This window comes from Sceloporus occidentalis, unplaced genomic scaffold, assembly GCF_023333645.1.
Source record: "Sceloporus occidentalis isolate IW3139 unplaced genomic scaffold, rSceOcc1.0.p SCAF_209, whole genome shotgun sequence".
In the NCBI taxonomy this organism is placed as follows: Eukaryota; Metazoa; Chordata; class Lepidosauria; order Squamata; family Phrynosomatidae; genus Sceloporus; species Sceloporus occidentalis.
This window is the reverse complement of record NW_028317189.1, coordinates 957,733-1,101,911: the sequence shown is the minus strand read 5'-3', so window position 1 is coordinate 1,101,911 and position 144,179 is coordinate 957,733. Positions and strand designations below refer to the sequence as shown.

Sequence of the window (144,179 nt, the reverse complement as noted above, 5' to 3'; positions counted from 1 at the left end):
TGGGAAAAGCATTTGCTGGGGACTTGTTAGCCACATCATTCAATTTTTCGTAGAGAGCCTCAATTGCCAACCATATGGTCCAAAATTGACACATTTTTGGTGTGCAGAAAACACACAAGTATTATGATACCCTGTTGCTGTTAATGGTAACTTTGTCACTGTTATTCAGAGAAAACACATGGCTTAAAAAGTTGGAGTGGTAAATTGGTGACAACTATCTTTTCTTTAACAATATAGATCCAAGGCAATGGAGTGGAATGTAAATGGTTATTTTGCTGTAGTACTATTGTAACGAATATTTTGTGGTGTCTTTCTCTTCAATGTTGGTGAATTTTCATTTACTAGTCTGCCCCTTTTTTTTCCCTGTTGTTAAAACGTCAAACGTTATTTAGTCCTTGGTTTTGTCTTATGTTTTGTATAGCCCTAGGCAGTATCGAGTGCTTTGCTGGACTTACATATACTACTTCTGTTCTGGAAAGACGGTCCACTTATCTTCCATGCTTTCCCACATTACATTTAAGCTTCTGACCAGCTAGTTTTAGACTATGACCACTTATTATAACATTTCTGTTGTTTTGAAATACAATTCCCTCTCGTACTTTGTTGAATCCAGTTATATATTTAAATGTTTCTATCGCATCTCCTCTCTCCCTTGTCTCATCCAGTCTATATAAGTTACAAGTTTTAAGACTGTCCTGATAATTTGTCCTGCAAACCATTTACCATTTTAGTAGCCCTCCTCTGAACTCTATCTTTAACATGTCAATATCCTTCTGGAGATGGGGTCCCCACAGCTGTACACAATAGACTTGTGCAAATGGACAAAAAACTGTATGGACAATATTGATGCCCACGGGGGAGCCAGCATGGGCTATAGTGGGCCCTGACTGTTGTGCCGAGGAGGGGTAGGCTTTTTTGGCGCGAAATTTGGGGGTGGAGTTAGGGGAAGATTATATAAGTGGCTGCTTTCCCGGGCTCAGGAACCATTTTTGTGGTCAGCTTACCTGGTTGCGTGTCCCACCCTCCCTCCCTTTTTCTTTTGTTTGTTGGTTTGTGTCGTTTTGTCACAGTCTGTGGGGCGGCAGCTGGCCAGGTATCCAGGGGGTTAATGTAGTGGTAAGTAAATGGTTGGTAACATCTTGTAGGAGGTTCTTGGCTGTCAGTGCTGGGAACCTCAGGTCAGGGTGGGGGCATCCGGTTAAGTCTCTTCCTTAAGTGGTATTTGGTTATGGTACCTGGATTACTTGGCAAGCTTGGTGAGTTCATTGTGTTTATTGTATATATTTACATGTTTGTGTTTGGAGTCATTGTCCTTGTTAACGCACCTATGTTTATTGTTACAGGTTTTGGCGTTTTGGAGACAATGACTCTAATAAATAAAATTGGCTGTGGCCTTTTCTTATCCATATTCTATGGTGTGCGGTGTCATTATTGGGGTTTAACGGGGAGTTAAGCCTAGCCTGGAAAATCGAAGCTACAACAGTCATTGGCTTTGTTTTTTTGGTCAATTTGTTTAGAGACAATGAATTTTTTTTCTTGGCCTTTTGGTTTGGACAAAATTCAAAGTTTTTTTTTCAGGATTTAGTTCCTAATTTAAATAGGTGGCTGTATTTATAAAAATCATATTCTGCCCTCTCAGCAGTTTCCAGCATCGCTGGCTTCCTGCTGACAGATACGGTGTAATGGAGCGAGCGCTGGTACACCATTACGATTTAAATGTCTGATCAAGCTAAAGGACTCAGGCATTGACACCCAGAGAGGCTGTCCAGACCCTGCTGGATTTTCTGATTATTCCTCCTGGGGAAAAAGAGGGGGAATCAAAGTTTCCCTCGCTTCCAAAAAAAATTAAAAACATTGTTAAAAACAATGTTAAAAACAAAAAAGGAAAATTAAATAATTTAAATAAATAATGATTTTAGGGAGCCCAGTGATGTCACCATTAAATCTTTGGCATCTGTTACATATAAGAAAGATCTGCTAACTGGTGTTTATTCATATCCAAAAAAAAAAAAGAGAGAGAAAAGAATACATATCTAATAAAAACTCTAAAAACATGCCCCAATACCCTTTATCCCTGCCAGCTAGAATGTTAAAAAAAAAAAAAATACACTTTGGCAATAAAGCTCAAAACTTTAGGGTAGGAAAAACCATAAGCACTGAAGACGCTAAAACAGAATATGTTAGCTTGCATAAATATGTTGTCATTTTCTAGTATTCATAGTCTTCCAGTTACGATGTCTCAAGCTTCCACACTGTGTTTCATAGCCTGAGCCGACCTTGAGTTATACTGTGGTGGTCTCGGACTTACATCATTTGTCTTATTTATATTATGGCTTATTACCCCTCAAGGGAGCAGCCTGACATTCCTTTCCATTTAAATAACACACAGCATGTGTTATTAACACTTTGCTCCTGTACTTTAAATAAACTGATATAAACAATTTGCAGTCTGCAAAATATTTTGTATTGACCGTAATAAAATAAGCACAAAAGGCACTTTCAGGATATAAAGTGGATCTGACGCTTTCCTGGATCTTACATTTTAGTGTTCAATATGCTAGGTAAACCTATATAATAGTCCAAGTAGTGATTCATTGTTAAGCTACAATTATTTACTTTTGTGTATGTGTTGGAGTAGTAAGACTTTTTGTATTCCCCGACAATTTCACTTTTCAATTTTTTGCACATCTGCAATTATATCTACCTTAAGGTTTTATAAATAAAATAGTGTATAGGTAGCAAAATATTTGATATATTTATATTTGATACACACTCTTATTCAAGGAGTAGGGTGGCAACCACCAGCCATGTGGAGGTGAGGCCAAGTTCATCAAAAACAGCTGTGACATTGACATGGATTTTAAGGGCAGAACTATAGTGGAGGTAATTTTAAATAAATACCTAAACTTAAAGACATCTTATTCTATGTACTAATTGCTACTTTTTTTTATTTTTTAATGTTGCTTATCAACTTTTTCATGATGTTAAGGTATTGGTGTGAGGTATGAGGTTAAAGTACGCTAGTCATTTGGAGAACCGCCAATTAATAACTCACTTCATACTGTAACGCTACTGTCACTGATGAGAAGACCACTTTATATGTATACTTAGCGTTAAAGAGGATTTAATAATGTTTGCATTGGCCGTGTTATTTTCCTTTATGTATTTATCTTGGCAACAGTTCTTAAAATTCTATAAATTCTATAAGTGCGGTGAAAGCATTCAGTTCCAGAGTTTGTGGAACTCTAGGCAAACGCAGGTATTCATTGCATACTCACCTGTATAGGATTAGGGGGATTAAACTGGGGTTATACTATATAGGGCGAGCTAAAGTACATCCATAGTTCTACACCCTAAATGTCCCAGTAATGTCTACAGATCCAGCAGGAAAGGTGTTTCTAAGTTAATTTTTAACTAAAATACATTATTTGTCTGTATACATTTGTCAATTCAAGTTCAAAGAAGTTAGTGATACCTTTTGGTGGACCAGTGTTCATAAAGTAAGATGTCATATAAGCTGTCAAGACCTCATAGGTTTCTACTTAATATGTAATAGGAAACCAAGAAGTGAGGAGGGTTAAATGCTTGAGACATGCATAATGTGGTCCAAGTCAATCCAGGTCACGTGGACCTGTTTTTTTATGAAATTGGAGGCAAGAGAGCTTGAAATAGATTGTCCAGAACCATCCCTGCTCGGAAGGATAGAAAATGTAATTATTCAAAATACCTATGTATTTTTTTGATAAATGGGTGAAATTTGATTCAGTAAAAAATTCTAAATTTAATCCTGTAAAAAGCCATCAACAGATAAAACAGTTGGTTAAAAGTTTTTTCGTAAAGCCAAATCACACATCTAAAACAAAAGTGCCTCGGCATTTTTAAATGTTGGGCTCTTTGATATAAGGAGATTGTTCTTACAACAGGAAAAAAATGAATGACCATGGAAAAATTATTTCAAAACCCATACTGATCATTCTCCACCATTTTGCCTTTAAATTCATATGCTTCAAAATACTTTGTGTCCAAAAACCACTTATAAATCCCTTACCACAATTATTATCACAAAATTAATTTGGTTTAAATAAAATAATTTTATATATATATATATATATATATATATATATATATATATATATATATATATATAATATTGGTTAATATTTGTCATGTCATTTGGTGAAATGTACACAATCTCTGGAAGATACATATTTAAATTAGAATAGACATTTCCATTAACCAAATATAAAATACTCTTTGGATCTGTGTGTTTCACTACAGTGTGGTAGAAACTAAGAATTAATTAGAGCATTTTGACTCCTCAAAGACAAACGGCTGGTCACTTTGTATGACTGCAACTATTAAACACTTGCTATCAAGGTGTAAGCACAGACACAAGCTTCTCTTCTAGACCGGCAAACAGGTGCATACTGATGGAGATACCAAGACACACAAGAGTCCACCGAGGGTATCAGGCAGCTGTATATCAGCCACTTGTGTGAGATCTCCTCTGTTATCTTAGTAGAATTTTCAAGATAAACATCCTTATCAGACTGCTTGTAGTAAACTGTACAATTCAGTCTTAACCAGCCAGGCACTTACCAATGAAAGTCTATGGAAGAACGGAATTGATTAGCATCTCCATAAAGCATCAGCTCAGTGAGGTGTCTGAGCAGGAAACGTCACCCAAAATATCACATGACTGACAACAATAGCAGCCTCCAGGTGTGCAGCTAAAGAAAGTTTATTGGAGCAAAATGAGATAAAACCATTTTTTTTGTTGTTCAATGGTAACCTACATTACTGTATACAATGCTGGGTTTTATGCTCAAGGAGAAACATATTTCCCCATGGGACTTCCCCTATATGGGAGGTATATGGAATATAGGGGTTTAGAGCAATATCACAATATATGATTACATCAGAATATTTTAAAATTAGGTAAATTGTTAAAAATAGTTGTATAAAATGATATTACAACTAACACTGATTTCCTGATGTGAAGTTACATAGAATTCACTGTGGAAAATCAGGAGACACGGAAATTTCATCTCTCATTTTACAGATATTAATATTTGCTAATTTGACTACTTTTAACCAGCTTTAAGGGCCATCTGTTAATGTAAGATATATAAAGGCCTTACCTTCCCAACCCGTGTCCTGATTCATGAGGTCACTGGTATTTAAGCATGCTCAATGTCTAAATCGTGTTTTGTAGGGCTGGGGGCTCTTGGGTGGGTATTGCATGCAGCCCATGCGCAAAGCCAAGAGTTAATTTCCCCAAAACCCAATTGTCATCTTGAACATATTAACATGCTCGTGCTGACACATTAAAGCGAGGTCGTGCTTTTAACACTAATTAATTTATTGTCTTCACAACTGAACTTAATTAGCACACCCCCATCCAAAGTACTTAGAAATAATATTTACTTTCATGGGAAATTACACTCCAATTACTTGTAAACAAAGATAAAAGGAGGTCATTCCATGAGATGTGGTACCCTGGAAGCTGTTCAGTTTCTGCACGTTAAATATCATAAATTCACTTTAATATTTATTTTCTCACAACAAGTTGCAGATAATGCATTGTTATTTCAGAGCACAAAATCAACTGGTTTCTACCAATTAAAGCAGAATATACATTTTTTACAAAATTAAACAGGTCAACCTACACATGCCTACATTGGAAGTCTACAAACCTCTGGATGTTAATGGGATAGATGGGCTTTTATTTCTATGTGCAAGGGTGAAAAGTGCGATATAACTTTACCCATTACCGGTTACTGTATGCTTCACTCGTTTTCAAGTTCTCATTTATAAAACATTAGATTGTAAGAATTCCATGATTCTGCACCATAAATCAGTTCTTACTAAGTCTTGAGTATTTTTTGATGGGTTATCTGTTCACAAAGAGCTATGTTTGCTTTGTTTGGGCAATGAAAAGTTGCCTGAAGGAGGGCCACCTTTACCAATGTGTTGGGCTTGGTGTCTTAGACTCAAACTTGTACATTACATAGTTACATAAGCTGAAAAAAGACATGCGTCCATCAAGTTCAGCCTTTCCAACATCTGTTAATTGCTGTTGCTGTTGATCCAAAAGAAGGCAAACAAATCCAGTTTGTTGCTCTTTCCAATTTTGCAATAAACTAGGGGGGGAAACTATTTGCCCACAATTTAAAAATGATATCCCTGATATATGGAGGAGGGATAGAAAATTGCCCCAGCACCATGAGCTTTCCAACATTTGTGCATTGAATCCCAGCAACCAGCCCATGCAAGCTCAATCCGTCAGATAAACCCACTAAGCAAAAAGAGTTTTGTTCTTGTTAGATGACACCTTGGAACTTCCCTCTGTAGGCATGAGGTATTATCACAGTTGCTACCCTAACACATTATAGTCCCAGGATAACCCTGTATGCTTGCTCTGTCAATCAACTTCCTAACCAAGATGGTGACCCTGTCCCTCCAAGCCTCTGGGTGCTTTACCTGTTCTTTAGTCCCAGCCAAATCAGTCCCAGACTGCCCTTTTGGGCATGATCAGACTGAAGTGTATATGGAGATTTTTCCTCTGTAATGGCACAAGAGCGCTAAAATTTGAGATGCTTCCAAGTGGGGACCCACCTTAGGACAGGTTTTCAAGCTGCTGTGTGTTCTTGGTGAGCATCTCATACTGTTTTTGTTCTGGCCACTGGTTTGGACTGAAAGAAGTTGGTATTGACTATATCCAGTCTCATTTCTAGCAACTGTGGTCGGCGACCGTAGTTTTGCGTCCGTCACAACCTGTCTTCTTGTAATGAGGGGAAAACCTTTGCCTATTTACTTAGTGGCTTCCTCTTATTGTCACAAGTTCAGTGCATGTACTTAGTGCGCAGTGCATAATGTCAGCATTCAGTGTTTAAGTAGAGGACATTAACATACATGCAACCCAGATTTATTTATTCCCCTTACATCCCATTTCTGCAAGGTGGGCAGTTTTAGCCACTTTTATTTTATTTTACATCGTTAATCTAATAGAAAGCGTGCACAATTGTTGAGGTAAAGAATGAAGGCTTTGTTACTTTTATGTAAAAATATTAAAAAACACTTAAAAATTTACATAACTGTTCTTTTACTAATCCTTGGTGGTGTCCTTTGGTGCTCAGTCTTTTAATCTACAATATAAAGCACCCACCTAAAAATATGTTCCCTCTCCTCCGTACTACCCATCTCCTTTCATAGCCATACTAAATCTTAAGATTCTCAGGACTTTAGTGCAATAAATCTGCTGTCATTTTCTGTATGTTTATTTTGGATCACAAAATAAATTGAAGCCCCATATTTTTTTTAAGCAAATTACAGTATTTATAGAAATGGAAGGCTGGTATCAATAAGTATAATGGTGAGAAAAATTTTTTTTCGATACATAAATCTATTTTTAAGTGGTTCCCAGTTGTGAATTAAAAGGAGCCATCAATATATATTTTGTTATGCCAAGAGCGTGGTATTTTTTTTTCCCCTGCCATTTTCCACAGTGGGATGTGGAATTGTTTTAATGGAGATGGACTTAATGTTAGCAATGGAATCGCAATCCTTGCATAGTCTGTGATATAACATAAGTGAGATGAAATCAGGTATATATATTGGGCAAGAATTACTTACTGGGGTAAAATGTTTTTTTTTCTATTTTTTTTCATTGTAATCTATGTGAAAATTGTAATTGAACTGGGAAATTGCTACTTGTCTTTGAATTAATAATGTACAGGACAATAATATCCCAATAGTTTCATAATCGTCTGACAAAACTCTTAGAATATTGTCAGATTTAGCTCGATTTCTTATTTTTGTTTGCTGTTTCAATTGTCGTTTGGTAAACCCTTCTATTAGCTGGAAAATTATATGTTCCTAAACTAATGATGGGTTGAGCTTTTTCTTTGTCAACTAGCATAATTGTTTTGGAGACACCTGGTTTAAAAGATCATCTCTTAGAATGTGAGACTGGTGGCAAGACCAGTCTTATATTTTTTCTTGTCCTAAAGTTCTTTGTCTTTTCAACAACAATCAACTTAACAATATCAATTAATTAAGGGATAATCACACGGATCCTGAGGACAGCAAGCTAAGATGCCTTTCCCCGTTGTATACACATTAAGTGTATTTTTTAACTTATGAGTATTGTGGTCCACATTGGTGACTACATTGTTGAAGGCCTTTAACCCCAGATCCTCATAATTCAAAAAAGGTCATCAACAATAACCTGTGCAATATGATCTCCTATCTAATGTAAGAGGTTTTCAGAAGCATCCATTTTATGTCAATAACCTGGGTCATAAAAGCAAGTTCAGGCAAGGAGGTTAAAACAGAAGTTTTGTCTTTGTCAAAGTATGAAATCAGATGAATGGAATGATTGATCTTTCTGTCTAATCACCTTGCTGTCTGTACAATTATCGTTCATGATGCGGGCAGTGGTTGGACAATGAGAATAATAACTATTCCTTCCACTGTTTTTGCTATCCTACAACTTAAGGCAACAAGAAAGAAATACTTTATTGTGATATATTTATATCATAAAAACCTTTGCATGCTTTATTATAAAATATGGGCACTGCCTGCCAACAAAAGCTTAAAATGTAAACAAAAAATATGACTAATGGCGTACCAGACTATTTTTCACATTGGTGGAGGTAGTGTTTTGATCTCTGCATGAGGGATACTGCCTTTGGCTGTAGCTGTTCCACATCTGGTCCACCCGTCTTTCCCTCTGCCCATCAACCTGTGGTTAGCCACATTTCTCACTTTGCTAACCTTCCTTCCATGACTCCACACTCTCCCAGCTCACAGAAAGAGCCAATGAGGAGGCCTTTATGCATGTTTACCCAAAATATCCCTAGGCATGCCTATGGGGCAGCCCTAATACACACTTTTCGCAGCTACCTGAAGGGCCATAAAATACATAGGACAAGCTTGCCCATCTGATCACTTCAAGATGCCTCAGCTGCCCATTTTTACTTCTAAACTGTCTATCCCTTATAGAGTGGGTGGAAAAAATTATTAGTGTACTATAAAAAGGTCCTAAGGGAAAAAATGTGTGTCTTGTTTTATGGGGTCTCTTCACACTTACAAATTAACAGCAAGAAGACTTTTGTTTAATGGTTCTGATATATAATGTATGGTGCTGATGCAGGTAGAATTTATGGACAGTGATTTTTGTTAGGAGGGTGTTGGTTTTGTTTGTCTGTCACCTGGTACCTCAACAATAGACCCATGAGATGTTGATCTTGACGGGCCTGTGTTTCATTTACAACATAGCAACACTGTAAATATACAATTAAATAGGCCCTAAGATTAACCATTTCCACCAATGGAAATCAGCTGGACCGTGGTGGTCCTTTGAAAAGTAATGAGATATGTGCCACTGCCAGTTTCCCCTTCTCCTAGTTTTCCATATGTTCCGAGGAAGAGGGGTAGTAGTAGGTAGACCCGGACTGGGAAAAAAAATAGGCCCGGGCATTTAAGCCTATGCAGCCCATTTTTATTTATTTATTTATTTATTGTTAAAGCCCACCCTTTATGTACCATCTTTGCATTTACTCACTCATTCACACAAATCATTAACACGTTCATTAATGCAGTCTCACAAATCAATTAAGCAATTCATCCACACATGAATTCATTAATTGTCATACGCATTCACACAATTCATCCACACATTTATTCATTCATTCTCATACGCATTCACACTACCCCCTCTCCCCATATTATCTGCCCCTTCTCACTATGTTCCCCCTTTTCACTATGTACTCCCTTCCCCACTTCTCAATATGTACCCCCTCTCACTATCTATCCTCTCTCCCCCTTTCTCACTATCTAACCCCCCTCTGCCCCTTCTCACTGCACCCCCCTCCCTCACCCTACTTACCCTCACCCTACTTACCTTGTTGCCGGAGCAAGTAGCAACTGCGACCGGGCCCACGGCAGGGCCGGATTGACTTAGGGGCTGATGGAGCTGCAGCTCCAGGCCCCTACCTTAAAATAGGCCCAGTCAGGACCGGACTGACTGGGCCTATGCGGCCTCTACGGCCGCATTAACGCAGGGCCCCTTAATCCCGCCGCAACTGCTCTAAGGGGCCGAGAAGCCCCTACCAGGGCCGGCCTTAGGGGTCTGTGGCCGCCCAGGGCTTAAATTAAAACATCGGGGGTTTTTTTTTAACTTTATTTAACTTCCTCCATGTTAAATAAAGTTAAAAAAACTTTATTTAACATGGAGGATGTTAAATAAAGTAAAAAAAAACCAACAAACCCCCCCCCCGATGTTTTAACTTAAACCCTGGGCCCTGGTGGGGGCTTCCCAGCCCCTTAGAGTGGCGGACCCGGTCGCAGTTGCGGTGGGCTTAGGGGGCCCTGCGTTAATGCGGCCTGACTGAGCCTATTTTAAGGTAGGGGCCTGGAGCTGCAGCTCCATCAGCCCCTAAGTCAATCCGGCCCTGCTGCGGCCCGGCCCACCGGGCAAATGCCCGGTGTGCCCGATGGCCAGTCCGGGCCTGGTGGTAGGTTATTATACTTTAAATCTACGTGCTTTGTGTCGAAGAACATGAAACAGAAGGGACTGGTAGCAGGACTTTCCTTTTGAGCACAACAGGACCACCAGATAGCCCTCCATCCATTGTTTTGGATGTTAAGTGTGTTAAGGATAAATGTGCACCAAGAGGGCTTATTTTTTAAGGGTACAGGGATTGCCACCCCCCAGTACCCCACAGCTGAAACTAGAATTAATTGTATATTACGTATATTTATACTACATTAATATAATTGGACAGATGCCTCTGTAAGAAAAGATAGATCATAAATAAAGAATACTATTATTATTGTGGGGTCAGAAAAGAAACAACCAAAATAAATTATATAATGAGTAGCTTGATGCCAGCTTCAAGATTTGTTTTCTGTGGGGACACACAGTAGCCAAAATCTGTTCCTTCTTACATGTCTGTAACGCTATAAATGGAAAATATTTGTAAGACAAAAATTGATTTTAAACGTAATTCGTTATAGCCATGTTTCATTTTAAGATAAATTACAATTTTCATACATGAGTGTGGTTTTACTTTAATTCATGTTTTTTCAATACTGTGAGACTTTAATTCCATGAGATTGGTATCTATTTTAGGGAACAAAAAAGATGGTTGATTTGCAGCAAGTGACATTCCACTTTTAGTGTTTGAAGAATTGTAGCGCTTTATAAATCTGAAAGATGGTGGTGGCATAAAGGAACCAATTCACTTTGGGTAACATACCACACATTCTAGATTAGTTAAAGGCACAGTGGTGCTACCTGGTTTATTAAGCTATACACCTGAAAAGCAAGCGTTCTGGGGACCTGTGTCCCTTTCTCAAAGGGTCTCGCCTGGGTGGACCTTCAACCAATTCAGAGTGTGTAGTGTATCTTCTGTACCTTGGAATTACACTAGACAGCTATGTATGTTTTGCATACACAATGGATAAATCCAACTTTAGCGTGTATTGCATTTTTGTCTTTATTACCGGTACTTTGAGTGAGTTAATAAACTCCCAGCGTGTGTGTTTATTTAACCTAAACTGTTATGTTATATAGAATTCAAAACCTATAACGCATGAGCATTATTCTTAACTACTGTTCCTCGTCCTCAAACGGCCTCAAATATTTACAACCTGAGCTACTTACTGATGCAATATCTGCTCTTCAAGGGGCAGGTGTCTCCTCAAAATATATAAATCATGGGCAAAACATTCTTGTAGCTTATCTTCTGTTGACATATACTAGCTGACCGGTTCTAATCTGTCTGTAAGAAATAGATGACTTTTTTCCAGTCTATCAATGCCTGTCAGTGATTTGAGACAGGGGTGCTTTTTGCAGTAACACGTCTTCTGGATACAATAACCATCTGGCCCAAGCATACGTTGCAAGAGCATCTGCTGAAACATCCACAAAATAAAAGTGTATTAATAATAATTATATATTAATATTAATAATAATGAATTCATTCAATTAATGACTCTTTTTATTTCATCTTTTTGTTTTTGTTCATAACAGTTGGCCCTAGTTGTGTTTTTGATCATGTGATATAGATTATATATATATATGTTATTTATGTTCAGGCAAATGCCTCTACCTACATCATGAAACTTTAATAAAACTCCCATTCTACTAGCTAAACTATTGTTTTTCTTCCAAAAAATTCAGGTCTTATTTCTCTAACATGCAGGTGCATAAAACTAAATAAAACAAAGTAGACAAAGGTTTTCTATGACCAAAAGCAAAACAACTGTTAATCTGCTGAAAGATCCACCCATATGTCCCATTCTTATCCCAAATATACTTTATCACCATCAGCCATCACGTCACCAGTAAGTTATACTATTTTTTTTAAAGTTTTGGAAACCTCTTAAGCATAATAAGCTATTTTATTCTTACATCATACATCTCTATGTTAATGCTTAGTCTAATGGTGTGTGTGGTAGAGACTACGGTGTAGAGTACACCCTCACCTGCGGGATGGATGACTGCAAATCAATACTAGAGGTGTGATTGTAGTGAATCTGTCAGTTCCACCGGTCCAGCATTCCAAGAGTGTCTGCCTTTGTATAGCAATGGAGGAGACATTGCCTGGGGCAATAAAATGGACAAAGGTCAAGACCCATAATGGTTTGTTATCACAGCACTCCGTCTGGTGAATTCCAGGGTCAAGTCAATGCATCATACTTGTTAAAATATTACTATGCGTAGAAGGGTTTGTATGAAAGGAATTTTTGTGCAATGTGGTAATATATTAACAGCATCAACAAGGATGTAAAATACAGTGGCCAGACCTCACCAGTATTTGTATTCTTCTAAACTAAAATTTGTACAGAATTCTAAACATAAAATATGTATCAATGATGCAGCATTTACTTATATAACTCTCTCCTATAACGTCACTGATGTTTTAATCACTCATTACATCCTTTTTTTTATTCTGTTAATTTACTTTTTCCTGCAGCAGCATGAAGCTGTTGGGATTTTCGCATGAACATTCTCATCATTACAATTGGAAGTTACATTATATCTTCATAAACATGGTTGTTAGAAGAGAAATAGTGAAAATAAATTAAAGGTAACACAAAATACTGTGCAAAGTGCTATGAAGTAAAAATAGTTTAAAAAAAGGCATGTTCATTATTATTATTATTATTATTATTATTTTTATTATCTTTTATTTATATAGCGCCAACACTTTATGCAGCGCTTAATAAAATACATATATTAAAGGGGTATGACATGACAAGAATTGATAGACTAAGACAAACCGATACATTAGGTGGAGAGAGCCTGGCTCACAAGCTACTACATAAACATTACTGATCATTAGCACCTATTTGGTATAATTGTTTAAGACCCCTTAAGGACAATGGGCGGTCCCTAAACCCATTGAAAACAATGCATTTTGAGCCCATGTACGGGCTGTCATTAAGGGGTTAATCATATACCTATGTACCTACAAAATCCCTTTAGGTACAAAGTGTCCTTTGTCACAATATGAAAATTTGGGCTTGGAAAGTAGTGTTTTGTAATATTACAGAGGGCTGTATTTTCTTCTGACACTGCACACATTTTTGGTTTCTAATTCCAGTTTACACATTTACTAATATAATTACACAACATATTTTTTACTTACCCACCTGGACAAATTTTACTACTATCACTTAAACCCATTTATTCCTGCTAAGTACTTGTCATCAACTGGTTAAATGCTCCTCATTCCTTGGCATAGCTGATTAAGAAGTAGCCTATTTCCCTACTAATATAAACAAACACTTGTTCTAATGAATTATCTGGCCAGACTATCTCAGAAAGATTATAACTACAGAACAGGAGATGGATGTCAGGAAGTCAATGTATATGGCGGCATAGATCCTTCAGTTTATAAAAAAATTTCCTGGCCAACAAATGATAGATTTAAACAAAGTATACCATTTGTTTTTATCCTGACGGGGGAATATACCACAAAATCGGTCACAAGGACTTCAAAGGCAGATTCCCAATGTAGATATTAAAACTATGTAGAAAAACAAGGGTTCCAGTTGGGATAATTACTGTTCATAGAAAAAAGAAAAACATTTTATAGTCATGTCAAAAATAGTAACAATTAGATTATTTTAAAAAAGAAGAGTGTTTTTTTATTCTCATTTTTTTTCTGTTTTCTTTCACATTACTTATTGTTCGGTTCATCTGGATAAAGCATCACATGATGTCAGAGAGATTAATTAAAGTCTGTTTTTTTATAGATTTAGGTATTTAGGATATGACATGCTTCGAGAGAGACATGCTTGAGGTTGCAGAGCAGCGTCATGCTGTTTTGTACAAATAAACCATCTTAGAATATGAAATTCCCAATAACTCAATATAAAGCCCGTTATGTGGGGCCAGTTCTGCACCCACTGGAGCCGATGGTGAAAAGCAGACTAAAGGGCGCTAACAGCGCTGCCCTGAATGTAACTAATTACACAATTCCCCCATTATATGCCCTTTAGTAACAATGCCCATGCCCAAAGATGGTTTTTAGATTGTAAAGGAGGGGAAACTCGTACAGAACTGACCAAAGGAAGGAAATCATAATGTTATTATGTAAGAATGTATCTTTACCGTTTACATTGTGTAACAAAGAAAAGAGAGAGAAAATAGTCCCTTGTGGCCTATTTCCTACTCCCATTTTCTTTTAATGGGGAAGCAGACTTTTATGTCAGCAAACACCATTCTTCTTGCTCACATCAGAACCTTCCATGTGTGTCATGGGATTCCTAGCAGCCATTTCAATTGCACAATCGCTTACATGCACAGAAGGGCGAGTGGCCCAGCGATTGTACTTTTAAAATATTTTAAGAACAAATTGTAAGAAAGATTGGTTATTAGATACATCTAGATTACATCATCTCGTACGGCATTAAAGGAATAGTAACATTTCTTGCAGGTGTCATGGAGGAATTATATGAGCTAAACTGTACTAAGAAGCACAGGAAGGCTATGAAGGGATAGAGGGGTCATTGACCCCTGAGTTCTTCCAATTTAAACATTTTGGGTCACTACCTGAATTTTCTTGTATTCTACTTGCAATTCCACATATATCCACCAGTGTGCCAAACATACCAGGGGTTTAAAACACCATTTATATCCTTTCTGGATTCTTTTTTCTGTGCATTCCCTTCCTGTAAATATGTTTTGGACAGTACTGTACATACTGAGTATCTCGTCTGACACAAACGTCTATGGACTCCTTTATTAATTTTTTTTTTTTTTTTTTTTTTTTTTGGAAGCCCGAGGTGCGTGCTCCTTTGGTGCCGCATTCTGTGCACAAGGCAACAGAAGCCAGACTACGATTCCGAGTTCCCTCACGGAGAACTCGGACAAATTCCAACCCCCCCCATGGGAGGGTCGGATCTTGAGTCTCACCCCGAAGAGTGAGACTCCTTGCTGGGTTTGTAGAGAGAGGAAGGGGCCAGAAGGCTCCCAATCCTCCTCCAGCAAAGTCCAGGCTTCACTGCCTCTTAAAAAGAAAACAGTGTCCAAAAACGTGGGATCAAAATCGTGTGCCAAGAATAGTGAGGGCCAAGCCGTGAATTTAGCAACCGTGAATTCAAAAGGGGGGCAAATTAATTGGCACTCGTGAAAACGAAGTGTATTATATAAATAAAGAAAAATTATTTAGGGGTAGACCATTACTGGCCTATTAATGAGCCACTTGGCTGTGTTTGTTCCCTAGTCTGAAAGCTACCAGCCCCTCCCCTGCTGGCCAATTTCCATGGTAACTGTGACATCCATACTTGTTCTGATTTTGTTCATACAATTAGTACTACTATCCTGTTGTTTTAATTGTGAAGGTCAAATTTCAAAGGGTAGTTAGTGTCTCAAGCGTTTGGTACACTACAGGCTTAATCATTTTCCAGATATTTAAGATACTCCTCTCATTTCCTAGGACCATTATACCACACCATTTACAATCCAGAAACAAAAAGTGCTAACTAAAATAAACCACAACAGATAACACTACTATAAATTTACTAAAATGTAAATGATTATTTAATAATTTAATATAGATACCTTTATTTGTTTCTCAAAATATTCATACAGAAGCTTCCCACTTCACATCATATTTCAGAAATGCTTAATATCTGTTTGCTCCAAAAATATTCATTAAAAGTACAATTCACTTTATAAAAGGTAGAAAGTTTAATAAAACAAAGGGTTACAGTTTGTCCTTGAAAATTCCTGTTGAACCTTTTTGAGTCATGAATGAAACCCTCAAAAGCGACATGTAATGATGTATGATGTTAATTTTATTTCTAAAGAGATATTGGGCTTTATTCAATTAGCTGTCTAGTTCTAAATTGGTGTTAAAAATGTATGGTTTGTGTTACAATGTCTACAAACAAATTTGCGATCATAGAATCTAGACTGCGTCTGCTAATACAAAGCTATGTGGTATTCAATGGCAAATAACTTTAGGTGAAGTATTGGCAGATTTAAACTGTATTTTTACATCTACATTCTGAATAATATCAAATAAGTCTAGAATTTCTAGTCTGGGATTGCTTCCAGAAAACTATTACTTTTTAATTATTTAGAATGTAAGCTCCACAGGACAGGTAAACTCCTTTCCTAATGTATTCATACCTACTGTACCCCAATCAAAGGGTGTATAGACTGTTACTTTTATTATACTGTAAACTGTAAAGCACTAAGTCAATCTTTTAGTGCTCAATGAATAAAATCATACATTCTATTACAATCATCATATTAAATTGAACTTCTTGCTACAAATGTAAGAGTTTTATGTGTCTTGCCCCAAGAATGTTCCTTTCAAGGTAAAGTGAGATTTTGACAATTTAATTGTATCACAGCTAATGTTACAGGTTCTCTGCACATTTACAACTTAATACTAGATAATTGAAACTACATTGACACTTATCTTTGATCTTTATTGGAGACAGTAATTGGCTTTGATCTGGCTACACAGGCAGTGTTTTGGATGAAGAATCCGCACACGCTGAGAGATGAATCAATTACTGATGAGTGAACATTTAGTCTCAGGTCTACTGTTTCTAAAAAAAAAAAAAAAAAGTCAGAATTTTAAACAGCATATTGAATTGATCCCATTGGTTGTGTGTAGTTTATGTTAAAGATAATTATATTTTATATATATATATATATATTTACGCCCCTACCCTGAGCTGTAGAATCGATCGAGGTGTGTCACAGATCCCTCGTGACTACAAAATATGATGTTGTATCAGCTCAGCTCGCCTCTAGCCATACCACCCAATGGTGGTGTCCTGATATGGACAACTCTTTGGGCTAGGCCCTGAGTTAAAGGGGTTTTCAGGTGAAGGGACAGATTAACACATTTGGCGAGTCACTACATGGTCCGCTCCTTTAGAAAGTCCCCAGGTATGCTAATAATGAAACATATTCCTACATCTGTCTGGAAGGTCCCTACTGGGGGGGGTGAGAAGTAGATTACTCACCAAATATGGACCAATGTTTTGTATAAATAGAGAGTTCATACCAGGATTCAAAGTGACCTCAGACATGGCCATAAGTATATTTCTCAAAAGAAAACAAATCTGCAAGGATTGCAGTGAATTTAGCACAGAAAATGTCATGAAACAAACCTCAATCTGGAACAAATCAATGTATGTTTCAGAGAAGAGGATTTTTTTAATGAAATAATCTTTGTGGCATTATTATCTCGGCTACGGCTCTCAACAACAAACAAAAAAAAAAAGAAAGAAAATGGGCATTCCATTCAAGTGAGTATTTCTTCATAGTCGCCATTGTTTGGGCACTGAAGTCTTACATCCATAGCTAGATATTATTGACCATCCAGACTGGATGAGCCGAATGGTCCTCATCTGCCGACACATTCTACTTTTCTATGTTCCCATTATTGTGGGGGGTTTTTTAGCGTCTGTCCTCGATTCTATGACTTTGTATTTTATTTACTTGTGTTTTGTAAAATTTCAACTCAATTTCTTTTGAGGAGGTTAACGAGTCTGTAGTTGCTGTTCATTCTCAACTTGGGATAGGTTGGTGATCACTGTTAATTAAATACTCATACAAGCCAAACTACATAGCAGGGGCAGGCTGGCACAAGAGACAAGGCACAATTGCCCCTGGGGAGGTCCAAAATTATGTTAACAAGTTTAGTAACGTCATGTTATGTGAGCCGCTGTGATAGAGCAACTGCTCACACTGTGTATGTTAGTTACCTTTAGGGGGGATATAAGGGGCTGGGGGTCTATAACTGCCCCCGGGCCAGAAGGTGCCAGCCCTCCCCTGCTGGTGAGAGCGATAAATTAATCTTAAAATATTTAAACGTAATTTAAGACCCAATACTTACCGTATATATTTGGCAATAACTTCCCGTTATGAGCAGTAATGACACGCGCCTCTGTGTTTATCCTGGCAACTTTCCCAAAATAATATAATAGCAGTAGAATATAGAACGTGTATGGTACACGCTTATAAATACAGTCCTGATTCAGCATAATCTGGAAGCCCACTGGTTCACACAGTATAAGAGCAGCTATAAAGAAAGTCTCCAGACAAGGTAAGCGTGTAGTAGAGTGAGCGTGTGTGATAGCGTTAGTGTCAGCTACAGTGAGTACGTGTGTGTGATAGTGGGACAAGTACTTGGACCCCCCGAGCCAGAGGGTGCCAGCACTTCCCTGGGTTAGTGTTTAAATGTTTTTTTATGAACACAGTGTGTGTGTGAGTGGCCACTCACTGCATACCCTGGACCAAAATGCATACAGAAAGAAATGGGTATTGCCATAAAGGGTCACTCCAACATCCCTCTACATATTTTCAAGGGGGGGGGCACATAAAAGTTTAAAGAGACGCACAAATTAAAATGCATTTGAGAGCGCATAGTGTTGTTTTAAAGGCATGATATGTGTTGGTACTTACTGTGTATTGTTTAGTATTGCACGGGTTTTTATTGCAGTCATTAACCGATGTTGAAAATAGAATCCTGTGTCACATGCGTTTCTTTTTGAAAAATACCTCCCAGCTTGTTAGAAAAGCTTTAGACATTTCATAAACCACACAATGTGAAACCATGGATATTCTCGCAGTCATATAAGTGTTGAATACATATGCCATCGCACTCTATTTTCGCTTGGCAACTGTTCTGACTCATCCCAGGAATCTACAATCCTCAGGACGTCACTTGACACTCGCTGGTGTGTAATATCCATCGAAATGGAAAGGCATCATTTCCACGAGTGGGTTGCACAGAGTCCTTGGTTGCCATTCAACATTTTACGTTTGGTTATAAGCGTCCTTTATTCAAGGCTGCCCTAAGGAAATCAAAAGACATACAAAACCCATCACATTGGCCTGTACACACGGATATATATATATATATATATATATATATATATATATATATATATATATATATATATATATATATATAATGTATATAAGGGCAGTTATAAGGGAGATAACTTATTTTCCCAACAGTCCCATGGAGCAGTGGTGAACCAAGACACGAGTTTTAAGGTAGATTAATACTGATCGTACTGAAGTCTATAAAGGCTTTTTGATTTGTGGTCTTAAAATTTCAACTTAAATAATAATAATTTTGCTTATGTTTCATATTAATCACAGAGTGTTGTTAAGTACCTGAAAATATTTTACAATTTTGATGAAGATCTAATAAATCACATTCATTCAACTAAAGAGAAGAACAAGATGTGATTGTCGACAATAGTCTTACATAGTAAATACACACAAGGGCATTCCCAAGCAGCCACTAAAATATGTAAATTATTTTCCATCTTCGGGAAGGAATTCCTATTATTTCATATTTCTTACGCAACGGCTCTTTTGGTTGAAGTGTGAACACGTACTATGGAAAGGAAACTATTAATGCTTGTTAGAACATTCACTATTACGCAGTGTGACAATGTACCAGAACATGTGGATATTCCTATAGGCACAAAAACGATTGTTTTCTGTAAAATGAGTTGTCAAAAAAATGTTCAAATGGACAGGAAACCTGTGCCTTTCCTCTTCCTAGAGTAACAAAAGAAATATTTTTCCGCCAATGTACTTAGAGCAGTGCTTTCGATGTATTTTCAACAAAAAAAAAAACTTGTACCAAATCACAAAATATCCCAAAATTAAACTTTCCTTAAATTGTTTCTGTAAGTTTAAATCTAAAATTCTCTATGCGTAGTCTGCTGTAAAATATTAAATTTTTTCTCCACTTTTAGAAAAAGATTATTGCATATTTAATGTGACCTACGTGTAAAATTTTTCTTTTCCTGATAATTTTGAGAATTTCAGCATACATAGGATATGTGTGTATGTATCACAGCCAAGGTTTAAAAAATACAAGTGTGTAATTATGCTTTCTATTTTACTGTACCAATATATTTTGAAAGATTTAAAAATAGGGCCAAGCCTTATTTTTCTATCTTCCCTAAGATCCATCTCTCATCTCCCCCCCCCTCTTCCAATGTAGTTGGACCTCAAAAATGAGAAATTAGGAGCATATATGGGATGGGGCCAAAATATTATATACCTTACCAGCTTAGCCTCTAGATAGTCTTCGAGTTCACCACAGGACACGGTGGTCCATAAAGAGATGGTTGGACAGGTTTGACGTGTAAGAACTTGACCGTCCGCACAGAGCCCTGACCTCAACCCCAGAAGCCAGGCCTTCTTGTCCAACATCAGTGCCTGACCTCACAAATGCTCTAATGGATGAATGGGCAAACATTCCCACAGAAGATCTTATGGAAACCCTTCATAGAAGAGTGCAAAGAGGGGAGGGCAACTACATATGTATGTCTATGGACTTAGCCAGCATGGAGGTTGTGTTTATATATATATGCACACATTAGATTATGATCCTCTTGGTAGTAACAGTAGGAGTTCCAGAGAAGCCAAGATATTTCTCACAGACTTCTCATATACCCTTTGTATCCACAATAACTATAAGAAAGCCAACAGGGGAATTCGGATATTTTTGCGTGGGAAATGTGTTAAATTCAAAGACTTTGTCAATCTTACTGCCCCATCACTTGCCTTAAAATTGTGTACGGTATTGTACTGCGTATTGCACTGGCACTCGTTCAATGTACACATGTTGTTATCACTTTTAGGTTTCACAAGTAGCTAGTAACAACATATGTTAATAACAAACACAGATCCAGCACTTTACTGGTTTCCATGCCAAGCTGTTTTATTATTAGAAGAGCAGTCTCCAAAAACAACTATTTCTTTCATCTGAAAATGGTATTGTTTTTGTCAAATATTTCTACATTTGTAGCTAATTTTCCATGGGAAAAAAAGTAGTGCAAGCTAAAGGTTTTTTATATATATTTGTGAAATGTCTGTGTTACTATTTTACACACAGTAGTTTTTTTTTAGTTTGAGTATGTTTTACGATTTATGAACTAGTAATTGCAAACAACTGTAAATATAAATAATAATTACAGGAATGCAACGCAGTCGAGAGTCTCACCTGTTCTTAAGCAAGCATTAGAACAACTGTAAGAATATAATTTAAGTTTTGTAGGTGCTGTCAAATTCTCCCTTAATAATTGTATTGATCTACAAACTATTAAATTTTAGAAACAGTTTTAGAGCCACAGAAAAGCAGTTTGCAGTCCTTTAAGGATTCAAGAAATTTTAAGTGATCCATGACCTGCGCTATCCATAGTGCAGTAATACAAAGAGACACAGAGAACCCTAACATCAGAGTTGACCCATATTTAAAAAAAAGGTTATCTTGGTGTACTAGTAAAGCACCTGTCATGGCCTCAAGTGCAAAGTTAGGTTGGAATCTCTTAGGTCACTCGGTTGTTCGGAACCCTGTGTGGGACTGGTAGATTCTTAAGCCTCCAGTTGCAGACAGTCTTAATCATCTGCGTTGATGCCATCAAGATTAGGAACCATAGAGTGGGACAAGAGGGCAGAAGACTTTGTCTGGGACTAAAAGACTAAGATTTGAGGACATAGAAAGCACATAAGTCTCTAAATGAAAGCTGGTCTGAAGGCAGGGGTGCAGTGGTAGTGCTGGGAAAGGACTGGTGCACGGCTGAGTAGATCCGTGGACTTTAGAATAGTGGAACAACTGACACACAGTTTCTGTAGCAGGAAGACATGTATGATGGATGCCTGCAGCAAGAACATGCAGATTGTAGCAGGAGCTTGGCAGACTGGCTGTCTGTGGCAAGAACTGAATGTGTGTGGCTGGAATACTCACTGAATGATTGCGTACATCTGGAACTGGTGGGCCAGGGCTGACTGGAGCAGGAACCCGTTTACTCTGGAAAGAACACAACAGACTGGAGTTCTGTAGTAGGGACTGGCAGACTGAACACATGAATCAGGGAAACAAACTGGGGTTTACTCCAGAACACAGTACAGAATAGTTTGACAAGGGTCCAACCCAAGGTCAACTACCAGGTAATCAAACAGGCAAGTGAGGAAACCAATAGGCAAAACAAGATCAATGTCATAGTTGAAGCCAGGTCTACAAGCAGATAATCAATCAGGATGAAACTATTTACCAGAGAGGCAAACAAAAACATGAAGGCCAAAGTCCAAAGGGTAATTATCACAACAAGGAAACCAGGAGCTGCAAATCAGGAGACGAGAACAATTCTACAGCAAATAAACCTGATTAACGGTAGATTCATCAAATTCATAAAACGAGAAACATGTTTTGCATAATAAATGTAAATAGATTAATTAAGCTTAGTCTCTTCCACCATATTAAAACATATTAAAATCAACTTTTTGCAAACTATTGAAACAGGAGCTAAATTAATTATTCACAACAAAGAGACCAAGTATACGGTATGTAAAAGAAGCCAGTAAGATTCCACAAACAGCAACCAAACCAAAAAAATGTTTACTGTAAATTATATATTTCATACATTGCTGTCAATTCGATTAGAATGCTCCGGTGATCTTTATGATCCGCGTTGTAACAATAGATCTCTGGGAATATATACATTAGGCAGCCAAAACAAAGATAAGAGCCTTTTTTTTGCTCATACACCTCCATTAACCTTACTTTATACACCACAAATTCCGTCTTTCCCAACCAGACGCCCTTCAAAAGAAATGTAAGACTGTTGCTGAAAAATGTAGCCATTAATTAGCAGCTGGAAGTGGCCACTGGCTACTGTTTTACCAGACTTTTGGAACGTAACATAATACGCAATTACCAAATTAGCAATCTCTCATCTACTTGCTGGTTTGACCGATGAGGTAGGAAGCTGGATATTAGGATGTAATTTTACAGCCCTTTCTCTGGAGCCATCAATGTTTTTTTATCACTAGCATTTATCTACAAACAGATGCTTTTAGGGCAAAATAAACCAGACTATATATTGTTTATAAATTAATTTATCACTGCCATGTTGCGTTACAATTTTCTAGTTAAAAGTCGAGTCTTTAAAAAATAAATTTATGTAGTTGTGATAATAATATTGAATAATTATAATATTTAATAATCATAATAATAATAATAAATAATAAGTTAAATCATTTTAATTGAAATGTTAAACCTTTAAGTTAGATTCAAAGTACAGAAAATTTGAAAATACATCCACATATTATATTTACTATTTATTTAGCACCACCATATTCTGCAGCCTTATACAATGGGCAAACAGGACATAACAAGTAGCGCATCACATAACAATTTGGACATAGAAAGAAACGGGGACACTGCTCAAACGATCTTACAATCGACAACTATAAACCTTTCAAATTTGTAGCGATTGCATTTGTTCTGAAGACCCTCATAATGTTTCGTAATGAAATATTTGTCCCAAAGCCTGTTGTTGCCTACTCTTGGTATGGCCACCAAGAAGAACGGCCTTTAGTAAACTGTATTCAGGAAAGACCGCAACGGCCTATACTGAAGATATACTACATAAAACATTTTGATAGCTTTGAACAGATATGTGGCACAAATGCCAAGTAAACTCAGGCCCTTGAGGTGCAAAAAGGCTTTGGTCGTGTGGTGGTGTATGGCCACCAAGAATAGTTGCCTTCATTAAACTGTTTTTATGGAAACTGTGGACCCCCACAGTCTATACTCATAGTCCCATATGTTCACATCACATGATGCTTACGCTAAGATATACTACACAAACTATTTTCTTACCATTGATACTTTATTACTATAAATCTATATTTCTTGCCTAGTTGAAAGGAGAACGAATGTGCGGCACAAGTGCCAAGTGAACCCAGGATCTCGAGGTGCAAAATAACTTGTGTTATGAGCGTACCTGGGAACTATATGTGTATTCAAATATTAAATAAGATATCTGCACAAGGCTAGGGATAATCTTATAATGATAGATCAGTCAGAGAAACAAGTAGAGAGACAGATGGGTCGATAGAGAGATAGATAGATAGATAGATAGATAGATAGATAGATAGATAGATAGATAGAAAAAAACATAGATAGATAGATAGATAGATAGATAGATAGTAACTGAAATAAATCATGTGCTAAACTAAAATATTTGGTCAGTTTGCACAATATAAAATCTCTATATCTACATAACATTCCTCGGAGAGGACATTACTTCAATATGGCCAGCACTGGGCATTTTCCCAATGAAGACAGAGATATACCTCTAATTGTTTTCTTCAAAGCTCTCCAATTTTTTTTGAAATAAAAAGGCAATTACCGCACTTCCTTGCCCGCCTCCCCCACCCGTCCAATTTCAGCGATGCACCATAGAAGGCAAAACTATTTTCATCAAAATGTTTTTTTTTCATGGGTGCTCGGGGAACGAATTTGGAGGCAAAAAAGGGCAACAAAACAAGTTATTTCCTTCTTTATAGGAAGAAAAAAAAACTTACATAATAGATCATCCAACTGTGCTTAATTGTCTACATATGGGTGAGCTAAAAATGCACAGCATTTAAGAACTACCCAGAGACCGTCCAGAAGCCTTGAGCGGTTAATATGTATTAACGTTGTGCCACTGGTTCCTTGAAATGAAAAATTCATTCCTTGCATCAACGTTTGCGAATCTACAGCTATTTTTGTGTGTGAACTGTCCATAAAAAACAATCATTGTAAATAACATGATTTTTTTTTTCTACGGCAAAATGGATCCTTATGTCGGATAATGTTCACTTCTATTAGGAAAGTGTGCACGGCCAATGAAAGAATATTTTTGAGACAACTGTTAAGGGTAGGGCTGATATCTTAATTTCACAGAGCAGACCCAAGCAAATGGCCAAGTTGCTCAAAATATATACGTGTCAGTTTCGTCTAAACTACATCAACCACAAGTGTCAATCACACTTGTCTGTCTCACTCACCAGCCCACCGCTGGCATTGTTCACTGAGGCCAAAATAGTTCATAACATAAAACCAAGCAGGGAAATGGGATTAGTTATTAGGAGGCCCCAACGCTCGTTAGTGCACAAGTTGGTCCCGTCTGAAGCTTGCACTAGTGATATCTAACCGGAATGGCTTCAGTAATTATTATGAGGCATGCTTAAGGTGTTTATTGTGAGATAAGTATGAGTATATAAGTACACCGACATTTTCGTGGGGTAATGGGGTGGACATGGGGTGGCTAATGGAGGCCCAAGTTGTCTGATGGTGACTCTAGTTTCATTTCTCAAATAAATCACAGTAACCTAAAACATCTCAGTAATGCCACCATCATCTGTCACACCTCAACCCCTAAAATAAATGTATCCCCTTTTTTCGGCTTTTTAAATGCATGGGTGGTTTTCATCACAGGCAGCAACTTCATCCATCTCTTCATGATTCATGAGAAATGATGGAGTTGGCTAGGGGTAGTGTACAAGCCGAACCAGGGTCAGCCTAGATATCAGGACTCACTCACCGAGTGAGCCTCACCAGCCACAGAAAGCTCTGTGCAGGAGGACCAACCTGGGCGTTTGGCTTCAAGTTACCAGAAGGCTGAAGCACAAAAAGGCTTTATCAGATAAGGGAGAAATAACATGACTGTATATGATGGAAAATGGTATTCATTCCTAATTTTTTTATAAAAATAAATACTAACTAAATCTATAGTTTGAAACACAAACAATCTTGTCTGCAATGGCAAAAGAAATTAAAGTCATGTTGAGACAAATGGAATTCGCTAGAAAATTTACAAATTGACGCAACTAACTTATGTCAAGTGCGATCTAAAATACAAAGTCCAGTTTTACAAGCAAATAGATGAGTTATGAAAAAATGTCGGTGCGCTAAGCTAGTCTCAGGCTCAAATAATACAAATGTATAATATGAGGCCTACCAAACAGCGTGAGCATGCTGCAAATACAGTGTGTTGGCTGTACAATGTATACAAAAACAAAATACTGTCTGCGCTTCTCACCCTAATAAAGTTGGCAACAAATATATAAACATAATATAAATGAGAGGTTTTGGTTATATGAATTGGCCAAAGCATAATTAAGCTCACCCGCCACGTCAAGGCACACTCTCAATAGGGTGAGAACCTACTCTCACCTCCTACATAGTGGGCACACAAAGCAGTTTATACTGCTACCAAAACCAGATTAATGTATTGGGGGAGGTGCAATTAAACCTCCTCCCATTTAACCCCTGGACAGCAAGCTGCAACCAGACTGATGAGGAGCCAACAACCTCAAATATGTGCAAACAGGGAAAAGATAGATGAGTTATAAATAGATACTTTAGTATTATATAAGTCTGATGACAAATTTCTATTGCTAGCTTTGTTTACATTCTTTCCATATGATGCATCCTGATAAGACACTGACATTCCCGGTGGAATTCTTGCCAGGCTCCCGCTCACACAGATGAAAGAAGTTCCCTAGTAAACAGATCCATCCTGCTTCTGTGAACCACACTCTTGTGCGAGCCCCTTAGCCTATCCACTTCAGGGACAGGAAATTCTTGGAGAACATTCACACTCCCCTCCAGCTGGGCCCTGGGTGTCAGGCAATGGGATGATGCCAAAGCATTGTTTCATAATTCTGAAGTCAGACTAGCAAGTGCGTACAGCGAAGGTACATATTTATATCATCACATTTTCACTTTAATTGAACAATATTTTTTCTTACGCTATAGCCGGAGCAATTTTCACGTTCTTGCTATGTTGTTGCTTTCTTCAACTGTTTTCCATTTAGCATACCTTTACAAATATTTTTTTACGTTTTTATTTTTTTTAACCCAAAATCTAGCCCTAACACTACCTAACTAATACGGAGCAGTCAGCTACAGACATGGGGCCATTTTTAGTGATAACGTACCTGTTACATCATGAAAAGATTTTCCTAGAGGACCAACGACGTACCTAGCATGTCATCGTTAAAAAACAGCCCCACATCTGTGGCTGACTGCTCTGTTAGCAGAATGGTCAATATACAGGCCGTATGCATGTGAACATTGAAACAGCCAATCATGTGCACGGATAAAGTCAGGTGACAAAGGCAGCGCTTGTGATCGTCACTGGTTAAAAAGGGATTCAATGAAATATTGGGTTGGATGCATAAAATCTGAATATAAGTTCACCATGCAAGTTAAAAAGGTTGGCTGGGTAGAGAGAGGGGTGAAAGGGGAGGAAATACCCATATCACATGCTTTTGTTTGATACCTAATTGGAAACATGATGCTGCTTATCAACTCCAAGACTTATTAAAGCTTGATTCTTTATTGTCTTCCTGTTTTCCTTTGTGGTCCTTTAATTATTAGTGGCAATTACTCAGGGGGGAGCGCTGTTGATTAGATATCGCAAGACAGGAATTGGTTAGACTAGTCGATGTGTTTCTTCTACAGGAGTCTAGGCTTAAAACGGAGTCACCCACTAAAACCCAGCAACTAGGATCAACATGTCAGGTCAACTATGAGAAAGATTGTGAAAATGATAATGTTGAAGGTGAACTAAATCAGCTTAATCCCTATTTATTAAGAAAAAAAAGTGGAGGCTTATTGAAAACAGACAAACTTGGTGCAAACACTGTAACCTTGACAGATTTGTTAGACTATGGTGATATTTGATTTTTGAAACTCACCTGGGACATAACTAGACAAGATCTGGGTCTTGAGGTCATAGGGAGGTTTGGCTACTGTTATACATCTTCAGACCACACCCTGACAAAAACACTACATGTATACTTCCTGCATATACATCACCCATAGACATGCTAAAATCATGTGCCCACATACATGTCATATACGATCAGTCTGTTCTTAGTGACCCTCCACAGTCCCAACAGTTATCATACTTGCTACCAAGTAACTTAATCCGATCTGCCACCATGCCTTCAAATAGCGCAGCAGACTCCATGTCTGGATAGAGGAGATGGTAAGGGCCTAAAGGTTAGCCTTCCTGACTCATGGTAATGCACCGCCAATTTTTAACCGTCTCCTACCTTTCCTTGTCCATCATCCTCTGCTCTGCTCACTTTACCTCCGATCTCTCCAATATTACTAAGAACCTACAACCGTCAAGCCCTTTGGCCCCTTGAACACCTACTCCAATACCGAACAAGCTCCTCTAACTCCTTTTTTTGCTTACAACGACCTATTAACCCTTCCCAAGTACCAACGTCTATTAAACTGTTACCAGATTCCATTTCTTATTAACCCTTCACAAACACCAGCTCCCATTAACCCATTTAAAAATGCCAGCTTCCCTCTATTCATCCAAATCCCAGCACACATGAAATCTTTCCATATATTATTAATATTATTATTATTAATTGTTTTATATAGCGCCATCAAATTCCGCAGCGCTGTACAATGGGTAGACAGGACATAACAAGTAGTGTGTAACATAACAATTTGACTTACAGAAACAACAGGTGACGAGGGTTATGCTGATCTCATCAACTCTTTCTGAACATTACTCCCCATCAGCCCTTTTCATTAACCCTTCCCAAAATTCCAAATCTCATTAACCCTTCAATAGCAGGTATCCCCGTTTCTTCCTATAAGTACAAGAGATAAAGAACTTTTACAGGCACCGAAAAGTATGCAGAACAAAGTGACTCATATAAACCTCCTACTCATGCCTTGTGTTTGAAGTGCAAAGTTTTAACAATAGTATAGGTTTGTATGCAAGAGACAGGAAGGATTTCAGTATACAGCCCTGCATGTTCAGTGACATTGTGTATATTACAGAATGTTCTCTTAGCTTGTCGAGAAGACAGATCTGTTATGTCACCGTATAGAGTATGTCCCGTCTGTCAGTAATTCTGCGTGGGAAGTGTAAGAGACAGGGCTTAGCGTAAAGGAAAGTCTATTGTTGGAAGAGGAGGGTGGACTATTCCTGTACCAACTTATAATTGCGCTAAGACAGCCTTTTCTTTGAGGTCTGGTACGTACAGACATCGTGATGTACACAGGACCAACCCCTTAACATAAACAGCTGTATGAGCCGAGCCAAGCGCATACACATTATCTCTTCATCTAAAGCACTGGCGTCTCTTCTAATGCCCGCTTCTCTTATCTCTTGTTGTTGTTTTTTTTTTTTTTTCTCCCCGGGTCCCAATCTGACATAATCAGACCGTGTATCAATTACTTTGCGCAGAGGATGCCAGCCAAACGAGGAAACTCAGCTGCTAATTGTAATTTAGAGAGAACAATTAAAAAGATTTTAATGGAGTCGAGGGCCCCTAATGAGTTACCATGTAACAAACTCAGGCTTACAAACAAAAAAAACCAGTTCTGGGGCAAAGTGCAACATGTGGAGCAGTTGCTATGGAAACCAATAAAAGTTTTGGTTTTTTTTCTTTTCCTACTTGTTACCTCGATCTTTCTATATCCATCCACATTCTCGCTCACTTGCTTTTTAAGCCCCTTCTTTTGTCTTCCCTTTCTCTGTCTGGGATGTATTCTTCTATAGCAGCTGCTAAAATCATGTCTAAAATGGCAATATTGAGGGCTTTCATTGCGGAGAGATTGGAAAAAAAAACCCATCATGCTTTGAGGAGAGGTAGAGAGAGTATAGGGTGTATGGTATATGCTATATTATATTACCATTCACAACATGCTTTTCTACGGCCTTATGCTATAATTAGGGCTCTTGGCACCCATGCTGACATCTCATCCACTTCCGCAAGAAGAAGGAAGAAGAAAGGGGGCATTATTACCAGGCGGCTCACGTGCGCCGCTCGCCTTGCAGAGCTTGAGGCATCTGCCCTTCTTGTCCCATGAATGTTACGACTCTCCTGTATGTTCTTTTGCTGTTGGCAATGGGACCTTCAGGCGTCTGTCAGGCAGACCTGGCACTTTGACAGGGGCAGCAATTTTCTGCCCCAATCATGGTCAGATCCAGGGGGCAACGAGGTAATCGCTCCACAAGTAGTCTTGGACTTACCTGCAAAACAATGCAAGAATTCAGCCCATATCCAGAGAACATCATTCAAGATCCACCTATCTCAGGCATAAGTATTGAGGATTCTGCCACACTATATGGCCATATACTGCTTCGCCCAGCACTATATACCCAATATTTATACCATAGGTGTTTTTTTAATGGTTTTCACTGGCAATGCACTGAATTCTTCCTTTGTTTTGTGTACTTATTGGTCAATATTATTCCAGCAGAAACCTGAAAAATGATTTTTAGGTTCCGCGCTCCCCTTTCTGTGTTTTTTTTACCTATTCTCTCCATTGGCCTTGTTATTATTATTTTTCTTTCAATAAATTCCATATTTTTGTATTAAATGGACCCATCAGTTAGAGTATGGAGATGCATTAATTGTTCACACATTTCTTCATTGCTAAGTAATATGATGACCTACCTAAGGAGTTGATACTGTCAAAAGTAACTCACTATATAGGTTGCATTTTTAAATAGTTAATATTTTCCTGTGTTTCTTTTTTTCAAGTTACTCAGAAAATATGATGCGCATACATTTGTCCAGCATGTCAGAATTTAGCACAAAATTAACATTAAGAAAAAGAAGAAAAAAATAAATAAATAAACCACATAAAATGTTATATATACAGTACTATAAATTAAAAATACTTTCAAAAATAGACATTAATAATTTATTTTTACCATTTAACAAATGCAAAGTGCGTAATCTCAACATCATCAAATCTGTCCCTAAATCCACTGTGTGCAACCTAGAAGAACTGACTCTGTTTTGAAGGCAAAGGGTGGTCGCACCAAATAATGATTTGATTTTTCTTCTGCTCACTTTTAATTTTGTTAAATAATGAAAAATTAATTATTAATGTCTATTTTTAAATAATTCTTACTTACAGCATTTTTTCACACCAGTCGAAAATGTTTACATGGTACTGTATATACTCATCTGATATGTTCTGATTTTCTCCTACTTGTTTCTTGAAGTAATGAAGAGATTGCAGACAGGTCGCTTAGTTATTAGGTTATCATCCAGACAAAGAATCCACGGGACTTGCCACTAAAGGGGTTGAAGAAGTAGAAAGGGTAGAACTATAGTATTTAATACAGGGGTTGCTTCGGCATGTATGGAAGACGGCTGGATTTAAGATGCTGGACGTCACATTTTTATGCTTGCGTACTCTGTGGCCAGCAGGTGTAGCCTACTGCGGCACCCAATGTGCTGCTGGTGTGGCAAGTGGAGTACATATGGAGCGGTCGACCATTCATTCGCCAGCCATGCCAGAAGGCCAGTCTGGGCCTGTATCCCTATACTTCTCAAGGGTTTTTTTTTAATAAAGGAAGGCTTTGCAGGAGATTTATGGTTTCAGCTCCCTCACTTCACAATTCATAATGAAGGGCCAACAGTGACAAGTTTCCCCAGCAAGAAAGGCTGAGCTGGCCCTGTATCATGCATAATTGATTGAGTGTGGAGACAAAAGAAATCGCACTGATTATATTACAAAAAGGGATCAAAACCAAGTACTTAATATATAATAGTTGGCTGCGTTCCCTCTATTTAGTCTTGCAGCATGTGCAATAAGTTGGCAGGGTGTTTGCTATATCTTTGGTTTCAGAAATGTTGGTAAAACCGTTTGTTCTTAGCATGTATGACCATACGTAATAAAGATAAATGGGAATTGTGAAAAAAAGCCATTTTGCTTTAATTATAATGTATTCAACTAATAACTTTACCTGTCGTCTGCACTGTGTCGTATTCGTCTCACTCTTAAACCTTTGTCTGGACTGTACTTGGTTTTTAATGTGAAATAATGACTTTGTGGTGACATATTAAAACAAAACAAATACGTCATAAATTCCACAGCCTTTACCAGGCAGTAATCTTTATATTGTAGTTTCCATTAGAGAGTTATGAGAGATTTAACTCTTAAATTGCCAGGAGGCACAAGCCTCAATGAGTGCTCTGCTTTGAAGAATTTGAGCCCCATTTTTAACATGTAGTTCCACACTTGGCCTAAAGGGGGAGATGCTTTACAGCCAGATCTTAGGCACATAAATGGATCATTCTCTACTTTGGTTTAATATATATCTATTGTAATCAATTATTATTATTGTTATTCTATTTTGAGCATTCAGTATAGTCTGTTTTGGACCATTACACATTGAGCTAAAAAAAAATATTCTTTAAAAAAAACAATCTGGGACCTCACTTCCAATGAGCAAGACACTAAGTTTTAGATGCCCATTCATTCATCATTATCTTTTGCATGATAGACATCAAACAAGTCACCTATCCGTAACAGTCCGCAGAATGCCTGTGATGAAGGATGTATATATATGTACATTTTTGCAGAGTATATATTCATGATGTCATCTCCGAGGAATCCGACCTCAACAAGGCCATGTAAGTTCAGCTGTTGATGTAGGTTTTAATCAAGCAAAACCACACGTTATAGGGGAACGTTACCTTAAAAAACCTGGTTAACATAATGTTTGAAGCAAACAAAAAAATGCATTTGTCATCAAATGAAACACTTTTTGATTCAAATTTTGAGCTGACTCCGCAAATTATTGCCACCTGGATATTAAGCCCCATGTGAATACATTATCATTATACGTGTAATTACCGTGCATCTTGTGAGTTCTGACTTGTCCTTATTTAAAGATATACTACTTCATTGAGTCACCTGCATTCAAGCAGGGATATCAAGCATAATATACTGGTAGCAAAAGCACTAATCAGGAGTCTTAGATATGACTTCAAGAGAGTAGAATAGGCAGGAATCAGACTGTGTGACTCCTTCACCCTGAGAGGTATGCTGACAAAGTACATAAATGGGGGCCTCAATATAGCTAGCAGGGAACCCCAACATCATGTCACACCTCAGCAACCAATTTAATGTTCCGGTTCATTAGACCACAGCCTTGGTTGGTAAGACCCCTTTTTAACCCCTTAAGGACAATGGGCGGTCCCTAAACCCATTAAAAACAATGCATTTTGTCATTAAGGGGTTAATATTTGGGGGGGAAACAGAAAGAAAACTTCTTATACACAAGTCCAATATTTCCAGACTTTCTTTATAACTAAAACCTTACATCTGGTTGGGAAGTTGTATGGATTCTGCTCCCCTATCACACATCAGAAACAACTGGATCTGCAGCTATGAGCTAACAAAGTTACAAGAACCTGCTCTCGGGGAAGCTTGTTTTTCTAATAATGTTGCCCATTGAATATACATCTTGCATAAATGAAATCATGTACAAATGCATTTAAATACATAAATAAACCTACCTCAACCTTTGTGAAGAATTCTGATGACTGCTCTATAACAACCACTGATCTGCTTTAAAAATGTTAACCGACTCATAAAGCCTGCTTTCTGCTTCATTAATTCATATAAATTTTTTCCAGGAGGTGTTTTTTTTTCCCTTTAATGTAACTTAGAAGTAAATTACTGATCTTGCATTTTTTGTTTTCTTAATTAAATAAATACATTACATTTTACTTGCAGTTCCACATATAGCCACCTGGGTGTCTAGAGTAAGAAGGATTTAAGCCAGCATTTACACCCTGACTTTATCCTTTCAGCGCTTTGGATGTGTACTTGTGTGTGTCAGCATGGATGTGTAATTTTGTGTTTGATCATGGAAATGTACTTGTGTGTGAGCATGGATGTGTAAATTTGTGTGTGACCATGGATTTGTAATTGTGTGTGTGTATGCATGGAAGTGTAGGTGTTTGTGTGTGAGCATGAATGTGTAAGTGGGTGAAATGGAGTGTTAGAATGAATGTGTGTGTGTTAGTGAGTATGAGTAAGTGTGTGTAATTTGTGTATGTGTGTGTAATTTGTGTGTTTACATTTTTGTGCCACAGTGTATGTTAGAAGGGGGTAAGGGACAAAGAAGGCACAGGCAAGTTGTGATGTTAGGGGGCCCGGGGCAATTTTCACACCAGGGCCCTGTGGTTTCTAGTTGTTTGTTGTTTGTTAGAAATGAAAAGGCTCCAGAGCTGTATATTAGCTTTGCAATATATGAAAATTAAGAGGCACACATTGAAGCATAACCATACTGAACTTTGGATGCTCATTGTGTTGTAACCTGGAAAATAATCTGGAGAGCGTTATCTGTGCATTTACTGACCATGGCCTTTCCGTTTACATCTGGTTGAACCTGTTCAGTGCCACTCACCTTCCAAATCAGCCATCAAATCAATTAAACTGTATGGGCACACTGTACCAGAAAGCAATGGGCAGAGTTAGGATTGAGAGTAGGTGGTGGCACCCAAATATCAGATGTTTATGATACCTGGAAACATCCATGGGTTGATCAGATGATTACCGTGCCTGAAGTTCACTCCTGGCTGTGATCAAGAAACAAGGCTAGTTATGTGTGAGAGTGGGCATAACCTAGATGGTACCCACAGAACCTGTGCAGGGAGTGGGAAGGGCGGCAAACCAATCTGCTGCCCAGAAATTCAATATACCAACCCAGAGCCCTTGGAAGACACAGCAAGCTCCAAGGTATGAGGATTATCTGCAATGCTTACCTCCAGTCTGGAGGAACAAAAACATTTTATACACACTTCCATCTCAGTGTGCTGCGTTTGTTAAAATGCTTTACCAAAACCCATTATTTTGCCATTGTCAGTTCATAAAGATGCATCCTTATTAACTGAACCAATAGAAATCCCAAGTAACAATGGGTGGGTTTAGACAGGAATCTCTCTTATTAAACAATGTTAATAATGGAAACTCAGTGAATGTATGGAGTCATCATTGGACGCTGGTGACATCTAGTGGTGGTATATGAATTTACACAACCTGATTATTTTTATGCATATGCCTTTAGTCTTGTTAGTACAACCCACAACACAGCATAAAACATAACTGAAAACTTGCACTGTTTTTACACAGGCTTTTTTTCCCACTCCCTGGAAAATGAGAAAGTTCCTCTCCTACCCTTCTGTTCTGTATGGAGTTTTTCCAGGAACTCGCATGGAGGGGGCAATTGAAGAAGCGTCGCAGTTAATGCCTTGTATTAAGGACACTTTTTGGTTTACCAGGAACCCCCTGATCAGGGTTAGGGAATAGGGTTAGGGAGATATGAGGAGATTCTGTAGAATTCCACCATGTAATTGCATTAAAGTGCATTTAGTGGCCGGTGTCCATATGCTCGATGCTTTGGCTCAAGCCACTATTTCTGCATCATGCATATGGGTACAGTAGGTATAAAAGAAAAAAGGAGATAAAGTGCTTACGCAACAGGCCCTTTGATCTAACTTATTATAATTAACAGCTTTATAACCCAATCAACAACATCACCCCACAAGTAAAAAATAAATCTGTTCTTGTGCATAATACCAGCTCTCCTACAGCTCTTGGTCAGATGGGTAACGTGCAAAGTCGTAACAAGATCGGGATGCACATATCACGCAACTGCATGAAACCCCACTCATCACTTGCAAGAACCAGAAAGATCAATAAAACTGTTCTTCTGCTAAAAAACAAGCAATTGAAAAGACTGCTCAGTAACGTTATGGTGACACAATGGGCAGTAGCGCTTGTATGCAAGATAAAGCCTGGTGGGTTACATGGAGTTTTTCTGTATGACAATAAATCTATCTTGATTTTCTTCCTTACACATCAAGTACAAAAATCCAGTATGTCTGTTACTTGTGTAGCACAATATAACATAATTTGTAACATAATTTGTGAAACTAATTAGTTTATGCAAATCTGGTAAAGGTGGTCCCTCTTCTTCAGGTGTATGATACCATAATATGCGTGAAGGAAAAACCTGGATAGTCTCAAAAGCTTGCAATCCATTATACAGCACTTAGCCAATTAAAATACATCCATTACGTATGTCCATCTTGCACAGATCTTGGTCAGATGGATAACAAGCAAAGTCATAACAAGGTCAGGCTGCACATATCACACAACTGTGTGAAAACCCGCTTATCATTTTCCAGAAGGATCAAAGCTGTGGGGCTGCTGCAAAAACCAAAGTGAAAGGACTGTTCAGTAACCATGTAATCCATGTGTGTGTATGCATGGAAGTGTAGGTGTTTGTGTGTGAACGTGTTAGGGGTCCCTGTGGTTTCTAGTTATGCCCCTGGATGCCCCCATCCTGTCCGTGTAAATGGTTTGTTATTATTATTATTATTATCCTTTATTTATATAGCGCCAACAGTTTACGCAGCGCTTAATACAATACATAAATTCAAGGCATATGACAAGACAAGAACTGACAGACTAAGACAAACCGATACATTTGGTGGAGAGAGCCTGGCTCGCAAGCTTACAATCTAGAGGGAAATGGGGTGACAAACATAAGGCATAGAGAAAGGGTGAGAGGTATTGTGGGGGTTGAATCGATGACAAGGAAGTTCTAGCAGCTAAGATGGTCCGGCTTCTCTGAAGAAGTGGGTTTTTAGATGTTTCTTGAATGTTGGGAGGGAGGGAGAATGCTGAAGGTTCCTTGGGAGAAGATTCCAGAGATATGGGGCAGCTCGAGTGAAATCTTGTAGACGGGAAAAGGAAGAGGTGATGAGTGAGGAGGAGAGCCTTAGCCCATGGGAGGAACGTAGGGATCGAGTAGGAGAGTATTTGCTAATGAGGTCAGAAATGTACGGAGGAGCAGTATTATGGATGGCCTTATATGTCTGTACCAGGATCTTAAATTTAATTCTAAAGGTAATTGGGAGCCAGTGGAGGGTTTCACAGAGGGGGGAAGCAGAAGAGGAGCGACGTGCAAGGAAGATGAGCCTAGCAGCGGCATTTAGGATAGACTGTAAAGGAGAGAGTCGAGACAGTGGAGTGCCAACCAGAAGAGTGTTGCAGTAGTCAAGACGGGAAATGATAAGGGAATGAACGAGTGTTTTTGTGGATTCTTGGGTAAGGAATGGGCGGATACGAGAGATGTTTTTTAGGTGCAAGCGGCAGGATTTGGCGAGGGACTGAATGTGAGGGATGAAGGAGAGGTTTGAGTCAAGGATGACCCCAAGGCATCGGGCCTGGTTAGTAGGAGAGATAGTCGTGTTGTTAATGGTGATAGAGAATTCAGGTAGTGGAGTGGAGATGGAGGGAGGGAAGATAATGAGTTCAGTTTTAGAAAGATTTAAGTTTCAGGTAGTGTTGTGACATCCATGAAGAAATAGCAGACAAGCAATTGGTAATACGGGACAGGAGAGATGGAGAGAGATCAGGAGAAGACAGGTAGATTTGGGTATCATCTGCATATAGGTGATACTGGAGGCCAAATGAGTTGATTAGTGTGCCAAGAGAGGAAGTATAAAGAGAGAACAGCAGAGGGCCAAGGACTGAACCTTGGGGGACACCAACCGAAAGTGGAAGGGGTGATGATGTCTTGCCAGAGAAGTTGACAGAGAAGGAACGGTTAGACAGATATGAGGAGATCCAGGAGAGAGCTGTATCTCGAATGCCTATAGAAGCAAGTGAGTGTAGAAGAAGGTGGTGATCAACAGTATCGAAAGCAGCAGAGAGATCCAGTAGAATTAGAATAGAGAAGTGACCTTTTGCTTTGGCAGAGAGCAAGTCATTGGAGACTTTTGTTAGAGCTGTTTCAGTAGAGTGAAGGGGTTTGAAACCAGACTGTAGAGGGTCAAGGAGGGAATTAGAGGAGAGGAAGTTAATGAGGCGGTTGTACACAATCCGTTCAAGCAGCTTAGAGATAAAAGGAAGCAGAGAGATAGGGCGGTAGTTAGTCAAACAGACGGGATCTGAGGAAGGATTCTTTAGAATTGGTGTGATTAGCGCATGCTTGAAGGCAGATGGTACAGTTCCAGATGATAGAGAAAGATTAAATAGGTGGGTAAGTGATGGACCAAGGGATGGATATAGAGACTTTGTGAGGTGTGAAGGGATGGGGTCGAGGGGACAGGTTGTTGGGTGAGAGGAAGAAAGAAGAGTGGCTATGTCTTCTTCGGTTGTAGGGGAAAAGGCAGTTAGTATAGTAGGAGTGGAGAGAGTGGTGTTGAGTGGTGTAGGAGGGAGTTGTAAGGAAGAGAGGTCTTTTCTAATAGTCTCGATCTTCTCTTTGAAGTGGGTAGCAAGATCTTGGGCAGTGAGAGAGGTTTGTGGTGTGGGTGTGGAGGGACAGAGAAGGGAGTTGAAAGTAGAAAAAAGGCGTCGTGGGTTGGAAGAAAGAGAGGATATGAGAGTGGAGAAGTAGAGCTGTTTGGTGAGAGAGAGGGCAGAGTTGTAGGTGTGGAGCATGAATTTATAGTGATTAAAGTCTTCGCTGGATTTGGATTTTCTGAAGTAACGCTCAGCCGTGCGGCAGCACTTCTGAAGAAACCGTGTGGTTTTGGTATGCCATGGTTGGCGTTTAACTTGTCGGGGGTAACTTGTAGTAATTGGAGCTATGGTGTCGAGGGATGAAGCAAGTGTGTTGTTATAAAAAGAGGCTGCTGTGTCTGGGCAGGAAAGGGTTAACATGGAAGGTAAGAGAGGTTCAAGTGAGGCTGACAGTTGGGTAATGGTATTGTCTGGTAATGGCCTACAAGTATGAGGTGAGCGCTGTAAGTATGTCTTGTTAGGGGTTAGCACTGGAGAAAAGGATAGAAGGTGGTGGTCAGACAGAGGGAACGGGTAGATGGAGAAGTCTGAAAGGGAGCATGATCTGGAGAAAACCAGATCGAGTGAGTGTCCCTCGGTATGCGTAGGGGAATTAGTCCATTGAGAGAGACCAGAGGAGGATGTTAGGGAGAGGAGTTTGGAGCTAGCAGAGTTGTTAGATATATCTAAAGGAATGTTAAAGTCACCCAGAATATTATTTATTATATGTTATTGTTGTTTGTTAGAAACGCGAGGCTCCGGAGCTGTATATTAGCTTTGCAGTATATGAATGTATGTTTGCGAGTGTTTTAGTACTATATAAATTAACAGGCACACATTGAAGCATAACCATACTGAACTTTGGATGCTCATTGTGTTGTAGCCTGGAAAATAATCTGGAGAGCGTTATCTGTGCATTTACTGACCATGGCCTTTCCGTTTACATCTGGTTGAACCTGTTCAGTGCCACTCACCTTCCAAATCAGCCATCAAATCAATTAAACTGTATGGGCACATTGTACCAGAAAGCAATGGGCAGAGTTAGGATTGAGAGTAGGTGGTGGCACCCAAATATCAGATGTTTATGATACCTGGAAACATCCATGGGTTGATCAGATGATTACCGTGCCTGAAGTTCCCCCGCTCCTGGCTGTGATCAAGAAACAAGGCTAGTTATGTGTGAGAGTGGGCATAACCTAGATGGTACCCACAGAACCTGTGCAGGGAGTGGGAAGGGCGGCAAACCACTCTGCTGCCCAGAAATTCAATATACCAACCCAGAGCCCTTGGAAGACACAGCAAGCTCCAAGGTATGAGGATTACCTGCATTGCTTACCTCCAGTCTGGAGGAACAAAAACATTTTATACACACTTCCCTTTAACATCTCAGTGTGCTGCGTTTGTTAAAATGCTTTACCAAAACCCATTATTTTGCCATTTTTCATATAACTCCCAAAAAACAGTGCTACCCAGCAGAGCAGGTTTTATTGAAAGCTTCCATTGTCAGTTCATAAAGATGCATCCTTATTAACTGAACCAATAGAAATCCCAAGTAACAATGGGTGGGTTTAGACAGGAACCTCTCTTATTAAACAATGTTAATAATGGAAACTCAGTGAATGTATGGAGTCATCATTGGACGCTGGTGACATCTAGTGGTGGTATATGAATTTACACAACACGATTATTTATGATACATATGCCTTTAGTCTTGTATGTACAACACACAACACAGCATAAAGCATAACTGAAAACTTGCAGTGTTTTTACACAAGCTGTGGAGAGAAAGCTCCTCTCCTTCCCTTCTGTATGGAGTTTTTCCAGGCACTCACATGGAGGATACTGTTGAAGAAGCATAGTTGTTAACGTGTTGTGTTAAGAGCCCTTTTTGGTTTACCAGGAACCCCCTGATCAGGGTTAGGGAGACATGGGGAGATTCTGTAGAATTTCACCATGCATTTGCATTAAAGTGCATTTATTGTCAAAATGTTTGATGCTTTGGCTCAAGGCCATATTTCTGCATCACACATATGGGCACAGCAGGCATAAAAGCAAAAGGAGATGGAGTGCTTACCCAACAGGCCCTATTACCTTAAACCCCAAGCATAATTTATTATAATTAATAGCTTTATAATCCAGTCTGCAACATCACCCCATAAATGATAAATAAATCTGTTCTTGCGCATAATACTCTCCTACAGCTCTTGGTCAGATGGGTAACATGCAAAGCCGTAACAAGGTTGGGATGCACGAAAACCCCACTCATCGCTTGCAAGAACCAGAAAGATCAATAAAACTGTTCTCCTGCTAAAAAACAAGCAATTGAAAGGACTGCTCAGTTACGTTATGGTGACACAGTGGGCAGTAGTGCGTGTATGTAGATAAAGTCAGTGGGTTATATGGAGTTTTATGTATAATGACACCTAATGAATTAATCTTGATCTTCCTCTTTACGATACATTCAACTCTCTCTCTGCATTTCCCTTTATCCATAAATTTTGTGTTGTTTTATTATTTTCTGCAAGTGCACAATGATCCCCCTAAAGGGATTAACCAGGCACTTGTAGTCTCAAGAGCTTGCGATCCATTATATGACACAAAGCCAGTAAAGGGATAATTTTGCCAAGATTTCTTTTCATCCTTTTATACCTGATAGGCACAAGACCACTGATCAGACCAGCAGCACTTATTATGCATAGTTTTAGCAACATAAAACCACAAGCAAAGAATAAATCTGTTCTTACAGATGGTATTGAACCTCTTACAGCTCTCAATCAGATGGGTAATGTGCAAAGTCATAACAAGGTTGGGACACACATCTCACACAACTGCATGAAAACCCACTCATCATTTGCAAGAACCAGAAGGATCAACACTGTGGGGCTGCTGCAAAAACCAAAGTGAAAGGACTGCTCCGTAACGTTATGGTGACACAGTGGGCAGTAGCGCGTGTATGTAGATAGTTGGTGGGTTATATGGAGTTTTTTCTGTACAGAGATATGTAATGAATTAATCAGGATTTTCTTCCTTACGATGCACTCAACTCTGTCTGCGTGTTTTCCTTCACCCATAAATTTTGTGTTTGATTTTCTGAAAGGGTTAACTAGACCCTTGCAGTTTCAGCTTTTCAAGATTTGCCCAAAAGTCAAGTAGGTCTGTTACTTGTGCAGCACAATAGTGCTCCGTTACATAATTTGTGAAAGTAATTAGTGTATGCAAATCTGGTAAGGATGATCCCGTTTATTGGCTGACCTGTAATGGGCTATCTATAGTATAATATGCCTGAAGAAGAGACCTAGGTAGACTCAAAAGCTTACAATCAGGCAGCCAATAAAAGTATCACCTTTACCAAATGTGCTTTTTCTCTTGCTATGGCCAACACGATACACATCTATAGCTAGTTAGCGTATGGGTTAGTGAGATTCTGTAGAATTTCACCATGTAATTACATTAAAGTGCATTTAGTGGCTGGTCCCCAAATGTTTGATGCTTTGGCTCAAGGCCATATTTCTGCAATTGAAAGGACTGCTCAGTAACGTTATGGTGACACAATGGGCAGTAGCGCTTGTATGCAAGATAAAGCCGGTGGGTTATATGGAGTTTTTCTGTACGACACGTAATGAATCAGTCTTGATTTTCTTCCTTACGATACATTCAGCTGTGTGTTTCCCTTTATCCATAAATCTTGTGTTTGATTATTTTCTGCAAGAACAGAATGATCACCCTGAAAGGGTTAATTAGACCCTCGTAGTTTCACATATTTTCAAGATTTGGCCAAAAATCAAGTATGTCTGTTACTTGTGTAGCACAATATATCTCTATAACATAATTTGTGAAACTAATTAGTTTATGTAAATCTGGTAAAGGTGATCCCTTTATTAGCTGACATGTAATGGATTACAAGAATTTTTTTATTGGGGTTGAGGTTGCCCTTTTTTCTTTAAAAAAAAATATATATAAATAAATAAAATGTAGGAGGAAAGAGGGTGAACCAGTGGTATTTTGACTGTCCTGGCTTTAGGGCGGATGGTCTTTGAGTATTTAAGTATGGTTGCACTCTGGGGCTTGGGCCAAGAGTGCTTTATGGTTATAATGTTTATGTTGATATTAAGTAATTGGTTGATGTTACATTGTAAGCTAAATAAAAGACCACGGCCTGTTTCTCCAATTCAAGTTGTCAGTGTTTCTTATTTATTATAATACGGTATGCGTTAAAGCTGGTTTATTTTGTTGGTGCATATCCCTTACAATCACATGCCTGAAGAAGAGACCTAGGTAGTCGCAAAAGCTTACAATCTATTATATGTCAGTCAGCCAATAAAGGTATCAGCTTTACCAAACGCGCTATTTCTCTTGCTATGGCCAACATGATACAGATTATAGCTAATTAGTGTACAGCCCCCATCACATAATGGGGCTTATTTCTTGCAATGGATTGGTGATAGGTTATATTTTACTATTAGAGCATAACCTACTTAAAAACCCCACACATACAAGGTAGTTCTGCTGCCTATTATAGCACACATTATTTATTACATTACTTGCAACATGATGCAAGCTCACAGCCACACTCTCACAATACCTATGATTCTTGGTCAGATGGGTAATGTGCAAAGTCGTAACAAGGTCGGGATGCACATATCACGCAAACGCATGAAACCCCACTCATCATTTGCAAGAACCAGAAGGATCGACGCACTACAGCGTCTGCCAAAAGCCAAAGTCAAAGAACCCATTGATAAAGTTGTGGTGACACAGTGGGCAGTGTTTTCATTAATAAACCTTTCGGTAGCGAAGATACTGCCGTGATATAAATTGTACATGAAAAGCTTTATTTGTAACTTTTTTCCCACCCAAGATTTGTTAAAAGAACGTATTCTGCATGTCTTAAAATATGCATATTTGTTATCCAATCACAGTTCGATATGGTGGTGGGCGTGGACTAGCTAAATATTCTACATGATACGACATTTAATAACTGGTGTAGAGTCCATATACACTCCCAGATGTCTGTGCGTCTCCCCCAGTAATTCCTATGGTGGAAACAGGTTAGTGATTCTGTGCTCGCCCGTTTGTATTTAATACACAATACGCCCAGCGCGGACATGTTGAATGTGGGCGCATTCCCGTAGTTGGGGAGCGGAAGTAACGCGTGCTGTGACGAGCCTCGCGATATTTGCTCCTTGTAGATGGCGGCGTGCTGAGTTTCCACGCGATAGGTACCGGTTCTGTCTGTAAGCACGTGTGACGTGGAGTCGCCAAGATGCAGCACGATGATGTGAGCAAACGATGGGGGTTACTGGGGGGTAGACATAGTGGGTTTAACGGGTTTATAATGGGAGTTAGTGGAGTTCGGCTCCCGGCAGTAGGATTTGTATGCAAGATAAGGCCAGTCGGTTCTATGCAGCTTCTCTGCACAGCGACCCGTAATGAATGAATCTTGATTTTCTTCCTTGTAATATCCCCAGCCCTCCCTGCCTGTTCCCCTCCATCAATACATCATGCTGGGTTGGATTCTGCGGAGTGATTTGACGTCATTCATTCGATATCATGTTAGAAATATTGCCCTGATCGCTCTGAAAGGGTTAACTACTAGGCCCTTGTAGTTTCATCTTTTAAAGTTTTGCCCGAAAGCCGGGCAGGTCTGTGATTTGTAGCCAATATTTCTCCTTAATATCGTTCGTGGGACTAGTTAGTGAATGATGGGCCTCATGCCGGAGAGGATGGTTTGGTGGCTATCGCTGGTTAAGTTGGGTAAAGGTGAGAGAATTCACAAAGAATCCAAGGTGATCACGCATGTCAGAAAATAGATTATTATTACTATTATTGTCTTTTATTAAGTGCCAACCAATTACGCAGCGCTGTACAATTGTTATGTTTCAGGAAGCGGGCTTTATTCACTAAAGCAGTAGATGGCAGGAGCGTCATAGTTTTAACTCCTTGAAATGTTTTATGCATTATAAAGGGTTATCTCTGGTAACTTGTTTTGCAGGAAGGGCTAAGCTGGCCCTGCATGGTGCATATATCAATCATTGAAGTGACTAGGGGAATCTTGCTGATCTCAGTATGCTTTATGTAGGACCATGCAAGGTTTTCTTGGAGTAGAAGTGCAGTACTGTTGGTACCTCCTAATGTAGCGTTATATGTGTAATAATATATATGTTATAATATGTATAACGAAGGACCAATGCTGGTGCGTTTCTCCAGTAAGAAGGGCCATGCTGGTCCTATATAGTGTATTATTTAAGGAGATTTTGAGGAAAGCTTGCTGGTTTAACTATACATTATACAGGGCCGGCCAGGGTCTTCCTACAGCAGAACCTGGGGGCTGGATCTTCATAATTTAAAGTAAAGTCAGGAGCTGAAGCACAACTCTCCTGTCAGCTCTCATTAAAGTGAATAGACCCCCATGAGATGAAACTGAAGCTTTCCTGCAACCCACATGAGATGAAACTGAAGCTCTCCTGCAACCCCCTCCCCATTTAAAGGGTTTTAGTTGCAGGATCGCTGATACTTTCCTTTTCATTTTTCAGGTTATCTGGGACATTGTGGGAAACAAACAATTCTGCTCCTTCAAGATAAAGTGAGTGATATAAAGATACCTTTATTAAAGTGTAATACACATATGTATTAATACATATATTTCTTAATATATTTCTTTAAGTATCAGCACCGGTTCATTCAGCACTGTATGTTTTCTTATTTCAATATAAACGTTTGATTTTGGTTTTTTTTTCATTTTTTTTTTTTTGTTTTTTTTTAGAACAAAGACACAGAGTTTTTGTCGGAATGAATACAACATAACCGGACAATGTAACCGTTCTTCCTGTCCTCTCGCGAATAGCCAGTATGCCACCATCAAAGAGGAAAAGGGTAAGTGATAGACCGCGTGCTTTCCGGGAGAATAGTATGAGAACGGCAGAACATTGCCGTACCGACGATGACCAGTAAAAGAGGAGCAGATGTCGCCTTTCTCAAGAGACGAGAGAAAAGCCGCTCGCCTCCAAAGCTTTTTATTTGACGGTACTTTAGCAGGGATGGTAAAATCCTTTAGTGCGTTTTCTGGGAATTAAAATATGTATCTACGTGGGAAAGCTCATTTAAAAGGAAAAAATGCCCTAAAAATCATACATTTCTGTGAGTGTTAGCTCATGTTTTAAGAAGGTGAGCGTTGGTTGCTCAGGGGACGTCCGTGGCGCTCGCTCTGGATTTGGTGGCCATAACTGGAGCACTTTAAGGACTAGCAAAGCTTGGCTCTTTGAGGTCAGATCCAAATAGAGGAAGGAATTATTATCTTTTATTTATATAGCGCCAACAATCTACACAGCGCTTAATACAATACAATATATTCAAGGGGTCTGACATGACAAGAATTGACAGACTAAGAAGAACCGATACATTAGGTGGAGAGAGCCCGGCTCGCAAGCTTACAATCTTATTATAGATATAGATATATTTTCTCATTTGTTTTATTCCTATTACTGCATATTCAGAAAGTAGGTTGATTGTGATGAAGTCTCTGTTCTCCTGTCGCGCAGGCATCTGCTACTTGTATATGAAGACCATAGAGAGGGCAGCTTTTCCAGCTCGGTTATGGGAGAAGGTAGGTTAATGGCATAGCCAGAGACACAAAGCCAGGGGATGTTTTTCTCTTCCTGCCTAAAGTATAACTATGGAACCTGGTGGTCGTGTTCTCGACAGGTGCGTCTGAGCAAGAATTATGAGCGAGCGCTGGAACAAATCGATGAAAACCTCATCTACTGGCCTCGGTTTATACGGCACAAGTGCAAGCAGAGATTCACCAAGATCACGCAGTATCTGATCCGTATCAGGAAGCTCACGTTGAAGAGACAGTAAGTTGGAGGAGTCTTTTTTTTTTTTTTATCGTAAAGGTTTCCAGTTTTAGATATATATATCCTTTTTTACAATGGATTTAATACACCGACCAGAGGCTTATTATGTAGAACAAGATTGTTAGACCTTAAAACACAACACCATAGCATACAACACAAAAGAACACACACGCAAAATAGGTTTTTGTAAGTGAGATGCACTTAAACCTGGTGTTACTTACAATAAGTTATAACTATAGATTTGCCTGGCACCGTACAATGGGATACCTCTAAGGGATCTGTTCCGCAGACTGGGATATTGAATTATTTATGACTTTGTCTTAAGTCGAAGCCTATGTGGCTCAATCTTTTTCTATGTTAGTCCGCAAAATAGTGTTAACTTCAACCAAAGATTCTATCTTCCTTCCAAAGATTCTATTCCTATCCTTCTGTGTCTGTGTTCCAATGTCAGCATAGGCTTCTGAGTGACGTATTTTTGTTTTTCTTCACAGGCGCAAACTCGTTCCCCTGAGCCGGAAAGTGGAAAGACGAGAAAAGAGGAGAGAGGTAACGTGCCGTTTAGCTGATGCTGTTGAATTGACTTTGTGCTGTAGATGTGCTGCCGTAGTATATTGAATATAGAAATGTGTGAGAGGAGGAGTAGATGTGATAGAAACATTTAAATACTTACAGGGATTTTAACAAAATACAGGAGAGACGTTTTTTTCGAAGATTTGTCCTCCTTAGAAATAGAGGTCATAGTCTAAGACTAGAGGGTCCGAGGTTTGGATGTAATGCAACAAAGTTTTCCTTTGCTGGCAGGGTGGTAGATAAAGGAACAGCCTCCCATCAGAAGTAATTTAAACATGCGTGGTATATGCATAAAGCTCTCCTGAATCTAAGACAAGATAAAGGACTAATTAAGATCTGAGTCTTACACCAGGAAAAATGGGCCGAATGGGTCTTATCTGCCGTCAAGTTTCTATTTTATATATCAGTCATCGTCCAGTGGTGCTTGAGCTACACAGAGCTTTGTGGTCTTTGTGCTTTGAAGGCTTTGCCATTTCAGTAACCTCTCCGTTTCTTCCCATGAAATCAGGAAAAAGCGTTGGTGGCTGCTCAGCTGGACAATGCAATAGAGAAGGAATTGCTGGAGCGTCTCAAAAAAGGAGCGGTAAGAAGAGAGAACGGGGCTTCTGGCTGTTTTGGGGGAAAAGATAAACCTGGTCTTGGGGATTATCACTGTTCCAGAGTAGGAGAACACTGGCATGGGGACTGCCCTGCGTTGGGATCTTGTCTAATAGCACAACATGATTGGGAGCCGTTAAGGGGAATTCTGAGAGATGCAAGCAAGAACTATCAAGTACATGGAGACTGTGATGGGCTACTGCAGCAGTTAGAATGTAGAGCGCCACTGTGATTTAGCGGGCAGATTTGAGAGATTACAAAAAGGCTACTATGACATGGGGGGGGGGAGTAGGATAAATGGAAGCGTTTGGACAACTTTTTGCTATTTTCTTGCAGTATGGCGATATTTATAACTTCCCCATCCAAGCGTTTGACAAAGCATTGGAGCAGCAGGAAGAGGCAAGTGCGTCCGAGTCCTCCGAGGAAGAAGAAGAGGAGGAGGAGGATGTAAGTATTACAATAATCATGGTAGTGTACATGTTTCTTTCAAGCACCTGGATCGGCAGCAACGTAGCCTGTTAAACTATTTTCAGCAAATTGTAGCTCATCCATCGAATAATACATTTGGCGCGTTTGCTTATCACTGTCATGCATGGAAACAAAAGCAACGTCTCAAGAGTAGGGATCCACAGAATGATGGGATGGGAGAAGCTGTATGTTGGACTAGTACAGAGCACATTTTGTGTTACGGTCAGGGCCAGAACACATGGAGCGATTGCTTCAGAGCCCTGGAGTTCTGAGGGTCTCTGCAGCACTTTCTCCAGCGCCCTGGTGTTCTTTCTGGTTCATACCTCTCGACGTACATGTTTGCGTGTGTGCATGTTTGCGTGTGTACATGTTTGCGTGTGTGCCTGTGATGATGCGTTCTCCGAGAAACATACCAAGAATATTTTAGATGCAGGCTCTGTATCACCTAGATATCAAACGGATCCTTTTTTTTCCCTAACCACAGGAAAGTGGAAAGAGAGAATTTGTAGAAGACGATGACGTGGAAGAGAGTGATCTGAGCGACTTTGAGGTACGTGGAGTAAAGTCAGTGAGTTGAAGCCCCAAGTTATCTGCTTCAACTCAACCTTAGCATGGCTGAAATATTCCCACTGGTGCATCCTGTCAGATTTAGGAATCTAAGCACTTTATCCATGATCCGGCACTCTAAATAGTGTTAGCAATCCTTTTGCACCCTTCTGTTCAACAATATACGTCTGTAGTGAACCCTGACCGCTTTGTTGTTGATGGGGCATATGTTTTAACTGATTTTTTTTTATCATAATGATAGCCGGAAGGAGGTTTTTTAGAATCCAAGCACAGAAAACAATTCTGCCATAGACTGACGCTTTAATGTCCAAGATGGGAAACTGTCGACTTCCCACGTTAAGTCACTTTACCGCTTTACTGTTCTTTTCACGCAGGACATGGATAAATTGGCTGTCAGTGGTGATGAGGGGGAATCCTCTGGTGAAGAAGAGTCCACAGAAGAAGAAGAAGAAGGTGAAGTCTCCAAAGTAAAGGCAAAGGGCAAGGCTCCTCTTAAAGGTCCTATAAGGAGAAAACGTGCTTACGTGGAGATAGAATACGAGCAAGAGACTGAGCCACAGCAGAAAGCCAAAACAACTTGATTTACCCCTTCACACGCTTCTGAACTTTCTTAAATAAAACTCTTCCTTTTACTTCAACTATGGTGTGAAGCAGACAACCCAAGGATCAGCCATGTCTTCTGTGTCAGAGGGTCACCTACTGGGAGAATACATCTACTAAAGATATCTTCTTGCAAACGGGATGAAACCGTTCTATGGCTGCAATGTCTAGAAGTCACGTTTTAATGCAGCCATAGTGGTTTATTAAATCCCAAACATATGTTGTATAACTGGTTATTGGTTTGTAAATGTCTGAAGGACAGTTTTTAATACATTTTGTAGAACCTGCCAGGGGTTTGTGTCAGCTCTGTAGTTCTCTACAGGAGAGCTCCTTATTTGTGTGTTAAATGCTCGTGGGAGTCCGTTTTCTATAAGCTCCGTTGCATTTTACTGAATACAAATCCGCGCAGATATTCTATATGTCGCCTCCGTCCCCAGCTGTTCCTGCTGAAAACATGGAGCATACTGCAGTATGCTTCTTGAACATGCGCACAAAAACTTGCTTTCTAGTCAATAGGGGAGTTCGGGCAGTCAATCGCAACAATCTCTCAAAAGAAATGAAAACTTTCTCAAACTCCAATAATTAGAGAATGATGCTTCAGCTTGCGTGCAGTAAAATGCAATGGACATAAACATTGAAAAAAAAATATATATATATATAAAACTACAAGTTTAGGGACTAGACCCTTCCTTTCAGCCTCATACCGGAGTCGGCACCAATTAGAAAACAAGTGTGAAAGAGTGAAGATTATAAAAAAAAAAAAAATGTATTGATATTTTGCAGAAGCTAAAACCAGTGAGCGCATTTCTGCGGTGGTATCAGTGATAGGGTCTTGGGAGCCAAAGTCTGTCTTTATATCAAACACAAAACATCTTGTTAAAACACACAATTTGTGGTCAAGGGGTGAACTGAGGTTGCTTGATATTAGTAAAAATGAATAACATTAGAGATTGACAATACAAACCTGACAAGAACATTCATGTGATAAAGCACAATGGAGCAGGAGGAGAATTTAGGAGCTTACATTCTATTAGGTTAAGGAGCTGCTTGGGTGAGGATGACGTGGAGATTTTGAAGGTCGAGAGAACAAATGGTTTCTGTTCAGAATGCAGGTTATTAGGAGGATGGACTGTATGCCTATCTATTAACAGGCGAGGTTTACTTGGCATTAAAAGTTATTTTAAGTGGAGTGGGGTAGTTTCACAGAATAGTTACAGCATGTCTAAAATCATGAAAAACCAAAAAAAGCCACAGGCAGAGTGAAGGGGGTGGCTAGGAGATTGTATTGACATAACATGGAGATATGGGAGGCTCTGTATGTAAGGGTTAAGTCTAGAGGGTATGTGGAGCCAGTGCCATAATGGGGCACTAGAGGGATGGGATGAGTTCCAATAATCCAAATATAACCCATCACAAAGAAATGAATCATTAAAGACATGAAACTTGGAGAATCGCCCTCTTTACCTCTCCTTACCGGGTAAAGCAAATTAATGTTATATATACACCACTCTAACCATTGCTCAGGGCTGCAGAATATGATGGCAAAATCTAAAACAATATCTTTTAATTAGCATCAAGAAACTTTGCAGGGCTGTGCACGTTAAATGGGCTGCACATACATACCAAACGTACATTTAAGACATACGGACGCCGCAGGAGTTGAGATCCAGTATTGGTATTTTAGTAGCGTGGAAAGGACAGATCAGAAATGTTTTACAGGCGAAGGCGAAAGGGTTTGGTGAGCGACCGGATGTGACGGCTGAAAGAGAGCCGTGAAAGGTAACATTAAGGGTAGCAACCATGGGCCTGTTGGGTAGATTCATGAATTCTTCACAGCGAACGAGTAGAAGAGATTGGAAATAACCAGAGATTCAGTCGTGTAGATGTTAAGCTTCGGGTAGCGAGATGCCGTCCAGGATGCGATTTCAGAGAGAGAAGAGGGCAAGTAGATCAAGCGGCTTCAGCACGGGGGCAGGATTACAATCCAAAAGAATGGAGGTACCATGTACATAGCATCAATCTACTAGTAACTAGCAAATGTATAGGAAACAATTGTTACAAAACGTTAAAAATATGTAGTTTTTATTCATAAATATGTTGGGGTTTTTTTTTTATGAATTTGTAAATGTAAGATTTTTCTTACACAATTTGTAGCTACGCTTTTATATACTACCAGCAGGAGAATGGGTTGTGTATAAAGTCGGAGATGGAACTTTGACTTTAACCCCTTCGTGACAAAGGCTGATTCTATTTTTTGTACCCTTCGTGACAATGGCTGTTTTATCGTTTCTGCGGTGTTTGTGTTTAGCTGTAATTTTCTCTTAACCCATTTACTAAACCAACACAAGTTATATATTGTTTTTTTCAGGACAAGAAGGGCTTTCTTCAGACACCATAATTTTTTATATATGATGTAATTTTCTATAATAAAAATAATAAAATATGACGAAAAATTTAAAAAAAAAAATTTTCTCACTTGTATTTGAAAAATCTTTTATTCATCATAAAAAACTACTGAAAAAACCTGCTAAATAGATTCTACTATTTGTCCTGAGTTTAGAAATACCCAATGTTTTTATGTTTTTTTGCTTTCTTCTACACGTTATGGGGCAATAAGTACAAGTAGCGTTTTGCTATTTCAAAACCATTTTTCTCTGAATCTGGTAATTCTGTCTCTATGTGGTATTTGGGGCATCTTTGAAGCCAGCAAATTAAATTTACCCCACCAAACCATATATTTTTGAAAACTAGACACCCCAGGGTATTTTAGATGCTGATAGTTTAACCCTTTCCATGCACTAATCCTACCACCAACCCTTGTCAAAGTTTGTGATAGTAATTGTTTTTGCTGTTTTTTAAACATACTTTGTACTTCAGGTGTAAAATTACAGCTCCTGGTATGTTGTTGCTGTCACACAACACCCCGATATGTGTTCAGCAACATCTCCTGAGTACATTGATACCCCACATGCATGGGTTTGTCAGATTGTTTGGGGGCAAAAGGGCCAAATTTGGAACATGCCTCCTCAGCCGTATACCGCTGCATGGCAACAATTGCAGCAAAAATAGTGGGGAAGGAAAGGGTTAATGGCTCTAATAAAAAAATTTAAAAAAACCCTAAAAAAAAAAAGTACAAAAAAAAAAAATGTAAAAAAAAAGAACCCCAAAAACAATTGCCACTATGCAAGATCACTGTTTATGCAGTGATCAATGGCAATGAAGGGGTTAATATTAAATGGGTGGCTCTTATAAGAGCCTTTGGATCAATATATATATATATTATTGAGAATACCTGAAAACACACTGATCTGTCTCTCTCCCTCACTAGAAGCAAGTGAAGGAGGGAGGCAGATCCAATACTGATCAAAGGCAATGTTTAGAAAACATTGCCTTTGATTTAGCAAATCATGATCACTCTTATGAGTGATCTGACCACTAGGGGTGTTATTCACTGGATGTCCATGACATCCAGCAACACCCCCCCCCCCCCCGATGATGACAGCAGGCTCCGCCCCCGGCTTGATGGGCGCCGCCATCTTGAAACACCGCATGTGTTTCGAAGACGCCGGCACCGGGAAGGTAAGTTGAGCTTTTAGGAAGCGATCGCGAGTCGCTTCCTTTGCTAAACAGGTGTTGCAAAGATGCCTCGATACTGAGGCATCTTAGCAACACCAGCTAAGCAAAGGAAGCGACTCGCGATCGCTTCCTAAACCCGTTTTTCGGCGGCGGGCGCCGCCATGTTTGAAAGACGTGCAGTCTTTCAAACATGTTTTTTTTTTGCTCCTAGGAGCGATCGGGGGGGGGCGGGAATGTTTTTTTTGGTGTTGCTCAATGCCGAGGCATTAGAGCAACACCGTTTGAGTGAAAAAAAAAAAAAATCGATCACGGATCGATTTTTTCACCCGTTTAAAGACGTGCCGGTCCTGGCACGTCAATTGTCATAATCGTCACGATTTTCGGTGACGTGCCCGGACCGACAATTGTCATCAAGGGGTTAAAAGATCAAAGTATTTGACAATAAAGGAAAACGATCGCAAGTCAGAAAGAAGCTGCCAGGAAGTGTGCCGTTTCCAAGAGAAACACGGATTGTTTTGGTGAGCAAATTGTGTTTGTGGGGTTGGAGCAGCCACATTTGTAAAGACTATTAGCGTTTGGGGCGAAAAGGTCTGAACCTGTGATTTTTACAGGATTTTATTTTAATAAAGTACCAGGAAGCCAACCGTTAGGTATGTAAGGTGTTTATTTAGCATATTAAGCGGCGTGGGTCAGGAATCCTGCTGGACGGCTGCGAGGCATTTCACCAGACTGGGTTCAGCGCACAGAGAGGGGACTCCTTTAAGAGCAGCCTGGGCGGGGGGGGAGAAGAGATGATTTAACGTTACTATGGACAGAACAAGACATCACAGTAAGCTATGGCTGAACTCTTAGCCATCTAAAGACAAGCAGCCATCTCACCTTGACCTGTCCGTCAGAGCATCGGTCTAATAGAAGCAGGCACTCTGTGGCACCGCAAAGCAAGGCTTCCGTCACCGGCTCCGGAGTCTGAACTGGTTCAGAGGTAACGTCATACATGAGTTTCAAAAGGGCCTTCAGGAGAAGTGGCAGCCTATGAGGAATTCTAGGACCCAAGAAGGGGAAAGTCAGCACGTGAGAACGGTGTCAGGGGAGCATTTGATGAGATGACGTTCTGGGACACTCACCGGGGCCAAGCGTATTTTATAGTCCCCTGCAAAGTCTCTAAAATACAGAGCCTGGTGGTTTCTTCTGGCCCATCACAGACTTCCAGGTACCCAACGATTACGTGCAGAAGCCTCTTCATGTGGCGGACCACCCTCATGCCAAGCCTGCATGTAGCATGTTAAAAGAAAAAAGGAACACCGTGTAAACGACATGTTCATTTGCAATATTACACAAAATACACATACAATGGCGCTCAGCATTCAAAATAGGGGACAAAAACGCAGCGATCAGGCTATTGATCAAGCCAGTGTGGTAGTTCAATTTTAATTTTGCATGTTTTCCACATAAAGGGGTTTATTCACTAGAGGAAGAGTTGTAAGGAGAGTTTGCAGGGGAATTGTGGTTTCAACTCTCCAACATCCATTATAAAGGGTCACAACCGGCAGGTTTCTCCAGCATTAAAGGGCTAAGCTGGCCCTGTATAATGTATAATTTAACATGTAAGGAGACTTTGAAGAAATCCGACTTCGGCTGGCACTTCGTGGATGTATAGTAAAAAGTCAACGAGCCGAAACAACTCTCCGGACAATAGTGTGAGTGTTTGCGTCTCTCCTGCTGCCCTCCTGTGGTGGACAAGTCAGGAGCTCTAACTTGTCTTGGAATGGAACACACGCGAATATGACGCAAGAGGAATAGTAAAGAATGGTTTAAATTGCTTTAAGGACACGAAATATGTTCCTATCACCATATCAACCAATAAGCTGACCTATCCAATTCCATTGCTTGCAACGGTGACAAAGCCACTTTTACACCAGAATCACTTTATATACATAAACCCAGTGGTGACTCTAGAAACAATATATAGGGGGGGGCACACAAGATACCACAGTCAAACTGGGGGGGCATTAATAATTTCCACCATTAAATCATACCACTGAAAAAACACACATATATATTGCCAAAAGTAATGTGCTATGGAATGATACTTTTGTTATTGGACAATACAATACTTGATCATTCAACATGGGAAGCCTGAAGCCACAATTTAGTACGACTAATCCTTGAAATCCTTTAAACAACACAATACCTTAACTTTTGCACTAAATGATTTCAGGGCCTAATATTAGATCCTGCTGCTGATACAAATCCTGTATTTGCAGGTATACAATAATAATATATGAAATGTAGCATTGCAGGTATAGATCAAATAAATACATGGAAACAGCATTGCAGGTATTAATCAACTGAACAAGACATACAAACCCTGTATTTGCAGGTATACATAAATAATGTATGGAAACATAGCATAGCAGATATGGATCTACAGAATAACACACAAACCCAGCTTTGCAGGTACAGATCAAAATAAGTTTTGCAGTAAAAATGCAAGGTGCTCCAGGGATAAGATGGTTACTCACGTACCGCACAGGCTAAATGGCTGATTTTAATAATATTTGCAGTTCATCAGGATTTCAAAAATTGCCTCCCTCTACCGTTGGCTAAATTTAACCCCATGATCAAAGGGATCATAGGATTAAAAATTAGTATCGGCCATTTTTAAAAAGGGAATGTGACTTTTTATAGCTATATGATCACTGTGGTAACATTGGCTACCACAGTGATCATTTAGCTAGAATACTTAAACTTTTTTTTTATTTTTAAAAGTTAAACTACTTTATGTTTAAATAATTTAATTTGGGGGTCTCTAGGCAATTTTGATTTTTTTTATCTGCCTTTAGAGACCCCCAAATCATTTTTTTTACATTTTAATTTTTTTAACTTAATATTTTTTATTATTTTTATTAGTTTACAATCTATATACCGTTGGAAAGGTGAGGCGATTAAGTTTCCAACAGTATATGTTGGGGGTATGTAGTTGCTTAGATGCCTGAGATACAGGCATCTAAGCAGCATGCCCCCATACCTCTTTAACTGACAATTGTCAGTTGTTAATAAAGTTGCACGGTGACGTCATCGCGTCATTGCGCAAGACGTCACCGGGCAGATCGGGTGGCCCCGGTCATGCCTTTCAGTGTGAGGGGCAGATCGCCGGGGTAGGTTGTGATGGATGTCCACAGACCTCCATCAAGGTAAGGTAGCGCTAGTGACGGCATCGTGCCGTCGTTAGCACCTGACTGGGACTGCTAGCGACGGCACCATGCCGTTGTTAGCAGTCAAGGGGTTAAAGTCCCATTGCGGGACTCTCCTGGGTGGTTACAAATTCGGCGGGGGGGGGCAAGGAATAACCTAGGGGGGCAATTGCCCCCCCTTGCCCCCCTGTAGCGATGCCACTGCATAAACCCCATTATTTAGAGTATGTTCTATAGTTCTGTATGGATCGGTGGACAGCTAATGAATTTAGCGTTGAGAATCGGATGTAGCTTCCCACGTGGAAATCACCTTTCCTGGAGAGAAGGCAGGTAGCGAGCGTACGACCTGCGCAGGGCGATCTTGTGCTCCATCTCCATGTGTGTGAGGACCAGCTGCATGACTTGGTCCGACGGGTCCTCTGCATCCTTTTGGTATTCCCCGACGGCCGGAGGACGCTTGTGGAGGACGGGGAAAAGATCCAGCAGGCAGGGGAGGGCCACCTAATTCACAAAATACATTATCATGGGATGCTAGCTTTCTTAAACTGATCTCACATGAAATAAAATATTTAATTCAAATTTAACCATATACCGCCCAAATAATTATATTTAATCATTCTAAAAGCTCCGAAGGAGGTGTTTTTTTTTTTTTTTTTTAAGGACATTTAATCGTCTTGATCCCAAGAGATGATGAGTGTAACATTACTAATCCCACACCATGAGGTTCTGTTACGCTGGCCCAGTTTTTTACCTCGATAACATCAGCATCGGTCGCATACAGGTGATTGCGTAATGCATGGTATACCACCAGCGCGCGGTTATACTGTCGTAGCTCTGCTGACGGCTAGAAAAGGAGACAGAGCGAGACCGGAATAAAAATCAGAACCAAAATCATTAAGTATAACAGAACGGGAGGCTTTTGTATCTTAAATAGAAGTTCTTGACATCATCTACAGGTGTTTAGAAAATGTCTTCTATGGAAACATACAATTTGATGGCAGATAAAAAAAAAATAAAAAAAGCTTATCCTTTGCATATTTAAAATCCCTGACTGAGCCTCTGCTACTTCTGCTGGGCAGCTGTTCCACTTACCTACCACCCTTTCAGTGAAATAAAATAGCTCAAGTTCTAGAGTTTCAGAAAGGAAGGATGGTCTTATAGTAGATTATAACAGACCCCCCCGAAGCTCTCAACACAAGGCAAAACATTTTGTAAAAGCCTTTGCTAAAAATGTGCTCTTTTATGTGGCCTGATAATAATTGTTAATAATAACGTTAAGTAAATCAACCTTAGCAGATCTGTCATTGTATCATTTCCTATGATGCTCTTAATCACAAAAATGACTTTAATAACTTTACAGCAGCTGTTTTTTTGTGTCACATGACAATTAACCATTCCCTGAAAAACCATACATAAAGCAAAAAAAACAAAAAACTTTACATGGGTACTTCTGGGAAATATTTCAGCCTTCATCAGATGATGAAATCTCTAATGCATTTAATGAAAAAAAAAACGAGCGTGGGTTGAACAGCACATTTTGCCTAAAAACCATTAATGGTGGCCATTCATTTAAGAATTGGGAAATACATTTAAATACCAGGCTGTGATATCCCAGAAAGAAAGCGCATTGATTGTGAGCGAAGGAAGGGAGGGAGGGACCTGAAGTCTAAGGTGTATGTCATACCGTCATGACGCACTCACCACGTTCCTGATGATGTGACGGAGACACGATATTCCCAGCACTTTGTTCTCAGGCTTATAATCATCGGAGAGCAGAAGAGCCGGAGGCAGGACTTGGCTCAGAAACTCCGCCAGCCAGGGCCGAGGAACCAGGGACAGCACCCAGGAGAAGACATGCGGTGCATCGGGGTGCGACTGCCACGTCTCCCTGGAAACAGACACACCGTGAGAAAAACGGCACACAATTTGTACAAATCCCAATGCACAATTCTAACACGATTTTGTAGGGCATACGGTAATGGTCCAATTACGGCGGGGAACGCAGTATGATCAAAAATACATATTGACAAGATAGTAGAGGGCTCCGAAAGGAGAGGGGGTTGCCCGACGGTGCTGTGTGCAGAAAAGGGGGGGGCTGCGGAGGAGACAAGTGTTGTGTGCTGTGAGGAGAGGGAAGAATAAAAAAAAAAAAAAAAAAAAAGAGAGAGAGAGAAGCACTGCGTAAATTGTTGGCGCTATATAAATAAAAGATAATAATAATAATAATAGAAAAGAAAAAATAGTGCCCATCACTTTAACGACACTAGTTCACATATATATATGCGTGTCTCTCACTTGCACAGCCGGGGTCTAAGTAGTCTCAATACTTCTCTAAATGTCCCAAACTCAGATTCTCGGTCTGAGGGTCCTCGAAGTAAATCAGTAACACTATCACAGTTGGAGGCATCTATTAGCTTTCTGAGAAGCTGGGCAGTCAGAGTCCGCGATACATCATTTGTCCAAGGCCTGTCCCGCGAATGCGCCCCACACAGAATTAGTATGGGTGCTGTGGCACAGCGCACTATACACTGAGGATTCCCTGGCCACACCCTTGAGGACTCCAGCTCTGCCTCTGAGGAGGTAGGCCATCCCTCTGGTTTTGAATCATCCTTTGCATTATCTGTCAAATCCTCCTCTACAAGCTTTCCGACAGTCCCATTCTCTTCCTGTGGAGAGCATTTTACCCCCGCCTCCGCGATTCCAAAGGCAGACTCTGGCGTTGCACCATTGGTAGATACCGCCCCATAACATGTAATTTGCGAATCTTCGGGCTCCTCTTTGTCACGTGATGAGATCCTCACCACTCCCAGGAGCCGGAGACATGCTCGGGCCGCGGCTGCCGCTCTCTCCGGTGCTTTTTCCTTGTTCTCTGGCTCAGGACCGGGTGCAGCCCAGACAACAACTGCTTGTAAAAGCTCCGCACAGCTGGCCGGGGTCAAGGATAGCGGAGGAGCGCTGCCAATACAACCGGATAGTTCAGCCAGAGCCCGCTGAATATGCTGTCGCGAAACGGCCATGCCGCTACATGACGTCACAACCCGGAAGGAAACCTTTGGGCATCACCCAGTAGTGCAGTCGGCCATTTTTGTTACTGGCATAGCATGCAGTGGCTGCGACGACTATTGGCAAGGCAAATTAGCTTTCATTGCACGGTGCGGTGGACGCCTGCAAAATGATTTCATTGTAAATCGCGCCTTTTTTGAATTTATCTCTCAGAAGCCCCGCAGATATAGTAATTATAGACAGTGTGTTCAAAATGACCATACGTACAAAGCGTCCCTCTTTAGCATCCCAAGTCCCTCTTTCACTCCCTGATGCCCCTATTTACTTGGAGATTACAATGTTAATGTTAAATTCCCAGGGAGAGAAAGAAGGAGTTACAGAGGGATTTGGCTCCCAAAATAAGATTTCCCTCTAAAACAAGTGCAACATTCATTCTAATGGCACATATGCTAGAATAATTTTATACTTTTTATTGGGGCGACAGAAAAAGAAGTAATCTTACAAAACTTCCCAGACCTCAGAAGTCTCTTCTTAGAATGGGAGCCAGAAGAGGCCTCAGGTTGGCACAGAAAATGTATCCTCTTTAACAAGAGACTCTGTATGATTTATGTACTCTTTCTAATGACATCATTATGCATTTTAGATGAGGAAAGTGTTACCGGATCACTCATCCCCCTGCACTGTGACGGTATAGTGATATATACCCTTAGGGGCCACAGATAAATGGTAAGGCTAATGGCAGCCTAATAAAAATGACTAATAACAACACAGTGCGCTAATATAAACGAGCAGTCGTATTTTTGTATTAAATTTTTTTTTATGTTTGCCCTACAGAGGGCAGCAAAAGCCTCGCTATTGTGCCGTGAGTTGGCTGGTGAATTGCTGTGAGTTGAAACGCTCTGGTGTTTATTCACTAAAATGGGAGTTGGCAGGTTGTGGTTTCAACTCGCTGAATTCACCATGGATTATAAAGGGCCATCCCTATTAAGTTTCTCTGCAAACAAGGGCCCAGCTGGACCCGCATTATGTATAGGGGGTTACAGTGCGTGGCCCCCGGGTGCGTGAGCATAAAACCAAAATGTCCGTCGACCTCTCTGACAACATTGGCGGACACTGAAGGGGCAGTTCCTCGAGCTCAACCCTTGAAAATTGCCATGGTGGAACCAGATCCCCCGTAGATTTGTGGGGTGGGTTTTGGTGACGGAGGAGTGGTAGCCCTTTGCAGGTGGCTTTCTCCCTCAGATGACTTCAGAGGTCGTTCTCTTTGGGGGGGAAACACCAAGAAGGAGGGAAGGAAGGGGTGATATATCCTTTCAGGGAGCGTGGCCCCAGAAGAGAGAAGATTCCGGAATCTGGTGTTCATCGTGGCCCCCAAATGGGCACATTTTTGCACCTCATCTCCCTTTTTTTCCCTTTTCACATCAAACCGCTGACTTTGGGGCTCCAATAAAAAAAAAACAAGACAGCCTGAAAGATCAGCTTCGTAGACAAAAAATATATATATATACTTACTAGGAGATGGTGCGTTGGCTTTAACAATTTTCTTGTAACCCCTGAACCGACATGCTGGTAATTTAAGAAGTTGTACGACAGTAAAAACAAAAAATATAATGATATAAATGGTATAATTTTGCATTTTCTACTATGTTCATACAATGATGCCCAAAAATCTTTCTGGAAAAAAATCTTAAATCAGGTGTAATTTTGTCTCAGTCATGTGACCCAAACGCAGACCCTGATAAGCATAAAACTGCGGATATGCTAAGGTGCGTTTGCTCAATGTACAATGCAAATATTGTCTTAAAGTGGGACTACACCTTTAAATTACTAAGAAGGCTAACATGCCACAACTGCAAGTAGAGGAATCCATATTTAACCCCTTATGGGCTCAAAATGCATAGTTTTCAATGGGTTTAGGGACCGCCCATTGTCCTTAAGGGGTGAAGCAGATAGAAACATAAGTGTATTATATGCTATTCAGTTTAGGGGTTTTATCGGATGGGTGTTGCAAAATGCCCTGTGACAGACACGCCAGAGGTTGTATACCTTAGTGAATAAATAATGAAATCTATTTTGGTTGCTGTTTGCATAGTGTGTTTGTAGATGAATACAGAACTGAGCAAAAGTTTTAGGCAGGTGTGAAAAAATGCTGTAAAGACAGCTTTCACAAATAGACATGTTAATAGTTTATTTTCATCAGTTAACAAAGTTGAAAGTGAGGATTCATTTCAACATCTTGACTCTTACTTTCAAAGATCTTCACAGCGGTTCCCTACTTAGATCTTCTCACTCGTCCCTATATAGACTCTTAACCGATCTCTCCGCTCAGTCGATGATCTCCGTCTCTCCTCTCCTCTGATTTCAAGCTCTCTGTGCGCTTACAGGATTTCTCAAGGGCCATATCCTTTGGAATTCCCTCTGCTAGATATCCGTCTCTCCCCCAGCCTTCAGTCCTTCAAAAAATCCCTCAAGACCCACTTCTTTAAGGACATTGCACATTAACGCCCTCCCGTAGTCCTTTAGCTCACCTTTCCTAGTCCCTCTCCTGCAAAGTTTATACTAGTGTGGCTAATCCCTGAACAGCACTTTTACCTATTGAGTAATATAAAACAATAAATAATATTAACAACGGAAGAAAACTCTAAATCAAATCAATATTTGGTGCAGCCACCCTTTGCCTTCAAAACAGTATTAGTTCTTCTAGGTAGACTCGCCTAGAAGAGTACTAGAAGTCTTCTGGGAACTTGGCTGGCAGGTAGTTCCAAACATCTTGGAGAACTAACTGCAGTTATTCTGTGGATTTAGGCGCGACAGTTGCTTCTCATTTCTGACAGAGTCGATGATGTATATAACAAAATAAATTAATGTAATGTCTTGAAGTTGAAGAAAATAAACAACATGCATAGGTTTTCTAATGTTTTTTGTGAAGTTGTGGGCCACAAAATGGAACATGTCCATTCCCTTTTCCAAACTTTACATTTTCTAATTTTATTTTGTGTAGCCCATGTCTCATTTGGGATTGTTTTGCAGCCCGACAGCTCACAATTACCCCACAAACTTATATAAATTTATGTAGAGAAGACAACCCAGGGATTTTCACTAGCAGCATTTGGACATTTATCATGCAACCTTTTGGTCACCAATCTTTGGCGAACAGAGCCGTAACATTAATTTTCTGTTGCTTTCTTATCAATATTTCCATGTTTCTTTTGATTCTCTGCACAGATTCCATGCAACTGCAGAGAAACCAACAAAAATTTGTTCAGCTGCATCTCCAGATTACAGGAAAAACCCCACATGCATAGGTTTTGTTTATGGATTTTGGAAGTTACAGGGCACCAAATGGAACACCCCACACCCCTTTCCAAACTTAAAATGTTGAAATTTTTTTTGAAAGCCTTAATTGCCTTGAATGGGGTACTTTCAAAAAACATCCTTTAGCCCAGGGGTGTCCAGGTTTTTTCTGCAGTTGGCGACTTCATCAGAAATGTATGTGTGTATGTGCCACATTCGTTTTCATTTGGGAGAAAATGTGGCCGCTTAGCTGTGTAAGGCATGTTAATACAGGGTTACTGTGGCAATAATGCAATTCAGTCAAAAAACACACCTCCAGACACAGACACAAAACACTAACACACACCCAGACACACCTAGATATTCATCAGTAACACACACACACCCAGACACTCACACCAACACATCTAGGCACTCAGCACTAGCAACCACCCCCACCCAGACACTCACATCAACACATCTAGACACTCAGCACTAACACCCACACCCAGACTCTCACACTAACACACATGCACACACTAACACCCACATCCAGACACCCAAACATACCCAAATCCTCAAACTAACACAAACAGACACACTAAGATACCAAAAGACATATGTTTACACAAATACCCTGATACACACATATATACTAACATACCCAGACACACATGCTAATATACCCATAGGCACATGTTCACACACACTAAAATACCCATATACACTAACATACATACCCACAGATGTTCTTTTCCCTCCGTGTTACATGTTAGGTAGGACACATTGCGCCACCAGTGTGGAAGAGAGTGTACCACCATGAAGCAATGTAGACGAATTTGCTTTTTCGTTTCATTTTTACATTAACTACCTTTTATTTGTGTTGACATGGAAAAATCATTGGGCAACAGAAAGGAGGGCCCCTTTTTTTATATATAAGTGCTCCAGGACGCTGGGTTCCTTAATCTGTCCCTGGTTCTGCTTAACCATTTGGTTTTTTATGGGCACACATGGAGTTTCATTAGTCTGGTTCCAAGATCACCCCTCCCTCCACCTTCTGAGATCAGAAGGAGCAACTATAGCTGTGCATGGAGTAAACCCCCAGTTGGGGTAGTAAACAGAGCCTGGGAGGGGCCAGAGCCAAATGCCTCTTTCCCTTCGTGAGATCAAAGGCTTCCCAGGAAGAGTGGTTATCCCAAAGCATCCGGAGATTCACCAGCCATATTGATGTGGCTTTGGCATTCACTATGGCTACAGTGAATTATAAAGCGTAGCTTCATTAAGCATATGTATTATTGAAATCAATTTGGGAAGCTGACAGCCCCAAGTCATGTGTGGTGTCAGAATAAGAGAATCATCTAATCAACACAAAGTATAGTATATTGAATATCCAAAAGCCTCCGAGTATGGTCCAAAGTTGATGATTGTTGATGTGTACATTGGATCCTCCAAATACCCTCCCAGGTGCACAGAATTATTTTTTCATTTAATCTCATTCAGTGGTACTTGGCACTTGGTACTCAGCAGCTGTGCATGTTCTGGATATTTACAAGATCTTGAGTAATGGCACCCTTCAGAGTACTTCCTGATGGCGGTGCTTCTGGTCAGTGAAGGGTCATCTTGGTACCGTTTGGGGTATTAGTAATTTCATCATCACTGGGGTCTGAGAGTTGCAGATCCGGTGATATTTTCTGAGTCATGTAAGTTCTCGTCTGCATTGAACACTCTGGGTTTAGAATTGCCTGAAAGATTTAGCAGTATGTTACCCATCAATATTTAATGTTAAGTTTAGCTTTAAAAGGGTAAAATCAGATGTTGCATTCGTATGAATATAAGATGTAATCTTAAAGCAATAACTGGTTGTCAACCAACTATTTAGTTGTATTTTGGAATAGCGCACATTTTTTAGGGACTTTTTCTTTTATATGTGCCAAGCAGGCTATAAACTCTTAATGTACGCCATTCCCTCCTCAATGCTGTGAGCTTGGATGTTGAAGTAGAAACAGGCCAGACAAATGAGTTAATGGTTAGAGATAAAATGCATGATTCGTTCGAACAGATGCTAAAAATGAGATTGAAGCCAACAGGGGCAGCTGCCTGCTCAATGTGATGCAGGACATTTAATATGATTCCGTTTCCCAAGTAAATATCATAGAACCCTGATAGCTGTTTAACAAACAGGGAGTGGAGTTTTTTAAATTAATTTATTTATTAAAACAACTCACACTCCCTGGTTCTTTTTCCTTATTTAAGTAAATCGTTATCAGTCAGGATTTCATGAAACACGTAAATCCCCACATTTCAGATGGGCTAAAAAGGACATTTTTGTTTTAGGATTTGTGGTTAGCGTTCTATGAGGCATCTCTTTAAGAAGACTTTTTATTACTTTACATTATTATAGACCATCAGCAGATTCTTTAGTGTTATTATAATAGCGGCGCTGGGTGACATATTGGTATACCTGGGAACTTCTGGTCTCTGGCTACCCGGAGCGTTCCCTTGAGGGACGTGGCCGGGACTGGGAGGTCCCCCTGATGTCAGTGGGAGGTCACACTAAAGTCAGTGAGAGGTTCAGCTGAGGTCGCGGGCGTTCCCGCTGATGTCTGGGTCGTTCCCACTGATGGCAACAGGAAACACCCCCATTTAAAGGGAAAATGGGCGGGGAGCAGGGCGTGTCAAGACTCGCCAATCCCATGACCCGGAGGATTCAGGTCTTGACCCAGAGAAGCGGTGCTTCACCCGGCAATCTCTGGGTCAAACCCGGAGAGTTCCCAGGTATGCATATTGGTAGCTTTTTGTACAACTGACCAATCTACGATTTAATTTATAAACTAATTTTCTTGTCATTTATTAGGTCTGTAGCATACTGTGATTCACGCATACCTGCCAAACTTTCTGAACTCCTAGAAAAGAATGATTCAATTATCAGTGCCCCCTTTGCGATATACACACATACACACTTTCTCTTACCGATTAATGCAGTCCCTCACCTGTTTTTCCTCCTTTGCCTGTGGATTGCGCAGGAAGATGCAGAGAGGGGCGTAAAGAATATTTGCAACACCAATAATTACCATTAACCAGGAAAATCCAATTGTCTTTGCTATTGGGCCTCCGACTGCTGGACCTGTGGAGTAAAGAATAAATTGAATAGAAGCAAAAACATCTATTATGTATCCAATAAACCAAGATACATACCATAGAAAACAATCTATAGTATAAATGCGTTCTATAAATGGGATTCATTCTATAAACTGGATTCCTGCATATATTGGTCATTACATTTGCGCTGATCTTCAATAGACCAACAATAGACCAACACAGTTGGCTTCCACTTATAAGACACAATTAGACATTTTTATGTGTTTAAGAGGAATCCTACAGTCTTCTAAAGACTCACAGAAATCTCTGGAACATAATAAGATCTTTGTTCACGTGTTTAGCACAATGACTATGAGATGATACCAAAGATGAAGCCACTGGTTTGTCCTTCCATAAAAAACAGAGGACCTTGATGTTCCATAGTGCTACTAGCATAATACTCTGTGGAGAACACGGAACATAAGTTGTTTGGAAGTATCAGGAAACCAACATCAAAAAACCTTATCCTTTTTTTGGGGGGCTGCTTTGCTACTTGGACAGCTTGCTATCATCAACAGAAAAAAATGGATTTCCAAGTTAATCAAAGTATTTTGCAGAATAATGTAAGGCTATCTGTCCAATTCCTCCAGGCCATTCTGCAGGTCTGACCCGTAACAATAGGAACATTTGTTCAAGTTATTGCAGGCAATTGAGGGTCAACCAGTTATTAAATCCAAGGGGTCGCATACTTTTTTCACCCCGCACTGGGAATGTTTGCACGGTATGTTAAATAAACAAATGTGTGTTTGTCTATAGTTGTGATTTAGGTGAAGATCAGATCAAATTTAGCAACAATATATGTCGAAATCCAGGTATTTCTAAAGGGTTCACATATGTTGCCCATGAGTTATTGCACCCACCTATGTGCGTGAGAGAAAATTATTTAAGTAAAGTAAGAAATAATTTCTTTCCTACCTATAACAAACAAACCCCATATTGTATAAAGATACATATATGCATTTTATGGCGTGATATGCAATGTTGTAATAAAAATAATCCAGATGATTCCTTACCTAAGGCAAACCCCAAGCAGAAAGCAATATCAGAAATGGCGTATACCCCACCATAGACGGAGGTGTGACGTAGATCAACAAGATATCCCATAATAGGCATTATTGAGGAGTCCACCATTCCCAAGGCAATGCCAATCCCAGTATTAGGACCAATGAGTCCATAGATATTGACAGCAAGGGGCAGCTAGCATGAGCAAGAGAATAAGAAAATGACCAATTAGTTCAATATAGTGTAGATATTAAGTCACTAAAGCTGGGCACGTTTCATATAAATCTGATGTTGCCGGTTGACTATGTGATTTAGAAATAAAATATTTTAATAGAACTTTAGTTAGTTAGTAAGTCTATCAGTTTAGAGGTTCTGGGGACTAGGAACTGACAAGGTCACTTAAATCATAAGTGGCAAAAGGGGAAAAAAGGTGTCTACGGGGTAAAGTGAGAAAGATCAACATATACAAACTCTTGTCATGTCAAATTCTTACATTTGTAGCAAGCTGTTCAATTAAATACATTTCAAATGGTTGGTTAGTTCAATTGAGCAGTGCTTTATTATTAAGACTTGGCAAACCATATGGAGTGAAGAATATATTACTAAATCAAACACAGTAAAATGTTTTTTTTAAAAAAAACATTTTTTACAACCATCAAATTAAATCAATTTAAAATATTAAAATGTAAACTGTATTAAATCCAGACTACCCCCGCAATCCATCAATCTGTATAATAAGACTTTATTTTATAATTAAACAAACATTATTTTTTCAAAGATCTCAACAATGTTTGCTCATTTCAAAACTGAATCTCCACGCACTCATAGGGCTCATTAAATTTAATATGTCAATTACTTTTCTCTTAATACCCTGTGCGGTTCGTTTGCAGTCATCTTTCATCTTGGAATCAGTGCTCACTATGCTGTTATTCTCACTGCTAAATGCATTCTCTCATTGGAACTGTATGTGTATATATGAACTAGCTTGATTTGTTCAAGAACTGGTATAGTGGGCAGACATAGAAAATTGATACGAAGAAGTGAGTTACACTCACACACAAGAGGCTGACTCCTTCGACTACCATCCCAACCATTGAGCAGAGCCACCTGTAACCAGCAAAAACAAACTCAGATCAAGAAGGACAATCCGCTAGTTAATCAGTTAGTAGTGAGGCTCTTTGAATCAGACCAAAGTGTTTACCTTCCCATTTTGTGTGACAAGGTTCCAAAAAGATTCGTACATAACAGGTAAGTGAGGCTAGCAGGCAAGAACACAACACCTAGGGAAAGAGAATATAATGACATTACAGACATGCACTTAAAGATGTGCATTTTTTACGTCACATACTATATTGCAGTGCAGGAAGAAACAATTCTAAAACTTTTCTAATAGAGTAATCTGTTGGTACGGAGAAGTGGTCTTTTAGCCCAATATGTCTAAGGTGGTCTACACAACAGGACTCACCAGTTCTAAATGGCATCTTAATGACCTATTGTTGCTTTTAAGCATGTAAGTGTCAGAATTCCATGCAATCTCTTAATGATCCATTTGTCAAAAGACTTGACTTTCCCTATAAGGATCAGACCCTCATTAACAGACGGTAATATGAAAGCATCAGTCAGTGAGTTATTAATACTTTGCCGAGGGTAATGGTTTAAACAAAGTGGCTCCCATAGTGTAGACGATGATGTCAGTCATTTTAAAGTCAGCAGGAAATGTTTCTCCGATGAGATTTATTGGACTAGAAGCTGATTAAGTGGTTTGATTTCCAAGGGAATTGCAATATTACACAAGCAGCTTCTTACTTTCTTCATTTAGATCATATCACAGGACAAAATGTCCCTATTCTTATAATTTCCCTATAAGTTTTAAAAAACAACAACGTAGAAAGTACCTTACCTGGCCTACAGGCCACCCACAAAGTAGTTTTTTTTTACGAAAAGTAATAAGAAGAAACAGGACATCATTTTTTTATTTACTTGGGCAAATTACATATAGAGTTAGTACCCTATTCGAGTTGTACTGAGCAAGTAAATAGTTTAAAGGAAACGTGGGATCCCCAGTTACAATAACCATACTACTATTGGCGGAACCATGGAAAATAGAGCAGACCTAGTTGCCAGTTGGGGGAACACATGGTTTCCATCATCCAAATAGGCAGAGTGGATTCCAGAATTCCAATAGCCATATTAGCAATGCAGAGAGAACCTGAGTAGAGAACATTAAAATCATTTTTAAACTGTTTTCACCATGAGTACAGCTAGGTCAACAAATGCATAAATTATTGACATAATAATGTTCACTTTCAAATGTCCTTAAAACCTGCATTGTCACAAAAAAATCTGCAGTGATCATACTCTATATAGTAAGGACCTTACATTGTGCAGGTTATTCCAATCATTTCTGTAGAACATCCTTGAGTGTCACATTATTGATTATTGGTTGTTACACGCAATTTCAATGGATTTGGGTTTAAATTCAGAAGCTCTGTTTATTTTCCCTGAGTCTGGGGGAGTCTCAAATTATTCCCTGATATGTTCTGCTAACACAGAACATATTCTAAGGCTCTAATCCTAGGCTTGGTAATAATTTTATCCGCAGGGATGCTTCTTTGACCATTCTATTCTCTGACAATATATTAAAAAAATCTTGAAAAAACAAGGATATGCTTTCAAAGGTTAATGGCTTGGAATATAAAGATAATATAATAATAAAATGTCATAAACATTTTTATTTTATATATATATATATTTTTGTTTCTGTTTTATAAGAACTGCACTATAGACAATCTTACCAGCAGCGACCATAATATACGGGTCCTTGAGTAAAGTAATGTAAGGTGTTGGCGCATTGGTCTGGGGGAGAAGAAGGCAACATATTAGTTATATAAATACATATAATATGGACTACTAAATTTGTCTTTCATGTTTGAAGCACATACTTACACTTGGGGAAAAAGTGGAAGGCCTCAAAATACACAATTGAAGAACTGAATACATAAAGAAAATCCAATATTAATTTAACAGTATGACCAAGTTGAGCAAGAGACCCGTGCTTTGGTCTACCAAAAGCCGTACAGCCATACAATCCGCTCAGAGATCTTCTTACCTCCATCTAGCAGAGCCAAGATTGCCAGAACCAAGAACGGAGAAGACTTCCCAACAAATTCATACATGATAGAACCAAATGGAGCACCCGCTAGAAACACAGAGGGCAGAAATGTTTATATTGTTAAATAATTCCTGAAGTAGAGCCTCCTCAATAGCGATTACATCCATCGGCTTGTGCCACTCACAAAAGTTTAGGGACAGAAGCATTCCCTTAAAGAAACTGTTTTCAAACCATTTCTGTATAGAGTATTTCAGTTAAACAGTTAATTATTATTAATGTATGATCAAGCAAAGCAGGGCTAGAGACCCCATCTTCCTAATCAGCAGGAATGGAGATCAGAGTGAGAAGAAGGGGAACAAAATGTTTCTCTCTTTAAAAGAAATGTAAATATTAATAAAAAAAAAAATAATACAGAAAAATACCCTAGTGATACCATCATGGCACCATCAGGGGTATTCTAATACCAGGGGTACAAAGAGGGATATCTTGTGTCTCCAAGACTCCAAGATGATCTCTAGTCAGCTTGCACTTCTCTTTAATAAAATACAAACAAAACTCTTCATTAAAGCATTAAAACATAAAACAAATTCCAGCATTTCAAGAGCTATGCATTTTTTTAAATAGTCCTATTAAATATTTTGTTATATGTGTGAATATGATTTTTTTTTTAAAAAGCCATATATGTCCTTATATTATATATTACAATTCACGAAAAAGCAGACTAATTCTTAAACATATAGCAGAGCTGCTACAAAGAAAATTGTTCTTTAGGCTCATTATTTAAATACAGACAGATGAACTTTTACACATAAAGGCATAATTATCGCACAAAAGCAAACTCAGAACAATGCATTGGACTGAGACACCGCTACTTACAAAGCACCCCCAAAGCGAGTCCTCCCAGTGCTATTCCCATAGCTTTGCCTCTCTCAAAGTCATCGGGATACACGCTGGCCAGCATCCCCAGACCTGAAGAGACATGGAAACTGTGTATTTCCAAACCTACATACACAACCCAACCCAACAATGAGCTTTTGCTTCCCCAAGTTGATATATTAACCATTAATATTATCCCTTGAGTAAAAACATATTGTGGTACTAATATTTACCAAGTGGAATTTTGGTGACAGATGTGAAACGGTTGGATACACAGCCCTTAGGGCAGCGCACCAGGCACCATTTACATGATATTTAAGTCACTGGGACCACTCAATGTTGTGATGTTGATGCATAATGAGAACTTACCTGCAACACTTGAAAAAGACGACCCAATGCCCTGCATAGCCCTGGCCAAAAAAAGAAGTGTGTATGTCCCAGAAAAAGCAAACACTGCAAAAAAAATGTAGACATTGAGAACGATTTGTAAGGGCACCACAACTGCATGATTGACACAATGCTAAAAATCACATCTGTGACAATATGTGTCTGTATATATGTAATGGGATACATAAACAACAACAAAAATCACAGATCCAAGATTAATATATGGGAACACTAGGTTTCTTTGTTTTACTTATCTTATTAAACGTGGTTAGCTATCATCGTTTGTATAGACCTTTATATTTGCTTGAGCAGTTTAAAAACCTATCTCCATCATACATTGTAAATTAATCTGATTTTTACCATATTCCCATGAAATGGAAGCTTGATTTTTACATGTGTGTGCATGTGTATTGGCATCAGTGTGTAAGTCTGCAAATGTAAGAATATACATTAAAAGGTGTGCCACTGCATTATTAAGTTACTGGGGAGAGGCATGGGAAAGATAGAGGGTGCCATAATGAATAAGAGGAGAGAAAGAAGAGAGGTGGTTAGATGAAGGAGAGATAGAGTCAAAAGAGAAAGATGGGGAGAAGGGGAGAGATAATAGGAAGTAGGAGGGATAATGAGAAGGGGGAGAGATAAAGAGAAGTCGGAAGATAGTGAAAGGGGGGATCAAAGAAAAGGGGGAGAGATAAAAGAGAAAAGGCAGAAAGAAAAAGGAGGAGCAATAAAGAGGAGTTTTAAACAGCGAGGTAAGAAGAGAACACAGAGAGATTAACAGAAAGGAACAAGATAGAAAGGAGAGATAAAGAGAAAGAAGAAAGAAAAGGGAGAAAAGATGGAGAGATTAAGAGAAAGATGAGGCGAGATAAAGAGATGAAGCAGATAGACTTGGTTTCATAGTTCACGGAGGTTGCAGTGTGAGCAGCAACCACTCCCAGAGGGGACTCCACTGTTGGAATCAAATCTGCTGTGGGCTCTAGCCTCGGATCTTTTGGAGACCTAGCAATGCCCCTGGGTAAAGAAGGTCCTGCTCACAAGTTTGCAATCCCCTCCTTTCATACCTACACCTGCTAGTTAGGTACCTATCATTAAAAGAGATATTCCAGCACTGAGACAGACATAAAAAATGAAAATTGCTTTCTTCGGATTATGACATGACATAAGCATGTACCTAATCACTGAGACACTTATCCCACCGCTAGAAGAAATACATCACCATTGATAGAGATAGCACATGACTCGGATAGTTATCCTAGTTTTAGGATAGATATTTTTCTTAACTGACATAACTAACAAAGACAGCAAAGAATCAGAAGCTGTGACAGCAGACAAATAACCCCTAAGGGCTTTAGTGTTCACAGTGTTCCAAGCAGAGTCACTGAACGGGATGTTCCAATTACTCCACGCAGAATGATTAAATGTAGCAGTGGCAGATTCACTTTACGTGGCACTTAATAAAATATATCCTAACCATACATTAATTAGAATACAATGGATTACCGTAACTGGTAAAGCGTAACGTTGTGTCAGAAATCTGAATTGGGAAACACTATATTTTATTCTTGCAGATCTAAAATTAGTATTTTTTTCTAATAACAGTTTACTACTCACTTATGGTAGAAAAGAACATGATGATAAATCCGCAGAACATTGGAGCATCATATCCAAACCTGGGGTGAAAGAAGAGGGAAAAGAACAATTTTAGAGAATTATATAGGTGCTGTCACATAAGCATATTCTACAAGGATAGAACTGCACCATTTTAACCAAGGAAAGAATATGAACCGATTGGAAGAGATGATAATAGGGGCCTGCAAATCTCAAATTTTGGACAAAATCAAACCTTGTATCAAATCAGGACAAACGTGTGCTAATTAAATGAAACTCCTAATCGAATCAGGAAGAAATAAATATTAGAAAAGTGTTGTAAAAAATGAAATGCTTTATTTAAACTATATAAAATGCTATAGCCAGAATCTGTCTAATAGTGACCTCATCCTTCCTCCAAGGCCCCCAAAAAAGTGTAAAAAACTAAAAATGGCCACAAGAATATACCACCACCCACACAGTGCCACACTCCAAAAGTGCAGTTAGTCCATGACGTAGATGTACCTGTTGGTGATTACACCCACTAATGGGTTAACCAAGAGCTGCAACATGGCTTTGGAGGCAAACAGTAGACCGATGCGTACATTTTCATCTTGCAAGAAGCCAACTCCGCTGTAGCAGGGCCCATCATTTAGGAGACCCTGGGATTCGTTACCCGTGTTTTCATTATATTGACCACCGATGAATATTGTAGAATTATCTCTCAAAGACATTGTGGAGATGATCGTAGAGTTGGTAGCGGGGGTTGGAGAAGACGAATATGTCATCGATGCGTTTTCATGATTATACTCCGTGTCGTATAGGAAGGATGGGATAATTGGAACTGCAAATGAGATAAGGGTGAGTAAAAGACCTCATAAATATGATATTTAATTCATGAAAATCAGAACTGTCCTGTAAAAAATGGTATGCTTGTTCATTGCTGCAAAACCGTGTCCATTCTATCCTTCCAGTATATAGCCTGTCAAGTACTAAGAAAAAACAGACAGCGCTGGAGTCCTAGGCAGGTCTTGAGTCCTAGAGTGTACTCGTGAAAGCCCTATACTTGGTGGTCTAGTGGGGTAGTAAAAATCAGACAGAACTGAGCCTCTATCCCAGTCTGGATATAGTATCACACCCCAGTACCTCCTTGCATAGAAGGTCTCCACCCTTGAAGTAGGAGAACAAAAATTGTCCAAGATGCCCCTTCCCCTGCTCAGCTCCAGGAACTGGTAATTGCTAAGATATAGTTAGGGGGTTACACAAAAAACCTTCCTTACACCAAGAAAATACATACAATTTCAATGAAATGCGTTTCAAGGTGGCATGCCTTAACCACGCCAGTAAGAGTAGGTGAAGGTTCTTGCACCATTGTAAGGCCATAGACTAGAGGAACACCGGGTCCCTAGTCTTCTTCTTCTGGGGCTGCATTCCGTTAAGGAATATGTAGACCCTTCATTCCTGCCCTGGTAAAACCAAAGGAGGGCAGGACCTTCAAGGGGATGTGGGAACCAGAAGGTCAACCCAAACCCCTCCCCAAAAAGCCAAGTCTTCGATGACCCAGCTCCAACGTGCCATTGAATACTTGAAAAAAAAACAATCAAAAAAGCACCAAGAGTATACAGATACACACCCACTGCTGTAAGAAGCATGTTATCCAACAGCAGAGCCACGAAAACCACAACAAGAACCAGGCAGCGAGATTGACGTTTCTCTTCCAGCCACTTGCAAGGGCCACACTCCATCCCAGCAGAAGAATGTAGACCTTTCCCTAAGGATCAGAGAAAAGTATGCATGTGAAACTTTAAATGAATGTCTCTGTATATAACCCGACATTGAACAACAAAAAAAAATTATTACTGACATATCGAAACGAAATTAATCGCACTCTCTATCAACAAAAGATAGCAGAGAAATGATCGAATCTTTTTGTTATAAAAATAATAGTTTTTGTAGGGTAGAAAATGTTTAATGACATTAAGTCACTACTCCCTCTTCTCGCCCCTCCTATTGTTACAATTACCCGTAGTACTCCATTGGATTGTAAGCTCACGAGTGGTGCCAAAAAGTCCACCATTCCTGCCAGGAACTTTGTATAAAAGTACCATAAGGCTATATGGCAAGCTTTCCGGCAGGGTCTGTATCTATTAATGGATGTTTGTTATGTATGTATTAACTGCCCCATTTACAAACCAATAATAAACCGTGCATGGTGTATACCTTACCTTGTAACTCGATGGCTGGTTGAAGTAGTGATGTCCTATTTCAGTAGAGCACACCTTCGGACCTTACTTTAGCCAGGACTGAAATCTGTCTAATGAACATCTAATGATAAACCTGTGTGATCTTACAGCATCAGTGCAAAAGAGGGTTAATAAGACATAGTCCAGCCTCCTCTTCATCAAGGTATATCTCACTCATCAAGCGTCAGCTCAGTAAAAGGAGAGATACTGGGGTTGAGTCATAGAACAAGCTGTTTACTCTTCTCCATGGTTGCCCGAGCAGCTTGCTGTACGCATACCTTTTGCTGTTATTTGCCTATGAGTTGAAAAGCTAGAGGAACATCTGCTTATGTTGAATGATGGGTTCTATGGGTGTTATATATGTACTGGAAGAACAGATGACATATCCGACTAATGATCTGGAGTGAATGTTAAGGATAGTAAACGTAGGTCCTCCTATTAGAAAAAACAGGGAGAAAAAGAACCACAGCAATTTACCCAAAAAGTCTTCTGATTTTGTCACCAGGCATCAAGACCGATGTGGCCCAGTACAACAGTGTCCACAATTCCTGCTGACTGGAGCCCAGATTGTGTTTGTGGAAGAGTCCAGAGTAGATTATGAATTCTTAATTTAGGGGTAGATAGCTAGAAATGGAAAACAATATTAGAGAAGTTCAATATTAGAAAGCACCAGCAGTGGGATGCATGGCTTCAGAAGAATTGGTGTCCTACTAGGGAATAACTACTCCTACCATACTAAGTGTGTCATTGGTTTTAGGAATAAAAAAGGCAATTCTAAGGATTATTATTACAAATTAAACTGTGGGCTAGAAGGGAAATCGAGTATCTGCGAGCACCTTCTAAAAAAATGTCCCTCTCTCTCTGGCCAATTCAAATGTTGTCATGATTTATGTTATAAGAAGTCTTTATTGTATGATGCACAAAAGCAGCGACAGGTGAGTAACTGTTTACAAAGCAACAGATGCTTATCTGAATATATAGCTTTAATGAGGTTTTACTGATTCCAAGCCCTTAGAGGGATATTGAAGGAAAACATAGGATTTTAATAACTTCTGTAAACAGCTGAGTAACAGGGACAGGAAATTGGAAAACGCAATAGTTTGATTCACTTGGAAACAGACAATGATAACAGCATTGAATGCTATCACTACATCCTGATTACCCCATCCAGACGTACACTAGGAAGGGATTTTAATACGCAAATCCTTTATGTCGGAAACCAGCATTAAAATCTCTTCCATGCATTCATTTAAAGTAAGAACGGGGAGATTACATTTTGTGTTGGCTTCTGTTCTAAACGTCTAATCTAACACAAACCTAACAAAATTCATATACAAAATATATACATAACATTATGACCACTGACAGGTGAGGTGAATAACACTGATAATCTTGTTATCATGGGGGGGATATATTAGGCAGCAAGTGAACATTTCGTTCTCAAAGTTGATGAGTTAGAAGCAGGAAAGACGGGCAGAGTAAGGATCTGAGCGACTCTAACAAGGGCCAAATTGTGATGGCTAGACAACTAGATCAGAGCATCTCCAAAACTGCAGCTCTTGTGGGGGGCAGAGGTCAGTACCGGTCAAAAGTGGTCCATGGAAGGAAAAGCGGTGAATCAGAGACAGGGTCATGGGCGGCCAAGGCTCATTGATGCACGTGGGGGGCGAAGGCTGGCCTATGTGGTCAAATCCAACAGATGGGCGACTGTAACTCACATTGCTGAAAAAGTTACTGCTGGTTCTGATAGAAAGGCGCCAGAACTCACAGAGCATCGCAGTTTGTTGCGTATGGGGCTGGGTAGACGCAGACCAGTCAGGGTGCCCATGCTGACCCCTGTCCACTGCCCAAAGCGCCTACAATGGGCACAAGAACTGGACCACGGAGCGATGGAAGAAGGTGGGCTGGTTTGATGTTTTCTTTTACATCACGTGGTTGGCCGTGTGCGTAGCTTACCTGGAGAACACGCGGCACCGGGATGCATCCATGGAGGTCCCACCTCACAACTTACAGGACTTAACAGATCTGCTGCTAACGTCTTGGTGCCAATACCACCAGGCCCGGACTGGCCATCGGGCACCGGATTGACTTAGGGGCTGATGGAGCTGCAGCTCCAGGCCCCTACCTTAAAATAGGCCCAGTCAGGACTGGACTGACTGGGCCTATGCAGCCGCATTAACGCAGGGCATAAGGGGCACCTGCCCCATAAGCCTGCCACCCTAAGGGGCCGGAAAGCCCCCACCAGGGCCGGCCTTACGGGTGTGCGGCCGCACAGGGTTTAAATTAAAACATCTGGGATGTTTTGTTTTTTTACTTTATTTAACATCCTCCATGTTAAATAAAGTTTTTGTTAACTTTATTTAACATGGAGGATGTTAAATAAAGTTAAAAAACCCCCGATGTTTTAATTTAAGCCCTGTGCGGCCGCAGACCCCTAAGGCCGGCCCTGGTGGAGGCTTCCCGGCCCCTTAGAGTGGGGGTTAGATAGTGAGAAATGGGGAGAGGGGATAGATAGTGAGAGGGGGTACATATTGAGAAGTGGGGAAGGGGGTACATAGTCAAAAGGGGGTACATAGTCAAAAGGGGGTACATAGTGAGAAGGGGCAGATAAGATGGGGAGAGGGGGTAGTGTGAATGCGTATGAGAAAGAATGAATAAATGTGTGGATGAATTGTGTGAATGCATATGACAATTAATGAATTCATGTGTGGATGAATTGCTTGAATGATTTGTGAGACTGCATTAATGAATGTGTTAATGATTTGTGTGAATGAGTGAGTAAATGCAAAGATGGTACATTAAGGATGGGCTTTAACAATAAATAAATAAATAAAAATGGGCTGCTCAGGCTTAAATGCCCGGGCCTATTTTTTTGTCCCAGTCCGGGCCTGGATACCACAGAACACCTTCAGAGGTCTAGTGGAGTCCATGCCTCGACGGGTCAGGGCTGTTTTGGTGGTCATAATGTTATGGCTGATTTTGTTAGGTTTGCATTAGATGTTTAGTTTGAGAACATTGTGTTCAATATAATTAATAACTTACTACTTACCGCTTCACAAGCTATAGGTAGTAAATTAGTTTCATTATGCTTAAACTGTGTTGGTGACCATCACCCTTTAAATGTATTTTTTTGATCCTGAGAACAGGCATTCATTTTGCTGCTCCCATCCTATGCATATAACGTAGATTTCTAACACATATCCTGCTTATTTTAATATGTAAACACTATTACATAGGTTAATTTACATACTTCCCATGGCAGGCTACCTCGCTCTTCTGAGAGAGTAGCTCCAAGGGAGTGCGGGGCCACGTGATAGTTAGCTTTGCAGTGAGCAGGGCTAGCCCCAAATAGCATTATATGGGTTAGGGGTGGGAGGGCAATTGGGAAGGGGCACAGTGAAATTACCACGCCTCTACTCCGTCAAACCTGGAGCGTTCCCAGGTATGATTATTTAGTGTACTGAACTATAACATGTAGGATTTGGGAAAAGTCACAGATCCACTTTGCACTCTCTTTTGTGTAAATTATTGTGCCGTAAGCTATTGGTATATTGCTTTATGATGTGGCATGATTATTTTTTTTTTACTATGTCTTGCCTTGTTATGGGGTGCTTCCTTAAACACTTAAATCAAAATTTCTTGTTCATGGGGTGGATTTTTTTGAAAAATTTATTTATCACATAATTATTTTTAATATGACTTAATGGTATTTTTTTATATTTTATTATTTTTTTAAATGTTATTTTATTATACTTTCCTTAGCAATAGTGCCACCTAGTGGTAACACCACGATTGCCATTTTAAACCCAAAAACATGGTCAAAAAACCTGTTACATTTGGCTAGTATTGGTATATGAGCGAAAACATTTAATTAATAGATAATTTCTATTATTATTGTATAGCCATATAGCAGTATTACATATATCATTTTTTGTTCTGTTTTCACCACAAAAACACACCAAAATTTACCATCGCATTTAAAATGGTGGTACCGCGTCTACAACATACATATCTATAAAGGCTGTTAATTGCCTTTATATGTATCATTATGCTGCAAGTTCAATTTAAGGCATTTGCGAACCCATATTTCTATTTAATACAAAGACTTATTCAATAAAAACAAACATGAACAAATCTAGGATGCCATAGGTACCCTAAATGAGCTTTTATCCATATGTTGTGAGCTTATCACACATCATATTACTGGTCACCTGATTGCTCCTATTTCCTCAATCTTCATAGTCTGTTCTATGAGTCTGTTCTGTTATGAGAATAATGCCTGCTATTACGGCATATCATTCTTAGTGGAGGAGTATTCACACTCCCAGCGTACCTAATTTGATTTGTTTAGATTAGAAACATAGCATTTGATGACACATAAAGAACTATCAAGTCTGGCCATTTTTTCTAATGTAAAGACCTTAATCTCAGACTCAGGATAGCTTTATGTCTTTCCCATGCATGTTTAAATTTCTATATTTTAGTAAAGTGACACTGAACTTTTTTTTAACCCTTAAGAAAACATTCAACAAACCTTACTTATATAAAAAGTAAGGTTTGAGTAGTTATACTAAGCATCTGCTTAACTTACCGCAGAGTACTTCAGGCCGCCTGCTCCCTCTCTCCGGCAGAACTGCGTTCTTTGCTTGTTTGTTTAAATGACACAAGAATATGTTTAAACCAACATATTTGTTGTAGTGTCTTAGCTTCGACTCTTAACTGCTGTGCAGTGCTGTCTATCTTATGACCTCACATTCTGTTCTCTAAACCTTATGCAAATGCATTACAGAATCATCTCAACACCTCTTTTCCTTCCCAACAAAACAAATCGGCAGAAAACAGTTTCATGAACCAAGGCCCTAGGGAAACCATGTGTAAAAATGTCTTGGGTTCCAATTCCCTGAATAAGCCTTCTAATGCAAATATTGTTGGGTTGCACAAGTCGAGTACCAAGGTCAACCTTGATGGAGTCCAACTAAAGGTACATCTCTGCTTTGGGATAGCAATGAGATATGGGGAGATAGCGCTAATAAGTGTCCAAGAAATCTGTCATGATACTTCTTCTTAAGGGTGAACTTATTTGTTCATTCTACACTTTTTTTTTCATACCACACACAACAGCACAGGAAAAAGAAACAATCAGAGAATGATTAGCTTACAATTCTGTTATTCGAAAGGTCGCAGTGCCACGGCGTCTGGTTAAAAAAAAACAAATAATGATGAAGCTGACATAAATTATGTTATTAGATCGAGAGAATAACAATTCATTAAGAGTCGCTCATTCACTCCCTGTGGTACAACCGTATCTAGTGTTTTAATCCAATACGCCCCTTGTTGCGAAAGCAAACGTGACCCATCGCTAACCCCTTTGGGGCATGGTATCAATCCCGAAGAATTTCAATGTATTGAATTGGTGTCCTACTGCTAAGCAATGTTTTACTGCTGGTTTATCTTTTTTCCTATTTGTTGTTTCATAAAACGAAAAGATATAAGTAATGATGTCATATGTCTTAAGAACCACGACTGTGACTTGGACCTACATGAAAGCATATTCCACATGGATTTCACATTAAGAACATGCCCACTATGGGCAGAAATAACCCGATGGACTATATATCGCACATCCAAAAGAAGGCAAAAAACCCTAATTAAGCTACTTCAAATTCTGCCATCAGGGGTAAAAATTCCTTCTTGACTCCAAAAGGCAATCGGATCAAGAAGCTCTAAAAATATTCATTCTATTTATAGCCCTGTATGTCATGTCTTTTCTTGCCTAATTTTGTGTCATCAGCAAAAACTGTGACCTGGCTCTCAATGCAGCTTGGAAGATCATTTATAAACAAATTAGAAAGAAGAGGACCGAGGACAGACCCGAGGCACTTCACTTAATACCTGCGTACAGGCTGAGGAACATCCATTCACAACAACCCTCTGCATTCTATCTTTTAGCCAATTAATGATCCAAATACAGAGATTTGTCCCTAAGCCTATTTCTGTTCATTTGTAGAGTAGCCTTTTATGTAAAACCGTATCAAATGCCTTAGCAAAGTCCAGATAAATCACATCTACAGCCAACCCCAGGTCTATATTTTTACTAACTTCTTCATAGAATGCTAATAGCTTGGTTTGACCGGTCTTTCACAAATCCATGTTAACTTCTACCAATTGGATTCTTGATCAAGATATGTTCTTGAATATAACCTTTAGCTACTCTTCAAATAATTTCCCCATTAACCGATGTTAAGCTTACTGGCCTCTAATTGGCCGGTTGAGATTTTGATCCTTTTTTATATATGGACACAACATCTGCTTTGCGCCAATCTAATGGAACTATGCAGACAGCACCTTGTATTCTTGTATTTTATGTCCTTCCAAAGGTACACAAAAAACCGGTGTGTCTCCCAGGTAGACCTGTAGTATATGCACAAGGGAGAAAGTTGGGTAAATAGTTGGATTACCATCTCCAACCTACAATATGAGGTTTGACTACATATTTACGGTATACAGGAGATTTGATTAATAAATTGAATAAGATACAATTATTATTTGTGACCTTTGACATATCGGGTTTGTATACGAACATTCCATGTGATCTAGATATGGCGGCAATCCCAAATGTTTTGACAAAGTCGAGCGTATGTCGCGGCCCTCCTGTATATATTACTAATTTTGCATTTGACATTGAAGTTAAATTACTTTAAAAAAAGAGGATTCTTTTTTCAGGTACAGGGTACCTTGATGGGGACAGCAATGGCCCCGGCACACGCAAATGCGTTTATGTATGTATATGAGTCCGAACATATTCTGGAAAAATATTCTGCTAATATACTTTTCTATACAAGATTTATAGACGATATATATATTCTTGATATGAAAGGATGATTGTATTCGCTTCCCGGATTTGATGGATGACCTGAACTAACTGCCCTGTAGTATATGTTTTAGATATGAGTGTATTACAGATACAGTTCCATTTTTGGATTTTGACATTACAGAATTTGAGAGAAATACCATTTTGCATGCACCAAGTTTTCATCCAAAGTCTTTATTAAGACACAATAACATAACTCATGCCCTGAGACAGCAGTACAACAAATAGAGGAAATTACTTTTGTCAAAGAGGCTATAGAATCAATTTTTTAGATAAGGCCCGTATCACAGAATTACAAAATCCACAGCGAGGGAATAGAGTAGCAAAGAATAATCCTCAAAATCGTTTAGTTAATTCAACACCGCCTCAGGCCTCAGAGCTTTAGTTCACAGATTAATGGCCGGATATTCTCCTTTCGGATGTTCTTGTAGAGAGCAGAATTCATGTCTCCATCAATAATGGCAAGTCCCCCAGGTCTTAAAGCAGCCACAGACCATCACACTACCGTGTTTGACTGTTGATATGATGTTGTTATTGTGGAAAGCTGTGCTAGTTTTAGGCCATATGTAGCAGGACCCATGTATTCCAAAAAAGTTTCACTTTTGACTGATCAGTCTTGGGGGTCAAGACGGTTTTTTTTTTGTTTGGCAAATGTGAGACAAGCCTTTGTGTTCTTTTTGGTCAGCAGTGGTTTTCTCCTTGCAACTCTCCTGAGGCAAGTAAGGCCTGCAGTTCTTTACGTGTTAGTCAGGGTTGTTTTGCCATCATTAATGTGTTGGAGGAATGTTGGTAGGTCAGCTAGTCTTGGGAAGGTTTACGACTGTTCAACGTTTTCTCCGTTTGTAGATAATGGTTATTACAGTGGAGTCCAGAGTCTTAGAAATGGCTTTGTAACCCTTTCCAGATTGATAGATGTCAATGAATTTGTTTCTCATCTGTTCTTGAATTTCTTAAGATTGCTTTTTAAGACCTATTAGCCAACTTCACTTTGCTGGCAGTAATCATGCTTGGGTAGACCTAGTGAACTACAACCCAATTATACATTCAATTTGGTTAATTGTCGCTGAAACCATTATTCTCCTGACAACTCTCCCATTAGTGAATAAACCCCAAGTAGTTAAAACAACAACAATCCTGTAAACTAGACCCAATTTGACATTATCACCACACACCACTACCTTATAACACCTGCCTAGGCTTTTATATTCAGCAGGCAAACGCACACTAAAGCACTACATGATCAGTCTGGGTCTGATCTCCATCTCCAGCCTCCCATTTATTTTGCAGAGCTGCTTGGGTCCATGCCTTTTCCTTCATTGCCCATTAGTTTAATTCCTGAACCCATTTTGCAAATGGGGAAAGCATTTAGAGTGCACGGTTGCCATAGTGGCATATTTTTTGGGGGGGCATATCTCATATTTACATGGTGCTGACCACCAGCTATAGCGTTACCCTGCAGTATGTGGAATGTATAAACTCACCGAAGCAAATTAATTGCTTAGTCAAGTTAATGTACAACTTTATAGGTAGTGACAAGGAACCTGTAAAAAGGAACCTCTGCCAACTCTCCCTTAAGTGAACAGACCCAATTTGGAATTGTCTGTCGGGATCTGTTCTTCATGTGGTTTTTCTGTATCTTGGATATTGTCAAATCGCAAGTAAAACACACAACCTCCAGTTTAAGAGCAGCTTTTACTGATGTTACCTGGATTTTCAGGAGGCAGATGTGGTTCCCTCAATAGCGAGGTCCGGTATCAGTACAAGAGTCCAATCTGAATACAAGTGATGTGTATAACATGTTATAAAGTTTAAAGGGTTAAAGCATTGCTTATGTATTGGCTTAATTGAATGGCAGAAATTAAAGCATTTTACTTCCTAGGGGCAGTCTGGACACACAATGAGATTTCAGAAATGAAGATAAGTAAAGATTTTGGGACTGACAGGCGAGCCCAGTAGTGTTATCTTGAGTCTGATCGATAAAGGTTTTTTCCCCCCCGGAATCTATAAGGCATTAAAGGTTCTGCAGAAGATAAATGGCAGGCACTAAGGATTGCCTGCCAGCAAGAGATCTGTCACACACCACTCTTATCTTCGCAATAAGCAGACACAGATGGAAAGACGCTAAGGGCATTCGCCCTTCCACCGCCACAGTTACAGATGGATCCAATCAGTCTGATAGAAAACGGAGCCTAGCTTGCAGAGAATAGTCAGCTGCAGCAGGACAGCCATTTCTCCACTCAAAGGGATTTGTTCGTTAAAGAGAGAGTTGACTGAGTTTGCAAGAGAGTTGTGTTTCAGCTCATTGACTTAACTATTCATTGTGAACTACAGTGAGCAGCTTTGGCCCTCCTAAACAAATAGTGAATTACAACTCTCCTACAACCTCTCATGATAACTCCTCATTTAGTGAATAAACACCATGAGTTTCCCCTTGTTAACCCAGAGAAAGCAGCCCTTCGCCTGGAGAGTGTATATGGCACAATGTTACTCACTGTTAATAATAGGTTTACATTTTAGAAAACAAACATTTTAGAAAACAATATTGAACTCAAAGTTGGACATCCCTGGATCCCATGACATACAGTAACCGATTCCATTGTCTACTCAATTCCTGATTTCTCTTCACCTGTGGATGTTAATCAAGCTTTAGCTTTCACTTGTAAAATGGACACCAACTGCGCCATGTGTTCTGATATGTCTACTTCTCATTCTATAACATGGTACCCATTATTTTCTTAGGCACTTAGGAGCTCTGAATCTTTTTAGGTGTCCTTGGTACAGGACTTGTTTCAGTTCAACCTTACAGGATCTTGGTACTTAGCAGCAATGGAAGGCAGTAGTGTAACACAATAACAATTCACCCACCACCAGAGAGTAAGCTTTCCATGCTTGTGTCTTATTTGTTGGGTTCCAATAAACAAACTTTAAGAATGTCCTCCAAAGCTGAAAAGTCCTCATAATGCTCAGTGTATTTCATGCTATATAGAAGAGGTCAATTAGATTTTGATAGCCAACGTTTTTCAAAGACTATTATGATGTACTGGTGGACAGTAAAATTGAAGTCTAATATGAGATACCAACAGATAAATTTAAATATATAGTAACCTTTTCTAGGTACACATAGTGTGTACTAAAATATAATTGTAACCAGTTAACATGAAGCCCCAGACAACATCTAGGAATGACATAATGGTGGTTAAATGGTGGTTGTTTGAGATCTCTGCTGTATGTGTCTCTGCAGATAGGGATACTGTGAGAAATCCGGCCATTGTGACGTTCAAGTAGTGATTGCCTCCGATACGTTTTGATTAAATCCCCATGATGTTCAGAGAGCTGACCAAAGAGTTCTACCGTAGGTCGGACTGTTCATGTTATCAGTGGGGGATCCCCTTTGCCTTAGTGTTGACTCCAGTAAGGTTTCCATAACCATGATCGGTCTGAACCGAGTCAGGAGAAGTTTTCTGAACCATGTAAAGTTTAGTTTCTGGTGATAATTCATGGTTTAGAATTGCCTGGAATAAACAACAGCATTTAGATTACCAAAGGGATTCAGAACTGGTTACTCTGGACCAATGACATCTTATGAGAGTGTTATGTTTAATGAGTTAAATGTTGAGGAGCACATGATGATAGAACCTTCTTTAAGATATTAAAAGGTCCATTGTGTATGCCTAAGTTAAGTTATCAATATGCCCTTCTGTCACTTCATTGCCAAGTCTAGATATTAATAAAATTTATATATTTGATACTTGGAGACACCCCAGGCACCTCCATGCATTATAAAACATGGTAAGAATTGTTAGGGTCACTCACCAGTTTCTCTTCCTTTGCAGGTGGGCTACGCAGAAAGATGCAGAGCGGACAGTAGACAATGTTGAGCACTCCGATGATCACCATTAACCAGGGAAACCCCATGACCTTTGCAATAGCACCAGCGGTGGAAGGACCTGGTGGGTAAAAGGATGAGATTTAAAGGTTGAAATAATATGCCCTGTCCTGAGATCCTTTACTAGGTTGAGGGGTAGTTCCACAGCATGTAGTAAACGCTCAAAAAAGCAAAAAGTCACCTTTTGGTGACGTTCCAAACTAGTAAATTTAGTACACACGCATCTGCACAATATATGAGCAAATCTGTGCTTCATGCAGTTTGTTTTGCTCTTTTCTTACACTTTCTTACAAGTTTCAACTTCTATACATTATATTTTGCAACAATAGCTTATTGGCCCTTTAAAATGCATTATTAAATCAGAGAGAGTTTTTTTTTTAACTCCTTATTGCTCCTATGGACGTCATATTACGGACAAAGAAATGTTTTAAGAGGACCCATAGCACTAATAACTATTGTGTTTTTCTATGGTTTCAAAAGAAGGTCCTACCTGCCCGGGCTAAAAGAACATAATAATTCGAGTGGCTGCAGCAAACATGGAAAGAGGCAATCATGGTTCAACAAACAAATAGTAACAATGGTATAAAAAAAAGCTCCGGACATAGGGTGGGAAAAGCCCTCAGTCATAAAGGGGTTCTAGTCATCTGAGCAAATAAAATATGCATTATGCAGGGTCAGCTCACCCACTATAGTGTAAGCAACAGTATGGTCTTTTAATACAAATAATGGGTAATTTCAAAGGGCCAGAAGAACACTTTTTGTTTTAGAGGGTGCAGTGAGATGTGTGGCTTGGGGAGGGCTTCACTTTGTGAGCTATTGACAGAACGGAATACTTGTTTACCGCCACATTGAATGGTGACAGCATCAAAGTACTGTCTTTACTTTTAGTAAATAGAAATGATTGTGAATTATACGACATGGGTAACACTAAATGTCTGCATGCAGGAATTCTGAATTTATACAAAAAAGAAAATGCCTCCCCCCCCCCCCAGCATGGCTCAAATGCAGATAAAACATTTCACCAGACGATACCTGGAAACCTCCTTACCCAATGCAAACCCGAAGCAGAGAGCCATGTCAGAAATGGCATAGATCCCTCCATACACAGAATTGTGACGCAAATCTACCAAATGCCCCATGATGGGTATTATGGAGGAGTCTACCATTCCCAGAGCAATGCCTATTCCAGCAGTGGGTCCAATGAGCCAGTACATATTGACCGCTAAAGGAACCTGAGGCAAAGGAACAAAGAGAATGGGCTTAAAGGGGCAGTAGGTTAGAGTGAGTTGGTGGCACTGAGTGTGATGTTAGAAGGTGTACAATGTCTACAATGTGTGTAATTGTTTTCAAGAGTGAACGCTAAACAAGGTTACCATATTGTTATTTTAAAGGAACAGTCATGTGAAGAGAAAACTGACTAAAATCCATCAGTATCAGAAATGGACTTGGGACAAAAATCGGCCCTGGCACTTTAGGCCGGCTGGATACACATGGCTGGATACACATGGCCACGCTCTACTCTACTATCTTATATCACCTTCCTAGACCTTTGCATCTTGTGGTCTCATATGTCTAGCAGGCCACCACACACTAAAGTACTCCACGGGTGGAAATACAGGTAATTGGGAGGTACAAACCAGTACGCTAGCCCACCAGGCATTTGTCTGATGTGTCCAATAAATAGACAGGAGAAGAAACCACTCACCACTAAGAAGACTGTGCCTGGCCAGGCTAAGCGCCAAAACAAACAGGACGCGTTTCCCCAAAAAACTTCTTCAGCTATGGAAGAAGTCCTGTTTGTTTTGGCGCTTAGCCTGGCCAGGCACAGTCTTCTTAGTGGTGAGTGGTTTCTTCTCCTGTCTATTTATTTAACCCTTGGTGGGGCAGGTAGATTATTTAACTGCTTTTGAGATTGACTATTTATTTATGTATTTATATTTGTATTTATTTGGTATATTATTTGTAATTAATACATATATATATTACCGTATATTGTATACCACTTGTGTTTTTATTATATCAATTTGCTTGTGCATTTGTCTTTGTCTGTATTTTGTAAAATTATTTTATATTTATTTAAGTGCTGTCTTTTTGAGTCTTTTTTTGTCTTTATAGGTTTTCTCTACCCTTTGGAGAACCTGTATTTATCAAGACTAGCTGCTTTGTCTCTTATTGGTTACTATTTTCTTTATATTAGCCCTTATTTGCCTTTCTATATATGACTGGTAAATATAATTGATATAATTTAACTTTATACCACTTATCTATTGTGAGGCTATTATACAATACTCTTTTTTTCTGGTCACATTTGAGCACTGTATTCTTTTGCTTTTTCTCTGCAGATAATGGTAGGTATACACTGTAATAGTATATACTGTAATAAGGAATATGTCACTGTATTAGACAGTATTAGTATGATATGATACATGCTCTTTGTGACCATGAATGTGTCGAGTACCCATTATATGCATGCCTGGACTGGTCATCTGGCACACCGGGCAACTGTCTGGTGGACCATAGGCCTTTGGCAACCCTTACCCCGGCTGGATATGTCAACAGCTGGTTGCTGGACTTAAAATGCCAGGGCCGTCATGACTATACGTATGTTATATGTTAAAACATGAGCTTTCAGCAACATGCAGTATTATCACTCACACAGAGAAGACTGATTCCCACCAGGATCATTCCAAGCAGACAGCAGAGCCACCTGCAACAGGTAAAGCAGAATGGGGTCACCTCCACCGATCCTATAGAACAAGATCCTTCCTGGGGCTGGCTGAAGGAGTAGGGGGCAATTGCCCCTGAGGCAGCTCCAAATTGTATGTGTGTGTTATCATGTGTGTAAATATGTGTGCCACTGTGTATGTTAGTTACTACGGGAGGGCAAAAGGCTGATGGGGCCCCTTGGCTCTACATGCCCCTGGGCCAGAAGGTGCCGGCCCTCCACTGATCCTCCTCACCTCCACTGATGAGTAGTGAGCTGCCAGAAACTCACCTCCCCATCTTGTGTGCCAAGGTCCCAAAAAGATTAGTGCATAAAAGATATGAGATACTGGCCGGTAAAAAGGCTAGACCTGAGGGAAAAAAGACGTATACCATCATAATACTATAAGCGGAAAGTGGGCATCAACATAATGCAGGTTTAATGGGTCAAGAATGAGACATCATAAATAACAGGTCAACTTAAAGCTCCTAATCATAAATCATGGCTTCTACGTTCACCTTAGGTTTTAAGTTTGTTAGATGGAGGCCACTAAGGAACATACCAAGTTGCCATTTTGAAGAACACATGGTTTCCATCATCCAGATAGGCAGGGTGGGTTCCAACATGCTAACCGCCATATTAGCAATGAAGAGAGATCCTAAGTGAGGAAAAAAGCTGCATATTTATTTACTATGACACGTCTACAGAGATGCTTCAATACACAATAACAACGGGACAAACTGGAGACAATCAACATTTTGCATGAAATGGTAAAAATCAGCTTAGGTGTTGGACATTTTTGAATTTTTGATGCCCAGTAGAAGTGGCAACTATAATCATGAGATTGCATAATAGAGCAGGGCTGCACGACTCCAATCCATGTGGGCCACAAACAGATCACAAACTCTGGATTTCTTGGGCACAGGTATCTCAATTAAAAATGTATTAGACTAAATGCTTTCAGGCAAGGATACACAGACTTACTGGGCCTGTTTTGCAGCCCTCTAGGACACAAAATTTGACACAAACTTGAGCTTTAATATGTTGGCAATGTTATCTTTATACACTGGTTTTTTTTGTTGATTTACTTATTTATCTCTGATCTTATTTCAACCTTTCTATGCTTTGTTTATCACATCCATTTATTTACACATTTCCACTGAGCTATAGTCTATTGTCTTTCCTAATACATCTTTGGATGCAATCTGTGTCATTAGCCTAGTCACACTTTCTATGATTCTTCACTTCCTACGAAAAGGTCAACACTCCTAGAAATTACAACTATTATTAAGGGATACTGAATTCCTGTCCCTGATTTTCTGACGGAAGGAAATCTCTGGCACTGTAGCTTCTACTAAAGGTATTTTATTTTTTTATTACAGGTATATCATGCATATAAAGCACAATTAGATACTTAATTGTACCATTGGTTGAAGAATGCATGAACAAAGTCTTACCAGCAGCCACCAGAATGTAAGGGTCCTTCAGCAGTGTCAAGTATGGTGTTGGAGCAGTGCTCTAAATACAAGAATACAGCCTATAAACAACGTTAAAAAATATAAACATTTCTTTAAATTGTATTTTTAATTGTCCTGCCTTGTTTTGGAGATCCTAGGATCGATACTTACGTCTGGAGAAATTTTTGAAGGTCTAAGAATAAACAGCTGAAGAGCTGAGTAGAATAAAAAAAAGAAGTAGACAATGACAATATGATATGTACTACACCTGTGTGTGTGTGTATGTGTGTGACAAACATCTGTCTTATCATTTACTACTAATGGCATTATATGTGTTCACTATGAAGGTGAAATCAGCACTTTCTACAGTCAAAAGGTGTTTTACTACCGACCTGAAACGCAGATTTGCAGGCTGTGAAATTTTAATGTTAAAAGAGAAGTGCTCTTCTAAAAACAACTTAATGCACCTATTGTGTATATTATATGACTTAAAGCAGACTTCTTACCTCCATCCAGCAGAGCAAGGAATGCCAGGACCAGGAACGGAGAGGACTTTCCAACAAAATCATACATAACTGCACCAAAGGGAGGACCCACTGCAGGGAAAAGAGAGAGAGAGAGAAGAAATGGAACACACAAACTGGAGAAGACACCATCATTTATCATTTCCACTGTACTTACCTAGGACCCCTAAGGCCAACCCCCCCAGTGCTATTCCCATAGCTTGGCCTCTTTCATAGTCATCAGTATATACATTTGCCAGCATCCCCAGACCTGAAACAAAGTATAACAAAATTAAATACTTAGTGCACATTATATGCCACTGCGAAAGGTTCAAACATGGTTTTGTTCTATGGTCTTAGCAAAGTTCTGTAAAGGAACTGCAAGGTTGATCCAATGAATTATTCCCAATAAACTGCGACTCATTGCTTAGAAAGCCCCAGAGTGCTCCTACATGTATTCATTGATAAAGGAGGTAAATGTATCCTACCTGCAACAGTAGAGAAGGATGATCCTATTCCTTGTATCGCTCTGGCCACAAAAAGCAACGTGTAGCTCTCGGAGAAAGCAAACACTGAAATATAGACAGGCAACCCACTTCTAAAGCGTGTAGATAATTGTAAAGTGTGGTAGGACATGAACAAGAACCACTCATGATTAATCATAAAATAAAATACATTTGCTATTGCCATGCTCTTTATGACTAGGAATATGACAGACATCGCTATAGGTTTTAGGGAAAACCTCTCCAAAAGAGGTAGTAGGTGACACCTCCAAGGCCAAGGTCAACCTTGATAAGGTCTTTCTCCTCATTCTGGTGAGAAGATTCACACTGCTATTTGAGTGACAGCATAATATTAATCCTCAAAAATCTGTCCATCCACGTGACAGATTGATACTTTATTCCTCATGAGGTAGGTAAATGAGGTCCGTCTATCTCAAATATCGGTCAGTTAGCGCATGTCATTTGTAGTAACCAAATCTAAAATCTACTCACTGATAGTCGATAGAAAAGTGACAATAAATCCACATATCATTGGAATGGCGTAGCCAAGCCTGAGGAAAGAAGATACATTTTATACAAAGTACTTTGGAATGAACACGTCCACCCACACATTTAAATTGATGATGTTTGCCCCAACCATGGATATACCTATTGGTTATCAGCCCAACTATGGGATTAACCAAGAGCTGGACGATGCCTTTGGAAGCGAAGAGTAGACCCACTTGGACATTCTCTTCCCGTAAGAAATGTGACCTGTTAATGCATGTCACATCTGAAGGGAGACTTGGGGATTTATTCACGTTTCCTCTGCGGTCTGGACCATCCCAGGAGATGGTGGAGGTGACCAACAGGTTCGGAGCAGGGGAGGATGGGGTAGACAGGTTTTCATTCTTTAATTCCACATCATAAAGGAAACTTGGAATAATTGGAACTAAGAAAGAGATAAGTCAGTTAAAGGTGGACATTCACACTATACATTATTATTTTACTATATGTATTCTTTATTCTAATGCAGGATTACCTATCATACCTGTCATATTATGCCCCAAAGATCCATCACCCCATGCCAATTGACAAATAGTATACATTTTATGTCAACGCTAGATATTTTTTTGGTAGAGATGATTGGATAACTGAGGTATAATGGAATGCAAGCTTTTAAGACTATCTAGGTCGCTTCCATATATACTCCAACGTGGCCATCTCACAATGCCCTTCAGCTCTGCACCACAAGGTGGCTTTTTGGGTAAGGCAGGCAGGCAAATAGATGAATAAATCAATTTATCTATAAGGTTTCAGCAAGTTCTGTAGCACTTTTTACAATTGGGGGGGCTATAAAATTGACAATTTGACAATAAGATTACGTTTAAGTCATAGTGTTACAGAAGGAGATACCATACTTTCTCGTGTGGATAGTCTTAAAGTAAGAAAAAAGAATACAAATAGAAGATGGATGTGGAGGAATTGTCTACATATTGATGTCAAATAAGGTTCCAAACGATCTTTCCACAACCTGTTGGCCATTCAAGTTGGCTGTTCTTCTCTTTGTGTATTCTGAAGCCCCCGGTGTACCTATAGTGCTCTCCAGGTTTTGTAGACTAGAATACACTCCTAGTAGGTGCCACCTGGGGGTTACTACTGCCTCAAATTCAAAGCAATTGTTCAAAATATATTATCTATCAGTAAAAATATGCAAATTTCCCCATATGCAAAAGACCCAGAAAACATACCGACAACTGTGAAAAGCATGTTATCCAGCAGCAGAGCCACGAAAACCACCACCAGGACCAGCCTTCTGGATTTCCGCTTCTCATTCAGCCATTTGAACCACTCCAACATGGTGCTGGCGGGCGGCGTACCTAGAACAGTATAAGAAGACAAAAAGGGTGCAAAGAACGAATCATAGCCCAAGTCTATTGCTTATTTGGGCTGCTTCTTGAAGACCCTGAATAAGCCAAAATCCTATGGAGTGGGGGAAAGAGACTCTCAAGAAGCAATGGAGTGGGGCAAAGAGACCCTCAAGAAGCTACGGGGTGGGTGAAGAGACCAACGAAAGGGGAAGATTCTGCAAAATTCCTCCATAATGTAAAGAGGGCACAGCTATCTCTTTTTTATTAAAACGCATCTGATAGCTGGAGTGTCCCTTGAAGTCTAAAGGTTCCGAGCTGCCAATCAAATTCCATTTGCCAAGTCCTAGGAGATTTGCCGTTTAGTAGATATTGGATGGATTTTTTATGAGCTACGAGATGACGCAAGAGGTGTCTCCGGTCCTCTTTGCTCACATCCTCGCCCCCCAGTATACGAAGGGTGTGTTTAATGATAAGTCTGTTACAATAAATAATTCTTAATAGATAATCATTATACGTTCGTATAATACTTGACAAACGCATAATGCATGACTAGGTTTAAAACTCCATAGACCGGTTAATATAATCTATGAAACTTAAAATGTGGCGAATAAGTGGAACAGCCTTCCAGCAAAAGTGGTAGGAAGTTGATACAGTGCAGAATAGGATAGGCATAAAATTATCCTGAATATAAGGCGTAAGACAAGACTAGAAACAGGTCAAGTTTGAGGTTTTACTAGAGGTAGAAAAAAAAAACATCCAACTAGATGGACCAAATCACCTTTAATTTGCTATCAAGGTCTTTATTTCTACAATAGATCATAGATCTGAAATGGGGGGGATCATAAACCATCGCCTCTTTGCGATCCGATACGATTTAAATGTATTTTAAACATTGCTTAATAGTTAAATGAGAACATACTAGGAGTTGCACTGATTTAAAAAAAAACCTTTATCGTATAGTAAAATATGAAAACCTTAATTAATGGCAAACCTATTTTATTTTACTTGTATCACCCTGACAAATGTAACTGTACCTTACGACATAAGGAATCTTTAATAAACTATCCCCAGGCTAACATCCCCGAATAAAGGATAAAGTATAAACAAATATCATCATTATATGATGATAATACTGTTTTTATGCGGGATACAAAGTAACTGAGGAGCTGACGCTAGCGAGATTACCATCCATAGATGTGTGTTGGACTTCCAACATCACAATCCCCAGATTACAATTCCCATCACTCACAGTCCACTGGGCTATTTATATTACCATTTCACAGGAGTTACGGTGAGGAGAGGGGAGGAATATCAGTCCCAGTAATATAGCAGATAAAAAAAAAACCAAGTGCTCTTCGGACTTATAGAAATTTGTCAGCATTGTCTTTCCCCGATGTAAAGATTCAGATCTTAATCAGTCCTTGGTCTTGTTTAAGATTCAGGATAGTCATCTGTCTGTACCATGGATGTTTAAATTCCCTCATTGTAGCAGCCTCTATCTCTTCTGCTGGGAAGCTGTTCCACTTATCGACCACCCTCTCAATAAAGTAAACCTTTTTTACGCTCCATCCATTAATGCCTAATTCATTTTCATCAATAACGACTGCTGTGTAAACCCATAGAAGGAGCACAGAATGGACCCAGTAAAGGTGTACTTCAATCTAAAGTCTTTCATAGATAGCTGTTTGTGGTATTATATGCAAAACACGGACAGGAAAAAAAGTTTTCTTTTAGCTCTCCCCCCCCCCCCCAAACAAAATCTTTAAATTAGGGCAGCTGAAGGGACAGTTACCCTCTTATGCCAGGGTGGCTGCATCTGATCGTCCAACCAAAACTCTTAAAAAAGTAAACAAACTTTTTTTAAACAGAAACATAAAATAAATAATTCTAAAAATTCAAAAAAAAAATGATTAGTCTAGCATCTAATCATTCATATAATGATGTAACAGAATAAGGTTCCCTCATGATGTCATTATATTTCATGCATTTTCTGGAAGCAAGATATGTATATTTGAAAGCCACAAAACCAAATATATAGATTCTTACCAAAATTATATAAATTATTGTTATTATTTATTTTTTTTTACAAATGTTTCGTTCCTAAACCAGATTCCAATGAATATTGGAGTCAGGAAAACACCTAGGATAGTTTGTCTTTGTTTCATCATTTTAAATCATTCATTTTCATTAAAAAATGAAACAGATTATTGTTTAACTTGTTGGCTAACAGAAATACTCCTAGCATCGAGTGTTTAAATAAAACAAATTTATCTTTTCTGAAGATGCCTACTTAATGTGAACTCTTAGCCTGAAGAAGGACTTTTTTCTATGTATATATATAGCCTGGTCCTATATTCTTTTCTCGATGATGTAAAGAAGAACAAAAGTGTGACTTACCTGTTCAACCAGTGACAGAGAAGTCCTGTTTCAGAATCACATAGAGGAGGAAAGGCTGGACCACTGGCCATTTAATTGCAACTCTCTGCAGTCTTACCCTGCGATGCATTCTCTGCGTCACAAAACCAGTGAGTTGGTCAGATGCAGTCCAACCTGTTCTTCATTATCCTTCATCTCATTCATCGAATCAACACTCAAAAAAGGAAAGATGCCCCAGAGAGCGTTGTCATGGGACAAACCGTCTGCTTTTCCTCCTAGTTGCCTGGGGCACTTTATTATGCATATAGTTTTATTGTTTGTTTTATTATTGTGGTTTTCTTTAATATGGGTAGAACACATAAGCTTAAATGTATGAATTTGATCCTGTATAAATAAGACTAGAGAAGTATTGTATCTAATCAAATCATCATCTAATAAAAATATTTCGGGGGTTCCATGATACAACCTATGGATTCAGTGTTACATAAACCAAAAGCAACATAAACTGAAGGTACAGCATGGTGATGATACGCTGAGTTCCGCTTCTTCGGGTCCCATCGTTCCATCCAACATTTATCTTTAGATCCCCCAAGATAAATGGGGCCCTAAACAACAGCCTAATTTAATATTATACTATAAATGTTATGCATAATGTGTGGTGAGCCTTGACTTGGGTCATTAGCCATGAGTCTAGGCTCTGTTGGCACATTTCCCAACATGGCACATTGCCGGCTACGCGGTGGCCTGTTCTGGACCTTTTGGGTCCTAATTGCTTTTAATGACCCAGGCTGCTACCAGCGCGATCAAGAAACCGCACAAGATGTAAAGGAAAAAATGACCCCTCGTCTATGTCTAGGAGACTGATAATCCTCACTCATTCTCCGCTCTAGACCCTGCAACCTAACCCCCTGCCCATGTCAACCAGTCAGTGCAGTTAATGAAGTGACGCAAGATGTGTCAAATTAATGAATCGATTAGTGCCTGCGTTTCGACCAACAGGTTTCTTCTGGATATCAGGGGGAGGACCGTATTGCATTTATCATCTCATTTGCTCCACATAATATGAACAGGCAGCAGGTACAGATGATACGCCTTCCAACCATCATAACAGAATGACTTAAGATGAGGCCTAAACATCCTGGAGCTCAGTATGATAGCTCGATAATAATGTCCCTTCTAATTTTTAGTAGCTGGTGAGCTCTGAAATCTTAAGTTGTGCAAATTTCTACCCTGTTACAAAAGTACATGCGCACCGAATGGTTGTGCAAATGTAAACCTTAAAATCGATTTAAGATAATTTTGGCACAGCCTCTCCCTCATGGCTAATAAAACTGTATTTCCATGTTTTAATATAATACAAACATACATATTAAGTTGCGTATTTAGTTAAGATTTTATTGTATACTTTTGACATTTTAACTACTTTGTTCAGTATGTTGTTTCATTAAATAAAACATCAAAGAAAAGTCGCATATCTGTATGTCAGTATGCATGTGTAGAGCTGCCCCTGACCATCATGCCCTCGACAGCCCCACCACAATCATTATCCCCCACCAAATATTCCATCCCCCTCCATCTTCATGCCCTCTAACATAACTTCTCATCATCTTCATACCCACCCCAGCATTGTTTCCCCATCATTTTTATAACCTTCTCTTAGGAGACCCCATATTCATACAAACATATTTCTTCAGTCGCCTCCCCGCACTTGGCCTCTGAGTCCATTTGATGTGATATCTGGAGCGGCACCGACCAGCATGCTCCCAGTGAGAGGAGATCTCTGCTTCACTGGCCTCCATGGCCACATTTATATTTGGATGGCCGGCCTCAAGACCAACCCCAGCGGAGGTGGCCTACTGGGAAATTTCCTGGTATCCTAATAGGTCGGTCCGGCTCAGTTGTACTGTGGCTCCCTTGTGGCTGTTCCTGCTTCTGAGCAGCATCTCTTTTATTGCGTGTATTCCTGACCTTGGCTGTCCATGGCCTATCTTGCCAAGACTATCCAGTTTCCGCAGTCCTTCTTTGGTGCGGGACGTTTCATTGCTTGGTCCTCTCTGGGCTAACCTGTCCTGTTTGCACTTATCAGTCCAGCCTGTACTATCCTATCTGTACCTTCCAGTACTTAATCATGCTCCTTGGGGTACAGGCATAGTCCTTCATATCCCCTGCAACAAAGCTTCTCCCTGACTTCCTTAGCTAGGTTGCGACACCACAAGAGCTCCCTGTTATGATTTCAGGTCTCTTACAGTGTGTTCCGTGTCAGCAAAAGTGTTAATTCCTGCATTGGGGTTCCTCATCGTGAAAAGTGAGCAGACTTTGTGCGCTGGTTGAAAAACATGTGTGTGCGCGCGGATGTGTACAGCTTAGAGGGAACATTGATCACAACTCCAGGATGCCCTGAACATGAATTGGGGACAGTAATCAGTTTCAGATCCTAGCATTAGATAAGAGGAGCATTTGGAGCGATTTGGGACGTGCCAAGTGCCAGTGGCCTGAGCCCGCTGGATCCTCTGTAACACGTGTTATAGTAATGGAGCAAGAACTTCTTTCCTCTCCTAATCCCCCTCTGATCCATTAATTAGCAAACACTTGGGTGCAGGGTCTTCCATCTAAAACCTGGTGCCCTCATTCTCTAGAAGAACATAAATCTTGGTTTGTGCAGCTAGAGACATAGATTTCTGTGATTTCCACCAGACCACCGGAAATAATTTGACGCATGGCTATCATACCCAGGCCCTAACAATATTTGGGCACTAACATGGGAATTATTTGAGCTTCAGATTGATGGACATCTTGCAGGTCAACAGTCTTTAACAACACAAACCCACAAGAGAACTATCTACACATACTACAAATGCTACTTTCACTGCAAGAACAAAAATGGCAAAATGGTGCTAAATAAATGACGACTGTACAAGACTGATCTAATTACGAGCAGAAGACAAGACGCAAAGGAATAAATATCAATTAGCCAAGTGTCCTTACTGGGCAAGAGAGCCCCGGGGTATATGTGTCAGTGACAGATGGCACGCTTATCGGGCTGGAATAAGCATCACTGTTTAATGTCATCCTGGTTGTACCGAGCAAAGATTTTTAGCTGCACGTCCATACAAATTACAACAGGAGAGGAAATTACATTTAAAGCCTTTGAGTAAGGGCTGGGCAATGCTTAGCTGCGGACTCAAGTGATTCAAGGAACAGCCACATATTTTCCTTAGATTCCAAAATTTTGAATGTAGTAGAAGCATTATTAAACACTCATCTACAGACACCAGACGAGCCAGAAGGCTAATTTTTCCCTCAGAAATCTCATGGTGCTGCCACAACCACAAGGGATTCTGGGTAGGCGCATGCAAATAAGGTCAACAATCATCACCTTTTGCCTCTATATCCACTTTATACATGGATCCCTTGGAAGTAATTGCCCGCTGTACAAAGACAGCCTTTAGAAAAAACTTGGGTAAGAGGTGCAGTAGCCAGATCACCACTCATGCAGGGCCGGCCCTACAATGGAGCCGACTGGGGCAATTGCCCCAGGCGGCACTTCAGAAGGGGCGGCACTTTGCCGCCCCAAGCGGTTTTTTTTGAAGCGGAGGAGAGAGAGAGAGGGGCACCCTGCGGCGAGTTTCCCTGTTCGGTCTTTGTGCCGGCTTGTAATGCAGAGCGCCGGAAGTGACGTGAATTTCCGGCGCTCAGCATTACAAGCCGGCACCGTGGCAGCACAGGGAGACTCGCCGCAGGACTGTTTAAGGGTAAGTACCGGGGGGGGGGTTGATAATGCCGCCCCCCCCCGGCGTCGGCGGGGGGCGGCATTTTAAACTTCGCCCCAGGCGGCGTTAAGTCTTCGGCCGGCCCTGCACTCATGGACAGCTGTTTCATCCTTAATGGGACTCGTCTGCATGAGGTTGTCATACCGGCTTAATACTTGAGGATTGGGGAAGCACGAGAAATACCAATCACAAAAGTTATGGTGGGTACAGGTGATGGAAAACCCTTCCACTAAATTTTGAATCTCTCAGACCCCTCACTCTCAACCTGTCCTTTCAATAAGAAGAAAAAAAGGCTATTACTTCCCTCTTAAGGGAGACAATACCAAAAAAATACCAAAACCAAAAAATACCATCATTATAGCACAAAGTATTGATTAGTGCACCGTTGACTCACCCCCCCCCCCCCCAGGGAGGCCAAAGTGGCTCACAAGGAGGGACTGTCCCTCTTACATAGGGACTCTTAGAAGGAATGGCTTAGCAACAGATCCAGACTGGCTGACAATGCCACACACTCACTTGATCTGCTGCTCCACTGGCTGGATATGCCTAGCTGGATGGTATGTGGGCATAAAAACATAGCATGCGTCCACACATATACAGCCCTGAGCCGCAGTGAGGTCATCAGGCGGTCCCTGGCTTTAAAGAGCAAGGGCTACCCCGTCATCACCAATCCGGCCCTGCTTGGCAATACCTGGAATATAACTCTTATTAACCATGAACAAATACTCATACCGCCAACATTTCAAATAAGCAAAGATAGACACTTTTGTTTTTATTGTAGTTGTTGTTAGAGGTGATGGCTTTACCAAAACTTATGAAAAACTTCAGAAAAGCATGTATAGAATTTACCAAGTGTAATTTGAAAACACACTCATTTTTTTACCTAATAGAGAATGGAGAAGTGTGCCATCTAGTGGCAGAATCAGAGAATGAACTTAAAATGAAAATGGCTAGCTCTGTTCATGAGTGTCCCTGTTCATTGAGTTGAGTAGTGTGTTTTGATAATGATTTATATAACACAAAAAGAAAAATGTAAACATGCATGGGATAGGCATAAGGCTCCTGAAGCTAAGATGAGACTAAGGACTGATTAAGGTCAGAGACTTCAGAGCATAAAAAATGGGCAGACTAGATTGACCAAATGAGTAATTTTTGCCGTCAAATTCTAAGTCTATGGAGTTTTCCTCCTGGAGCTTTTTATTCGGGGGTGGGGTGTATTTTTTTAATTTTTCAGTGGATTTAACTACATACGTATATACATATATCACATATACCTTGTAATTCTTTTTCTCCAGAGAAGGTGTAATTCTTTTGTAACTCATAAAAGGAAAAATCAACAGAAGTTTAAATATCAAATAGAATGTATGAACCTTTCCTATGTTCATTTTAATTGCACCAACATGTTTTCAGTTCAGAGAGAATCTGCACAGATTTCAGCATAACTGGACTCATTTTTAAAAAAACAAAAACAAATGCATTTTATTTATTTATTTATTTATTTTCTTTAAAGGAAGCTAAGATCTTGGGTAGCCATACTAACATTTTACATAAGTATAATGTTCTGTGTTTTAGGCAGGTGTACAAATGTTTTAGGCAGGTGTGAAAAAGATGATGTAAGAATGCTTTAAAAAATTGACGTTAATAGTTTATTTAGGCACCTCGGTTGCTTCTCTCTCTTCATGTAATCTCAGTGTGACGGTTCGGTAGGTAGGACCCCCTTGAGCAGGATAGGGGAAGAAGAAGCTGAAGTAAGATGGAAAATCAGAGCAGAATCCTTGGAGAGAAGGTGAAATCAGAAGGTAGCCGGGTCAGAACCAAAATATCTCTTTCAGTAAACTGAAAGTCCTGAGTTAATATAGGCCGCCAGGGTCAAAAATGAGGCATCTCTGGGTCACATGGGGTCAGCCAGGTCAATGAAGCTGTACGTGCTCGTCATTCAAGTACATGAGCAGAGACACACTTACGTGATCACGCACTGCCACGAGAGTAGGCGAGTGGCTTACCAAGTGAAGTTGGCACAGGCTGTTTCATGGGTAGAGTTGGCACAGGCAGGCTGTTTCAGGGGCAGAGGTGGCACAGGCCGACTGCTATAGGGACAGAGTTAGCACAGGTATGCTGTTTCAGGGGCAGAGTTGGCACATGCAGGCTGTTTTGGGGGCAGAGTTGGCACATCCAGGCTGTTTTGGGGGCAGAGGTGGCACATGCAGGCTGTTTTGGGGGCAGAGGTGGCACATGCAGGCTGCTACAGAGGCAAAGGTGGAACAGGCAGACTGTTTCAGGGGCAGAGTTGGCACAGGCAGGCTGTTTCAGGGGCAGAGTTGGCACAGGCAGGCTGTTTCAGGGGCAGAGGTGGCACAGGCAGTGATGGTAGTTATCTTTATACCACCATCAATGTCTGGCTCAGTATACAGTGATAGGAGTTATGCTGTACCATATATGTTCATTAAATGTTATTTATTTAAACTTTATTTATAAGTTCATAATTTATTTTTTCAAATTTTCCAGTTGACATACAGTTTACAAATTTGTACAAAATTGGCAACAATTTTTTTTTGTGTGTGGGGTGCCACCTACAGGATCCGCCCCGGGTGCCAAATACTCTAGGTATGCCCCTGAGATGGAGATGGACCCTGAAATTATACATCAACATAGCCTTTCACTGTTTTGGTCACATTTTCTGGTTTGGAGTACATACATCCAGAGCATGCCGTAACTCCATCTATATTTCTCGCTAAAGGTCATGAAGATACCTGACACTTCTACGTGAGACCTGTTTATGAGTAAATAAATTCCTCTTTATGTTTGCCTAAAACTGTACTGCCAAAGCCTCTTTTATTTACTGAAAAACACATATGCTAGACTATGTATATCTGAGATAAGCGTGTTTGTAGAGGAATGCAGAAAGACTCTGAAGCAATCAGCAGTCCCTGGGTGTACAGAGAATATTACAGCATTAACAAACACTGCCCAGTTACACTCGGTGCCCAGTAGTTACTTTTTACCAGCATGGCTGCCAGTGCCATGACCCTATTGACTGGTACATTTTATTCATACCTGGGAACTCTCAGGGTTTGAGCCAGAGTCTCAGAGTTTTTGTCCCAATCTCAGGGTGAAAGGGCTAATTCTCAGGGTCACACAGTCTTAAAGGGTTAATATTTCACAAGTCTCAGGGTCAGCTCATTTAGAAAGTTCCCAGACATGATTACGTTGGTTTCTATCAAATGAAACGGCTTTTCAAGCAATGCACTAGAATTCAGTTTTAGATATAATCCGCATAAAAGAGCTCATAATTAACCGTGTCTTTATGGACCTTTCTTTGTGCGCTGGGGGGCACAGTCATGCTGGAATAAAAAAGTTTTTTTCCCAAACTGTTCCCACAAAGTTGGAAGGATAGCATTGTCCAAAATGTCTTGGTATTCTGAAGCATGGAGATTTTCCTTCGCTGGAAGTAAGGAGCCCAAACCCTGATTTCAATAATTAAGAGCTGTGTCCCAATTCTTTTGTCCATATAGTGGTACACAAAGCAAGCTCCATAAAGACATGGTTGGATGAGCTTGGTGTGGAAGAACCTGACCGGCCGCACAGAGCCCTGACCTCAACCCCATCCAACACCTTTGGGATGAACTGGAGCCGGGCCTTCTCATCCAACATCAGTGCCTGACCTGACAAATGCTCTACTGGATGAATGGGCAAAAATTCCCACAAAAACTCTCCAAAATCTCGTGGAAAGCCTTCCTAGAAGAGTGGAAGCCGTTATAACTGCAAATGGGGACCAACTACATATTAATGTCTATGTGTTTAGAATGTGATGTCATCAAAGTCCCTGTTGGTATAATGGTCAGGTGTCCCAATACGTTTGTCCATATAGTGTGTACGTTTATATATATGTTCTTGATGTGTGGATGGTCCTTTCTTTCTTTGCACTGACTATACTTTTCTGATATACGGTATATCTTTTGAATGCGCACCCTGTTATTCATCTTGTAACCACCCAAATCTACCCTGGGGTTTCTTGGTATCACAGTTCCTTACCTGCCACCCTCCAGGGTAGTCATTTGGTGGGGGGCTGGGTGTTGTGTAGCTCGATATGCCTAGACTGGAAATACACTGAAGAACTCTGATATGGAACACTATATTATCATTTAACATGGCAAGCCGTTACCTAATTTCATTAAGAAGTAGAATTCTATAGATGTTAGAAATAGACTGTAATAACGCTTGGGACTACAGGCCTGAAGGGTTATTTATATATTTGGCTTTTCAAGTACAGAGAGCTTCCAGCAGTGCATGTCCCAACTGATAAAGCCACACTACGGGAAAGCAAATAATTAACGGTAAACATAAAGACAAAAGGGAAATCCAAAATTAGAATTAATCCTGGAAATGTAATTGTCACTAACAATTCCAAATATTTAGGTCATTATGTTAAGGAAAATAAAAAGGTCATGGAACATTTGAAATATAACGTATATAATATATAAAGTAAGGAAACTTTAAGTTTAAGTACTAGATGTGGATAATAAAGAAAGATCAGAAATTCTTTCAAGTTTTCTTTTTTTTTTTTTTAATATGTGCTACAGGGCTTGTACTCAACAGCTGATGAAATCTACATTTGGGAATTTATAACTTGTGACACTTTGTGAATACTTAACAATTAAATAATTACACAATAGCTGGAATGATACTGTCTTGATTTATTCTTTCTCACCCCTGGATTGTCCTTTCCAGGCAGTGGCGGAACTACCGGGGTCGTGACTGCGACCGGGCCCCGGCGGCAGCGGGGCCCAAGCCAAGGGGCCGCCCGAAATCTTTTTTCCGTTTTTTTTTTTTTTTAATAAGGCAGGGGCGTCCAACATGCGGCCCGCGGGCCAAATGCGGCCCACAAGACCTTGAGGTGCGGCCCGCGTCAGATCGGCAGCCAGGGCAACAGATCTTACGCGAGCCGCACCTCAAGCCCTGCTACTTACTTGTGGGAGGGTCTTCTGGACTGCACAGAGGAAGCGGAGTTCACGTGACATCCTACTTCCTCTGTGCTTTAGCAGAGAAGGCAGAGGGAGGCCGCGTCCCCTGCTGAAGTCTGTGAGCGGCATCGAGGAGCTGCAGTGCAGGTAAGGGGGTGGGGAGGGTGTTTGAATGAGTGTGTGTGATTAAGGGAATGAATCTGAATGAATGATTATATGAATAAATGAGTGTGTGTGTGTGTGTGTGTGTGTGATAGCATGGATGTGTAAGTGCTGGAACCTAGGCATGATGGGACTGTGATTGCTGTTAACAATCACACTCCTATCATGCCAAGTCAGCCAGTACATGCTGAAACCTGGCCAGCTGCCCCCCTTGTGTAGTGAGGCTGCCAGCAGTATGGGGTCTGCACTTACAGCCACCCTGTACCAGCATGTACTGGCTGACTTGGCATGATAGGCGTGTGATTGCTAACAGCAATCACAGTCCCATAATGCCTAGGTTCCAGCATTTACTGGATGGATGTGTAAGTGCTGGAACCTAGGCATGATGGGACTGTGACTACTGTTAGCAATCACACTCCTATCATGCCAAGTCAGCCAGTACATGCTGAAACCTAGCTAGCTGCCCCCCTTGTGTAGTGATGCTGCCAGCAGTATGGGGTCTGCACATCACTTACAGCCACCCTGTACCAGCATGTACTGGCTGACTTGGCATGATAGGAGTGTGATTGCTAACAGCAATCACAGCGAGCACAGTCCCATCATGCCTAGGTACCAGCATTTACTGGTTGCCTGGGTATGATAGGAGTGTGATTGCTGTTAGCAATCACACTCCTATCATGCCAAGTCATATTGCTAATTTTGTCCAATTGTGTGTTACCTACTTTTATTAAACATGTGAGTTTTTATTATTATTTTTAAAGGTGGGGGTCATTTTCGGTTTTGGCTAAGTGAACCCTGAATGTTTTGGTCCAGAATTTTCATTTTAGTTCATCCCTAGAATAAATCTAGGGAATCCTGAATTTGTAGTCGCAAAACTTTCAATGCCCAGAAATCAGTGAGAGGAAGAGTAAAGGTTTTGTGTCATTTTACTTTATTTTAATCTGCATATTTTATTAAAGGCCATATTTTTTGTCACAGTGAAAAATGAATGCGGCCCGCGCACGTATACAATTCTGATGAAGTGGCCCACTGCAGAAAAAACTTGGACATCCCTGGATTATGCCCTTTGTACATGCACCCCTTTTTCTTTGATTTTTTTACAGATATGATTCAATATGTAAATTGAATTTGTTGAAAAAAAATTGTTGGGTAAAAATGTTGGGGGGGGTGAGGGGGGGCCCTTAACAGATTCTCGCACCCGGGCCCTGAGGCGTCTAGTTATGCCCCTGTTTCCAGGACAAGCAGTCCCTGTTGGTGACTGTGGGCTACCACTCCATGGTAAATTATAAAGCATATCTGTGATACCGAAAAACAATGTTTCCATCAGAAGATGCCACACTGGCATTTTAGTTGTCCAGATTAAGGTCATCCCTTGCTCTAGCTGAGAACCTGAGTTGCTTGGTGGAGCAATGCGAAACTTCAGCATTTGCATGGAACAGTATGGGAGAACTCGGAGTCCTTTAGATGGAAGCTTGTTGAGAAGATTGTGTGCCACTTGGTGCCATTTCCAGAGACCTCCATCAGGTGAAGAAGTCCTCAATTTATTATTTTTCTGCCATTTATGTGTTTTACTCTGGGTATTCTAAACGGTGACAAATCCCCTTTAATAAAAAGCAATATTCTACATAGGCGAATAAGGCATTTGTTAGTCTGACATTTGTGACCTGTACTGGTGTACCTAAATGCCTTCCTTTTTGTATTATTATGCATATATTCTGCCAAATTTCTATATTATACAACCGTCTTCAATCATACCACATCCATTTTATGTTTATGTTCCATCAACAAAACTTTAAATGTTTTCCATCGTAGACAAAAGACTTGACAGCAGTGCACAGTGCCAGTCAGCAGCTGCAAAAGCCAATAAGATATTGGGATGTATAAAACAGGTTATTGATTCATGAGAGAAGAAAATAATCTTGCTTCTTTAGAAGTCAAGGGTTAGATCTAACCTGGAATATGTGGTGCAATTCTGGGCACCGTTTCTTAAAAAGAACACAATGTAAGAAAAGGTTCAAAGGTGGGCTACACAATTAATCAGGGGATTGGAAGATATTATTTATGAAGAGAGACTAATAATGTTGCATCTATATACACTAGAAAAACGGCGTCATGGAGGGAATTTTATACCATTGTATAAATATGTACAGGGCCGATATAAAGAGCTCTCCAGTGACATGTTTATTAACAGACATGTACAAAGAACAAGAGGCCACCCTCTGAGACTGGAAGAGCGAAGATTTCATACACAACCAAGATAGGCATTTTGCCTTCTTTTGGATCAAAGGCAGGAAGGATGGGTAGAAGGGTTGAACTTGATGGACTTTTATTGGAGCTTTATAAACAGAGAAACATATACCCGATACTAGTTACATATTGTAAGCAGATATAATGTCCTCTTGCGGAAAATGTCATGAGTCCATGTCATATGGTTTTGGTTATATGGATGGTCGCTGGCCAAGAAATAGCTTCCTTAACTAATCTACATCAGTTTTGAAGAACAAATCAATCATGAAAAGTTGAGAGGTCATGTATTTTCAGAACCAAAATAAAATGAGGGGTGCTGTTTAGCTATGGGCATGGGCTTTACCAAGGCTTTTCATCTGACTTTGTGACCTATTGATAACTATTTTTGTTATTGAAGCCTGAGGTGCAGAGCTCCATTGTCATAATAAAAAAAGGACGTGATGATCAACAGCAAACCGAGTCCCTCTCTTCTTCCCTGCCTAACTCCGGCTCGAAGTCCTAGACGAAGGTTGGGTTTTTCATCTCACCTCGCAAGTGGTGCTGGAAGAGCGCAAAACATGTCAGTCCCTCCCTACCCAGAAGTGGGAGGCCTGGTTCTTCCCTCATGGAAGCCCGGGGGTTTGTTGGCATTCTTCTGGGAGGGACATTCCCAGAACCAAAGGGTCCAAACACATCAACCCCCCCCCCCCCAAAAAAAAGCCCTCCTCTACGAGAAATTAGCCCTGGTACTTTTTCAGTGTCAAAAAGGTTACTTTTTTTATTAGTGATGACTAATTAGTGATTAGTGATGACTAATTAAGGACATAACATGTTGTGATCAACACAGACACCCTTAGGTATGGCAACAAAATAAATACTGCCGAAGGAAATTCACCATTGTTTTGTTAATTTTGTAAATAATTAGCCATTTTTCTATTGAATATCTGAAGATATAATCTCTTGAATATTCGACTACTGAAATAGTAATAATAACTCACAGCACTTGTTTGATATACTGCAATCACACTTTACTTTGTAGAATACACAACGACCATCAAATAAGTCACTTTCCAGCCATGAGATATCAAAGCCCCTTAAACACAGAAACATACCTAAAAGAAACATTGTTAATTGTAGAACCATCGCGTTAGGTTTTCTTATTTATCATTTACACTACGCTTTGTTTACAGTAAGCAACACACAGTGACCCCATCTGTCTCATAGGGTGTTACCTCTTCCGTTGGGTTGCCGGCAGGGACGCCGAGACGCAGCCCGCGCGGACGGCTCCTTGCTCGCGCCGTTGCGGTGAGCTGCCGCCGGGTCCGTCCTCCTTCGAGGCGCGCGTCCCCGGCGAGTTCGGGTGATCGTGACGGGGCGCGTGCCTCTGCTTCGTGTGAGCATGCGCGAACGGCTTAATTCATGAATATTCATGTCACTCTTAAAGTGACAGATATAACTTTTCCTCCTCCCCCTAATTAGGAGGGTAGGAGAATCTGCATTGTTGGAGGGATATTTAAACCCTCATTTGGCACTACAACCTTGCCTGTGTTAGTGCCTTTTTGCTTACACTAGCGTTCTGAATCCTGTATTGTCTCTCTGGTATTGACTCCTGCTTGAACCTGACCTCCGTTGTTTTGCTGCCTGCCCTGAACTTTGCGTGTGACCCCGACTACTCTTTTGCCTGACCCTTTGGATACCATTATTTTTTATTTTCTGTTCCTGTGTTTCAGCTACTCTATACTCTCGGTGGTGAACGGCTAGTATCTCCTGTGCCCTGGTGGCAGTGCGTCCTCTCTCCACCAGGAGGCGCCGATTCTGCAGCGCGGTTCCAGAACCCGTACCTCGGTCGTGACATAGGGTTAAAAATGTCACAAACGCAACTTGTTGTGTGAACAAAAATGTTGATGGAAAAATGTAACCATTGCTCGTGATGAGTGTTAAGGGTATGGGCTATTGTTTATACATTAAAGAAAAGTTTGAATTACTGAGTGCTTGGTAACCTGACCTCATGGCTGGATACGAAGGTTGAAAAAAGAGATATAGTCCAGTTCAGCCTTGGCAATTTAGATGGTGGTCTACAAGCTTGGAACGATAGGGGTCTCTACCCATAGGTGGCAGGATATCTACATGGTGGTCTACAAGCTTGGAACGATAGGGGTGTCTACTGATAGGTAGCAGAAGATCTACATGGTGGTCTGCAAGCTTGGGACGATAGGGGTGTTTACTCACAGGTAGCAGAAGATCTATATGGTGGTCTGCCAGCCTGGGACGATAGGGGTGTCTACTCATAGGTAGCAGAAGATCTACATGGTGGTCTGCAAGCTTGGAACGATAGGGGTGTCTATGCATAGGTAGCAGGAGATCTACATGGTGGTCTACAAGCTTGGAACAATAGGGGTGTCTACTCATAGGTTAGCTGTGTGAGCGAAATTGAATTAATTTATTAAGGGCTTTAACTTGTGTGTTTTTTTTGCTTTTTAATCAGTGTAATTTAATCTGGAGATAATTTGGTTTAATGGACTATGTATTCTGAGGGAGGATATAGTATGTGGCATATGGGGGCAATAATAGATTTCCTATCCTGACATTAACTCCCTTCTACGCATCCACAGTCCTTACAAAGTCTGCTTGAACCAATCAACAACAATCAGAAATAGAACTACCGTAATTAGGGAAAATGTTAAATCCTCTTTAACCCCTTTGTTATTTATGCATATTATAAAGGCCTATAGAAATTAAGACAATAAGGCCGTATAATACGTTCTATGTTTTTTTGCGAAGGAAGCGTTTCTTTCTCTTCAAAAAAAAAAGAGTAGATGTCACCATGAGTGGAACCCATGTTTGTGGTCCAAAGCAGTGCTTTTTTGTAATGTAATATACAGGTGTATGTAATGATAACAAAAATATATATTTTTTATTAGAATTTCAAGAATGGCTACTCAATGGACCGATATGCACCATATTAGTAGCGTATTTAACTCTAGCACTGTCCCCGAGCTGATTATTGTAACCTTTCCAGGATTTACTGTGTTTGGTTTATGCTACAACTTGATCTAGATCTTAAACCAGTTTTACTGCATTTCTCTCCCCCCGTTAGTTAGTGTAACTCTTATGGTTATATCTGGTTCTATCCCAGCTTGTGCTCTACTGTTCTTGCAGTAATTGTTATGCCTTGTATTGACCAGTCCTCAATCTGACTTCTGCTTTGTTCTCTTCTTGCTGTGATGTCCATTACCTTTAACATTATATGGGGTGTGACATAATCTGTCAGTGGGGAATATTTCCCCCAGCAACCTCCACTATCCTATTCTTACACTAACTTGCTTTGTAGGCGTCTTTGTGGGCCAATATGGTTGCCTATAATCCAGTGGACCATCGCTGATAACACCTTCAGATGATTCACTATGTTTTTGCTCAGCATAACAAGAACACTGGCTCAAGGTTCTACACTTTAGTGAATGACTCCTTCTAGCCTTTAAGTAAACCACCCAAACAGAGCGCAGTTTGGATGATTCTCGCCAGGGTTGGCTTTAGCACATTTTACTAAAAGAGGCAGAAATCAAGTTGGAGTTCACCAGAATAATTATTCCAAATTCTAGCTAAATTAACTCATTTTAAACTTTCCATGCACCCACATGAATTACATATTGATTTTTCGAGGGCAGATAAGCCATTTCCCACCCTGGTGCTAAGCTGGTTTTCGGCATTTTGGTGCATCTCACGTTTAAACGCGCTTAGAAGTACATTTCTTGGGGATAAACTATACAAACCATATATTGTTTTTTTCAGCACACCCAGCTGATTCCAAATATAACCATTGTTATATGTGTATGTCTCATTAGGTTTGCATAAAAAAAGCCAAAAATGGGAAAAAAGTGTATTTTTTCACTTCCGACTCAATAAAAACTAGTTTGTAATGTTATTACTCTAATATCAAAACCTGTGTTGCTAAATGTTTGTAGCAGGTAACTGCTCTAAAATAAACTGGAATTGAGAAGAGTAGACTGTGTTTTTCTAATATTTTATTGCTAAAAATTCAATTTACTAGACTATCACAAAAGACATCTTTACATTTAATGCATGGCTCCCGTCAATTAAACAGCTCTAGCTGCCTGGATCGTTAAATTATGCCAACAAAACTATATATTTTTAGAAACAACATCCCCAGTTGGAGCAAATGAGGTCTTATTTGTATTTGTATCACAAATCTGATGTGCACAACAAATAAGTGAATATCACCCTTATAAAAAAAAAAAGAAAAAAATGAAAAGCGACAAGTTCATTTATGTCTTGCGCACTCCAGTCTTGTGCTACGAATACATGCAGCCCCTCATTTGATGCGCCAAGGGGTGTAGTTCCTGCAAATGTATACTTTATGTACCATAATTTAACTTCTCAGCTGTCTAGAGCTGTTTAATTGCAGGCATCGCCCCTAAATGTTTTAAGACAATTTAACAAGATTTTCAAATCTGCCATCTCTGATCTGGTCTGATCTGAGTGGTCTAGACATCTGGGAAGTTAAATTAGGGTACATGAAGTACACATTTCAAGAAACTACACCCTTTGGAGCTTCAAATGAGGGGCTATATGTATTTCTAGGACAAAAGTTGAGTGCACAAATAATGATGGAATATGTCGCTTTGGCTAGAAAATATGTTTTTTCTAACCATAGCGACATGTTCATTTGTGTCTTGCGCACTCCAGGTTTGTACTAGAAACACATGCAGCCCCTCATTTGATGCGCCATGGGGTTTAGTTTTTGCAAATGTGTACTTGTTGCGCCATAATTTAACTTCCTACGTGAGCAGTAATGCCACGTCAAGGCTTTAACCCTAATTACTGACCATTCACACGCCTTTCATATCTCCATTCACTCACAGAAGCACACGCCATACTTTCCCCTTACAATCCCAAAGAAATTATGGTAAAGGTAGAAAAAAAAATCACTTTTACAGCAAAAATATGTTTTGCTATAAAAATTCAAGGAGCTCCAGGGATGAGATCGTTACTCACGTACCGCACAGGCTAAATGGCTGATTTTAATAATATTTGCAGTTCATTTACAGTTCATCAGGATTTCAAAGTTAAACTAGTTTATGTTTAGATAATTTAATTTGGGGGTCTCTAGGCAATTTTGATCTTTATTTATCTGCCTTTAGAGACCCCCAAATCATTTCTTTACTTTTTTTTTTTTTACATTTTTACTTTTTTAACTTAATATTTATTTTTTATTCGATCACCTTTCCAGCAGTATATGTTGGGGGTCTGTAGCTGCTTAGATGCCTGCGATATAGCCTTTACGAAAAAATTACTGCAGTTTTTCTGAAGTAATACTGGAGTTTTTTGGACATGAAAAAACTGCAATACTGCACATTTACTGCAGTTTTACTGCATTTGTACTTCACTGTACTGCAGTTTTACTGCAGTTATTTTTGTACGGAAGTACAAATGCAATAAAGCTGCAGTACATTGAAGTACAACTGTAGGTTTGCAATATAAAAAAAAAAGTGCAGTAAATGTGCAGTAAAACTGCAGTAAATGTGCAGTAATACTGCAGTAAATGTGCAGTATTGCAGTTTTTTCATGTCCAAAAAACTGCAGTATTACTTCATAAAAAACTGCAGTAATTTTTTTGTAAGGGAGGCATCTAAGCAGCATGCCCCCATAACTCTAACTGGCAATTGTCAGCTATTAATAAAGTTCCTTTATTTTTTGTCTCGAGATTTATTCAAATTTTATTCATATTTAAAACAGACATGGCTTCCATGCAGAAGAAAGTTTTGCTTTGAGCAATGTACCGAAGACGAACAGACTGTGGTCCAAATTAGTCATTGCCCTTAAAAGGTCATAATATTTTTTGGGAAAACCCATAAAATAACTTAAAAAGGGATATTTTTGTCCAGTCCTAGAGCCTCCTGAGGATGGTTATGTCTGTATTTACTACAAATACACCAGTGTGCGGTGAAGTGTCGCGAACATGAATCATTTTAGTCTTCAGCACCAAGGACAGCAGCAGGCAGGGGGGCAGCCATGATGCTTACGCAAGCATTTTGCGCTAAAGTCCCTGGATAAGTACTTTAAAAGCATTTAGCGTAAAGAAAAACCCTTTTGGAGTTGCATTCTATTGAAGACACGCGAGACGCGGTCTGCTCTCGCAAAACGAAATGAATCGTTTTTTTATTTTTAAGCACGGAAACAGCGAAGCCCCTCTGAGGATATTCCAAGATGGCGCTAAAACTGTGCACAATTCCCTTCTTCCGGCTCAGTCGCCTTGCACGTTTGCATGCCCCTTGCGTGATGGCGTCACTGAATTTATAAGAAGACGTGCTGCGACGGTCACAAGGTACAGTAGCCACTGCAGAGAAGATGGCCGTCAGGGTGATGCGCGGAGTAGATACCGGTGCTGGGAACAGGGCCGGTCCAGGGAACCCCTCCGGCCCGGCTGCCCGGGAGCATGTACAGGCTGTTACCAGGAACTATCTGTCGCAGCCTAGGCTGAGTAAGTGGGGGGACATGTCTGTTATATCCTCACCTGTATGTTGTGATGACAGCTCTGTCAGCCGCTGTCATTTCATTTAACAATGTCTTGGCTGTGTTTACTTATCTGTGACGTGAATATGTTATATTTATTCTGATATATACCGATAAATATGTAGTAAATAGTATGTGTGTATATTATATAAACATACACATTCTTGTTTGTGCAAACTGTCTTTAATCTGTACGCTTGTGACGTTATCACATGCGTATATATATGAGAGGGAGAGCTATTTCCTCAACACTTCTTACAGTACATGCATTCTTAGGGTCTGACAAAACTAGAATGTATTAGTCCGCTCATATATTGTATTGTGTTGTATAATGGTGTGTGTATATATAATACATAATAAAATGTAATACGTTAGGATCTGCTCATAATATATATATCTATATTATATATTACATTAGAGTCCACTCATATAATTAGGCTACGCTCGCAGTCAAATATAATACATATATGTGTGTGATATGTGTTTTTAAATATATATATATATCGCGTTGAAGTTCCATTGGAAGGCCCCGTCACTCTTTCATACCCCCAGGCTTTGTCTTTCTCTGTGTATTTAGAGTCACAACACAAAGTATCAGGTAGTTTGTTGTGTAAATGTGTCACCGGGTGGTTGTTGGAGTGGATACTGATGGAGCGTACCGGTGTATGCCGGTCCCAGCGGCTGCCGCAGGCGTTGATCTCTCGGTTCATGTTTTCTGCTCGGCGTACGGGCTCACCTTTACAGAACATATTATTAAGAGTGCATCACTTCGTTTCAGGATAGGACTTCATTGAAAAGGCTTAAGGTGTAATTCATTGTGGGCCTCAAGGGGTCATGTGACAGACTAGGTCATGTGACTTCCTATCATGTGACATACTGGCTTGTCACATTATTGCTCAGCTTTGAGTTTCAGTATTGTGCTATTATGTAGCTCTGGATTCCAGCAAATCAGCCCCAGAAAAATCTTCCCTAATGTGTTTCCTAATAAAACTATCAAAATCTAGCAAAATTAAGAGTCATTATTTGATCTGTATGAAAAGCTTTCTGGCATTAGATTAGGGTAAAAAGTAAGTCCGGTCTTTTCTCATATGTCTCACGGTTGTTTTAGCCGTATCATAGACCAAGCTGGGAAAAGTTTTAAGATTTATACCAGAATTGTCATTTAATACAAAATAATATTCTTTTTATGGTAGCTCTCTCTAAAATCCCCTTTCACTGCATTATTGCTCTGTGTGTGAGTGTATGTATTTGTATGTATAGCTATATATATACTTATATGTGTATGTATAATATATATATATATATATATATATATGCATTGAAAGCTTGTTACAACCTCCATATGAAACAATATGTAAAAGACTCTTCTTCGCTGTGACCCCCGTAGGCTTTCAGATGACGGTTCATTGCTGTGGTCAGTTACGATAGATAGGATGAGCTCGAGGTCAGGGCCTGGCTCGGCCCAGCTGGTCCGGAAGGGAGTAATGCTAAAGTGCTGGGTAGAGTTGCCAGCTTGAGGTCTGGCTCATGGCACTCGGCAACCGGCTCAGTAGCCTCTGCAGCGGCAAAATGCCCCGTGATGAGCGACAGAGCCGCGTTTCATATCAATCGCTTTGTTCTCCCCCTGGGAGTCATCGTAGCGGGTTACATTTCAAAGCATCCTGAGGCGTCTGCAGATAACTCTGTAACTTTCTCTGATACACAGAGCCCACGCGCAGCGCGTCACAAACCGCACTCCGAATACAGAATCTTTCTCACGAACCGGCGTCCAAATCTCACCAGCAGCCTTTCTTAGGGAAGTAAATCAATGATATTGTGATAGACTTTACTATCATTTTGTGGTCCATTGTGCTGTTTACCATCAATCCCCTCTGAAGCCGAGATCCCCTGAGGACCCAATATATTATGGCGCTTTAAATCTTATTCTGCAGGCCGTTTTTCTTTTGAGCTGATACAGATATATCCATTTTCTTATCTGTATAATTTGGATGGCGTGTAAGATGAGTGCCTGCTCTGCGATTTCGGGTTTCTCCCCTCATCGTGCCGGCATCACTGGTTTGTAAACAAAGACAAAAATGTAGCCGGTCTGTGTATCCTGGAAGCTCCCGGGGCTTTTCAGATAAAACTGTCCCCCCAGCCGGTCTGGGGCAGCTAATTCAGAATTCTGTATATCTGCAAACGGTGGCTTTTGTCACTAGATAGGGTTTTGTGACAGTACTAATTCCTTACACAGTATACCCAACATTCAGGAACGATACTATATAGTCCGCCAATGTTCCCTTCTACCATGCAATGGCCACTTTGACAGATATTATTATTTGTTGTTTTATATATCGTATTCCGTAGCACAGTACAATGGGTAGACAGGACTTAACGAGTACTATATAACATAACAGTATGGCCTACAGAAACAGGTAAGAAGAGCTCTGCTCCAAGAGCTTACAATCTAGATACGTAAGTGAAGAGCTTTTACCTGAAAATGTTTAACTCCTGTAACTGGCAGCACCTGGTACCCAAAGTTCAGGTAAATATTTAATAATAATGCATTTAAAATGCGTTTGCAAAATGTTTATTATCTCTACGTTCATGGAGAGCAGACGCTTATTGCATTAATGCAGATCCCGCTGATCCATCTTTCCTAAACAATCTCCCTGGTTGTATGTCGCTGTGCTTTGATCCAAGGATCTCCAACAGGTACTGTAGCCCCTGAGACTGACGTACCCTGCCTGAAGGAGATGGGGTGTTAACCCCTTGAGGAACAGTAATGTAGGGCATGCGCCCCAAACAACTGGATCACCAGCAGATTCCATAGAACTTTTACAATGGGGAGGAAAAAAATTACACTACTAGTAATCCAAATGAGACATAATGGTACAGAAAGATGAGAGGGTCCTAGTCTCGTGAGCTTACAATCTATTTACTGCAACCCAGCTAACCCTTAGAAAGAGGTCATTGGCTGTGATATAAGCTCGTTTGAGCAGCCCCCCCCCCGCCTGTTATGCTATATACTACTTGCCATGTCCATTGTACAGCGCTACGGAATATGATGGTGCTATATAAAACAATAACTAATAATATAAGCTGTAGCAATAAAGTGCCAATCCTGTATTTATTTATTTTATATTTTTTTTTATTTGTGGGGTTTTATGTTAGTATATTAAAGCTCCCTACTCAATTCTATAGTGAATAGTGCAGCGAACACGCAGCTGTGCACAAAAACCCAGCAGCCATCGTTTGGTGGTCTGAGCAGCGCGATCCCCTGATAAAATGTCTGGCCTTTCTCGCGTACCTAGTACAGGTTTCTGTTATACTCGGTATATAAAATTGTAATACGTCCAAGCATGGCAGCTGTGCAACGTAGTACGGTATCAAGGAAACTGATGTTACTGTAAACGGTATATTAATAAATATGCATATATTCCATACATCATAATTGGTTGGGGGGGGGTTACCTTTTTTTTTTTTTACTTTGCACAACGCAGGAATAAACGTTGGTCCCTGTATAATGTATAGTTAATATGCGGAGCTATCGCAACTATATGACCAATATAGTGATCCATTATTCGGCGCCAGCTGGGCCGTTCTTGATATTTATATGTAACTTGGTGAGATGAAATGATGAAGCTCACCTCAGGCCACCTCCAAACTCAACTGACGGAGTTGCTGAGCACTGGCTTTATTATGTGAATGTGAGGTATCTTCCATCAAAAGAAAAGTCTTATCTGCTGATAAATTCTCCCAGATGTAGAACATCAAATCCTACTTAATCCCTTGCTCTTGTCTTAGCCTATCCTTATGCGTCCTTTAGCTTTTCTGTTGGCCTTTACCACTTCTGCTGGAAGGCTGTTCCACTTAGCAACCACCGTCTTGGTGTAGTTCCACATTTGGCTGCATTTTTCAGTGTCCCATGACCATCTATTTCCTGGAAAAATTTCGAACAGAAGAGGAAGCATCTCAACCGGGTTAGATTTCTAGCTTAACCCTAGTGTTAAGCGTTTCCGGTTTTATTATATACAGAAGTGTGAACTAGTATGGAACACCAAGTGGTTATCCTTTATACAGCTTGGACGATGTAACCGTTTTAAGGGACCCCAATGAAGCTTTAGCTGCACTTTGACTTGAGAGCAAATAGTTGATTGAAAAATTCTTAATAGTGGCCTATGAATTCGCCCCTTGATGTACCGTCATTCCCAAATGCCCAGATAACTGTGTGTATGTGTGTGTGTGTATGTGTGTGTATGTATGTATGTATGTGTGTGTGTGTGTGCGCGGTGTCTCAGTACGGCTTTTGGATGTATGCCTTGAGAACCTGGGGAGGGGATTGTAGGTACGTCCATAAGAAATGTCGCTTGCTAGGCGTCCCTGGACCTCAGAGGTCTCTTCACATGGAAGTCTCTTCAGATGGAATGATCATCAGAACAGCAGAGGTTGTTGTAACAAAGCAATGCATCGCCCAGTGCGGGCTTTAATGCTAGCCATTAACAAATGATTTTCAGGCAGATGCCGGTCATATAGATGTTTCGACGCGTCCCCAGAGGTCGTTGGCAGGCTGTGGGTTAACAGAAGACATCATGCAATATGGAAACTGCATAATCACAGGGTTTCTCAACGCCTTGCATGAATCATGCCAGGTTTTTCTCACTTACCCCCCCTTATGCCAACATTTTCCATTTAGTACCCACTTCAGCAAAAGCATTTTCTGGGCAAAGCTCCCTTAAAGTATTTTTTTTTCTTCCTTGATTCCCATTATCACCTTGTTAAAAAGGGCAGTGGATTGTGACTTCTAGAATTGTTTTGCTGGCATCTAACTTTGTATGGTTTAAAGGGGGCAATGCAGCTAAGTGTTTCTTCATTTTAGAAGAATACATTAATACACATTCTCCTATAGTATGGCTGTCAGGGACGTTGGACTGCCCCTTTAATGTTTTATTAGGGTTTTTAGGATTGTTTTAAGATTTTTCTCTGGTTTTAAAGCAAATAACGCACTTATTAGGTCCAGCGGCTCCGGCTTGTACTTTTGCCATGTGTTGCCGCGCACATCACAGGGACGTGTGGCATTCTCAACATATTTTTCACCTCTCTTGTGCGTTCTTCTGAAAATACACCCCATTGCACGCGATTGTTGTTCGATCGCACGCTGCAGTCGTGTCTGTAAGTGAGAGCATGAAATACTCTAATACATTGGTCTAGGAGAATGGATTAAATATTTATTGGGGCTTAATACGCAAATCTACTGCTACGGGGATAATAGATTATTTCAGTTAATTCATAATTAGTAGAACACAAGCATGGTGGACAGCGCGTCTCTAAGCATTGCTAAATACAGCTGGTACCTAGTTGCAACAGGATCTTTTTATATGTTTACGAAGACTTTATGAAGATTACATGTATAATTGTTTTTGGAACTTAATATTAGAGTATCAGAAGGCCCTTTGATTCCATATATAAATATATATTTTATTTAATGACAGTTAAAGCGTTGGCTGTACTCCATTTCTTTCAATAACCATTTGCTTTGTCCTTTTGCAGCCTACCGGACAGTGTCTGGCGTGAATGGGCCCCTTGTTATTTTGGACAATGTCAAGGTAATCGGTTCCACAGTGGATATCATGCTGTTATTAACATTAAGTCTTATGCGCAGTCCGTTTACATATTGTGCACTGTGGGAATTATTCACTAAATAATGAGTTGTGTTTTGCACCTTCTGTGACGTGTGATACATTTAGTTGACATGCCGTGTCTTAGTTCCCTAGGTACTCTGAGATTGTTCACCTCACTCTGCCAGATGGTACAAAGCGGAGCGGGCAGGTGCTGGAGGTCAGCGGATCCAAAGCCGTGGTACAGGTAAGCCGGGGTCACATAGGCACTCTGTATAATTAATAGTCCAAAGCGGGAAAGCGATCACCAGTAGCATTCCGCTGCTTGCTAGGATGAGTGCACCACCACACGACGACACCTTAGTCGATGGGAGAGTGGTCCGAGTCAATTTGTGACCAGTGCACTTCATTTCTAGAGGAAGTCTGTATGTGTATGTATCCTAACACAGCCATTAAAAAATAAATGATATGCAATTATATATACATGATATGGTAATGTTTAAGATGCATCCTTCAAAAAAAAAATAATACAATTTTCAGCACATTTTCATCAAAATAAGTAGTTCCTTTAATGGAGAGCCACTCCACTGTGTACTGTATTGTATTTTAAATATAATTTTAAAACTTGACCCATCCTTAATTCCGAATTTTTTTCTCACAGTTCGCTGTAGCTTGTACACAGTGTCTCTTGTTTTTCAGGTGTTTGAGGGCACCTCTGGTATTGATGCCAAGAAAACCTCCTGTGAATTCTCTGGGGATATTTTGAGGACCCCGGTCTCGGAGGACATGCTGGGTATGTAGAATTTTAGAACATATCCAATTGTGAAATATGTATAATATCTATTTGTTGCCAGAAGACTTAATAGACTGCCACACCTCCTGAATCATAAAACCTATATCCTCCTGTCATTTTTCAGGCCGTGTTTTTAACGGCTCAGGAAAGCCCATCGACAGAGGACCTTCTGTCCTGGCTGAGGATTATCTGGACATCATGGGTATGTGAGGACCTCTGTGATTTATTCTCTAACGGGAGTGTTGTGGGGAGCATTGTGGTTTCAATGCCTTAAATTCACTTTACATTATGAAGAGCCAACTCCAGTGAGCATCTGCTACAGAAAGAGCTTGACAGGGCCTTTAAAATACATAGTTAATGAGTTCTTCATCGTCTCCTCGCCCATTGGGCTATACATTATACAGGTCCAGTTAAGCCTTTCTTGCTGGAGAAACATCACAGTGTATAGTGAAGTGAGGGAGTTAAAACCACAAATACATAATTCTCTGTATCATGTAGATTGTTCCAAAAAAACGCCTATTAAGAAACCCCTATGGACGTCCCGGTACGTCCAGCCCTTCTTGCAGCGTCAGGGACACATCCCCCGCTGCTGCATGTGAGATCAGACTGTCGTTTGACAGCCTGGACTCCCCACTGACAGCAGAAGCCGGCATCACCGGCTTTCTGCTGTCCCATCTGATGTAACAGCATGAAAGCCGGAAAGCTGTTCCGTTTCAAACTGGCCGATCGGGCATTCCCTTCCGGGTTGTGTCACTGCTGCCCTCCGATGAGGCACAGACGCTGGGATCTCTATGCACGTCTGTGAGGACCTGCATAGAGATCTCAGTGTGATCGTGCAGGGGGATCGCGGGGAGGGGAGTGAGAAACCATGTCTCTCACCCCCCCTCCCATCCTAAAACAGTGAAGGGGAAAAAAAAAACGTTAATTCATTTAAAAAATAATAATAAAAAAATCATTAAAATATAAATAATAATTAAAAAAATAATAATGTGAGCTGTGATGTGAAAAAAATAAAAATAAAAAAAATAATATATATATATATATATATATATATATATATAAAAAATACCAAAAAAATAAAATAAAATAAAAAAAATATATATATATATAAAAAAGATAATAAAAAAAATTAAAAAACCTCACATCCCATTGCCCTAGCATAACATCTAGCCAGTATAACCCTCCTGCTCCCGTTCACAACCCCCAAACCCGTTAAGCCATAGGCATAAAAATTATACAAAAAATGTATACCTTATAGTATGTTCCCTGGTGCTGGGAAAGTATGGAAAATCTATATAAATTGGGTATTTCTGAAATCAGGACGCGTGAATTGATTAACTTGGAGGGGATTTTCCATCACTTTACCTAATTTTGTGAGGATTCAGAGGGAATTTTCGCTACTTTTTACTAAATTTCTAAATTTTAAGCTAATCATCCAACTATGGTATCAAAAGAAAGCTCTATCTCTCCTTGAAAAAACAATATATAGTTTACATGGGTACACTATTCACAGGAAAAGAGAATAATCGCTGAACCGACATAGCGCAAAAATTCTCCAGGCTTTGCGGTACCAAAAACCCCTGGAATTGAAGGGGTTAAGTATGGTACTTGGCTCAATACATATCTAGCCGATTAGTCAAAAATCCTTCTTTCACTACATTCGTATATATTGGGCCAGTTTGAAGATGACTTCTGTCGACGTATATGTATCCCTTCTATAAATGCACCTATATGATTAGTTACTGCGGATATAATACTTTCTGGTACCACAGCTGTATTTTTGAAGTGTGAACCGTTTCTGCTATCTGCCGTTGATGACTCCATTCCTCATTTCTTGCTCATCTTACTTTAGGGCAGCCCATTAACCCCCAGTGCCGTATCTACCCAGAAGAGATGATCCAAACTGGCATCTCTGCCATAGACGGTATGAACAGCATTGCTCGCGGACAGAAAATCCCAATCTTCTCTGCTGCTGGTCTGCCCCACAATGAGGTGAGTTTCTTGTTATAAGACTCGCAATGTCCAGTTTCTAAGATGCGGATGATAAGAGGCATTCAAGATTATTGACAGCGTGTTTAACAGTGTTAATACGGGATAGTTATATCTATAGATCGTAAGGCTATGAGAGCAAAGTGTGCCATGTAACACAGGGTAACTGCAACTGAGCAGGCAATGAATAACCTAATAACAAGGCTGCTGGGTGAGGAAAGCGCTCACGTGTCTGAATAGCTATCATGGGTCTGTTATTAATATGACCAAAATACAGCTTTTCACCTATTTTCATGTTTACCAAACCTGATTATCAGATTGCAGCACAAATCTGTCGCCAAGCTGGTCTGGTGAAGAAGTCCAAGGATGTCATGGATTACTCTGAGGATAACTTTGCTATAGTTTTTGCCGCCATGGGGGTGAGTATCTAATGCTTGTATAGGGGGTGTCGGTAGTCTACTGGATATTCTACTGAAGGACATTCAATGGATGTATAATGCCCAAATATGTAGCTTATTAAAAAAATGGAAGCTTCTTTTTAAATGTCCGTGTCACCTTCCTGTGTTGGTTGTCTGTTATGTTCGTGTATCTCCTTTGATGATCTTGTGGTCAAGTTGTATCCTTTCCACGGTTTTCTTTTGCTCTCTTTTCTTCTGTTTCTCTCATGGCTCCTTTTCCCTTTGTATCCAGGTAAATATGGAGACTGCCCGCTTCTTCAAATCAGATTTTGAAGAGAATGGTTCAATGGACAACGTGTGTCTTTTCCTGAACCTGGCGAATGACCCCACGTAAGTCCCCAAGTACAGTTTTCTTTGAAAAGTTCTAGGCGCGTGTGATTCTAGAACTGGTGTAGCGGTTAGACTTTGGGGAACATGTTGTTGACCACGTGTTTTGTTTGCAGTATCGAGCGTATCATCACCCCGCGTCTCGCTCTCACCTCCGCCGAGTTCCTCGCTTATCAGTGTGAGAAGCACGTCCTGGTCATCCTGACCGACATGAGCTCGTACGCTGAAGCTTTGCGAGAGGTATTGCTGATTTCTATTGACTTAATAAAAGATTGATATGAAAAACTTGCAAACTTAATTATGCATTATCTGTTGCTATGGTAATAAGACCACTTTTAAAACTTTTCAATCACTTTAAATAAATTAAGCCCTGTTGAGTTTAAATGTTCTGCTCAATACATTTGTTCATATAGTGCCAACAGAGAAAGTATAAAAAAAAAAAAAGACCATTTTAAAATGACAATAACATGACAATTAAACCTTACTGGTAGAGAAGCAGAAGATGGTCCTGCCCTTACAGCTTACAATCTATTCAGTGGTGGAGGGCCAAGCGAGGCCATAGGAGATGAGTGCTTGGGCGAGTATGAGTTGATTGTGGTGAGGCTGATATGGAGAACTGTGTTCATCTTGCTGGTGAGCATGGTGGATGGATTCTTTGGAGTGCTAGTTTAGGGTAGGTTGCCTCTCGGAATGAGTGGGCAACTAAAAATAAGAGTTGGAGAATGTCTCACAGGACAGCGGAAGAAAATTCCAGCATGCGTGAAATCCGCAAGTGGGACGAGATAATAGCGGTGCAAGAGAGATATAAGTCATGGGAGGAACAGATAGCGTGGTTAGAGTGTTTGGATACAAGTGGAGATATACGGGGTGCAGAGAATTTAATTCTGGAGCATAAAGGGAACCAAGAGAGTGAGGGTGCAGATGATGATGAGCGATGGGCAGAGAAAATGTCTGTCAATGTTCAGTAGAGAAGGCAGTAGCCACAATCCAGATAGAATATGACAAAGTAATGGATTAGTATTGCGATTGTTTTCTCAAACACCCCCTTTAGACATAATTGGCAAAGAAACAAATCAGTGGCCTGTTATTGTTGCCAGTACTAGAAGTATAGTTAAAGCTTCCGTTTAAACTGTGTTGTCCTCTCTTTTGACAGTAGAATTGTCTTCTTTGTTCTAGTTTAATACCTTTTGTACCCCATTTATTTTTCAAGTCAGTGTGAAACTTGCAGTTTATATCTGCACCTATATGCTCTAACTGATGCTCTCGTTCAATAAGGTATCCGCTGCCAGAGAAGAGGTCCCTGGCCGAAGAGGCTTCCCGGGTTACATGTACACCGATTTGGCCACAATCTATGAGCGGGCTGGGCGTGTGGAGGGTAGAAACGGCTCAATTACCCAGATCCCTATTCTCACCATGCCCAATGACGGTGAGTGTTTCTTCGGTGCACGGATGTCGGTGAGGTACAATAGCCCTAGGGGTGTAGCATTTTAGTAAATTACAAAGTTACAGCAGTGTTGGCGTAAACTGGGGCAATGGGTGGGAATGGGAAATACCTGTGTAAGTGCTTACTACTGAGTGTTTGCTCATTTGATAGACATCACTCACCCCATCCCTGACTTGACGGGGGTACATTACTGAAGGGCAGATCTACGTGGACAGGCAGCTGCACAACAGACAGGTGAGGTGCTAAGATGTTTCTTGATTTCGCCACCTTATCCCTCGGCTATTTATAAGCAAATTGGGTCATCCTCGCATGTTTCCTTCAGATCTATCCCCCCATAAACGTGCTGCCATCTCTGTCCCGTCTGATGAAGTCGGCCATTGGTGAAGGCATGACCCGAAAAGATCATTCAGATGTGTCCAACCAGCTGGTGAGTTCTATAAATGTCACTTGATACAAGTATAATGAAGTCCTATCATGGTTAATAAACCACATGCTACTCTGCAAGCTTTGTAAGGCTTCAGAAAACTTTTCTCTGCCCCTATATTCAGGAGCTGCCGACAGACATGATATCGGTGCTCCAAGGTGCATCTGGGGAGCTTTGTTAACCCCTTCATGACAAAGTATACAGGCTCACAATGCAGTGTTTTTAATGGGTTTAAGGACAACCCATTGCCCTTAAGGGGTTAAGAATAAGGAGTGTATTCTTGATAAAGGTCCCAAAGACCAAATGTCATGCAAGTCATTCCAACCCAGAAAATGAACATGAGATCGAGAGTAGGCCTGACAATGGCAATGCGCAGCGCAAGCCACGTCTGTTACAGACCCTTTCAGCAAATCTGAATCCTATGGTCCATTATAGTGACATGTGGATGAACTTGAGCTAGCAATTAAAAGGGAAAAAATGTATTGGTCAGCCCCTCCTGCAGATTAAATGTTACAAGTGTTAGGTAATACAGTGGTTTTAATTTATCTGCCCAAGGGAATTTCAGGTTTACAAAGTCTCTTTTTGGTGTATAAGTATCTAATTTGATTTCAAACGCTTCATGATGTTAATCTTTTAGAATATTATTGCTCCCCCCCCCCCCCCCCAAAACCCTTAAAATGCTGCATGATCGCGGCTGACTCACCTACCCCCGCCACCCACCCTAGAGGCTGCTTGGTTGGCTGGGCCAGGATTCTGCCTACTCGCACCCTGTGATTCCTGTATAGCGTTTATATACATGATCACAAGAATGATGCAATAAGAAGGTGTGTAATATAACCAATGACATATCAATTACCAATACCGTTTAAGAGAGGCTGATTATAGTATATGTATATATATATATATGTATATGTGTATGAAATTGGTAAAGTGTCAGTTCTGCATACAATAATCCAGTGATATTACTCATTAGCAGCAGATATAACCAGTACCTTCCTCAAGTCTGCATTTATTGTGTTCCCCTGGTCACCCCTGAGGCTGACCACAGCCGGACCACAATATTGTGAAATGAATTCAGCTCTGTTATGCGGTGAATCATGTATACTTGGCAGCGTCCGTGTATTGTTCCGTGCGTAGAATGGACGCTGTTCATTAAAATAACTGTTGTTTCCCCAAAGTACGCCTGTTACGCCATCGGGAAGGATGTGCAAGCCATGAAGGCTGTGGTGGGAGAAGAAGCTCTGACCTCTGATGACCTTCTGTATCTGGAGTTTCTGCAGAAATTTGAGAAAAATTTCATTGCTCAAGGTGAGGGCAAATACGGGTGCAATGTACATTTGCCTTATGAAATACATTACTTTGCAGACATGTTTGTGGACACCTATACTTTGTGCTGGTGGGACTGTGAGCTAATGATAACATAATCTTTGACAAGCCTTTACTCCGTCCACTTTGTGACTTCACCATTAAATACCATATACAAAAAAAGTAATTTCTATATAGGGCTGAAGGCAATGACACAACCAGGTATAGCCAGCACTTTTTGTCATTAAGCTATGTAAATGCTCAGTGAATATTGTGATTTGTTCTAGCTGTTTAGGAGACATAGTAACACAGACACAAGTCCATCATGTTCAACCCTGCTGCTCATCCAGCAGGATCTTATTCTGCCTCCTGTATCACCCCCTTAGACATCAATATAGTATTGGATTGCCGTTAGTAGGACCAAAATGGGTTTGTTTTCAAATAAGTTATATTTCTTAGACTTGACATGTTATTCTATTAACAGGAGACCAGTAATTTGGAATTATGGTGATATTAGAAGTAGGATCCTGGGTTTTCTTTTCAGAATTCCTCCTTTGCATTGTGACCCTGGTCATAGAACCATTTGTAGTCTCTGAATCAGTTCTGTTTATTTCTTTTCAATACCCAAACTATTAGATTTCCATCATGTTAGAGTATTTGGAGACGGGGCTATATACCAAAGCCCCTTCACTGTCCTAATGTGGACATGCAACAGCTGTTAGTTATTATATAGCAGGGGCTGCTTGTCCTGGAAACAGGGGCGTAACTAGACGCCTCAGGGCCCGGGTGCGAGAATCTGTTAAGGGCCCCCCCTCACCCCCCCAAAAAAAACATGATTTTTACCCAACAATTTTTTTTCAACAAATTCAATTTACATATTGAATCATATCTGTAAAAAAATCAAAGAAAAAGGGGCGCATGTACAAAGGGCATAATCCAGGGGTGTCCAAGTTTTTTCTGCAGTGGGCCACTTCATCAGAATTGTATACGTGCGCGGGCCGCACTCATTTTTCACTGAGAGAAAATATGGCCTTTAATAAAATATGCAGATTAAAATAAAGTAAATGACACAAAACCTTTACTTTTCCTCTCACTGATTTCTGGGCCTACAAATTCAGGATTCTGGATAAGTTAAAATGAGATAGTTCTATTTATTTTAGGGATGCACTAAAATGAAAATTCTGGACCAAAACCGAAAATTCAGGGTTCACTTAGCCGAAACTGAAAGTGACCCCCCCCACACACACATACTTTTAATAAAAGTAAGTTACACACCAAAATTGTACAAAAAAATTATATATTATGATTGTTAACAGCAATCTCAGGCATACCCAGATTCCAGCATGTACTGGTTGGCTGGGCATTGTATTTTTTGTCCAAGTTTAGTGTGTAACCACACTTTTATTAAAAGTAACACAACAATATGACTTGGCATGATAGGAGTGTGATTGCTAACAATAAACACACTCTTTTTATACCCAGGCAACCAGTAAATGCTGGAACCTAGGCATGATGGGACTGTGATTGCTGTTAGCAATCACACTCCTATCATCCCAAATCAGCCAATACATGCTGGTACAGGGTGGCTGTAAGTGCAGACCCCATACTGCTGGCAGCATCAATACACAAGGGGGGCAGCTAGCCAGGTTTCAGCATGTACTGGCTGACTTGGCATGATAGGAGGGTGATTGCTAACAGCAATCACAGTCCCATCATGCCTAGGTTCCAGCACTTACACATCCATGCTATCGCACACACACAAATTCATTCATTCCCTCAATCAGACATACTCATTCACACCATCTTCCCCACCCCCTTACCTGCTCTACAGCTCTCGATGCCGCTCGCAGACTTCAGCAGGGGGCGCGGCCTCCCTCGTTCTCCCCACAGAGGAGGCAGGACTAGAGCAGAGAATAGACCCTCCCACAAGTAAGCAGCAGGGCTCTTGTGATCCTGGCTGGCGATCTCACGCGGGCCGCACCTCGAGGTTCCGCAGGCCGCATTTGGCCCGCGGGCCGCATGTTAGACGCCCCTGTTATATAGTAATCGTGACCAATACTGTCTTTCCTGTAAATATAATAAAAAGTCTGATCGCCAACCGTTTCTGAAGGGATACATTTTTATTCTTGAAAATAATTACCTGTAAGACAATAACTGTTAAAGAATTTTACCAAGATAATCTACATCAGATTTTAATCTCATATATATATAATATAATATATATATATATATATATATATATATAATATCCATTCATATGGAACTAAACTGATCTGCATAAAGCCAACTGACAATGCTGGATCGAGCAGATTTTTTTTATATATCTATATATATATATATATATATATATATATATCTATCTATATAAAGCACTTTCAAAAGATGGTCAGCACTCCAGGTCTTTAAATCTGGAATGGTGTCCAATGGACTTTGTGAGTAAATATATATATATTAGAATTAAATCATCCTATGTATCGATCTTTACGGCTCGCTTTCAGTTCTCCTTATATAAAATTTGCAGTTTTTGTGTAGGATTATCGTGTAAAAGTCAGGTAATGATTTTTTTGGAGAAATGGCACAGAATGCCAGCAGTGATGCAGATATTCTATATCGGTTCTCGTAAACTCATAAAAAAATGCTCTGTTTGCTGACATCATCTCCGTGGCAGCGAAGCCGTTAAGCGGTTGGCAGCAGGGTGGCAGCGGGTGGTTCAGCGCAGTCACCCGTTATCTGTACAGACCCTGCTGTTCAGCCCTCCTTTAAATAGCTTGCACAGGACTGTCACATGGGGGATGTGTATGTGTGGGTGGCCGTCAGTTGCCTTGACAACCAGCGGCTCGTTAAGGGATAATAGCAGCTTTGGTACACATGGATGGGAGCAGCAAGGGCACCAGGGGGTTCTGACGTGGCCCAGAATTAACACCTTCATTACTTTCAGTGTAGGCAATCTATATGTGTCGGTATGGACTCTAGGTGGCACTCTATGTCCAATATGTGCCTTTTTCCATTATTATTTATTATAATTCTTGAAGCCAATGCAGTCTTTAACCACTTTTGGATTGTTCTGCATTACATCTCGTGTCTCTCTATAAGGTATGTATAGGATGTACAAGAAATCTTTCCGTATATGTATCTTATTTCTATCATGTTCCACGCACATTTCTCAGAGATCCTTTCTTTCCCCCCCAGGTCCCTATGACAATCGCACGGTGTACGAGACACTTGATATTGGGTGGCAGCTCCTTCGAATCTTCCCCAAAGAGATGCTCAAGAGAATTCCACAGAGCACCCTGGCTGAATTCTACCCCAGAGATTCGTCTGCGAAGCACTGAGCAGATTTCGGCTTTGAAACCCCTGTTTTCCCCACTTCCATTAATTTTGCCGACTCAGCCATCTCCTCACCCTGCGCTGTTTACATATCCCAGAGCCCCTCATGAGAACAGGGCAGAAATTATTATTGTGAAGTTTAAATATTAATGTCAGTCAATTTGGGACCAGGTAGGTCAGGTGATTATTTGAGGATCTTCAAGTGTTGCGTCACCCCACCATGTTCACCTGGCCAGGAGTTGGCATCCCTTGGCATTTCGGCTACTGTAACGACTGCTGCTCCTACCATCCTTGATCCACACTTACTAAATGCATGTATTTATTGTGCTGTGACGCACATGTGGCACTTATATCTTTGCAGAGTTTACAGACCAGTGTGGTATCTTGGGGGGGTTACAATGTTTTAAAGGTCCTTCTTTACACTGTTAAATGCTAAAAGGGGATTCCTGCAGGCGCATTTGGGGAATCCACTGGGCTGAGTGGGTAGTGTTCTGCCCTGTTATCTCTTAGGGGTGAATTTACAGAACGTGTCTGCGCCATCCTACAAACCTTTGGTCATTATACAGTCTTTTAATGTAACTCGCCTACCTTGTCTTGTCAACATTTTCCTATCAAACTCTTCCCTTCATCCCTAAATCTATTTTGTGTTCCATACCCCACATGGATACTCTTCTTTTGTTCAACTTCAGACTTCGCCATCCTCTTCACCCCTCTCCTCCCTTACTTTACCATTCTTCTATGTCTTGACATACTTTCCCTGTGTATACTCCCAACCTTAATGCCAGCTCTCTTACCGATGGGGTTATTTGGTGTTCCCTTGTGTGTGAATGTAGTGCATTAGTTTGCTCTCTGGTTCATTCCATCTGTAAACGGTGTATAAATTTATTGCAGAATGTCAGATTTAAATAAATATTACATGTACTGTTTAAACCTCCTCCTGGTCTCTGAGTGTTCTCTCTATTGGCGTTGAAGGAACACAATGCGATGCTGACATTAAGTGCGCAGTCCTGCTGGCATTTGCCCCCAAATTGTTCTCCTGAATCAACTCAGACAATGCTTTTAGCAGACATTGTTGAAAGCTTTAATGCAGACATGCAGTGCAAATTAATTGCCCCCACGTTCACAAACCTCTGTATGAGGCATTCGCCCCATACCCACAAGCCGCTGTTAAAACACATACCTATATATTTAGATACATGTGCTCACCTGCTTATAAATGTATCATCAGATACTTACTGATGTCCAGTTCCATACCCAAAGTCTCTTCTGATTTCTCAAAACCCAATGCAATTAACACTGAACAGGGTGTCTTGTATCCTTAAAGCCACCAGGTACCCTCTTGTTTATATGAAGGTATAGTCCTATTTGAAGTCCCATTTTTTTGTTTTTTATAGCTTGTAGAGATGTTGGGGTGAATCATAAAAGCATTTTAGACATAAAAACAAATTGCGCAACAGAGGTTTGTATAAAGGCACGTCATTTGATTTATATGCATACTATGACTATCTTAGCCCAACCTATAAATGTACGACACTATGTCCTTATACTGCCTTCTAATAAAGGGGGTTTAATTGCCCAGAGCAGCCTACTGGAGAAGGGTGTCATTAGCCTTACCATAAACAACCAGTTTAATGTGGTAGGAATTGTTGGCCAAATAACATGTCTACCTACAATGGCAACCTTCTGCTCAGCGATTAAAGGATGTTTATCAAAATAAAGCATGCATTTCTTATCCTACATTAAAGTGACCCTTAAACCTCACTTTTATTAAAAGTAAGGTTTTCAGAATTATTGCCTTTAGTATTTGTTAGAAGGGGAAAAAAAAGCCTTACCTGCTGATGCTTGCTGCCACCTTGTCCCAAATCGTCTCTGCAGGGACCAGGCTGTGACCATACTGGAGTTGGCTTGTTCCATGCAGTCTGTAGACTAAGGATCTGCCAGCTCATTATGGACACAGCTGGCTCCTGTATCATTGGATCCTGGCTTCTGTAGAGAAAACTAGGGGACATGGTGGCTACCAATTAAAGGGCTGCTTTTATGCAAACCTTTTATTACAAGAATAAAGTTTGGTGCCACTAAACATACAGCACCATGTTTAATGTCTGTTATTCCAAGGGATCTTCCCTGTAATGGAAGTCCAGTTCATACATACCTATAACAATATTGTGTAGGTGGATTGCCATTTTTATTGAGTTATGACTTATTTCTGTTTTGACGGATTGGACCGCAGAACTCATATCCATTTCTCATCTGACTTTCAAGGCCAGGGCTTCTTATTCTGACGGACTTGTAGGCAAAATTTTGCTCGCTTTACAAATGACAGGCTAGACCGTCCATCGCTTCAGGAAATAAGTAAAGGAGATTGGTAAAGCATATGTCAAGCAAGCCTTTTGTTTAAATATGCCTCATCCGGGGCCAGTCAAGCGGAAGCCCACTGAGGTTGGTTCTTCATAAGTTGAAGTCAATGAGATAAAAAGAGATAAAACTGCAGCGCTCCTGCCGATTCCCCATTAAGCGAATAATCCACCATTATATAGCCTAGGAGGAATGACGCTTTTCATTGAAGTCCTACACTTTTATCCGAAAGTACTTCATGATGGATAAAGAGCCTTTTTTCTTCCAAGACTCAAATGGCTAATATGCGGGGGCCAGAAAACGTTATACTATGCAAAAACTAGAGCTGTTCAAAATAAATGTAAAAAAAAAACAAAAACTTTTGGCTATAAATACAACAAAAAAAAACCTGTATAAAAGTAACCACGGAAGACAAGCAGCGTCATCCGAAGAATGCGTATGATGTTGACATGCTAGTTCCGATGTCGCTACAAATTTCCTTTTGTGCTTTTCAGAAGCGATATATTCTTTCCTGTATGAATTATGCTCTTATTCTACTCATTGCCAAGGTACATAAATACCTGCAATTACATGAGTCATATCAACAGTTTCGTCTTAATACGGATGCAAACGCCAAAGCAAAAAGGGAAAAAAAAGGTTTAGCGCAGGTTTAATTCAAATTTGTACAGTGCCCTCCACTAATATTGGCACCCTTGGTAAATATGAGCAAGGAAGGCTGTGAAAAACTCTTTATTGTTTAACCTTTTGATGCTGTCTTTAAAAAAAAAAAAAAATACACAAAAAAGTCTGCTTTCATGGATATCAAGCAATTGCAAACACAAAAATTGTTATATCTGTGTGATAACAGCTCTGAGTCTTCTTTAAAGTCTGATGAGGTTGGAGAATACATAGGAAGAGATCTAAGACCATTCCTCCATACAGAATGTCTCCAGATCCTCCAGCTTTTGAGGCTCATACTGCTGAACTCTCCTATTCAGTTCACCCCCACGGGTTTTCTATGGGGTTCATGTTGGGGGACTGGGAGGGCCATGGTAGGACCTTGATTGTGTGCTCAGTAAACCATTGTTATGTTGATTTTGATGCATGTTTTGGACTATTGTCCTGCTGGAAGATCCAACCACGGCCCATTTTAAGCTTTCTGGCAGAGGCAGCCAGGTGTTCGTTTAATATCTGTTGGTATTCGAGAAAGTCCATGATGCCATGTATCCTAACAAAACGTCCAGGTCCTCAGGCAGAAAACCATCACCGAAACAGTAAAGAGCCACCACCGTATTTAATGAGGTTCTTTTCCATATGGCTACCCACCTCTGGTATTTATTGCCAAAAAGCTCTATTTTGGTTTCATCTGACCATACAACCCGATCCCATTTGAAGTTCCATAAGTGTCTGGCAGGCTGTTGAGTTTGTTTTTGACCACTCGAACCATCCTTCACAGAGCGTTGAGACAATATATTCATACGTCCTCTTTCAGGTTGATTCATAAAGTTTCCAGTTGATGGAAATGGGCATTTTCAATGCTTTTGCTTTTTTTTGGCTATCGATAACTTGGTAGACAGTAAAAAGTGAATTATCAATATTCTAGTGGATTTAGAAGTTTTTGGCCAATCCATATGTAATAAAGCTGCATCTGGAGTAAAGGGCAACCTGAGTCCTACCATGTTTTCAATTTGGTCATAAACTTGTCTCCAGAGGGTTCTTATTTGGCCACCAGACCACCAAATATGTAAGAAATTCCCATTATGAAAACCGCAACGCCAGCAATTTGAATCTGTATGCCCATACATTTTTGCTAGTCTAGATGGAACAAAGTACCACCTATTGCAAACTTAAAAAAAAAATGTTTACATGGCCCTTTTCCCTGGGACACACAAAGACAAGTGACATCATACATGGGTCTACCCATAATATCTGTGTGGAGTGACATCACAAGATATCCCAATCCAGGGAATGTTCCATTCTTTTTCACATATTGACTAAATTGTCTAAATTGGGCATCGTGCGTGCAGTGCTTGTGGTGGAAACAAAAACCTGCGCTCTGGCCAGGATAGTCAAGCTTCATAAATGTAAACGCCGCCATTTTTAATTGATAAAAGATGATTTTTCTACGCCCTGTGAATGCGCCTTCTTTGGTGATCTTTGTATTGTGGTTAAGGCTGTGTCAACCTGGGCACTGAATTACGCTGATGGATTGGACTGAAGCAGAGTGCAAGTACTGTGGACGTTTGTGTGCATGTATATATATCTTGTCTTTTAATGCATCATATAGGGACTGAAATGTTGTGTTGCTTTACCATTTGTATGTGATAAAAAATAAAATAAAAAAGCACTTGTGCTTTATATATATATTTTTGTATTTTATATATATATATATATATATATATATATATATACACACACACACATACACATCACACTTATCTTTATTTATAGGTCAATCAGTCTATAAGTACATTTTAAGCAACACTGCTGGTGGATGAGGTGCGTTTTAACATGTCAGAATGTTCTGTTATTTTCCCCAATCATGCTACCCACCTGTTATCCTTTTCCGTGCCTGCTAAAAGCAGTAGATTATTTATCTGTGTATTTATTTATTTTTATCGGAGTGTAGTTATAGTGATTTTTTAGACACGAGATTGCAGTAATCACAGCCCACATTTTTTGCCAAGTGGACCAGTCACCAAAGAAACACATGAATTAATAATCAGAACACAGAATTTGCTGTTTGGTTATGTTTTTTCTTTAAAACCTATTGTTTTTTTTGTTTTAATTTGTAATTAGGGTATATATTTAGTTTGGCTTTACAATAGAACGTATAATTGTTGTGGTATCTGCGACACACATAAAAGTTCCTGGTTTGTTTAAAAGAAGATCTCAGGTTTGCCCTTTTATATATATATATATATATTTATTATTTTTTTAAATAACCTTGACCATCCTTGTAGGAGCTCAGGATAAGGGTATAAAATTGTACAGCAGTAAAACTCATATAATATGCCTCCCAACTTTGGACAGGCCTGACTTTGCCTCGCTATCTTTTTAAGGATACAGCAGGACTCGGGACCACAGTCCCAATTTCAGTCTATAAATATTGAGTTTAGGTGTTTGAGCCATTGCTAGCAGGATGAGTTGTACTGGAAAACATGTCAGTGACTTTAAACATGGCAGTGACATAGGATGCCACCATAAGTCAGCGTGTGAAATTGAGTGGAAAGTGAAAGCATCTAATAGTAACAACAGCTCAGACCATCCATGTTTACAGAGCGGGAGAGCTAAAGCTCTCTACATCACTCGCTACAGAGATCCAAACTGCCTCTGGAGGCAACATCAGCACAGGCACTTGGGTGTCGTGAGCTTCATGAAATGGGTTTCCACGTCCGAGCAGCTGCACACAAGACAGAGATCACTGTGCACAATGCCAAGCATCAGCTGGGGTGGTGTAAAGCACACAGCCACTGGTCTGTGGAGCACTGGAAATCTGTTCTCTGTAGGGATGAATCACGCTTCACTATGGAACTCTACCTAGCTGAATGTATACTGCTTACTGTAAAGTTGGTGGAGGAGGGATAATGGTCTAGGGCTGTTTTTCAGGGTTTGGGCTCTTTTGTTCCTGTGAAGGGTAATGTTAATGTTACATAAGACAAAAACATTTGTTGTTTGTGTCCAACTTTGAGTAAGGCCGTTTTCTATTCCAGCATGACTGTGCCCCAGTGCACAAAGCAAGGTCCATAAAGACATGGTTTTACATGTTTGGGTAGGGAGAAACACGAGTGACCTGCCTAGAGCCCTGAACACCTTTGAGGTGAATTGGAATGCCAGTTCCAAGCCAGGCCTTGTCCAACATCTTGCCTGACCTCATGAATGCTTTTTTCTTGGATTAATTGACTCCATATTAATGCCCGTGGTTTTGAAATGGGATGTCCAACATGCTCATATAGGTGTGATGGTGTAGGTCACCATATACGTTGGTCATACAGTGTACCTTACAGCCAGGCTGGGATTGGCCACCTGGCACATCGGGCAAATTCCTAGGGAGCGCTGGCCGGGAGTGCCACACATTAACCCAATCTGCTGCACTTAAGTCACCAGGAGGTTGCTGAACTTAAAGTGCCAGAGTCGTCTCATCATTGCCACTCCGGCCCTGCTCAGAACAGTCCCTATTTATGAGGGACAGTCCCTCTTTGGAACCCAAACCCAACAAACAACTCTTTTCCAGAAGTCTATAATGTTTGCTGGGCATGAGTCTATCACACTGTTCTACACATTCACACATCTCTGCGGTGCAGTGTTTTGGAGTGGAATGGTAATGTTATAGCCAGGGACACCACATTTAACTAAAGTCTTAAAAGTTAAACTTATGAATTAAAATGGGTAGTCCCATGGAAGAAATATTTTTCTCCTTGAGCATAAAATCCATCGCTGTATACAGTAATATAGGTCGGCATTGACAAATCCCTGGTTTCACCTCATTTTGTTCAAATAAATCTCCTTTATCTGCAGAGCTGGAGGCCGCTATTGCTGTCTTTTTGGGTGACTTTGCCTGCTTAAACGCAACACTTTGATGATTCTTTATGTCAGTGCTAATGCAGTCTGTTCCTCCATAGACTTTCATTAGTCCGAGTGTCTACCTGGGTGATTAGGACCGAGTAATTCTATTTTTTTTTACCCCAGGTAGCATGATAAGGAGCCAGGGTGTTTGTCTAGTAGATCAGGCTAAGATCACAGAAGCAGAACACACACATATGGCTAAAAACATTATATTATGCAAAAACTAGAACTGTTTAAAAAGAAGAAAACAGCAACGTATTTCTGAAAACATACTTCTTATCTGATACTAGTAACTTAAAACAAAAATAGTGGGATTTGCCCTTTAAATATTTTTGATTTTGTTTTAATACCAATATTTGACAGTAATATGCCTTTATGAGTAAATTGTATAACAATTCCATTGGGGTATCCACTTTGGCTATTTTTCCAGCAGACATTTCACATGTTACTGACTGGCCTTATTAACCCTTGGCTATATACATCCCATATGTACAGCGCTACAGAATTTGATGGCGCTATATAAAACAATAAATAATAATAATAAATGTGTACTGGAAATAAAATGGTTGATGTTATCATATCACCCTAACTTGTATAGGTCTCTTTATCCTTTAGAGGATCCCTTGGACCAATTACGTCCATGGTTGCTGCTTTATGATCCATTTGGGTTCTTGGTGGGAGATTATTGTGCCATATTAGTCTGTGTCGAATTGCATATCTTAGTACGCGAGCGTTAAAATATATGAGATAGCTAGTTGCTATTAGCATTTAAGTTCTATCATGGGGAACATCAGGCTTTAATTATTGCAGGAGTTAACTTTCCAACACAAATTATTAATAAGACTCTCTGTTTTTCCAGTCATTTAAAGCACTACTAAACACCCTTTATTCCGACATGAATTATTTATTGCGGACTTTATTAAAACTATTAGTTTTTTTGAGCCTCGGATTGAGAGCGAATATTTTGCCTCCCGCAGTATTACCGGTATTTTGTTAAAAAATTTATTCCTGCAGTTTATGAAGTTGGCAAAGATGCTGTTCCACCTACTCTGCTCTAAGTACCGGTTTTGTAACCAAATAAAGGAATAAAAACGCAATTCCTTGAACCGTAGAAAGCTCGAGTTCGTTCCATAAATCATTTTTTTATTCATGTAAAATGTCTCATTCATCATTTTAGCCAGGAACACTTAATTATCAGGTGACACAAGGGCAGGCATTCACAGGTAGTCAAACTAGAAAGCATCTTAAACGTTACTGTGTTGTTTTAATGCTGGGAAAAGAACAAGTTTGTTTGCTTAAGTGGAACAGAACCTTTAAATGACACGCAAAGTGAACAAGTGTAAACCAATACGTCATAACAGTCCTCATCTTCTGAGATGCTGCTGCTTCTCCAGACATACTTCTCCTCAATGTCTTATGAAGCGAAAAGAGAAAGCAAAGGCACATAAATCCCAAAAAGAGAAAAACTAAATAAACACTGTGTAAAATAGTAGATCTTATATTGCTATCAGAATTGTCCAGTCAAATACTGGGTGGAAAAATAATAAAATAAGTATTGACCTCTGTAACAAACAACTAGTTTTAATTAGAGATTATTTATGTGCAAGTGCAAACAAGTACAATAATATATAACTGGAAACACTGGTAACAATAATGCACATTAAATACATTAAACAAAGGGAAAAAAGCTGCTAATCTTTGTAACAAACATTTTTTTAAAATATTGAAAACATTGGACCCTAGGCAAGCATTTCCCTGGGCCTCGATCCACGCTCCTTAGCATGCAATCACTCAGTCCGCTACCACACCAAAAAAAATTATTTATATATATATATATATTAGGGGAAGACTGTGACAGTCAGTGCAGTCTTCCCTCTTTCTACCTTATCGTGACATTGAGAGGTCCTCTACCCCGTAATCATGCCCAGAGTCCCTTTGTCCACTGTTTCGCTAAGCCACCCCTCTCTTTTACTTACTCCCTGTAGTTCAGGTATAGATCAAACAAACAACACATGTAAACAGCACTTACATGTATAGGTCACCCAAATAAGACATACAAACTATATATTTGCAGGTATACATAAATAATGCAGGGAAACATAGCATAGCAGGTATAGATCAACAGAATAACACACAAACCCAGCTTTGCATGTATAGATCAACTGGAAATCACATGAAAAACAGCACTGAAGGAATAGATCAAATAAACAACACATGGAAACAGCACTGCATGTATATCAACTAAATAAAACATACAAACCCTGGATTTGCAGGTATACATAAATAATGTATGGAAACATAGCATAACCGATACAGATTAACAGAATAACACACAAACCCAACTTTGCAGGTATAAATCAATTGGAAATCACACATAAACTCAGCATTAAAGGTATAGATAAAAAAAAACTAAATTACAGGCATAGATCACAGGTTGCACACTCCAAAGGCCAGCCCTGGCTTCCATATTGCCCACATAGAACCTGACCAGCACCCAGATTACAGCCCAGCCTGAGCAAGCTTTGTCCCCAAACAGTCCTGTGTAAGACAACTTTGTCCCCACACAGCCCACCTGTGCCATTTTTGTCCCATAAACACCCTGATTGTGCCATCGTTGCCTTTCCCCAAATCACTTAAACATCCATGATACACACAAAAACTTATAGTCACTCACTCATTCACTATTTCATTCACACAACCATTCATTCTCTCACTCATTCACACAAATCATTTACACATATTCACTAATGCATTCTCACAAATCATTCATTTTCTTACGCATTCACACAATTCATCCACACATTAAGTAATTATCTTACTCATTCACACTATTCACCCACACATTAATTCATTCATTCTCTCACTCATTCTCACTCTTTATTTCAATATTCTTACTACCCCCTTTTCACTATCTCGCTATCTACCCCTCTTCCCCTTCTTACTGTCTCCCTCCCTCTCCCCTTCTCACTGTCTACCCTCTCTCCCCCTTCTCACTATCTACCCCTCTCCTCCTTCTCACTATGTACCCCCGCCGGGATTCGAAGTCATATTCTGGCACTCAGCATGAAGCGCTGGCACAGAGAGAGAGGCCTCGCACTCCCACCACTGCAGTCAGGGCAGCGCCGAGGCAGGGAGCACAGGATACAGAAGGGAGCTGAAAAACCACTTCATGCGGCAGTAAATTCAATATCAAGTACTCTGACTGTAAAACACTTTTCTTTTGCTTCATAAGAAAGTTTTTTTTCCTTTAAACTTGTGTTTATACCCTGTGTTTGCAAAGTTCTATGAATGAAAAGATCCATAAACAGGTCATAGTATTGTCCTTAAATAGACTTGTATGCGGTAATATAAACATAGAAATTGACGGCAGATAAAAAAAAACCTTCAACCCATCTAGCCTGCCATCTAGTCTAGTAATCACACCTCTCGGTATTGTCACGAGCTGAGAACACAAGTTGATAAGGAGCCCAGGTGCAGGGGATACGAGGGGCTCTGTCTGTACCTCACGATGCATTATGGTCTGGGGTTGTTACAGACAGGCGCAGGAATAAACCACAGACAACAGATCTGGATTAAGAGTTGTATTGAATGCGATGGTACATCAATATATACAAAAAGTCACTCGACTTGGCAGGAAGCCCACTTGCGGGGCACACGGCAGATAAGCCCACTTGCAGGGCACACGGCAGATAAGCCCACTTGCGGGGCACACGGCAGATAAGCCCACTTGCGGGGCACACGGCAGATTCTGGAACAAGGCAGGTTCTGGAACAAGGCAGGTTCTGGAACAAGGCAGGTTCTGGAACAAGGCAGGTTCTGGAACAAGGCAGGTTCTGGAACAAGGCAGGTTCTGGAACAAGGCAGGAACCAAACAGGTAGTCCTCAAACATTAATGTCAAGGCCCAGACTGCAGGGCTGGGCAGGTTTATCAAGGCTGACTTGATCAGGTAAGCCACTGCAGCTGGACCTGATAATTAGTCAGAGTGGTCGGAGTGGCAAGGGCGGCCACTAGTGGTCGGTAAATGAAAATAAACAACAAAGTTTGAACAAGTCCAGCTAGCGCATGGTGAAACGTGACAGGTATGTGTCTTTTCTTCAAAGCAAACTAGCCCAATTTGGAAAGCTTGTCATTATGGCTGAGATCTTCCATTCATTTAATCAGTTTTGTTGGCCATCTCTGACGTCTTTCCAATTTTTTTCATGAGCCAGTACTCAAAACTCTACCGCATCTTCTGCCCTGTTGTGCCAGTCCCTGAACTGGTTCCCATGCCCTGCGAGTTCATATCCTTGACCTTTAAGAACCCTGCACCCCTTATTTATCTGCTAGTATTTTAAATGGTCCCCTAACTGCCTTCTTTGTTCGGCCTGTGATTTGCATCTCTCTTTAGCCATTATTCTCTCTTCCGGATCTCACCCTTGTTGCACCCATTCTCTTGAACACCTTACCTTGTTCTGCCAGACTTCCCTACTTATTATAGCTTTGAACACTTACTAAAAACCCACCTGTCTAGAATACAATCTTTCCTCCTGCTATCCCACAACCCACATTCTGGAAATAAATTTTTTGTTTTCCCCACATTCTAGATCTCTGGGCCACTGACTTCTACACTTGAGCTTTACTGAATTAAATTATTGTAGCCCAAGCAGACCCCCATCTTTTGTTTCATTGACCCCTAACCTCCTAATATATCATAAGCGTGTAAGAGCAGAGCTCCCTCTCCATTTTGTACCAGTATGTCTTACGTGTGTTCATGTTATTGTTTTTTTTTTATGTTATTTATATTGTTTTTTATTCTCGCCCCTTTGCTCTGCATCACTCTATAAATAAATTGTAATAATAATAATTATAGGTGTTTTAGTCGAAGCTATTTGTGAGCTCTAGAGAATAAAAAAAATGCTATAGAAGGAAGTGTTTAAAGGTATAGTGATATAGCTGGAGCATCTTTAAGACTGCCCTGGCACTTTAAGGCCAGCGGCCACTAAATGACATATATGAGGACACTGGCTGGCTATTCCCAGTGTACACTACACTTTTTTTTACAGCGTGGGTCCAAGTGTATCCAGAACACAGCTGCACAATAAAGTGCCAGATCTGCCATGTGAACGAAAGAAGAGGAGCACACCTTCTGGCACTGGCCCACTGGGCACTTACCTGGTTTGTAGGCATTCACCTACACCAAGAGGATGTGCTTTATTATAATGGTACAAGAACCCGATACAAATGTACTAACTACTAACCTAAGCAAATTGGTGCGCTTGGGAACTAGAGCTACTGCGGTGCTAGTGCGCATGGGCAGAATTGTGCTCATTGTGGATTCTCCGGTGTTCCAGACCCAGCTCAAAATGTTTGCTGGGTTTGAGTGTATCACAATGTTTTACAGCCCCAAAAATCTACCAAAATCAGCGTAACTTTATCTGGTATTCCCAAACTGAGTTGTCAACCTGGACTGACCCTGGTGAAGCGTTGAAAGTCAGCCCTGCAGATCAAGATATATGAGAGTCACACAAAGCAGAAGTGAAGGATGGAGACTACTCTGACAGCACGTGAAGGCAATCACTAATATATGACACGCCGCTGCACACCCTGATGAAGTGACATCTTAATTATTAACAGTTGTTCTTGCGCTTCGCCAAGATTTTTAGCATTTAACAAAACAATTAACTAACATGAATGCATAGTAGTGAGAACAATTATGCGAAACAAGAACACTCCAGGAATGCATAATGTGCGCAAGTATTGAACATTCAATGTAATTTTGTGCCGGTCCAGGTGACTCATAAAGACATATGGTGTCAAGAAAGCTTACTATGGAGGATGTGACTTCTAGGTTACTGATTTCTGCAACCAGCCCATTGGACAGGGGTGCAGAAGTTTGACGTTTTGGTCCTAGACCAGAATTCACAGCTGCGTGTATAGTAGTCACAAGGTGTTTCACTTTCTGATCCCCTGCTTCGCCTGGGAACTCTCAAGGTTCAACTGGTGTCTCTGGGTAAACAGTGGCTTCCCTGGGTCTCCGGGTCACGTCTCTCACTTTCCTGGTCATTAGCGCTGCCTACTTCAAGTCCCACTCCCCACCCTTGTCTACAGCTAACCCGCCCCTTACGGAGTTAACCATACCACACATGCTCCCTGATTTCCATACTCTTTTAGACACGCTTTAGAGATGGAAAAGCATGAGCCTAAGCATTCCACCTACAGACAGCTGTTTCGATCTCTCAGATCTCATCGGTTCAGCATATCAGCTGCTCTGGCTCATGCAAGGGAACCTTAGAACAGGATCGTGCCTACAGTTCTTAATTGTTACATCTGAACTTAACTACAAAAGGAACAGAGCAGGATGACCCTTCAGCTATTTTACTTTCAATCTCTTGCTGACAAATTGTACTTCCTCCAATTCGATTGTTCCTCCTAAAGAGGAACACTTGGGAGCAGGGTCTGATTAACCAAGGGGCACATGGAGCAACTGATCTAGGGGCCCAGAGTGGTAGCGGCCCCTGAGTCCCAATCCTTGATTTGTAGCATGCTGCCTGTGAGCTCTGCTTTAATGTGAGGGACTGTCAGACACTAGCAGGGAGGAGCCGGCTCTTGTCTCCCAGAGTCCACCTTCGCCCAGGCAGGAAGAGTGGGAGGGCTTTAGGTCACAGAGTGTGCTCTGATTGGCTGTTCACACTCCATCTTTTTCCCTTGCTTCACTTCCTTTTCCCACCATGTTAAATGGGCTTCTGTGTCCAGTCACAGGGTGGGCAGCAGCTTGTACACAAATGTTGAGATGACTGCAGTCCCAGGCAACAATAAAGTGTCTTGAAGGCCACTCTATGTTAGTTTAGAGGATCTTAGAAGCCTAGTTTTTTCCACTCCTATGTTGTGCGTAAATGTTATGTTGCTGAGACCCACTGCTGTCAGCCAGTGTGAGGTCTCCAGGCGGTGTGTACTTAACCGATGGCAGACTGGAGTCCAATCCCACCAGTAGATTTTGCTGGAGGGATGTCTGCCACACCAGGCAAGGAACGGTGGAGATCACGCGCCATATTAAAAAATCTGGAACTGCTGAGCTGAGACACCCTAGTGTGGTCCTGCTTATTGTGTTTACTGTGTTAGATTCACGTATTGCTGTTATTGACCGTTGGCTTGCCTGACTACTCTCTGTCCATTTAACTTGGGGCTCAACCCCTTACTGGTCGATGCAAGGCGAAGAACTTCTGAAGGTTTACGCTCCTGGGTGATGGCAGACATGAGTAATATTATGGTGTGCCCTAAATTTTATTTTTTCAATTGTGCTGATATGAATGGGACAGGCTTGTGCAAAGGCTACATGCCACATGCCAACAGTTCCGTCCAGTGTCACAACTGAGATATCATTGGATGCACATGTGCAGTGCCTATTTTACAGTGAAGCATGGTTTATACATGTAGAGTGGCCCAGCCTAAGATTAGGTGGGACATAATGTGATGCCAACTCTTAATGTGAACAGCCTCTCATTCTATCCCCAGTAATTGTCTTTGTGTACTTGTGTTGCTTTGTGTTTGTATTGTGTGCTATTTGATCGGTCCTGGAGCTCCCACGCTCTCTTCTCTCAATAATGTTGTGTGTGTGTGTGTGTGTGTGTGTGTGGTTGTGTAGTTGTGTGTTTGTGTTGCATTGTGTTTGATCAGTCCCCCAGCTCTCATTCTCTCTTACCTCAGTAATTAGCTCCATGTGAATTTTCCTCTGACGACCAATTAAAACTCATTAGCATATTCATCTGTCGTGTGTGGGCTGAGAGTCCCAGCTGATAGATAGAGCACTTGCTGCAGAGAGAGATTAAACTTCTATATATATATATATATACAGACCATATTCATTGTGTCCTGGCAGTGTGACTGGGTCGACTTGTACGTTATATTCATTGCACAATCACTACATGGATAGTCAATGGCACCTGTGTTGTTGACTAATGGAATCTGATATATGTAAGCAGTCTTTGGCAGGACCACCAGCTTGTTCTGAAGTTTCTTCTAACCGCTCAACCTTACGATGGCTGCCTGACTCAATCAACAACATTCAGCAACTTAACAATAGGACAGAAATAACATATAAGGGAAGGATAATCATGCAGATCCTAGGTTAAGTTAAAGTACCTTTAACCATAGTATACAGTACTGTGCAAACATGTTGGGCAAGCTTGAAAAAATGCTATAAAGTAAGGATGATTTCAAAAATAGGCATGTTGGTTTATTTTTATCATTTAACAAAATGCGAAGTAAGTGAACAGACTTAAAATCTCAATTAAATCAATATTTGCAGAGACCACCCTTTATCTTTAAAACAACATAATTTCGTCTAGGTACACTTGCACAATGTCAGGGATTTTGTAGGCATATAGTTAGGTGTGTGATTAAATAATTATACCAAATAGGTGCTAATGATCATTAATTTAACATGTAGGGTAAAGCACAATCGTTAACTGAAACAGCTGTGTAGGAGTAATAAACCTGGGTGAGGAACAGCCAAAGTCACTAATATGGCGAGGATGCTAAAGGGGTGTCAAGTCATACACCATGGCAAGACTGAGCACAGCAACAAGACACAAGGTAGATATTCTGCATCGGCAAGGTCTCACCCAGGCAGGAATTTCAAGGCAGACAGGGGTTCCCAGATATTCTGTCCAAACTCTTTTGAAGCACAGATGCAGTAGATGACCGTAGATGCAGTGGTTGGCCAAAGAAACTTAATGCAGCAGATGAAAGACACATCACGCTTAATTTCCTTCGCAATTGGAAGATGTCCAACCATGCCATCAGCTCAGCATTGGCAGAAAACAGTGGTACCCCGGTGCACCCGTCTACTGTCCAGAAAAGTCTGTTAAGAAGTGGTCTTCATGGAAGACTTGCGGCCAAAAAGCCATACCTCCAAGTTGGAAACAAAGCCAAGCAACTCAACTATTCACAAAATGACAGGAACTGGGCTGCAGCAAAATAGCAGGTGCTTTGGCTGTAGACAGAAGGCAATTTGTTCACCAAAGGGCTGGGGAGCAGTACAATAACAAACGTTTGTAGGCAACAATGAAGCATGGTGAATGTTTCTTGCAAGTTTGAGGCTGCATTTCTACAAACGGAGTTGGAGGTTTAGTCAGAATTAATGGTCTCCTCAATGCTGAGAAGATACTTACCGTCATGCATTAGGGAGGCATCTGACTGCCCCAAAATTTATACTGCAGCATGACGACCCCAATTGTACAGCCAAAGTCATTAAAAACTATCTTCAGCATAAAGAAGACCAAGGAGTCCTGGAAGAGATGGTATGGGCCCCTCAGAGTCCTGATCTCAACATCATCACGTCTGTCAGGGATTA

General features: G+C 40.2%; 5 protein-coding genes and 4 non-coding genes across 9 annotated transcripts; 2 read left to right on the top strand and 7 right to left on the bottom strand.

Annotated features, from left to right (window-relative positions):
* Nucleotides 1–35,736: 35,736 nt before the first annotated feature.
* Nucleotides 35,737–35,834, bottom strand: LOC149277607 (small nucleolar RNA U13). Its single transcript, XR_016279056.1, has one exon. It is a non-coding gene; the product is annotated as a small nucleolar RNA U13 (small nucleolar RNA).
* Nucleotides 35,835–36,242: 408 nt separating this feature from the next.
* On the bottom strand, nucleotides 36,243–36,334 carry LOC149277606 (small nucleolar RNA U13). The gene has a single exon (XR_016279052.1). It is a non-coding gene; the product is annotated as a small nucleolar RNA U13 (small nucleolar RNA).
* A 4,873-nt stretch (nucleotides 36,335–41,207) lies between these two features.
* LOC149277605 (small nucleolar RNA U13) lies at nucleotides 41,208–41,305 on the bottom strand. The gene has a single exon (XR_016279055.1). It is a non-coding gene; the product is annotated as a small nucleolar RNA U13 (small nucleolar RNA).
* Nucleotides 41,306–43,028: 1,723 nt separating this feature from the next.
* Nucleotides 43,029–43,126, bottom strand: LOC149277604 (small nucleolar RNA U13). The gene has a single exon (XR_016279054.1). It is a non-coding gene; the product is annotated as a small nucleolar RNA U13 (small nucleolar RNA).
* Nucleotides 43,127–43,698: 572 nt separating this feature from the next.
* On the top strand, nucleotides 43,699–49,071 carry LOC149277603 (protein MAK16 homolog A). Its single transcript, XM_089502733.1, has 10 exons — nucleotides 43,699–43,713; nucleotides 44,969–45,018; nucleotides 45,199–45,308; nucleotides 45,974–46,038; nucleotides 46,137–46,288; nucleotides 46,780–46,834; nucleotides 47,367–47,441; nucleotides 47,792–47,902; nucleotides 48,408–48,473; nucleotides 48,865–49,071. The coding sequence occupies exons 1-10, from the start codon at nucleotides 43,699–43,701 to the stop codon at nucleotides 49,069–49,071; spliced, it is 906 nt and encodes a 301-aa protein (XP_089358859.1).
* Nucleotides 49,072–53,355: 4,284 nt separating this feature from the next.
* Nucleotides 53,356–58,877, bottom strand: LOC149277602 (TELO2-interacting protein 2-like). Its single transcript, XM_089502731.1, has 7 exons — nucleotides 58,156–58,877; nucleotides 57,562–57,748; nucleotides 56,612–56,704; nucleotides 56,171–56,361; nucleotides 53,791–53,934; nucleotides 53,546–53,708; nucleotides 53,356–53,436 (listed from the first exon to the last, which is right to left on the bottom strand). The coding sequence occupies exons 1-7, from the start codon at nucleotides 58,875–58,877 to the stop codon at nucleotides 53,356–53,358; spliced, it is 1,581 nt and encodes a 526-aa protein (XP_089358857.1).
* Nucleotides 58,878–63,740: 4,863 nt separating this feature from the next.
* LOC149277601 (chromaffin granule amine transporter-like) lies at nucleotides 63,741–74,349 on the bottom strand. The gene is made up of 15 exons (XM_089502730.1): nucleotides 74,265–74,349; nucleotides 73,875–74,012; nucleotides 72,767–73,085; nucleotides 72,266–72,324; nucleotides 70,634–70,717; nucleotides 70,265–70,357; nucleotides 69,386–69,475; nucleotides 69,223–69,266; nucleotides 69,072–69,132; nucleotides 68,390–68,485; nucleotides 67,478–67,556; nucleotides 67,332–67,383; nucleotides 66,288–66,471; nucleotides 65,127–65,260; nucleotides 63,741–63,878 (listed from the first exon to the last, which is right to left on the bottom strand). Exons 1-15 carry the CDS (start codon nucleotides 74,347–74,349, stop codon nucleotides 63,741–63,743), a joined length of 1,656 nt encoding a protein of 551 aa, XP_089358856.1.
* A 10,380-nt stretch (nucleotides 74,350–84,729) lies between these two features.
* Nucleotides 84,730–96,433, bottom strand: LOC149277600 (chromaffin granule amine transporter-like). The gene is made up of 15 exons (XM_089502729.1): nucleotides 96,313–96,433; nucleotides 92,139–92,267; nucleotides 91,057–91,339; nucleotides 90,901–90,959; nucleotides 90,394–90,477; nucleotides 90,084–90,176; nucleotides 89,909–89,998; nucleotides 89,574–89,617; nucleotides 89,403–89,463; nucleotides 88,508–88,603; nucleotides 88,237–88,315; nucleotides 87,897–87,948; nucleotides 86,290–86,473; nucleotides 85,169–85,302; nucleotides 84,730–84,867 (listed from the first exon to the last, which is right to left on the bottom strand). The coding sequence occupies exons 1-15, from the start codon at nucleotides 96,431–96,433 to the stop codon at nucleotides 84,730–84,732; spliced, it is 1,647 nt and encodes a 548-aa protein (XP_089358855.1).
* Nucleotides 96,434–112,119: 15,686 nt separating this feature from the next.
* LOC149277599 (V-type proton ATPase subunit B, brain isoform-like) lies at nucleotides 112,120–127,952 on the top strand. Its single transcript, XM_089502702.1, is given in 15 exon segments — nucleotides 112,120–112,252; nucleotides 117,813–117,868; nucleotides 118,029–118,127; nucleotides 118,580–118,673; nucleotides 118,798–118,875; nucleotides 120,526–120,665; nucleotides 120,980–121,081; nucleotides 121,353–121,450; nucleotides 121,564–121,687; nucleotides 122,723–122,873; nucleotides 123,042–123,070; nucleotides 123,072–123,125; nucleotides 123,214–123,318; nucleotides 124,494–124,623; nucleotides 127,810–127,952. Coding segments are annotated over 15 exon segments (1,536 nt in total).
* Nucleotides 127,953–144,179: the final 16,227 nt, after the last annotated feature.

Bases quoted from the DNA above. Each gene is read 5' to 3' on its own strand.
- LOC149277603 (XM_089502733.1), top strand. The intron at 45,019-45,198 runs GTGAGTGATATA...GTTTTTTTTTAG, and splicing joins TTCTGCTCCTTCAAGATAAA to AACAAAGACACAGAGTTTTT. The intron at 46,835-47,366 runs GTAACGTGCCGT...CCATGAAATCAG, and splicing joins GACGAGAAAAGAGGAGAGAG to GAAAAAGCGTTGGTGGCTGC.
- LOC149277602 (XM_089502731.1), bottom strand. From the start codon at position 58,877: ATGGCCGTTTCGCGACAGCATATTCAGCGGGCTCTGGCTGAACTATCC. The intron at 56,362-56,611 runs GTAAAAAACTGG...TTTGTGAATTAG, and splicing joins CCGATGCTGATGTTATCGAG to GTGGCCCTCCCCTGCCTGCT. The intron at 53,935-56,170 runs GTGATTTCCACG...TGCTACATGCAG, and splicing joins CTGCCTTCTCTCCAGGAAAG to GCTTGGCATGAGGGTGGTCC.
- LOC149277601 (XM_089502730.1), bottom strand. From the start codon at position 74,349: ATGGTACTTTTATACAAAGTTCCTGGCAGGAATGGTGGACTTTTTGGC. The intron at 69,133-69,222 runs GTAAGTATGTGC...CTTCTCCCCCAG, and splicing joins CTTCCACTTTTTCCCCAAGT to ACCAATGCGCCAACACCTTA. The intron at 67,384-67,477 runs GTAAACACTTTG...TGCTGGTTACAG, and splicing joins TTGTCACACAAAATGGGAAG to GTGGCTCTGCTCAATGGTTG.
- LOC149277600 (XM_089502729.1), bottom strand. From the start codon at position 96,433: ATGGAGGCCAGTGAAGCAGAGATCTCCTCTCACTGGGAGCATGCTGGT. The intron at 87,949-88,236 runs GTGAGTTTCTGG...TACCTGTTGCAG, and splicing joins TTGGCACACAAGATGGGGAG to GTGGCTCTGCTGTCTGCTTG. The intron at 86,474-87,896 runs GTGAGTGATAAT...CCTTTGCCTCAG, and splicing joins TGGGAATCAGTCTTCTCTGT to GTTCCTTTAGCGGTCAATAT.